We start from the raw sequence: 124,479 nt of genomic DNA, 5'->3' as shown, positions 1-124,479 counted from the left end.
CATTTGATAAGTTGACAACCAAGGTCGAGGGCTCCATGGACGTAATGGGGTCCAACAATGTTCATTTTAATAAAATATCAAACATGGTCGAGCGATAGGTGATTGCCATGGAGAAGCGAAATGAAATCCTGTGTCGCACCCTTACTTTCAAATACACAAAGGGCGACATATGGGAAATGTTGACCACGATGAACATACAAGATGAAACACTTATGGAGCAATGTTATGATTTTCTATGTGTAAATATTGCATGCACAAAAAGGTTAATGAGAATGTCCTTACATCGTAGATGGAATAAGTTGTGTAACATGATGGTGGGTGGTAGTTGAGCCCATTTATGTGTTTAATAGTCTAAGGTTTATTTGTATAATAGTCTTAGGTGCATTTCTATTGTAACATTTTATCTCATCCTTGTATTGTATTATCATATTGTTGCTATTAATATTGTCTAATGTTGCGTTAATGTTTATGCCACTTTGTCACTTCAATTATTACTATTAATATTAAATTGTTCTTATGAAATTTGTTATGTTAAATTTTTTTTGTTTTGTTCAAGTTATTACTTAATGGCATCATCGTCGTAAAAAAGGACATGAAAAAGTCGTAAGGAAAAAGAACCGACAACTAAGATAAACGCTCCTGCATATACGAGGCCATTTATTGAAGAAGTATTAGATCAGGGTTGTTTATTTAGTGATAGTCATTAGATGGAACACTACGCTACTGCTTTCTATACAAGAAATGTTGTGGTTCCAAAAATTATGACTTTTGAATCATTTGCGACCTTCAGACCTATATTTTCATCATCACATTGTCTTTCAAGGAGTATCGAATTTTGTGAGATTGGAGCGACTCTTCTATCCGAATTTGATCAAATTCTTCTATTTAAATCTAAGGATCTCCCCAAATGGATATTTTCAGAGTGAGGTGAATAAGAAAAGAATTAAATTGAAACCAACTAAATGGTTTAATGTTTTTCATCTCAAGTAAGAGGGTCATAAATTGTCCTTCGTAAATACCCCAGATGACTTTCCCTATGACCATGAGATGACATTGGCCACTATGGTCAGACTAGAAATGTAGAGTCAACGTGTGAAAATAGTTAGTTATATAAACATTCATGATAGACTTTTGCATTATGTTATTGTGCATATGTTGACTCCACAACCTGGAAATTTCGCAAAATTGTTGCACGAAGATATCTTTATGTTATGGATGCTTAAAAATAATATATTTATCAATTGACTTCATTAAATCATGTAGTGCATGCTTAAATGTAAGGTCAGTGACATACCTCTGCCATATGGTGTCTTGATCACCCAAATGCAATACAATGGTGTACATCTTGATGTCGACGCTAACACTCAGATTGGAACCAAACAACATTTTTTGACTAATTCTTTGAGAGGTTGAATATTGTTAACGTCAATGGTGTTTGGCAGCACGACGTCGGTGATGAAGATGAAGAGCAACTACAACATCAAAGTCCTCAACATGACGACCCTGTGTAACCTTCTCCCTATCCTTCAAATCCTCATATGATGACTGGAATGTGGGAGGGGGTATAAGACTTAGAACACAGAATGCAGGATATGAAACAAATGTAGGGGCTTGTTCAGCGTATTGAAAATAACTGACCAACTTATCCCTATATATGAACCGACAATTCGCCAACCTCAATCATAATGTTAACTTATGTCTTTGCTTATGAATTTCCTTTATTATATTGAATTAACTTATGTCTTTGTTTAGTTACATTAGATCAACTTCAATTCTATTTGTTTTCACAATAGTTGTCATAATTTATTTATTGTGAATGTCACATTAATGAACTATAAATCAGATGGGTTCTCAAATAATTGATGAATTGGAAAAGACAAATACCAAAACAAAAAGACTATGTGTCATTGTTCAATGACAACTACAAGCCATAGAGCGTCGAAATGCGCTATTAACAATCACAAATCATTCATCTAATCATCTTTAGAAGAAATTGATAACTTATATTCAAGACGATAACTTATTTAGAGGGTGCTTTGAGTTTTTGTCTTCACATCCATCATATGCAAAACTTCTAATAAGGATGTCGATACAAAATCGTTTGAATAGGTTGCTTACATACTTAACCAAAGAAACTTCATCATAATCTATGATAAATATAATTGTACCTTATTATGTTCAGACATTTTTTATGTCATGTAATATAGTAACTTCAATTAATTATTTTTTTTTATCATGAATATTCAATTTCACTTCAATAACAAAAAAATCATGCCATTTTGGCAGTAAATTATATTAACAAAATATTATATTTTAAAAATTATTATTTCACTTTACTTAAATACAATTTTTTTTTAAATTTTAAAAATTAATTTTTTTTCTTTATAATAATTTTTACAATTATATATATATATATATATTAACAATTATAACTTTATATTACTTTTACTACTAAGGGTATTTTAGTAATATTTAATTTCTACCAATTAAATTATTTTTTTATTTGTCAATCAGTCAAATCTTACATTAATTTTCATAAACTTTACTTCCAAATTCACTCTCATTCACCTTCAAATCCCTTAAAAAAGTGACAATCAACTCATTCTCAAATCCCTCAAATCAATCCACTCTCTCTCCAAATTCATCCTCTAAAATGAACACACCCTAAGAGAAACATAGGTTTCAAACTCCTTCACCACTCAGTTTTACATTGCATTCAAACACACAACCCACACATAATCTTCCTCCCACCTTGTCTTCTTCTCACCTTCCATCTCTTATTGTCACCGAATTTGTGTCTTACTTTCTCTTTTATCCACTAAGGGCAGAGCACACACCCATGCAGAAGAAGCATTAATCCACCTTTTTCGGCAAGCTTTTGGCAAGGCTCGAAGCAGGGATGGTAGAACCCTAGCTCACCACCTACTTTTGCCCTCCACCCCTACTAGCGAACACCTTCCTATTCTTATCCTACTCTAGTGACCTCCTCAGCATAGACCCTCTTTGCATGACCCAAGGTGAAACCAAAAGATGAATTCGATTAACCTAGAAATTGAATAATATGAACTCAACTAATTTGAATAATCAAATTATCATATATGGATTTAACAATGTTAGATTCAGATTGTGCTAGATTGGGTAGGTTGGATCTGAATCCAACCCAACCCAATCAATGATCATCCTTAAGCGTTAGTATCACATAAGAGTGTTTTGTATTTATGTTTTGTATTTAATTTAGTCCCTATATTTAAAAAAAAATAGGTTAAATATGTTTTTATTCTCCGAACTTTGACATGAAATTGGAATTCATTCTTTTCTGAAACTTTAATATATTTTTGTCTCCAAACTTTAAAAATGAATAAATATAGTCCTTTAACCTAATTATATTTTTGTGTCAAATGTGTTTCATGCTAGAATTTGGATTGTTTACACTATTTGACACATTCTCACTTCAATGTCAACTAAGAAACACTTTTAACATGTCAAAAAAATTTAACATAATTAGATTAAAAAAATTATGTCCATTCATTTTTAAAGTTTAAAAATCAAAATGTATCAAAGTTTCAGACATCAATGAATTCCAATTTTACATTAAAATTTGGATATTAAAAATATATTTAACCTATAAAATAATACTTGTACACACTTATATAATGTAAATTAATTTTATCTTTAATGAATATAATATCTCCAATAATATAACTAATGAATTATCATATTATTGTAATGTTCCTTATTAATAAATATACTTTTTAATTTAAAATTAATTTTCCAAAACTAATTTGTTGAAAATCTCACATATAAGATAAAATAATAATATATAAATAAGTGTAAATTTTATATAATTAAATTACATATAAATCCACTAATTAATATGGAATTAAAACCTATATTATACCTAAATATGTAAGACCCATGTAAAATATTTAAATTTAATAAATAGTTGTTTTTTTTATTTTTATAAAGTTAATAAAAGTATGGTAAAAAAAATGAATATTAAATAGTGAATAGTGAATAGTTAAAAAAAAATATTAAAATAAATTGTGGAAGAAAACACTCCACGTAGAATTAATGATTCAGAGATAAGAATGGTGAATAAAAAATAATTTTTGAATAGTAAAAATGAATAGTAAAAGTGAATAGTAAAAATGAATAGTAAAAATGAATAGTAAATTTTTTTGGCTATAAATAGCCAAGGGGGGGAGGCTGAAGATTTGCACCAAAATCCTAGAGAAATTGTGAGAGAAGAGAGTTGGAGGAAATTCTAGTTGAAGAGGGGAAATTCTGGAAGTTTCCGGAGAACGGTTTGAGAAGAGGAAACTAAGTCTGGAATAGAGGTAAGGGGAGTTACATTTTGTTTGGTATTATTTTGAGTCTTGTATATGTTGCTTTTGGTTGATCTTAAATCTTGAATGTGAAGTATTTTGTTTCTGTATGATTTTGAATTTTGGATGGGAATATGCTTCTGTGTTTAGATCCAAGTGTGATAGTTGTAAAATGTGATGTTGATTATGTTATGCCATATGTATGCTATTAATTGTTTATTTTTGTATTTTGGAAGGATTAGAAATTGTCTAACCGGCTCTGCCAGATTCAATTTCTTGTTTCGCCAAACATTTTATTGTTTTCCTTATTTATTTTTATTGTATTTTGGAAGGATTAGAAATTGTCTAACCGGCTCTGCCAGATTCAATTTCTTGTTTCCCCAAACTTTTTATTTCTTTACTTATTTATTTTCTTGCATTTTTGGAAGGATTAGAAGTTGTCTAACCGGCTCTGCCAGATTCAACTTCTTGTTTCCCCAAACTATTTATTGCTTTACTTATTTATTTTATTGCATTTTTGGAAGGATTAGAAGTTGTCTAACCGGCTCTGCCAGATTCAACTTCTTATTTCCCCAGACATGTTATTGTTCTTGTTATTTAATTATATTGTATTTTTGGATGGATTAGAAGTTGTCTAACCGGCTCTGCCAGATTCAACTTCTTGTTTCCCCATGAATTTTTATATTAAGATTATTTTTATGATTGTCAAATATTGTATTCTTATATGACCATTTATAGTAATATTTTATTATTGTTAATTGTTTATAATTATCTTGTATGAATTCTATTATGAATGTTTATTGTGATGTTTGATATGAAATTATTCATTTGAAATATAGTATGAGTCTCGGGGAGAGACTCTAAATTGGCATGGTATTAGTGTATATGTTGATGTTGAGGGTCCTGTTGTTGGTGGTGATCCTAAAACTCTAATAATTTTCCAGTCTCAATTAGAGAAGGATGTGTTATGTGGTGAGAGTAGTAGGAGGTCCTAGTCTATGTTTATAGACATTAATGGATTAACCTTGTGGGTGATATGATATATTCTATTTGGCCAAAAAAAATTTGTTGTTGAAATCACCACAAGTGCATGACCACCCGAGACTTTCATCAACATTATATCCGGATAATAGAGTCTAGTATGATAATTGCATCTTACTAGAATTTTTGGTGAATGTATTATGTGTAATAATAGTGTCATGCTTTTCTTTGAACTTTGCATGGTAGCTCACCCTTACTTGTTTGTTTGTGCCGGAAAAATCTTATTTTGCGATGATCGTATAATGTTTTTGTTATACGGGAGCAGATGAGGGAACGACGTCTGAACCAATTCAAGTGAAGGAGGAAGCAGCAGAAAAATGAAGAATAGTTTAAGAAGAAAAAAATAAAATAAAATTAAGAGTGTTTTATTTATGTGTGAAAATATAATGTATTTCTAGTGTGAACTATGTTACTCCTAAATGGAGGATTGTAATATTGTACGATGTTTTCTTTATTAATGAAATAAATTTGGGTGTGAGATGTTTTATATTTTGGGGTGTTACATTTAGTGGTATCAGAGCGGTTCGTCCTTAAGAAGACCTAAGAGTTGTGGATTAATTCTACAAACTCATTTTATAACTCATAATAACAATAATTCTCTGTGTGAACAGAGAGAAATGGCTCGTAGACAACCCAACCGTGAAACCCCTGAGGTACCCAGTCTTGCAAGGGCTTTAGAATCTATCGCATCCGCTCTTCAACAACAAGGAGCTGCTTTAATGCAACAACACACAACGGCCCTACAACAGTTAGAAACGGCCAGACTAAATTCTGAAGCAAGCCAAAGACAACATGTGGAAACCTTAAGACAACTAGCTGAGAATGGCACCAATGTGGAAACTCAACCTCAGAGAGTTCAGGAATGGACCTTAGAAAATTTTCTGCAACATCGTCCAGCTATTTTTAATGGGAAAACAAGTTCGGATGAGGCTGATCTCTGAATAAGGAACATGGAAAAGATTTTTGAAGCGAAAAGGTGTCCACCCGAAACTAGGTTGGCATATTCTGAGTATCAGCTATCTGGGGAAGCAGTACACTGGTGGAACAACACAAAGCTAGTATTAGAGGAAAGCGGTGAGATTATCACTTGGGAAATTTTTAAAAGTAAATTTTATGCTGAGTATTTTCCGGACAGTGTGAGACATTTGAAAGAGGTGGAGTTCTTGCAGCTGGTGCAAGGCAACAAATCCGTAGCTGAATATGCAGACAGGTTCAAACACTTGGTTCGTTTCTACACCCAACCGTCAAATGAGGAATGGAGGTGCAGGAAATTCAAAAATGGATTGAGAGCAAACATTCAACTAGTTGTGAATCCTTTAGCTATTAAGGAGTTTGCTGCTTTAGTAGAACATGCCAAAGCTGTGGAAAGGTTAATAAGCGAAATTGAAGTTCAGAAGTCACCAAGGGTAGGAGGACCATCTGGGTCACGAGTGGGACAGAACATAAGGATCCGTCCTTATGAAAGACCGCAACCTCAAAGGAATCCTCATCAACAGCAACCTCAACATAAAATAATCCGATGTTTCGTCTGCGGAGGGCCTCATCTGAAGAGCGTCTGTCCACAAGTTAATATGCACAACAAATGTTTCCTTTGCGGAGCAGAAGGACATTTTGCTAGAAACTGTCCCTCTAAAAGTGGAACAGCGCAACCTCAACAACCGATTCAACAGAGAAGGACTGACAACAGGCCTCAAGCAACTGGAAGGGTCTATGCTTTAACTGGAGTAGAAGCTGAAAAATCAGGTAATCTCATCATTGGATGTTGTATGATAGCTGGTAGAGAGTTTAATGTTCTATTTGATTCTGGAGCGACACACTCCTTTTTGTCTGAAACTCTTATTCAAGAGTTGAACCTACCCGTGAGAGAGTTACAGTATGATCTCATGGTATCTGCACCGGCCTCTAAATTGATAAAAACATCGAGGATGTGTCCTCAATGTCCGATAGTTGTAGAAGGACGTAGGTTCAAAGTACATCTTATATCCTTACCCCTGCAAGGTTTAGATGTAATCTTAGGAATGGATTGGTTATCTGCCAATCGTATCCTTATAGACTGTAGCAAAAAGGAGTTGATTTTCCCTAATCCTGAAGAAGTGGAGTTGTTGTCAGTACAACAAGTGCTAAAGGAAGTCAAAGAAGGATCTTCGTGTTTCGTTATCTTGACTCATATGGAAGTCGAGAAAAATGAACAAAATCTCGATGTTCCTATAGTTAATGAATTTAATGATGTGTTTCCAGAAGAAGTACCAGGATTGCCTCCTCAACGAGAAATAGAATTCTCCATTGATTTAATACCCGGAGCTGGACCAGTATCAGTAGCTCCATATCGAATGGCTCCGGCGAAGTTAATTGAATTGAAGAAGCAAATTGAAGAATTGTTGGAGAAGCAATTTATTCGACCAAGTGTGTCACCTTGGGGAGCACCTGTACTGTTGGTAAAGAAGAAAGATGGATGCTCTAGATTGTGTATCGACTACAGACAGTTGAACAAGCTAACCATCAAGAACAAATATCCTCTACCTAGGATTGATGATTTGCTGGACCAGTTGCATGGAGCTCAGGTGTTTTCAAAGATAGATCTCAGGTCTGGATATCATCAAATTTTGGTGAAGCCAGAAGATGTGCAGAAGACCGCTTTTAGATCCAGATACGGACACTCCGAGTATGTAGTTATGCCGTTCGGTGTAACTAATGCTCCAGCTCTATTCATGGATTTCATGAACAGAATCTTCCAACCATTCCTAGATAAGTTTGTCGTAGTCTTTATAGATGACATACTTATCTATTCTAAGACTCAAGCAGAACATGTTGAACACTTAAGGACCATCCTTGGGATCTTAAGGGAGAAGAAATTGTATGCAAAGATGTCAAAATGCGAGTTTTGGATGCAAGAAGTGAAATTCTTAGGACATGTTATATCATCTCAAGGCATAGCGGTGGATCCAACAAAAGTTGAAGCAGTGTTGCAATGGGAAAGACCGAAGACTATAACAGAAATAAGGAGTTTTGTGGGATTAGCTGGCTACTATAGAAGGTTTATAGAGAATTTCTCTAGAATAGTAGCGCCTTTAACACAACTAACTCGTAAAGATCAACCTTTTGTCTGGACGGATAAGTGTGAGAAGAGTTTTTTGGAGCTGAAGCAGAAGCTGACTAGTGCACCGGTTTTGGTAATCCCTGAACCAAGTAAAAAGTTTGAAGTTTATTGTGATGCTTCTCATCAGGGATTAGGTTGTGTGCTCATGCAAGAAAGAAAAGTGGTGGCATACGCTTCAAGACAATTAAAGACTCATGAGAAGAACTACCCTACTCATGATTTGGAATTGGCAGCGGTGGTATTTTCCTTGAAGATTTGGCGGCACTATCTCTATGGAGCTCAATTTCAAGTATTCAGCGATCACAAAAGCTTGAAGTACTTATTTGACCAAAAGGAGCTGAATATGAGGCAAAGACGGTGGATGGAATTCTTGAAGGATTATGATTTTGAACTCCTATAACATCCAGGAAAAGCAAACGTGGTAGCCGATGCTTTGAGTAGAAAGGCAATTCATGTTTCTCATTTGATGATCAAAGAACAAGAGTTGGTGGAGAAGTTCAGAGACCTGAAGTTACAGATGGAGTTTGGAGAAGATTTCATTAGATGTAGTAGTCTGACTATATCTAGTGATTTTCTTATTTTAATTAAAGAGAAGCAATTGTCGGATCTTGGCTTGAAAAAGATAACAAAAATGATCGGTACAGAAAAGGCTAAAGAATTTAGGCTAGGATCTGATGATGTATTAAGATTCAGAAGTAGAATATGTGTACCAGACAATGCAGATATAAAAAGACTAATCTTTGAAGAAGGACACAAAAGTCGTTTTAGCATACATCCCGGTATGACTAAAATGTATCAAGATCTCAAGGAGTCCTTTTGGTGGCCAGGAATGAAGAAGGAAGTAGCACAATTTGTAGCGGCTTGTTTAATTTGTCAGAAGGCAAAAGTGGAACATCAGAGACCTGGAGGATTGCTACAACAATTAGACATACCAGAATGGAAATGGGATAGCATTGCTATGGATTTCGTCACCCATTTACCACGGACAATAAGAGGTAATGATTCTATCTGGGTTATCATTGACCGATTGACAAAAACTGCTCATTTTTTAGCAATAAATCTGAGAATGTCGATGGCTAAGTTGGCACAACTGTACATAAAAGAGATAGTAAGACTGCACGGCGTCCCTTCAAGCATTGTGTCAGATCGAGACCCAAGATTCACTTCTAGATTCTGGCAAACTCTACAGGAAGCTATGGGCAGCAAGTTACGAATGAGTTCTGCGTATCATCCCCAAACTGATGGACAATCTGAAAGAACCATCCGATCGTTAGAAGACCTACTCAGAACGTGTGTATTGGATCATCTGGGTAGCTGGGATGAAGTACTTCCTCTAGTGGAGTTCACCTACAACAATAGCTTTCATGCTAGTATTGGAATGGCACCTTACGAGGCTCTGTATGGAAGACGATGTCGAACTCCTTTATGCTGGTACCAGGACGGTGAAAAGGCTCTGATAGGACCTGAATTACTACAACAGACCACAGACAAAGTAAAGTTGATACGAGAAAGAATGAAGGCTTCGCAGAGCAGACAAAAGTCATATGCTGATCAAAGGAGGAGACCATTGGAGTTTGCAGTCGGAGATCATGTCTTTTTGCGGGTGACTTCAACTACAGGAGTAGGAAGGGCTCTTCGTTCGAAGAAACTTTCTCCTAAGTTCATTGGTCCATATCAAATTTTGAGAAGAATTGGGCTTGTCGCTTACAAGATGGCGTTACCTCCTCAGTTAGCTAAACTCCATCCAGTTTTTCACGTTTCTCAACTAAGAAAATATGTTCATGATCCTTCTCACATTTTAGAAGTAGAAGATATTCAAATCAGAGAGGATTTATCCGTAGAAGTGCAACCTGTTTGTATAGAAGACACTAAAACCAAAGAGCTTAGAGGGAAAACTATCAACTTAGTGAGAGTAGTTTGGGATAGAAAAACAGGTGACTCTACCTGGGAATTAGAAGATGATGTAAAACATTCTTATCCCCATCTTTTTTTGTAAAGTGTCGAATTTTCGAGGTCGAAAATTTTGTTGTTGGGGAGAATGTAAGACCCATGTAAAATATTTAAATTTAATAAATAGTTGTTTTTTTTATTTTTATAAAGTTAATAAAAGTATGGTAAAAAAAATGAATAGTAAATAGTGAATAGTGAATAGTGAATAGTTAAAAAAAATATTAAAATAAATTGTGGAAGAAAACACTCCACGTAGAATTAATGATTCAGAGATAAGAATGATGAATAAAAAATAATTTTTGAATAGTAAAAATGAATAGTAAAAGTGAATAGTAAAAATGAATAGTAAAAATGAATAGTAAATTTTTTTGGCTATAAATAGCCAAAAGGGGGGAGGCTGAAGATTTGCACCAAAATCCTAGAGAAATTGTGAGAGAAGAGAGTTGGAGGAAATTCTAGTTGAAGAGGGGAAATTCTGGAAGTTTCCGGAGAACGGTTTGAGAAGAGGAAACTAAGTCTGGAATAGAGGTAAGGGGAGTTACATTTTGTTTGGTATTATTTTGAGTCTTGTATATGTTGCTTTTGGTTGATCTTAAATCTTGAATGTGAAGTATTTTGTTTCTGTATGATTTTGAATTTTGGATGGGAATATGCTTCTGTGTTTAGATCCAAGTGTGATAGTTGTAAAATGTGATGTTGATTATGTTATGCCATATGTATGCTATTAATTGTTTATTTTGTATTTTGGAAGGATTAGAAATTGTCTAACCAGCTCTGCCAGATTCAATTTTTTGTTTCCCCAAACATTTTATTGTTTTCCTTATTTATTTTTATTGTATTTTGGAAGGATTAGAAATTGTCTAACCGGCTCTGCCAGATTCAATTTCTTGTTTCCCCAAACTTTTTATTTCTTTACTTATTTATTTTCTTGCATTTTTGGAAGGATTAGAAGTTGTCTAACCGGCTCTGCCAGATTCAACTTCTTGTTTCCCCAAACTATTTATTGCTTTACTTATTTATTTTATTGCATTTTTGGAAGGATTAGAAGTTGTCTAACCGGCTCTGCCAGATTCAACTTCTTATTTCCCCAGACATGTTATTGTTCTTGTTATTTAATTATATTGTATTTTTGGATGGATTAGAAGTTGTCTAACCAGCTCTGCCAGATTCAACTTCTTGTTTCCCCATGAATTTTTATATTAAGATTATTTTTATGATTGTCAAATATTGTATTCTTATATGACCATTTATAGTAATATTTTATTATTGTTAATTGTTTATAATTATCTTGTATGAATTCTATTATGAATGTTTATTGTGATGTTTGATATGAAATTATTCATTTGAAATATAGTATGAGTCTCGGGGAGAGACTCTAAATTGGCATGGTATTAGTGTATATGTTGATGTTGAGGGTCCTGTTGTTGGTGGTGATCCTAAAACTCTAATAATTTTCCAGTCTCAATTAGAGAAGGATGTGTTATGTGGTGAGAGTAGTAGGAGGTCCTAGTCTATGTTTATAGACATTAATGGATTAACCTTGTGGGTGATATGATATATTCTATTTGGCCAAAAAAAATTTGTTGTTGAAATCACCACAAGTGCATGACCACCCGAGACTTCCATCAACATTATATCCGGATAATAGAGTCTAGTATGATAATTGCATCTTACTAGAATTTTTGGTGAATGTATTATGTGTAATAATAGTGTCATGCTTTTCTTTGAACTTTGCATGGTAGCTCACCCTTACTTGTTTGTTTGTGCCGGAAAAATCTTATTTTGCGATGATCGTATAATGTTTTTGTTATACGGGAGCAGATGAGGGAACGACGTCTGAACCAATTCAAGTGAAGGAGGAAGCAGCAGAAAAATGAAGAATAGTTTAAGAAGAAAAAAATAAAATAAAATTAAGAGTGTTTTATTTATGTGTGAAAATATAATGTATTTCTAGTGTGAACTATGTTACTCCTAAATGGAGGATTGTAATATTGTACGATGTTTTCTTTATTAATAAAATAAATTTGGGTGTGAGATGTTTTATATTTTGGGGTGTTACAAAATAACTATAGAGTATTCTTAAACTACTTACAAATATCTTGTCTCGTCTTCAAAATATTTGGTCTTTGACATAAGGAGGTTAAAAAAATGTTTCTATCAATTAAAGTTAAAGTCATATGAAAAGATTGAATACCTCCATTTCATACAAGAAAATCAAGTCAATACTTCAACTTCACATGAATCTCTTATGCATACTCCTACTCGTGTATTCACAACTTTCCATTCATTGAAATTAAAAAAAAATATCTATTTTAAATTTATAATTTTTTTAGTATTAAAAATGTAAATGTAAAGTGAGATTTATGATTTTTAATTTTTTAATATTTGAAATACAATTTTTAAAACAAAGAAAAAATTCATTTTTTAAATTATTTCAAATACAGTTTTTTAAATAAAGGAAAATATAATTTTTTAAATAATTTCAAATATTAAAATTTAAGAATTACAAGTGTAATTTTAATTTATATTTTTAATATTTTAAAAACATCATAAGTTTAAAAATGGTATTTTTAAAATTTCAATTAAAAAAAATAATTTGAATATTTAGTTGAAATGATTTTATGTATAAATTATAAATATATATATATATATATATATATATATATATATATATTATAATTAAGTTTAACTACTAATTTACCGAAAAAGACAACATTGCTTATTTTTTAAAAAAATAATTAAATTCAATTAAAATGTTAAATATAAAGACTGACATTATTATCAACACATATACTGACTTTGTCCCGTGACATTGCAATGATTAATATATGACAAAAAAAATAAAAAATATTCAAAATTAAAAATTAAAAAAATGAAAATATTATGAAGTGACATAAGAATATTAATGTTAATATAAACAAAAATATTTCATTATCATTTAAAAAAATTAAAACTTAATTAAAGAAAAATAAGAAAACCAAATTAAACAATTGAAACCAAAATTAAGATAAAGAACTTTTAGCTTAACTTTTTATATTTGTTATAAATTATATTAAATTCTACATGTAAGTGAATTGTCCTCTTCAAATCATTCATTTAAACGCACTAATTGGTTATTAGATTCCCAAGATTGTTTGTAAGAAAAAAGAGATTTTGTTTAATACATTCAATGCATATTCCTTAGACTCATTTCTTAGTAACCATGAATTGCTAGAAAGTTTTAATAAATCCTAATGTTACTTATTTAAGTATTATTGATAAAAAAACAAGAAAGAAAATTTCAACGTCCCAACAAAAACTTGATTCTAAGAGTTATTTATATTTGCTTTTATTTAAAAACTAAAAATGACTTCATATTATATTTCTACAAAAATTTATTATTTATCCAAAATTTCAATACAATGACTTTAAATTGTTTATTTTTCAATTATTTATATAAAACAAATCAAATATATTAAATTTTAACTTTTTAATAAAGTATTTTAACTTTCACCAGATATACAAATATTAAACACGTATCGATTTATCTCAACTAAAAAAAAATTCATATTAATTTTGGTTTAAATTTTTTTGATTTATATATTAGAGATTCCATATCAATTAAAAATAAAAATATGTAAGATTATAATATATAAACGAAGTAGAATAATAAGTTAAATTTGTAAAGTTGAATTGATCATAATCATTTATTTATTAAGATAATATCAAAATTATTTAGAAAGTACTAATAAAGTATGTTAAGAGATGAATTCACTTTTTTTTCTATATAATTTTTTTTCATATATCTGAAAAAAAATTAAAATAATGTTCCATTTGGTAAATAGAAAAAAGAAAAGAAGAAAATAAATTAATTATGAGAAAGATTGATTGGTTGAAAAAGAAATCAAGAAAAAGTAAGAGAATTTTATTTATTACTAATAAATTTGTCTTCTTCCTTCTTTTAATATTACTATTATAAAAAAAACATATTTAAACTAAATTTTGAAGATGCATTTAAACATATTTCAGCTTGAAAAATTCTTTCTTTTTTCCTGTTTTCTTTATTCACATATTCATCTTTCATATCTTTCCATTATCTATACCAAACCGCACTCATGCTATTTAAATGCCTTACTACTTTCTAACACATAGCCAAATAACATATATTTCTTGTCTCTTCCACTTCTTTGTTCCTTTCTTTTAAAAAAAAAAACTAATATTGTCTTCACTTACAAACAAATGACAACTGCTACACATGTCGTTTGTTACTATCCACTTTATAATAATATTTCATTGGCATAATTTTATGTTAACCATCAATTTCATTTTCTATAAACATAATTGCCTTTTCTTCAGTTTCACTAAATGGTATTTATGTATTTTTGTTCTTATGTTATAATGGTTGTACTTATATATATATATATATATATATATTAATTTAGGATGAAAAATTGAAGTGCAATTTTGATGGATGATTCTAGTAACAATGTTACATAAACAGAGAGTACTAGAAATAGGAAATTAAATAAATTTAGAATTTTTACCATTAATAGAAATAATAATAAAATGTGTAAGATGAGAATAATATAATATAATATGATATAATATGATATGTACCATATTTTCAGGCGATGAAACACAGGACAGGGATAAACTTTAAGATTTTTTTTTTCCAACTAGATTGAAGTCATGTGTAATAGTATTGGATTATAATTTATTTTTAACTAAATCGTGTTTACAATACAACTTCGTATTATAATAATACGACTTTAAGAAGGAAAAAAAATATAATGCGTTTAAGATTTTTGAAATTTTAGTAGTTGAAAATTCTTATTTTGATGGAAATATTGCAAAGAGAAATAATTAGATGTATCTATAGAAAAAAATATTACTTTTTAAATGTAATGGTTTGCTTTTGGGAAATTTGATTTCCATGTTTGTTTTAAGGAAATTCGATTTCTATGTTAGTTGTAAGGAAAGAATAATTTCTATATTAATCATGAAAAGACAATAATTTGTATTTGTATTGTTTGTTTGCAGTTAAATATGCATTTAATTTAATGCATTGAATTTGAAAAGCATTTAACCATATAATACAACGTACACAATCAAGTTAATAAATGTGTATACTTGAGTTATAAATGTACTTAATTATAATTAAATAAAATATAACTTTCTTGCATATAGTATGATTGTTTTATCAACTTAAGATCGGATAATTCCACTGGTCAGAAACATCTAAAGAACCAATTAGTGAAAAACTGAATAAACGGATAATCACTATCAATTTAGTTCTAATTAAGTTGGTGTTAATCCAAGTCTCTAAAATCTATAGATATAGACTTAAAGTATTATGTAAGTTAGTTACATTTAATATATATATTTATTGTATTCATTTTATCCATTTTGTTTTAATAAGTAGGCTTAATACTTAATACCCTATTTTGTCCCCAGTTTCGCTCACAAATGTCAAATTAGTCCATCTTTTAAAAAATGCGTCAATTACGTCCTCACTTAATAAAATTTGCATCAATGAAATTCCTTCCGTTAAATCCGTACAAACGGCGTTAATTATTTTGCATCAAGATAATTAACGCCGTTTGTACGGATTTAACGGAAGGGATTTAATTGATGCAAATTTTATTAAGTGAGGACGTAATTGACGCATTTTTTAAAAGATGGACTAATTTGACATTTTCGAACGAAACTGAGGACAAAATAGGGTATTAAGCCTAATAAGTAAGATTTTATAATATCTTTAAAAAATTATTTTATTCTCATTTACACCTTACATACTTGACAATATACATTGAAAAAAATTAACTGAAAGCCTTAATATAAATTTAATTATAGACTATTACTTTAAAGTTATGTATTTTAATACAGTTAATTCACAATTTATTTTAAAATATTCATTTATATACTATTTTTTTCTTAATTTTATAATAAATTTATAAGTATTCCCACATTCAAAAGGCCAAGAAATTTTTTCCAAAAAGCAGAGTAGTTGTTAGAAGCAATTTCTCTATAAATCAGATATCTAGAAATAAAAAACAGTAAATCTCGAGTCATTACTTTTATATTCTTTTCCCATAAATATAAAAACTGCTCTCTCCATTAAGAATCATCACAACTTATACAATCATGTGCACAAAATAAATAGCATTAATTAAATGAGTGAAGTAGAGCAAGAAGAAGATATATTTATATTATATGACAAGTTTCACGTTTGATTTCTTTTTAATTTATTCGAGGTTGAATCAGTAATTTTTTGTTCTGTTATCTTTATATATATTTAGTCTCTTATTTTAGTTTTCAATAAATTGAATTCTAAAAATGAGTTGAATTAAAATTAAGAAAACTATATACAAAATATAAATTAAACTAATTTTTAGAAATAATAATAATAATAATTAGAAACAGAAAGGAGGATTTAGCGGGAGATTTTAAAGCCATGGTTTGAGGCGGATTAGTAGGGATTTGGAATATCTAATTCCTGTCATTCATTTAATTTGACTTCACATATTAAACGAGGTCGTTTTTAATCACATTCAAAAGATTTATGAAAAAGACACATAACTAATACTCAATGCAGCTTTGGTTGACCTCTCAAAACCATAACCCATTCTAAAATTCTACTTACGTTGTACAATAAATAATTAATTAACAATTTTCTTATTTTGATTAACAGATAATGCTTAAAATGTTTCGCAGATAATTTAATTACAATTTATTCTCTTCAGAAATGAACTAGTTTTTTTATTTTTATTTTTATCATAATGGTATACTGTAGTGGATAAAATTGAGTTCAGGTGGATAAATATTTTATAATATGGCTACTGCGCTGATTAAAACGATTAGTATAAAAACTTCTTTGTACTAATTGAATCCGTTTTCAAAATTTGGGAGTTAATGTTTAACTGTTTTTTATGCGTATATCTCGGATAACAGGATCAGTGTGGCTTTTTGAAAAAGAAAATTAGAAATTTTCATTATAATCTATTTATTTAAGGCGCAGTGCTTATATATATATATATATATATATATATATATATATATATATATATATATATATATATATATATATATATATATATATATATATATATATATATATATATATATATATATATATATTTAGATTTAATTTTTGAAATTAAACATGTTTTGCAAAAATAGAATTAAAGTAAATTCCAATTTAATTTTAAAATGTTTTTATATTTGTTTCCATCAGATACATTGTCAATTTTAAAGATTTTTTAGGATTATTCAATGTGATAGAAACATAAATATAGTTTAAAGGGATTGATTATCATCCCTAATAGACATATGAAGTATTATTACAATAGAATTCTATTACAGTTTTGTTTTTAAAAGATATTTTAAGATTAACGAAAAAAATGAGTATTTAAATTGCTTTAAACATTTATTTTTAAACAATGTAAAACTATCAAGTGTGTAGAAATGGTAGTGATTTTTCAAAAGTAAAAAAAAAAAGAGTTTGTGACATTCACTTCACAGTGAAACTACCATTAACATTTTTCTAATTAAGAAATTGTTTTGGTATGAAACTCATTGGTATAAAATAAAATATTAGATAAATACATTTGTCATTTGTAAATTTCTTTTTATTGATATAGTAATTACTCTGAGATCTTTGTAAGTGAATACATGTATTTATATGATAGTTAGTTTGCTTATGATGTTTTGGTGTTGATATGTTAGCTCACCATTTTATTTTGATAATTCTAATTTTCACATGCAATGATAGTTTGATACTAAAATAAATAATAATATATGTGTTGAAAAAGATGCAGAACATTAAAAAAGTCAATATCTTTAGATGTTTTAGATAATATTTTAATCTTGTGTTTCTATTTTTCAATAAAGTTTGTTTGTAAAATAATAATTTTTTTTCTTTTCAATTAGATAAAATTGAAATTTTATTTTAAATATGTAATTTATTATATATATATATATATATATATATATATATATATAAGAATTAGATAAATTTATATTATATTAGAAAACTTACTTTACTCCTTAATATAATATCGTATAGTTATTTAAAAACTCGTCTTATAATGATTTGTTATATGGTGAGACTATAGTATTATTTACTATTAGACCAATTTAAATATCTATCACAAATTCAATATACAAATATTTGATATGAAATGTGGTGTAGAAATTTTACATGGAAGATAAGATATATTTAAATGTTAAATATATTTTTAGTTTTTAAATTTAATTACGAAACTAAACTTAAAATTTAATTTTTAAGATTATTACATATATTTCTAACAATAATAAATATATATATATATATATAAAATATTTTCATATAGAGATATATGAAAATATATAATAGTTTTAAGGGTTATCCTGACACTCTAATTGTCATACATTTTTTTATAGATAGATTTGACGCATGTGGTGAGAGTAGCAGGAGGTCTTAGTCTAGGTGATTCCAATATGACTTATGACGCGATACAAACTAACATTGTAATGGGTGGTAGGGTGGAACTCAATTGGCAAGACTTTGCAAAACAGTAATGGCCACTACAAGTGCATAACCTTTCATAACTCAACATTCATTCTAAGTTTGGACAGTCCAATCAAAGTATTGTCATGCATAAAATGTTTATTCATTTGGTGTGAAATGTGTATCATTGTATAATGTTTAAATGTTTATATATATATATATATATATCATTAATTGTTTGTAGTTTAGCTTACCTTTACTTTTTTGTGTTATCTATTGTGCGATAATCACCTAAATGATGTAAGCTTAGGGATACAGTATTTTCAGTTGTTCTAGAGAGGTGAGAACGAAATAGATGAATTGGTAGATGAATCTACACATGTAGATCTATTGTATTAAAGTAGGATGTTACAAAACTAAACTCAAAATTTAATTTTTAAGATTATTACATATTTTTCTAACAACAATAAATATATATATATAATATTTCCATTGTGAATAAAAAATACAATAAGAAGAATTCCTTAATAGAAAAACGACCAGCCAACTTTTTGTGAGAGAATTAATCTTAGAAAATGTTTCACATTTATAACAAAAAGAAAAAAGAAAGTTTATTTTGACAGGGTAACATATTTTGATTGGAACGAGAAGTAGTTTTCAAAGTTGATATTTCACAATGTGTGGCCAATGGCTTCGGATCTGGAGCTGAGACCGAACAACAATATAGAATTAATTACTCATTTGTTGTTATTAACGGCTCTTTCCTCACCATGCTATGCCAAATACCAGATTCCAATCAAACTACTTCACCATCTCTGCGTTGGCATCAATTATCATTCACATTTTAAAATACATGTCATTTTTTAAACACCTATCTTCTTAAACTACCACCATGCCAAGGATCTTAATCATGCATATTCTTTTATGCTCCCAGATCTTATATATATCAAAATTATTGCATCTAATAAACATTAAAGCAAAGATTATATTTAATTTCTTGCTAATTAACCTTTTAAATTAATTACATGTTTTCATATCTAAAATATTTTTAAGTCTCATTCTTTCTTCTAAAAAATGTAAACTTGTGTGAACTTTATAACATGGGTTAATTTTTAAATTTTAGAGGTCATAAGTTTTAGTAAATAGAAGTAAACCAGTAAACTTCAAATGATGCAAAATTCAAGACTAAAAGAGAAGATAAATTGTTTATTTTATTTAACTTTTTTATGTTTTGATTGGTAATTTTTTAGAATAAAAAGTTTCAAACCATTTAATTAATTGAATTCGTGAAAGTTGTGAATAGAAACAAAGAACTTTAAGTTTTTTTTTTTGTTATAAATAAATGAATGGAATAATTTAATTTTAAAATAGAGAAACTTGATTAACTACAACAAATAGTTCAAAATCAATCTTTTAAATAAAGTCTCGGGTTGAAGTTTTTTCAACAGTTTTTTTTTTTAAATACGGTAAACCCTATTAAAAATTAATTATTAGCAAAAAGTAAAATTCTCAAAAATTCATACCCCAAATGAAGAGAACCAAAATTACAATAAAACTTAAAGATAATCGTTTTTTCCTAAATTTCATATTTCAGTGTATAAAAAGGGTGTGAATTAATAATAAAATACAATATTTTGTACATTGGTAAGTAAAAACGTGCTTCCATTGATTTTTAGTGAATAGTAATTACTTGTCTTAAGATATATTAATTGAACCACATACCATAGGTAAATATTGAAACAATTTAACACAATTTTCTAAATAATTATATTTTTTTGCATAAAATCTAATTACATATAATTAACAGCTATATTATTTATTATTTAATTATGCTATTAAGAATAAACGTTACTTCTAAATAATTAAAAGCATTTAATAGAATTTATTGAGTATTTCTCCATCAATTAATTGATGGACATTTCTCATAAATGTCTATGTTCTGAAAAGTTGATCTGATGGTTCAGTGAGTAAACCTAACTCGATTTGATATTATTAAAATAACACTAAAATATTTTAACTTATGACACTAAATTATAAATTATATTTTTTCTCTGTGAAATCTGTGAAAAAATAAGTGAAAACATTTATCGCAGTTTACACAAAAATATAGGAAAACACACGTAAGATCTTAGGAAGAACATCATTGTCAGTAATAGTGTCGGTGATGAAGTAAGGGAAACACAAACTCTCACTCTTTCTCTCTTTCCTCCCTAATTATTATAATACATATAGTTACTGCATCAACTTGGGTTTTTGTCTCAGTATCATACACTGTGTTCCCCACCTCCATGTGCTGCTAAAGCTGCTTCCTTTCTTCCGGGTCTTCATGTTTCACTGCTACTTTAAGTTCACTACTCATTCTCAATTCTGATCCTTCCCCATTTAGATATTTTTTCCAGATTCATTGAAAGACACCCTTTGCAGCAAAAGAGCAGGCTCAGATCATGGGAGTGGATTTAAGGCAAGTGGTGGCGGGTGTGCTCACCCTCACAATGTTCGTCATGCTCATACACATGATCAAAAGGGACCATTTTGATGCTGTTGATGTAAGAAATTCTTGCTCCTTCTTTTTCATTGCTGTCTCTAGCATTACACACACCACTTCATTTCATTGGGTACTCTGAATTGTTACTGTCAAACAAGTAGCCAGGGATCTGGGTTGGTATCACAATGAACTGAATGAAACTCAAGGATCAGGTGAAACCCGTGTTGTGATTGGTTTTGTAGAGACGATAGATCCTTAATTGTCACAATTCATAAATTAATCAGGCTCTGGCCCATTTTTTGTACCTCAATGCCAGACTTCCCTCACAAAGTTTATGTGTGAAAGAAAAAAGAGCGATTTCAGTTCAGTACATGTTCTAGTTATTTTCTAATGCATATTTCTTATGACTAATTATTCCTCTTGTGATTTGTCAATATAATTATAACGAACTTATTTCAATGACCTTTTCCTCTGTAGGATAAACAACCTGGAGCAGACGATTTCAGCTTTGACAGTACAAACTTTGAGACTACTCATGTTAGAAAGAACATAGGGATTTGGAAGGGAGATGCTGATGAGTTAAAGCCTTGTTGGGTTAAGCCATCTGAAGGTAAAATTTGATTTTAAGGCCTTGCAAATATTCGAGGAACTTATGTCGTGTACTAGAAAGTGATACCTGTGTTCCATTTTTTTGTCGGTTTTAATGAATATTTTGGCAATGACTTTCAGACAGCAACGTGGAGCAGACTGATGGGTTTGTTACCTTTTCATTAACCAATGGCCCGGAGTACCATATATCTCAGGTAACATTCAACAATTGCTCGTCTCATTGAAGAGTTGCGTATGTATAAGTTATGTAAAGATAGTTGCAGCTATTTTTCAAACATCAGCTCCTCTCCTTACGAAAATGGATCAAACCATTCCTATTGATGATCCTTTCCTTTTGCTTTTGGCCTACTTGCTGTCTTTAATTGATCAATGCTCTCAATATGTTGTTTAATCTACTTCTCATCTATAACTTTTACCTTAATGCCTAATATTGATTTCTATTATTTGTTAGAAATCTCACATTGACTAATAATAAGTTTACAATATATAAGTGTGGATGCAAACCTCGTCTCAGAAGGTAGGATAGGTTTAAAGTTCATTTTTTAACATGGTATTAGAGTCATGTCAACGGTTCTATATTGAAAAGATGAGTTACTAAAAAGTTGTTTTTTACAGAGAAGCAGGGAGCTATATAGCCTATGATATAGCGGCTACAGAAAGAGAAACTGAACAAAATGAATGACAGAAAACAAAACTAACTAAAACTAAAACAGACTAACTAATATTCTTGATTTTGAATTTTCTTATGATCAACCGTCTTGCTTGCTGCTCTGTCAGTTTCCAGAATTTTGATTGTTAGTAGTTAGTTCTGTATTATTGTCTCATAACTCTTAATGAAGTTTGATCATGAGAAATGTATGCCCCCCTCTTAATCCAATATTTCAATTATTTCTTCCCACATTATATATGTAACTTTCTGGTAATTCCTTGTTCAGATAGCAGATGCAGTGCTTGTTGCTCGTAGTCTTGGGGCAACACTTGTGATCCCTGACATCAGAGGAAGCCAACCTGGTGACAAGAGGTTAGTGCTGAGGGAAAAAATGTTAATGCAAATTGCTTCTCCTATTTCAATTTCTACTATTGTTGGAGAAATTAGTGAGTGAAAGGGGTGTGAGTAAATTTTGCATCTTTTTTAAGAGTAATCATAACATTGTTAAATACCATACTGTTCAACTCAATTTGAAATAAGTCTAAACTGTGCTTACAAAGCATTTGCATGTAACTAATATAAGATGTCTCAGGAACTTTGAGGACATTTATGATGTCGATGTGTTCATGAAAAGCATGGAAGGAGTGGTCAGAGTGGTAAAGGATCTTCCTTCTCATGTATCAAAGCATAAAATCGCTGCCGTGAAGGTTCCAAATCGGGTTACAGAAGACTACATTGCCAAACATGTTGAACCTATTTATAGATCAAAGGGGAGTGTGAGGCTTGCCACTTACTTTCCTTCAATAAACATGAAGAAGGGAGGGGAAAAAAGCGATGCCGATTCTGTTGCATGCTTAGCAATGTATGAAAGCTTAGAGTTGCAGCAAGAAACACATGACCTTGTTGACTCAATGGTGGAAAGACTTAAAACTTTAAGCCGAAAATCAGATGGCCAATTTATAGCTGTAGATTTGAGGGTTGAGATGTTGGATAAGAAGGGATGCCAAGGAAGTGATGGTAAAGAGAAGAGTTGCTTCAATGCACAAGAAGTTGCAATGTTTCTGAGGAAGATTGGTTTTGAGAAGGATACTACTATCTATGTGACACAATCAAGGTGGGATGAGAGCCTTGATTCTCTTAAGGATTTGTTCCCTAAAACATATACAAAGGTGAGATATTTGTTCTTACTTTACCTTCACATTCACAAACTTTGTTTATTAAATGTTCAGATATAAATTTCATACTTTCTGTCAAATTGTTTCAGGAATCTATCATACCTGCAGATAAGAAGAAAAAGTTCCTAGAATCTGAAGATTCTGAGTTGGAGAAAGTGATTGACTTTTACATTAGTTCTGAGAGTGATGTTTTTGTACCAGCAATTTCAGGTCTATTTTATGCAAATGTAGCTGGTAAGAGAATTGGGTCTGGTAAATCCCAGATACTGGTTCCTGCTAATATTCCAGATTCATCTGCTTCTGCCTCCAGTTTCTTGTCCCATTATGTCTCCAAGAAAAATCACTTTGCCTATTCTTGTTACTGTTAGTTTCAAGGGAAGACATTCTTAGTATCATGTAGCAAATGTTGTGTACCAATTGTCCTGAATGATGCTTTGCAAAATTTACCCTTTTGGGGAATTTCAGTGTTATGGCCTAAGGCTTTTTTGCTTGAGTTACTCTCATTTCACATGTACACAGGGCTTTCTCTGAACTGGTATTTAGTTTGTAAAATTATGGCTGCCCCCATATTTGATTTTCGTAGCTGCTCAAACAATTGGTATTCCATTCATTGGATGTTTTAGGCACAGCATATAATATATTGTTTTGTTGGATATTCACTGCAAATTAACTTGTTCAGTACCAAAAAGAGAGAAACAAGAGTATTTTTGTTCTGGCATGTGCTAAGATGTCATTCTGTTTTCTTGTAAAAAAAATAGAAGAAAAATATCTATTGTGGTATTCTGTTGAAAGTTACTACATTTCTTTACCATTTACTTATAACTGATACTGATATGAAAGGATAGGTTTTATAATGATAACTGATATAGGGTAACATTTTATGTTCTTAGTTTGTTTTCCTTCTATAAATTCAGGTTGAGAAATTTAGATATGCTTATGTTGGAGAAGGACTCACTCTATATAAAACTCAATTCAAAGGATTCACTGTATTAATAAAACCAAAATTTTCAGTTTCAAGAATTCTTTGACTTTAAACTATCCCTTTTAAAGGAAGAGTATGACAGAGAAGACAAAACCACATATTGCATCAGCATTTAGGTCATTGAAATTTGATTTCATGAATAATTTTGGAGTCTTCATGATGTGAAGAATCCATTAATTACTTATATATAAAGTCAACAATCAATATGACAATATCAGTTTAAGAACTCTTAAATGAAAGGATATAGTTAGGTTTTTGTGGTATTTATAATCTTTCATTAAAGCTACATGCACAAAATTATTAGTATTATTTATTATGTTTATTTATATAATGTAATTATTTCTAGATATGTACAACCAAAAATTAAAGCTATTTGTAACATAACATTTATGACACAAAAAAACTGTAGATCTACATTCAGAATATAATACATCCTATTTGAAAAATAAGAATAGTATTTTTTTTTTCCTCAGTTCAAATATCAATAAAACAGATTTCAAAAGAATAAATGATGACATAATTAACTATAATATACTGTAAAAAAAATGCACAAATATTATAGAAGCTGCCTAACAAATTACTAAAATGTCATAAAAAATTATAAAAACCTTGATTATTATATGGTCACACCAAGGAAAACAATATTATGTCTTACATAAATACAAATATAAAAACCAACGCAAAAATATATTTAATGTACAACTATAATTTCTTAGTAATCATAAATTTTTACTTAATTTAGAGATTAAAAATAAGATTAATTTCAATTTTATTGTTAAATGTCTCAAAAATAACATTACAAGTATTCAAATAATATTAAAGACAAAATATAATTTTAAGTCGTTCAAATATAAGTTTTGATTTAGAAACATTTTAAATATATATTTTTAAAAAATTGAATTATAGAAAATAATTATTCAATAAAATAAAACTAAAGATGAGTACGTTGGTAAAGAAAGAAAAACTTAAATTCAAAAGGGTGTGTTTCTTTGATAGACCGTAGTGAGAGAGAGCATTTTCATTGAAAGACCAAAATATAAAAATTAAATTAAATTATTTAAAAATATATGAATAAATTTAAGTTATAAAAAAGGTGACTGACTCTTTGTCAAATTATCGAAATGCCATCAAATCCAGCAACAATAATTTACAAAAACATAAATTTATCTCTTTTAAATTTGAATCTTCATGATTTCTTGTGAAGAAATAAATATTGAGGCTCCCTTTAATATATTGTCATACACACTTTATATATGGATATTTATTTGCATTTTTAAAGTTAAGTAATTGAATAATAAATTACAATGGAGTGATTTTGTGACGAATCTTTAATATTGTTGGATCAGGTTTTTTTAGAATAAATTAATTATTTCTTTTTATTTAATTTTTATGTTTTTTTTGTATGTAAGTATTTTTAACTTACTTATGGTATTTGGGTTTTTTATAAAATTTTATATTAATCAATGGTTATAATGACATTTGATTATATTTGTTTTTTTTAGAAGTGGTTAAAACTTATAGGTTTGATAATATTTTAGGATTTTTGAGTTGTTTTAGTTCATAGATAAGAAAAATTAATTGCATTGTTTTTAAATTTTAGATATGTTAAAATTATTAATTGTATAACTCTAGTATGATTTGACTCAATGATTGAGTTGTTTGACGAGTATAACCTATTGAATTGAGGTTAGGTTCCTAAATTTCATGAATTATTTGTATGGTGAAATGTGAGGATGTTGTATGAATTGTATCGCAATGGTGATGAATTGAGTTCAGGTATGTTGTTTGATTCGTAATTAGTGTGTCTTGAAGTGTATGTGGTATTGACTTGAACTGGTAAGTCTAGACTAACATAAATTTGAAAAATTATATAGACTTGTTGGGTGAGGAACTGTGTCGTTGGGCGAGGCCAAGGCCAAAGAGTCATTGACTTGGTAGTTGTTGGGCGAGGATATTCTCGCTGAGCGACTTCAAAGTGAGAGAGTTCACTAACTTGGTTGTCATTATGCATGACAATTCTTTGTTGGGCGAATTATGAGTGATTTAATCTTTGTGAGTTCTAGTGCTTGTGTCATTAGGCGATACATCTAGTTGTTGGGTGAGTGGACTTTCAGGCACTACTCGCTAAGCGAGTTGATGATCTCGCTGAGAAATTAGCAGGATTATTTAGTCTTCCATGTTCACTATTTTGTATGTTTAAAGTGATCTTATAAGTTGTTAAGGATATTATGAAACTATATGTATAAGTGATTTGTATACGGATGGTTAGTACTAATTCAAGGATGATTAGGAATGAATTTATTAATGTATGTATTAATATAAGAATTCAATATTGAAAGTTATTTTGGCACTCTAATAATAATCAGTCTCATGTAGAGAAGGATAATGTATGAGATGAGAGAAGCAGTAGATCATAGTCTAAGAACTTTAGCTTGACCAAAAATATTAACGGATTAACCTTGTATTAGGTAAGGTAAAATCCATTAACAACAACTTTGCAAAAAATAGAGGTCACCACAAATATATAATTTGTCAAAGTCTTATATCAATGCATATATCTGGATAATTGAATCTTGTTTAAGTTTTTACTTGTTATATATGTTTGTTTTTATGAATAAATTGTATGTAAGATTAATTTTATTTCTAATATATGAAAAAGTGGATATGCCTAAAGAAAGTAATGATGCAAGATGCAATCCCTAATTCAATTAGTTAATTTTTTTTAATATCTTTATTAAATATTTTAGTTCAAGTTATACATCGAGTCATAGAGCTTTATATTTTGATGTCATATTGTTATAATTATTTTTGGGATGATGATAATAATTCATTCTAGTTTAAATTATTTGTTCTTAAATATTGATTGTGATATTTATTTTAATAATAATATTCTATTAAAATAAGATGTCATATATATATATATATATATATATATATATATATATATATATATATATATATATATATAAAATTAATAACAAACCTATTTGTTTATTTATAATTTGAAATGTTTCGGGAGGATTCTATTAATCATTTTATCTTATATTTCATAAAATCTTGTAAGTGTTTCTATCTACCTTAATCAGGTCTTCTCCTCGTATCACTATTTCTTTACTTTTAATCCTGTTGAATTTAATATACTATTATTCTTTTTTTTTCTTATTTAGTTTTCCCCAAGATAACCCAAAATGTGCACCTATAAAACATTATAGCAAACAAAGTTTTGTTATTTTGACTTGTATGCTCAAAATTTGACATTTAAACTGCTTTGTTAGAATAAATCCTATTTTGTTCTTTTAAAGTTATTCATGCATATATAATCACTTAATTTTATAAAAAGAAAAGTAATGATAACTCTTTTTAATATGCATTCATTTCTTTCTTAATAATGCTAGAAATACAACCTTTAGATGTGTCTTTTTTTTATTGATTTAAATTTAACGAAAATGGTTGTGAAGACCACAAGTTTTGAGTTTTTTTTTTTTTTTAAAAAAGCTTTATGTTTCTTATACTTCTTAACTTCTTTTAATTTCACAATCGTCATTGTTTAAATGATAAATTTATTTATTATTTATTTAACGTTTTTGGATATTTATATAATAACTGATTGTGAACTTAATTGATTTTTGGTTTAAATTTTCTAATTGTCCTTAAATTTATTAAGAAATTTCAAGTGAATCTCGTATTTAAGGGTCTCAATTTAATTCAAAGGTCTCAATTTAATTCAAATATTTGAAAATTTGAGTAATTTTGTTCTGTTAACTAATGTTAAACTATAATTTTGAAAAGAACATGTGTTATTATTTATTAAATTTAACGGGGTGATATGTTTTATAATCATATTTCCATCTGGCGACTATGCTTCTTCCCTCCAATCAATCGTCACCTTTCACCTCTTCACTGAACCTTTCCCCAATTTTGTTCTTTTTTTTCTTGGTGGGTTTCGAACCCCAATCGCCAACCCAGATACCCTAAAAATTGGAAATCCCCTTTCCACACTGATGTGAGTGTTTCTAGCAGAGGGAGTAAGGTATATGGGAGTGGTGTGGTTTCGACACCTTTGGTTACAAAGGAAGACAAAACACCTTATTTTGTAACCTTACTAGGTATCAATGTCGGAAACAAGCATCTGCACTATGATGATTCTTCAGAAAATGTCGAGAAAGGTAACATGTTTCTTGATTCTGGAACACCTCCAACTATCTTACCGACACAGTTTTATGATCGTGTGGTGGCTGAAGTGAAGAACCAGGTTTCCATGAAACCTGTCGGGGATGATCCTGATTTGGGTATCCAACTTTGCTATCGAACAAAGAATAATCTTCTTGGTCCTGTGCTAATTGCTCATTTTGAAGGTAAAACCATTTCAAACCTTCGTTTCACCAAAAGATTTTGTTTTCTGCTTGGGGTTCACCAACACCAGTAGTAATGGGGGAATTTATGGTAACTTTGTTCAATCAAATTATCTGATTGGGTTTGATCTAGAAGCAAAAGTTGTCTCTTTCAAGCCAACAGATTGTACCAAGAACTCGTAGAATCTTCAAAGGTTTCAGTTTGCTTCTTGTACTAAAGCAAATTACAGAAAAGAAAAGAAACTTGTGCTTGTTTTTATAGGAAACGAAATTTTCGATCAAACAAGTATATTCAAGATTGGAAATCCCCTTTCCGCAAGTGTTGTCTGTGATGAAGTTCTCGCAAGTGCAGTGGTGGCCGCCGGAGACGCAATGATTTCTCGCTGCAATGGATGGCTTTGTCACGCGATCTGGTTCAGTCCTGGCTCACGGTGTGGAGGATCTGTTTTTCTTTTAATTATTTCTACGTAATAAAATATTCACCTCATCATATTCGGACTGATCACATTTTTAACGCCGTATGTGATAATTTAACGGGCAAAATTAACTTAATTTTATCAATATTTAGATTCAATTGAGACCGTTTTAAATATAAACGACTTCAACAAACTTGAAGACCGAGAGTTTAAATCTTGATTTTTTAATTCATTTAAAAAGGGAAAACTAAAAGTACGTTGATGATTGAGCCTAAATGGAATATAGTTCCTCCTTTGTCGTCATATATTATTTCTTATTAAAGTTTAATTTCATAAAATGTGGCGTGAGCATTCAACCGGCCGTCTTAGCTCAGCTGGTAGAGCGCATGGCTTTTAACCATGTGGTCGTGGGTTCGATTCCCACAGACGGCGATTATAGAATTTTAGTAGATAAGCAATTATTCATGTCTTTCTCTAATTCATTTTATGGATTTATTATTTCCGGGCATACTTGTAATGGTCGTTTTTTGGAAATTTTATTTTCCTAATATGCTTAATATAATGTTTGATTATTTTACTATTAAAAGCTTGACTTGTAAATAGAAAAATAAGTTAATTGAGTTTTATTTCCTAAAAAGTACTATAATTTTACCTCATCATAATTTTTTTGAGTAAGTTCTTTTACTCATTTTTTTAGTCAATTATTAAAAGTTTTGAGAGTGAAAGAGGTTCAAATTGAATCTCTACTAATATATGTTTAGATTGTATTTGAATTTTTTATGTTTAGTAGAGTTTCATGTGAATGTTAGAGTTCTTAGAACGTTGTTAAGTCTTAGGGTTAATCTAGCTAAGAGAAGCTAACTTATTTTTGTTGATAATACACTAGATTAAATGATTTTGTTATGAGAATGACGTGGTATTCTTATTTATTTTGGAACAATGAAATTTATGGTGATGAATAGTGGTAATGTTGTTGATTTTTTAAATGTGAGAGTGATTTGATACTTGTGAAATGTATTTGTTTATGTGCGTAGTGAACTAAATTGATATATTAAACTAGTCAAATAGGTTCATTGAGAGGTTTTTTTTAATAAATATACCAATTTGGTATGAGGAAGCATTTAAAGAGTTCAATTGGTGTCACTTTGAAGCTCTAATATATTTGCTAAGCATTTTTATTTATGCATACTCGTTGGGCGAACCATCCTCTTGCTGAGTGAAATAAATTTTTTGAAAATACCGAGAGCTCATATCTCATTTCTCACTGGACAAACCAAAATAAATCATTGAGTGAGCCTTTAAACAACACTCTTAATGTTTTAGTTTGTTAGGTGAGCAATATCTCAGTGCACAAAAATTAACTTTGTGGAAATCATGAGAGCTCAGAAAGGATTGATCATTAGGTGAATGAAGTTTTGGGGCAAGCCTCTTCTAGTGATTGGATCATTAGACAAGACAATTTTCTCGCTTGACAAGTTGTTATGATAAGACTTTTAAAGGTTTCTCATTGGGAGCATGACCTCTAGCTAGGCAAGCAAGACCCAAGTCTAGGCTAAGCAATGTTTCAAAATTTTGAAAATTCTGTTTTAAATTATTTTAGCGGTTAAAAATTGTTGGTTTTCACTATATTGTTATTTTTCAATAAATAATTGGGATTGAATGCTTTTTATGTGATAAATGGTGGTATTTGAAAATAAATTGAGATGAAAATGTATGATTTGTGTTAAAGGTCAAGTAGAGAGAGAGAGAGGAAAGGGGAGGGGGAGAGTGTGTGTGGGAGTGGGAGTGGGTGTGGGTGTTTATATAGGATGGAGCCCCAATGATAAATCGATTTTGTTTTGAAGCATTTGATAAAACTTTGAGAGATATTATGAGAGCCAAAAAGGAACAAAATTCTCATAAACCATTTGGTTGAAAATTTGTTGTTTTGGGAGGTGATTTAAGACAAATTCTGCCTGAAGACTTCAAGATATGACATTTTGGAAAGTGCAATAAACTATTTTGAGTTATGGAGACACTGGAAAATTCTTAAGCTCTGATAAAACATGAGATTAAGGATTAGAATTACAATTGGCCATGTCAATGATATAAAAGAATTTGCTTACTGGATTTTACAAATTGATAATGAAAAAATGGATTTGAATGAAAATGGTGAAGACAATATTGAAATACCAAAAGATTTACTAATTAAAAACAATGGTTCATGATTAGAGTCTTTAGTGGATTTTGTTCATCCAAAGTTATTGAATGATATGATCAATCATAATTTCTGTAATGATGTTGCAATGCATGTCCTACAGTTGAGTATGTAGAAAAAGCCAATGATTTCATTCTATCTCTTATACCTGATTAATAAGAAACTTATTTAAGTGATGACACACCTTGTCAATCTAATGAAGATGAAAAGGTACAGGCTAAGTGGTTTACAACGTAATTCTTGAATGATATTAAATGTTCAGGGATTTCTAATCATACACTTAAGTTGAAAGTGGGTGTATCGATCATACTCTTTAGAAATATTGACCATGGAAATTGTTTGTGTGGCGATACAAGGTTGCAAGTAACTGATTTGGATAAAATTGTTATATTTGTTATGGTAATCACTGACAAAAACATTGGTGATAAAATTTTCATCCCAATAATGGATTTGATATCTTTTAGTTTAAGATTACCTTTCAAGTTTCAGCTAAGACAATTCCTTATATGTTTGTGTTTTGCAATGACAATAAACAAGAGTTAAGGATAATCTCTATGTAAAGTTGAACTTTATTTTCCACATCGAATTTTTACACATGGACAATTATACGTATGAGTATCAAGAGTGAAAAAAAAATTAAGATACTCATTTTGGATGATGATAACAAAGTCAAGAGTAACGTTGTTTATAAAGAAATATTTGAAAACCTTTAGAAGGGACCATGTGCATATATTTTTGTCATAATCATTTATTCAACTTTTGTTCTTCCATTTATTATATATATTTGATTCCAATCTTTAAATATTGAAATGCATATGGCTTGACCTCATTATGATCTTCATATATTATATATATAGACAGTGTGCTAAATTTCATGAAACGGAAAGTTCTTACATTTTTATATCATATCATGTCTTCATTTATAAGTTTCTAATAATTAACCTTTTCCTCAATAAATTGGTCACAAATCTTATATAAAGAAATTTATTCACTATTTATCTCTAAAAACACGTCTATTGCACTTCATTAAATCCCGTCCGTTGCATGACAGTACAACTAGTAGATGAAACAAAAAAAACACTAATATTATGACAGTCCTGTAAAGGAATGGTAATAATTGGAGGAACATTAACTCGATTAGTCGGTCATTTTTCGCATTGTAAAAATTTGTATAGAAGATACTAAACAACAAAACGTATATGAACTGGCTAAAAGCCCAAAATAAGCTATTATTTACTTTCTCTGTTTGCGGAATCGAATGTCTCCATTGCTATAAAGTCAGTTTGATATTGTTTATAGAGGCAACTCTAACAGTATCTAGAGATGTTACAATGTACATTTGAACCAAAAACTTAAAAAAGTGAAATGAAGTTAGAAGTAAAAGGAATAACGTAATGATTGCTTTATGCTTAAACCCCTTCGGGATTTATTAGTAAATATACATTACATTGGAATTCTAGAAGGTTGATTCAGCAATATGTAGTTATAATATACTGTATATTGTAGTTGTTGTGAAGTTAGCTTAATATGAATTGCTAGTTATCCCTTGCAGGAACCGGTGCCTATTATGCAGCACGAGATCTAGACCTTCTTAATCTCCTTAGTGGCTTCTTGAAGTAACGAGCCAATGGTGTTTTTGGAACTGGAATGAATTTTCCAGCTATAGCAAGGGGCCAGCTGGAAGATGGCAAAAGCAATAACTATGAGATAAGATTTGTTGCAAAATGCAGAAGCTTCTGTTTGAATCATACATACAGCGAAGCTAAAATATGTTTACAGAAGGAATTCAATAATAGTGGTAGTGTTGTAAAATGAAGCACACAGAGGTCTTGAGATGTGAGCAATGACCAAAGAGCGAGAATGCATGATTCATTGGCACTCCAAGAACCGTTGTTATCAAATGCCAATGCAGATGAGTTAACTAACCTGACAAAGCCAATAACAAGAGAAGCAAGCCACAGCTTCCAATCAAGCCTCACTGTTGAGGTGAACTTTCCAAGGAACTCGATGATGATTATCTAACAATTTGAAGTAGAGTGAGAAGGCAAACAAATGTTAAGAAATAATAATAATAATAATTAAGAACACAATAGAGCAGAGATGATTATTCACCTGAAGTATAAAGGTTGCTCCAACAATTCCCATGAAAAGTTTGTTCTTTGTCACCCCACGGAAAACATTCATTTCCTCGGGTTTCCGAGCATTGAATTCATTGAATAACTGTAATTTGAAACAATTAAAATTGTTTCATAAGAATTGGCCGAATTAGTAAATTAAAACATCTTCCCATCAGTATAGTACTTTTATAGTTGCAATTCGCTTTCAAAATGCGATGAAGGGTAAAGTGGATTTAAAAACATCACTCTACTGTTCTACACATTCAATAATTGAACATGACACTTGGTTTCTTTCTGCAAACGAACTGAAAGTTTAACATATTTATCTAAAATCATTATTGAATTACTTTTCAAAAAGATTGGAAGTCCAGTTTAATCTAATTATTTTAATTAAGGGTATGCGTGAAAAAAAATTATGAAACTTGAATTTTGTAAAACATTAATCTTTTGAAAAGAAAAAAATACTAGAACATCAATAGTTTTCTAGTACACCCTTCTTTTCACTATCGGACATTTGAGATTATAACAAATTCAACAAGTAATTCATCTCTTCGGTTTTACTAAAATTATTTGTAATCTTTTGGTATGTTATCTATCTCTCTTGTTTATAACTTTGAAATTTTACATAATATTTTTCTCTTTTTTCTATAAGGATATAATTGAAAAATTAGTATTTAATACCATCTTGAAATTCTAAAATCACAAATAAAAACAATCCTTTTCTTTGAAAGTGAAATTACAAAAGATCGCAGATTAACTAACGAGAATAAAGGGGTTCAGTCCATCAACAACGGAAAAAATCAACAAGCAAAGGATAAAATATATAAAAGGAAAAGAAAGGGGTAAAACAGTGATTCTTCAGAGACAGACTTGCGTAATATATCAAATTTACATATTTCAAATCACTTACTTGGCACAGGACGAACGCGTTGAAAATTAAAGTATTCTTTACTTGAAAGGAATCAGCTCTAGTATCTTGTTTGGGTAGAATACTTTCACCATGGAAGTTAAGAACGAGAAGAACTGTGATTTGATAGACAGCCTACGATAATAAATAATAGCCATTAGATAATAGGACCTAAATTAATAAGTCTCTACATAGAATAAACTGATCTAATTTACCTGTACAATCAGGTTTCTCCACATGATATTTGTTATAAGAGGTTCTCTGAAAGCCAAACGTAAGATCATAGTCAAAACGTGTATTTTAACTTCAAACCAAATAGATCCATCTACAACAGCACGCAAGGGCCTCAAACTTCAACAATGCCACAAGTTTTATTAAATTATTGCCACACTTTCCAGTTCTGTTGAGTTAATCTTATATCATTCTCGTCATTTATGTATTTAATTTAATTTATGGCAATTCTAATTAATTAGAAGTGCACTTTATCCTCTGAAGTGCTACGCCGTACTTTGTCCTCTTCCATTTTATCCTTATGTTACAGCAGAAAATAGATTTTTACATGAAATTTAAATTAAATTGAAAAATGAAAACATCATCGTAAAAACAATTGTAGAACGTGACTCAAAACCAACAGTATGTTATGCCGTTCTCGTTGAAATTATGCATCAGAAAATCAGACAACCTGTTCCTATAGACCGTGCCAGCATCAAGTGATAGACATGTATATGTGCATGGGCGTTTATATGCCAGATCTGCGCAGTTATAGAGTACTAAAAATATTAAACTGCTGAATGAGAAAGCCAATCATTCCAAACCTTCGGCCAACTGGTGATCTGCGCATTAGGCTGTCTGTTGGCGGTTCAGTAGCCAGTGCAAGCGCCCCAAGTGTATCCATGATAAGGTTGACCCACAAAAGCTGCACCCAAGAGCATGTACATCAAAACCAAAATTACACCATTTTTCATTGACGACGATTTTAGGATATTTGGGATCTGCTTAGGGAACGTCAAACGTACATTTGGAGCAAAACTTTTGGTCAGAGACAACAAATGAGTTGCTTTTTTTAAAGTAAAAATACTTTTAGTTTGTATACTTACAAAAAAAAAGATAAGTAAAAGTATTTTTGATTGTTAGTATCCAATTAAATATTTTATCGACATACTTTAAAGCAAACTTATATTTTCAAAGTTTAATTTAAACATGCATCTAATCTGCTTTTGTACGTAATTCTCAATCTTATTTCTTAATGACAAACACTAAACCCATGAGAAATATAATTCACAAAGGTGAGTGCTGAACTAAACAAAAAGGAATAAGCTACTTCTACTCATCATCGCGGTTTGGCAGCCCATCCAAAACAATACCTTTGAAGCAAGCTCAATCCGCTTGGTAGTACATCTTACAAATATTAGATTACAATAAATTAAGGAAAATCAGGAAAGCTTGTTTATAATTGACAAGATAAAGAAGGGCCCACAATTTCATTGCCTCAAGATTTAGGCTGCGGTCGAAATCTGATTGGATTGCCTATTATTTTTCACCTTCTTTCCGCTTTAATAGGTCCGCATTTTTTTTTTATTTTTTACAAAAAGCAATGAATAATCTTATATTAAGAAAAAATTCTATAATTAAAATTTACATTTTTAAGTAATATTTAATTATTTTAATTAGTGTAAAAGAATTTTTTATACCATGCCTCTACTTTTTCACACTTTATCTTTCATTCAAACAAGCACAGAAAATTTTCTTCATTTCTTCTGATTTTTATTTTGTCCAAACAACATCTCTTTTCTGTTTGATTTTCCTTCAATTTATACACCTGTATTATTTTCTTTTTCTTTCCCTCTCTGTTTGACACCTCATCCAAGCAGAGTATTAGGGTGTAAATGTAGGTGCTAAAAAAGAGAGATGAGGAGATACGTACTTGTACTGCATTTAGAGGAACATCACCAGAAGTTATGGCTGCCACAACATTTATTACAAGAGCAGCAACATTAACTGTAAGCTGGAACTGAATAAATTTTTGAATATTTGCATATACAGAGCGCCCCCAGCGGACAACCTGCACAAAGAATGATATAGACTCATACACAATTATAGGATGACCAATCTATTGGACACCAGTATCATGGTGCAAAAAACCACTCCTTAAGTAACAAAATTGCTTGTTTCTCAGCCATGCTAAATTCATAGCCACTTGGTTTAAGTCGGAAGGGTCAAAAAGGAAAACTTCAAAATAAAAGCCTAACAAAACAAAATAAAGGCAAACGAAAAAGAAATAACTTTCTCTAGAATCTATTAAGTAATTACTAGGCAAAGTCGCGGGAAAAATAAGACAGTACCATAACGAAGCCTGTGAATATATTAAAGAGAACACCAACCTTTACTACTGATGCAAAGTTATCATCTAGGATTATAATATCTGAACTTTCTTTTGCAACTTCAGTTCCTTGGATGCCCATAGAAAGACCAATGTCTGCCTAAAAATACAAAATAGTAAAGCACGAGATTAACTATAACAAGGTTTTTTTTTAGTTAACAGGAATTATTTTAATAATAAGAAACGGAGGCACAGCAAGCACGAAGAAAACTATTACACAGGAATTACCCAAGGCATCTCTATGTTAATTGCAACAAATCTGTTGCTAGAAATGCATTAAATTTAAGGCCAAAAAAAGAGAAAGAAATACATTCAATTTACTGGTCTTGCGGAGAAAAACACTTTGCTGACAAATAATGGCATTCTCAGTTTTAGAAAACATTTTCTGTTTTTACTTCCTTTTTCATAAAAAATTACCGAAGAGGTCAACTCTTTTTCACTTAGTAGTTAATTTTGTTATCAAATATATGCAAAAAAACTATTTGTGAAATCAAGAAATGAAAGAAGAAAACATTTTATTAAACTAAACAGCCCTTAATATTTCCTTAAAAAGCACACAATGAGACTGGCTTTTTCTCCATCTCTTTTCATTTCTTCCTCCCCACTTCAACTTTTCAAATGTTATTCAAACACATTAAGCTGGTTTATTTTTAGAATGTACTATTAGAAGGCAACAGCTATTGGCATCATGATAGAAAAAGGTTTTTGTTCATAGAAAGAATATCTAAAATCACCACTGATTGCATTTGTATTCCAAAAGTTAGTAATTATTGTTACATCCGGAATGGTGTTGATCGCAGTAAACTTTTGACATTCACCAGGCTTTTGGCATTCAACTGCAACTACAATCCTACGTGAATACATTAGAACAACTCCCTACTAAAGAACGAAGTACGCAGAACTTCATGTCTATCAGAACAATTTTAATGAGAAAAGTTTATGCAAGTCATGCCAATCATATACGGATGCTCCATGACATGTTCAAATGTGTTCACATTGAAATAAATATGATTTTCAGTCAAAGGGATGCATCCAAAGAATTAGACAGACCTCATGAAGTGCAGGAGCATCATTGGTGCCGTCTCCTGTGACAGCAACAACTTCCCCTCCTTTACGTAGGGCTTGCACAAGCAAAAGCTTGTCATTAGGAGAAGACCTCCCCATGACCTATAATTATTCATTTTAATAGTCAGAAAAAAATTACATAACTAAGTCGGATGTAATAATTGGCTAGAGTTCTTAACATGAACAGCATTTCCTTGTACAAGATTAAAAATGGACGACAAAAAAATCCATCTATCAATATCAGATAATGCATATAACAAAAAAATCACAACATCCACCCAAAAAAGTGAATACACGAAAAATAGAAGTAGAAATCATAAAGAAAGAAACATACAGTTATTTTCTTGGCACAATCTTCTCTTTCCTTTTCAGATAGTTCACGGAATTTCTTTCCTTCAATTATAGTTGGCTCAACGGCTTCTTCACTTGAAGCCAGTATTCCACACTCCAAAGCTATTGCCTTAGCTGTTTGGAGGTTGTCCCCGGTAACCATGCGTACCTGTAAATTTGAAACGACAGAATGTGTTGGGTTCCCATGTTACATTTTGGGGTAACACCCTTGCCATAGTAAAGCCAAAAATTACAAACAATATGACAGCACGCCTAAACCATAACCAACAAACGTAAAACTCATTACCTTAACACCGGCATCAGAGCACAGTTTTACAGCATCTTTGACACCAGGGCGACAAGGATCCTGGAGATACAGATTAGTTTTAACATAACAATAAAGAATAAAGGATTGCAGGGTAATTTGAACGAGATAAGGACCAAGCAATCTCTAACCTCAGCAACAAATAATAGGGTTTGGGGTTTAAGAATATGAATGAATTATGCCAGAATGAAAGACTCAATTGTACATAAAATGGCAGTTATGAGACGTGTCAAAAGTTACGACAATGAACCAAGAAATCTACCCTTGCAGTTTACCTTTATTCCAACAATAGCAAGCAAAACAAGCTCATGTTCCGGTAAGGACCATTGGTCTAAGTCCTGCTCACTAGATGGAACTTTGTCCAGTTCATATGACCTGTATGCAATAGCTACACAACGCAAGCTGCGAGCAGCCATGTCATCAATAGATTGCCTGAAAAAAGCCTGCAAAGGGATTTTAAAATAGATACAAAATAGTTAGGAAATTGCCAAAAAATGGTCACCTGCTCTCAGTTGTGATAATTTTGCAGAAATGGTCAGGGGCTATATTACCATATTATATAATTGCTTTATTCTACATCAGAGTAATTTCAAATGACACTATAATCACATTGATAAGAAAAAAGAGATATGGTGGTAACCTTAGTCCATGCATTTTTCCTTCATTTCTGATAGTTTAAAAACCAAAAGAAATTACATCTCAAATGTTTAACTAAATGAATTTCATTCCATCGGGAAAACTCTCTAGGACTTTTTTTTTGGAGAAAAGTAAACTCTCTAGGACTTCAAACTACATTTACTAACCTTCTTCTCTTCAATGGATTGCATTTGACCATCTGAATCAAGATATTGAGTGCATGCTCCTAGAACTATCTCTGCAGCTCCTTTCCAATGTATATGTACTTCAGAACCCCCCTAACAAGAAAATTGCATAAGTATATCTGATTGGCATAGAAAAGACGATAGAAAATTAATGTAAATGAAAAAAAAATGCAACCATGCATGTTACGAATTGAAACACATGGATGAATAAATATCTTGAGCTAGTTCAAAGATTGCTCCAAATGAGAGAAGGTGCATCAGTAAATATTTTTGTCAAATGATTACCAGCTTCAAAGCAACACCACCTCGCTTTTTCTCAGAATTGAAGGGGAACACATGGAGAACTTTTGAATTTGATCTGGTAACATCAAAATTCATTCCCAGCTGCCAAATTCAAATTAGATCATCTTCAAAATCAACAGATTAGAAGGAGGGTGGGGGGAGTGATCAAGAAAAAAATAATACACAAAAAAAAAATCAGTACGGGCACTACCTTTAATGCCCATGAAAGAATTGCCTTTTCTGTAGGAGATCCAGACACCTCTGTCTCTCCACCGTCCTACCAAATGAAATACAGCAACAAATTTAATTCTTTAGGCACAAGAAATAGTAATCCGAAATGTTCATAAAGTTAGAACGATGGTAGTGACATTTAAAGAGGAAGATAATAGGTTAATAAAGATTTTTCTATTAGTTTTTATGCTACTAACATCGACAACAAGACCAACGTAATCTCATACCCGTAAATAGAAAACCAATTAACAAAGTACTCTTCCTCCTAAATAAAAATCCAATCAAGACCATGAACAAACCCTTGAGTTAATTTAGCACAGCAACTCATAAAAGGGGATTCTAGCTACAATTGTTAAAATCATGAACAAAAGGAAAACCTTGGGAACAAAAACATTTCCGGTTGTATTCTGTGCAATGCCCTCATTTATCAGAGACAAAGCTTTTGGATTCAACTTTGATGAGTCGTCTGGTGGATTTACTTTTGTGCTCCCAACATATGCCTCCACTACAGTCATCTGTAAAGTCATAAAGTAAACATCATAGTAATTCAAGTATTTAAATTAAATGAAGAAAAGTAAGATGAATTGGAGATAGCATAATGGGCAAGATAGAAGGTTTTTAACAAATTGTAAAACTTACTAAATAGACAATGTCTATGACTACTATAAAAATATGAACAGATACACAACGGGTCTATCAAACTACTAAATCCAGTCATTAAGCGACATTTGTTCCGAGTTTATTTTCTATACGTCTCCTCATTATCCTTAAAATACGAGGTATCTTTCTCCCATCCATACAGAAGCCGATTATTTGAGAACGAAAATGGAAATGAAGCCATTTTGCTTCATCAACTCGAAAGCATCATTGGGTATTCATCTTTATGAAGTTATACTGAAAACTACCAAAATTTTATTCAACAATAGAGTGACAAGCAAATTAAGGGTAATTTCTAATTTGTTGTGTGAGCCCAAAACTGCCTACATTAAGGGAAGGGAAATTAAATAGCTTGATAACTCAATAAGCTTTTATTCATTTGCAGAATTGTAAACTAGCAAAATGACGAGTCATGACCTACCTTTGTCAGCATTTTTGGTCTTTAGAATAACATTCTTTTCAATACAACATAAAACAGAAGAGGGATGAGATTGAACAGAAATTGAGAAAATGCGGATTTATACTCTACGGTTAAAGCATAAAATAATAGGCTAAAACAAATGTGCAAATCAAAATGGGATATCGTCTTTATTATTGTTATAGATTATACATAAATTAAAAGCTGTAGTCATAATTCCCTCTAGATTGTCCAAGCCTCATATAATGAAACTCACCTGATTTAAGGTCAATGTTCCTGTCTTATCACTGCAAATTGTTGTGGCAGAGCCCATAGTTTCACAGGCGGATAGCCGCCTAACCTGCACAATTTTTGGTCGTCAGAGATGATATTTTACAACTAAAAATAACATAAAAGACTGATGAGGAAAAAGGTACTTACCAAGGCCTTGTCAGCCATCATTTTCCGCATTGAGTATGCCAAGCTAGTGTGAAAGTGGCACAGGAGTTACCCAGATTAGAAGCAAACAGTATCAGTGGCCCAGTTTTGGCCATATCTGTGTTGCATAATGAAAATATGAAATAACCTTGGCACCTGTACTTACGTTAAGGTAACAGCCAGAGGTAGACCTTCAGGCACTGCAACAACCACAATTGTGACCTGCACGGCATGCATTTGGTGATAAACTACTAAAAATAAAAAAATAAAAAATATGTAAAATATTTCAAAACTCGCACTTACTGCAATGGTAAAAATTTTGATGACCGCATCTACTACATTGCTGGCACTAGTCTTTCCGGCGACAAATTCAACTTGTCCATCTACATCTTTGGTATGGCCGGAAAAGTATCTACAATTTCAGAGTCAAAATATAGCATTTCAAAAAGGTATAAAAACGGTTTCATGAGTTACAACATAAAAAAAGAAAAAAAATATAGAGCAATTCTAGATTACCTGCCCAAGAGGACGGCAAGCACTAAAACAGCTACACTAAGCCCAACTACACCAATAAAGGTTGCTACTCCATTCAAGCGTACCTATTACATATCAAATAAAGTAATCACACTTTTAACATCTATGTTTCCATTAAGCTACAGCTAAAGCAACAGCCTTCCTTTTTTTGGTTTGGATGGAATAGGGGGAACCTGTAACGGAGTTTCTTCTCCATTGTCCTCTGAGATACTTGCCATCAACAATCCCCATTCGGTATTAATACCAACGCCAGTAACCTACAACGAATGTCAGTCTAAAATGTGACTTCTGGTGGTGGCATTCTGTATAATTGATTTATTTCCTTAAAGATCACTACAAGCATAACAACACAGGAGTATTTTGGGCACTTGTGCATGGAGAAGAAGAACGCCAGTTCACGACAATGAAGACCAGAATGATAATAAAAATTCAACAAAAATAATGGTTCAAAGAATCAAATTCATAGCATTAGAAAGACACGTGTAATTATTATTATAATTAATAATTAAAAAGAATAATTCATCAAAAAATTAGTATAGTAAAGACAGTTTATTATTACAAATGAAAAAATAATTTCACATTTCCAATATGAAAGAGATAGCATTAAGTGATCCAGTTCAAAATATTTTAATTGATTGAATGTATAAACAATCAAGAATATAGTACATGGGAATGGATCCCCTATGTACATGAACATCTAATTTTGTGCCTAGAAGCATGATATAACAAACTTCATAAGCCAGAGAGCTTTATGCACTAAAAGAATTCAGAACCCTAAATAATTTTTTGTCAACAATGCTATATATTTTATTAAGAAATTTCTTATGAAAAACAGTGAACCAATCATGGGGGGAGAGAGAGAGTGAAGCAAGATTGAAAGGTAAATGTTCGAAAATGCAACTAACTGTTTTAATTTTTCTTTCTGTGAGTTGTTTCACCATATAGCATTTTTCATATTAACAAAAGCATAAGATAATAAAATATCATGCATACCAGCATAACACCAACTCCATCCGCTACTTTGCAACCAGACATCAAAAATGGTGATTTGTGATCCTTATGAACCTACACAACACTAATTTCATTAAAAGTCATAAGAATTAATAACCAAAAATCTGATCAATTAAAGTAAATAAAACATACAATCTTGCTTTCACCAGTCATACTGGATTCATCAATTGAAAGTGAATGGCCCGTGATTAATACTCCATCAGCAGGAACCTGAGTATGGCATACAGCATAATCAGTGAACAAAGAAAACTACTCAATGTCCAGAAAAACTCAAAACTACCATACAAACTCACCTGATCTCCTATTTTAAGGGGTACGACATCACCAACAACAATATCAAATATCGACATTTTAATTGTTCTCCCACCTCTAATAACCTGTAACAAGTTCGAAACAACAAAATTTAGTTGCCCAGTGTTAAGTTCGAATAATAGAATCTTACACATTACGTTCAACTAATACAATGTTACACACCTCCAATTGTATGTTTTGTTTTTCTGAATTCAAATTCTGAAACTGCAGAGATTGCCTATAATCGCTGACAGCTGATAGACAAAAAGGAAAAGCATTAGCATAAAGTCAGTATTCGAAATAAATTGATACAGCTTGTAGTAGAGTGACTAATATTCCAGAAAAAGTATAAATAGTCCAAAGGAAACATATAACTTTGATCACGCGCCAAATCTCAACATATCTCCCCTATAAACATGGATAGATATTTTGATGGAAGGAAATTTCATTGATTATTTATATAAAAAAATTATATAATATATGCAATAAGCAATACCTGTAACTACAATGACAAGCAAAACTGCAAAAGCAATGCTTCCCCCATCATACCATCCTTCAGCCAAACCCTATCAATTACAAATAATGGGAAGGATAAACTTTCGAGAAAGGTGCCTTTGTCAATTCATAGAAAATAGCAAACAAATATATTCAACTAACATGAATAATCACAAGATTCAATACCAGGCACCATGTATCAACAGGCATATAAATAGAACAGAGGGGTCCCAAAATAAAACGCAAAGGGTAAACTGTTAAAATTTAGCAATGTCAGAAAACACCATAAGGCATCATGAAGTGAATATTAACTGTATGTAAATGGGACATGGTGATTTCATTTTATTTTATCCTGTATGATGTACTCAAGTATTAATAATATAAAAGTTAATGATGCAGGCCAACGATAACTCTGAAATATATATTTCCAGAAAAACCTAGCATTACACTTTTATTTTAATTTTGGATTAAAACATCACATTTATTTTAATTCCCCATATCAAAGAAATTATTCAAATCAAATTCAACCCCGTTGGTTCATCTTAGTATTTTTTGAAATATATCTTCTACAAAGAAAGGAAAAAGCCCAGCGGTTCGGTAAACATAAGTATGAAATATATTAGCAATTATGAGAGATGATTGCACCTCTGTTTTTATTCCGAGTACCAATGACACCGCAGCAGCTATTATCAATATTATGAGAGTCAGATCTTGCCAAGCTTCCCATAAAAACCTCTGAAACAATCACAGAGAATTAATGCTAGTATCACAATTAACTCATCAATTATAGTTTTAGAAAAATATGTGTAGAGTGATAAGGTCATCAAGAACATACCCAGAAACTTCTTCCTTTTTTTCGAGGATATGTATTAGTTCCAAATGCATTTTTCCTTTTTAACAGATCAGCATCATCTCCACTAATACCTTTATCCGGATTAGATTTTATTAAATTTGATAAGCCTCCAATCTGGATAAGATATCACTAGATTGTGTTAGCAAAGCACATAACTTCAACATTTCTATAAGCAACCAAACAAAATGTTTTTGACTTGCCCCTCCATATTGCTGAAAAGCAGAAGTATTCTGATCCTTAGACATGGAAACAAGTTGTTCGAGCCCGATATCATAATCACCAGCTGGAGTTGGGGGTGACACTGCTGTACTTATCACTGGATGATTCAAAATATAAATTGAAAGACCATAATAAGTAACTAAAAATGAAGTTTGCAAGTCGAAATGTAATCATCTTTGAGCACGTGAAGTTTGCGCATTTGTTATTATAGTTCACAAAAAACAAAGCTTGAACATTCCAAAAGCCGATTATTAATCGAAGGCTTCAACCAGGATTCACGCTACAAAATACAGATTAATTTAAAAATAATGAATAATGAAATCCAAGTTGGACTAGATATTGAAAGGCAATTCACGTTGGAACAGTTATAGCCGAAAGTATTACTTTCGCCGGTTAAATTTTCTGTGTAAGCTTAGCAGATACATCAGAAAATTTAAATGGACAAAAACAAATATTTTAATGATTTTCCAACCATTATCAATAGTTTGCCACTAGATTCTTGTGTAGTACCTTACTGAAAACCGACAGCATCAATGCCAAACTGTTTCTCTTTTTCAGATTTTGTGCAATAGTTTACCACTCTGATTACTTTCTATTGGTATCTACATTTACATTACAAACTTACCATTGCCACAAATATGTGATATGTTAATTCTGTGTTAGTGGTGGTAGGATAATGTCAAATCAAAAACTTTATTTCCTAAAGTTTATGTTAAGCAATGATGACAGTCATCAGAATCATTATAAAATGAAGAGGAAAGAATTAGTAAGTTTACCTAGTTCACGTTCCCCGGCCAATCTGAAAAGCAGAGCTGCCTAATAAACAATAACACAGATTAGAAAAGTAAAAGATACATAGAAGTAATTAACTAGTTCAAGTTTGTCGTCTCGAATATTACTCTTATGACTTGTGCATGGGCTCTAATCAAGTGTTTCTTTTGCTCTTTCTCTTCTTCCTTTTTCAAGTCCAAAGTATATCTAAAACGCCTGGACGCATTGAGCACGAGCGCTGCTTGCTGTAAACGGATGACACTTCAGTTAGATGCCTGGCAAAAGCAGATACACTGCCACACTAATCCTCCTCGTCAAAATTAGACTAGCTTAAACCACAATCCAGATTTGAAAATAGTTGCATAGCTGGCACCAATTGGTAAATTCTCCACAAATACGATTAGGAAAAAAAAAACAGCAATTTCTACGTTCATTTAAATATGACAAGAGAATAGTTTGATGCTGTCCACAATTGCTTAAAGAATATCTCAATTAGCCGTTTTGAATATGATCAATTAAATCTGAAAGCTAACCCTTCAGCTTGCACCAAAGAAGAATCCTAGAGTTTTCATTCTTTCAATTTTTTATTTTAATAATAATCAAAATAATAATTATTAGTACACATTTTGTTTGGATTTTTTCCTTATTTTAATTTTTGAACAAAACATACATTACAATATTGAGTTTGATTTGAGAAGAGTCCCGACGAGTCCTGTTTAGATTTCAGTTAAAAGACTTTGAAAGTACTTTATTCTAAAAAGAAACATGTCCTTCCTTCTTTTCTGAATTCAAAATTGACATCAATCTCCGTCTGTATCCCCGTTAAAAACCACATTCCACACCAATCCACAAATTCCATTCAGTCACATTGAGATGCATCGAAAGCCGTGCATCCTACTATTCAAACACAAACGTGTGTGGAACACACTTCAACTACGCCAATCATACAAATTTCTCATTCTCGACTTGACGTATATCTATACATTTACACGTACTACTATATTAACTTATATAAACATAAATGAGCGTTGATTTATGCTGTGAATAAACGCGCACGATTGAACTGATTGATGCATGGGAAAACATAGGTGAAAATGCAGAGCAGAATAACAGAGATTATGATATAGAAAGAGAATGATTACTCTCCAACGGCGAAGCGTGTCGTGCGAGGCGTTCTTCGTATGAGTAATGTCGAAAGGATCGTCGGGATCCACGAGTTCTTCGTCGTCATCTTCACGGTGGTTGCTGTTGTTGTCGCCGTCAGCGGAAGAGGAGGAAGGATGGAAGACGTTGGTCTCGTCGTCGTCGTCGTTAGGGTTGTTGTTGCTGTTACCGATGTTTACGGTATGGTGGCCGTGGCCGTTCATGGTCATGGTTGCTGCCTTTGCGTCCTCCAAACCACAACAGCGATTTCAAATGCTCACTGCGTGGGAAATGCAAAGGGCTGGACCACAGACACGCATCAATTCCAACCAAAACGTCAACAAAAAGAAAATAATAATCAGTAATAATAATAAAATAATTCAAAAGGAAAATATATTATTGGTCAAAATAACAAAATTATGAATGCATTCTGCGCCCAGTGCTATTGTGTGGCCATGCTACAGTGTCGCTAGAGTTTGTTATCTTTTTATGGACAATAATAATACCCTTCCTTGCTCTTGTTATTTTTTCTAAAAATAACAAGTTCCAAACAGATTAATCGCCACACGCATATGTTCACTCTGTAACTGAGATGTCAATAATTGTCAAATTACATTTCTTATAATTTGGTCCTAGCCGCAATCCAAAAAAAGTCACAGAACTAAAAATATCATTTATTGAAAAAGTTTTCAAATATTCATAAATCATCTATTTTATTGTTGATAATATATTTTTAATAATATTTAAAAAAAATCTAATTAATTTAACATATTAATATATTATATTTTAATCTATCCACTGGTCATCGTTTTCTGAATCAAATAATATCATTATATTAATATTTTATTTTTTATTTTTTATTTTTAAAAAATTTGTGTATTTTATTCAATTTTAATATACTTATGTAAACATGATTTATTAAAAATAATAACTTATTTAATATTTTTTATAGATGTCTTTTAGAAAAAATCATTTTTTTAAACTGAAACACGTTTATTATATTTTAAATATCAAAATTAAAAATAAGTTAAAAACTTATTTATATATAATTTTTTTAAATAGTCTATAAAAATAAATTCATAAAAGTTTAAAAAAAAGAATTAAAATAATGTGCTTTTACAAATCTAAATATAAATAATTTCTAAACTTATAAAAAATGATTTATTTTAAATATTTTTCTTTTTTAAAATTATCTTATTTCTAAACTTAAATAAACTTAACCTATATTACACTTTTAACCTTTTAAAATAATAAAATAAAACTACAAAAAATTATATATAGATATTTAAAAAAATATATTATAAAAATATCATTCGAAATTTAAAAAATATTAGACAGGTATTAAAAAAATAAAAAAAAAAGTAATTAAAAATATATTAAAAATAAATTAATTTAGTTTTAAAAGATTAACTCAATCCTAATCCAAACCCACGATACGTAAGATTGTAAGGGTTGGAAATAAAAAACTTCCTATCGGGTTAATCAGAAAAATAAGAACTAGTTTTAAAGAGAATCAGAATAATAAGTCCATGAAGTAGGACTTAAATAACAACTCTACATGTGTTATGTAGTAAGGATATTTATGTAATAACATAAATATTTTAGATATTTTAGACAGTTAAAATATCAGTCAAAGCCACTAACCACACTTTTAGGTAAGGTGGTTATTTTTATTCTTTATAAATACAGTGACAGGACCCAAGTCCAGGTACGTTCTCTTTATGCTCTAGAGATCCTGAATAATACTTCAGAGCAGTATCCAATTACTCTCTTCTGAGCTTCAGCTCCATAACTCATATCTGACTTGAACGTCGGAGTATCTTTGCAGGTACCTCCCCCTCTTTTGGTGAATACGAAGGACAACAGTTGAAGAAATGCAAGCATCCCAGACATCCAGGAGCAACAGAGACACACAGGAAAATGTACACTGAAACATTTTGGCGCCCACCGTGGGGCCGAGGGCCAACCCAAAGAAGCCACAAGAGGAGCCTCGGCCTCAATGAATCACTCCTTCGAATAGAGCTACTCCATCAAATCGCGGCATCGCCACCAAGATTCCCCTCCTCGAGCCATTGACATCATTGTCACTACCAGATCAAATGACGCCTCCATCGGGTTTCTCTCCTCCTTCCCCCGTGAGCCATTGATGTCAGTAGACATCAACGAAATCACTCCCCTTTGTGGGTCAGATCCAGTACAAAAACATGCTTAAATTCATCATTCACCTCCCTCAACGATGGTGGACAAATGAGAGGAAACTTCTTCCACTGCCTCTTTGAATCTCGCTCATCCGTATACTCACCTCTCCTCCATCCAGCAGCACTTGGCACGCGTCAGTATTCCTCGCATACACATTTCTTCTCGTCGCATCATCAACTTTATCAGCCACGTTTCAAGTCTCCTCATCAACGAAGCCTTCGAGAGATTCTTTACTTCAGAATCTCGAACCCCTCATGCGGGTCTCGTAACAGAAGCCACCAAACTCATCTTCCATCAGCAATCATGCACCTATGCCGTCATCACCATCTCCAGGCCTTCATCTTCTTCCTCACCAAACAACACCCACGTCTACTGGAACACCCTTCCGTCAATCTCCTTAGAATTTAAGGATACAGAGGCACACCAGAAATTCCTCATTTCCCAATTACATCAGAAATCGGAGAAGAACAGGAACCCTAAACCCAAAACTCCATGTCGCCGCCGTCCCTTCCAATCACAGCGTCGCTGTCCTCGCCATCAGAAATCGAGAACCCCAAGATCAGAATCGAGACTGAGAACAGAAAAACCCCAAACCGGGCTCAGTCCAGACCACGCATCACCGTCGTGATTCAAGAGTCACTGTCGCACTCTTATCCTCTCCGGTATCGCAGCGGTGGCACCTCCGTCATGTCCAAACTCCATCAGGTGCGGCTCAAGCGACAACCACATCAGGGCCGTCGCCATCAGAATGCCACTGCAAAGCCGCCAGTTCATCCCAAGCCTGGGGACTCCATTGTCTTCGATCACCTCGGATCGCGGCAGCCTCAGGATCAGCCGCTCCGCAATAGGGCTGATTCTAGGGTTTTTTGGGCAGAAGGGATTCTAGGGAGACCCATTCTCCACGTCTTCCGCAAGACTCGCTCCACCCACGCGTCATTCAGTTTGGCCTCCACGTCATCCAACCCAACTTCTATTCCTCAAATACTCCAGCGTTCGACCTCGACTTTCGACTTCGGGGACGCTCGACAGTCACTATATACGAGCGTCAAAACAGTCGGCCTTACATCCCACTTGAGCGCTCGAAAAATCACTGTGAACGAGCGTTCAAGCAATCGGCCGTTCGGCCTCGACCATTGAATTCTAACGCTCGACAATCAATGTTGACGAGCGTTCAAAGAGTAGATCGCTCGGCCTCGCCTACGTAGACGAACGCTCGACAATCAATATGTGAACGAGCGTTCACCAATCCATTTCAACGAGCGCTCGTCCATCCATTTCAACGACCGCTCGTCCTACCATTTCAACGAGCGTTCAAGAAGCGCTCGCCAACTCATGTCAACGAACGTCCAAACATCGCTCGACACTCCACTCGGTTTAGGCCGCTCGGCAAGCAATGGGACGAACGTTCAAACAAATCCCGACGTTCGTCCACTCGGTCACCAATGTTCGTCCACTCCATCCTCAACGTTCGTTCACTCCGTCACCACCGCTCGGCCATCCATGGCCTCTCCACCGGTCATCAACGTTCCTTCACTCCGTCACCAACGTTCGGCCATCCATCGCCTCAACCATTCGGCCATTCGTTTCAATAGCGTTCGGCCAACAACTTCGCTCACCATTGACGTTCGGTTCCAAGCGTTCGGCATAAGCTTTGCATAGAGCGTTCGTCCCTTCGCGTGATCATCAAAGTGCAGCCTAGAGGGTTCATCACTTTGCTTATTATCAACGTTCGGCCACTACCACTCGACCATTCGTCAATACGAGCGCTCCCGCATTCGGCCTCGACTTTCCAGCTCGCACGCTCGACAATCAGTGTGTGCAAGCGCCCAACAGCCAACGTTCGGAACATTCGGCCTCGACGTTCCTGCTCCTACGCTCGACGTTCGGCCTCGACGTTCCTGCTCGCACGCTCGACGTTCGGCCTCGACGTTCCTGCTCGCACGCTCGACAATCAGTGTGTGCGAGCGCCCAACAGCCAACGTTCTGCCTCGACGTTCCTGCTCGCACGCTCGACAATCAGTGTGTGCGAGCGCCCAACAGCCAACGTTCGGCCTCGACGTTCCTGCTCGAACGCTCGACGTTCTGCCTCGACGTTACTGCTCGCACGCTCGACAATCAGTGTGTGCGAGCGCCCAACAGCCAACGTTCGGAGTCGACGTTCCCGTTCGCGCGCTCGACGGTCGTCCTCGACGTTCCTGCTCGAACGCTCGACAATCAGTGGTACGAGTATCCAAACAGCCAAAGTTCGGCCTCGACGTTCAGAATCGAACGCTCGACAATCAGTGTGTACGAGCGTCAAAACAATCAATGGGAGACAGTTCGGCATCCCTTCGCTTTCAACCGCTCATCCTCACGGTCGGTCTCTACCGCTCGACCATTCTGCAAGAGGAGCGCTCCCACATTCGGCCTCATTAGCGTTCGGCATCTTAGCTGGAACCGTTCGGCCAATCACTTCATTAGCGTTCGCATATTTCCGCAGGAAGCATTCGATCACTTCATCTCTTTGACGCTCGGCCTCAAATCGTCCAGCCGCCAGGTTTGCAACTTGACCAAACAGTCTCACCTATATGCTTAATATTATTTCTTACAGTGCAGATAAACATATCTTGTACATAAAAGCGGACACTTGAAAGCCGATCATCCTGAAGCAATCCCACTGGCCGATGTTCACCCTTGAACACCCAGTCTGATCGCCACTGGCCGATGTTCACCCTTGAACACCCAGTCCGATCGGGATACACTCCCACTGGCCGATGTTCACCCTTGAACACCCAGTCTGATCGGGATACACTCCCACTGGCCGATGTTCACCCTTGAACACCCAGTCTGATCAGGATACACTCCCACTGGCCGATGTTCACCCTTGAACACCCAGTCTGATCGGGATACACTCCCACTGGCCGATGTTCACCCTTGAACACCCAGTCTGATCAGGATACACTCCCACTGTCGCACAAAGCATTATCAATACACTCAACATTCAATTTTCAGCGAGCGTCCACTTAGTCAGTCGTTCGGCCTCAACGCTCGACATTCAATTGTCAGCGAGCGTCCACTCAGTCAGTCGTTCGGCTTCAACGCTCGACATTCAATTGTCAGCGAGCGTCCACTCAGTCAGTCGTTCGGCTTCAACGCTCGACATTCAATTGTCAGCGAGCGTCCACTTAGTCAGTCGTTCGGCCCCAACGCTCGGCATTCGATTATCAACGAGCGTCCACTTAGTCAGTCGTTGGGCTTCAACGCTCGACATTCAATTGTCAGCGAGCGTCCACTTAGTCAGTCGTTCGGCCTCAACGCTCGACATTCGATTATCAACGAGCGTCCACTTAGTCAGTCGTTCGGCCTCAACGCTCGACATTCAATTGTCAGCGAGCGTCCACTCAGTCAGTCGTTCGGCTTCAACGCTCGACATTCAATTGTCAGCGAGCGTCCACTCAGTCAGTCGTTCGGCTTCAACGCTCGACATTCAATTGTCAGCGAGCGTCCACTTAGTCAGTCGTTCGGCCTCAACGCTCGGCATTCAATTGTCAACGAGCGTCCACTCGGTCAGTCGTTCGGCCTCAACGCTCGACATTCGATTATCAACGAACGTCCACTCAGTCAGTCGTTCGGCTTCAACGCTCGACATTCAATTGTCAGCAAGCATCCACTCAGTCAGTCGTTCGGCCTCAACGCTCAACATTCAATTGTCAAAGAGCGTCCTCATGATCGGCCTCACATGCCACTCGGCCTCTACCGCTCGGTCATACGTATCCTTACGTTCGGCCTCACTTGCTCCAGCTTTTTGCCGTTTGGCTTCGCCTCCTTTTTGTCCATCAAATTCAACCACTCGGTCACGTTCAATCCACATATGAGCAATGACCAGGAACACGCTCTCTAATTACAGCAAAGACAGCCTCCCTCAAAATCATAAGTCCTATAGTTACCACGTCAACGGTTAACTCGGACTTGGGGGGCATGTTATGTAGTAAGGATATTTATGTAATAACATAAATATCTTAGATATTTTAGACAGTTAAAATATCAGTCAAAGCCACTAACCACACTTTTAGGTAAGGTGGTTATTTTTATTCTTTATAAATACAGTGACAGGACCCAAGTCCAGGTACGTTCTCTTTATGCTATAGAGATCCTGAATAATACTTCAGAGCAGTATCCAATTACTCTCTTCTGAGCTTCAGCTCCATAACTCATATCTGACTTGAACGTCGGAGTATCTTTGCAGGTACCTCCCCCTCCTTTGGTGAATACGAAGGACAACAGTTGAAGAAATGCAAGCATCCCAGACATCCAGGAGCAACAGAGACACACAGGAAAATGTACATCGAAACAAATACACTAATAAAACAAATGAGTTAAGAAAATCAGAAACTTCATACTTACAATTAAAGACATTAAGGATATGTTTCGGTAAAATTAGCCGGTTGATCATAAATTTGGATTAAAATAATTTGATAAATTAGTTATTAAACTAATTAATAAATGAAAGGACATAAAAGATATATTTATATAAGTTTTATAGAATAAATAAAAGTTATTTATAAACAAAAGTATATTATTATTATATAATTATAGTTTTAGATTTTTTAAATAGTTAAATTTTTATTAAACTTTTTAATATTTTTAGTTATGTTTTAGAAATTATATTTTTTTGGAGAAATAATTTTATTTAAATAAATTGATGTAAAAAATATTAATCAAATTAAATTTTTATTTATGTTTTTTAAATTTATATTTTTTTAGTTTTCAAACCAAATTAATTTTTTTTATTATAGTTTTCATTGTGTGTAATAAATAAAAAATATTAACTTTAATTTGTAATGATGACTTTTTTAATTTGAATTACATAAAAATTAAAATTAATTTTATAAATATTAAGAAAATAGTAGGAAAGAGAATTAAATAAATTACAAGTAGTTTGCAAGTTAAAAACCTTTAAAATAAACTACTTTAAAATATAAAATATTTTTATGTTGGTCAAACTAACTAATTTATAAGGTAGCCAAATAAATTTGTAATTAGCTTATAAACTACTAATCACTTAATTTTTGAGTTTTTATTTTTATTTGCATTTTTTTCACAAAATAAAAACACATCTTTATTTCATATTTTTATTTTGTTTTATCATACATGTGAATTTATGCTTTATTTGAATTAAAGGATGTGTTATTTTTGTTAAATAAAAACTGAGGAAAAATTTTCAAATATTAAAGTTTAGACACTTTTTTTTCATTAAGTTTCTATTAAAAAACAATACATTCCTGAGTTTGTTTCTCCTAAATAAACAAGGGATAAAGAATAAATTATGTTTACAGTTTCCTAAAAAATTAAGTTATAGCTGATTTGATGAAATTTCACTGTCAATTTTTCCTTCTTTTTCTTTATTAAACTTCGTGCTGTTTTAAATTTTTTATTTTTTAATAATCATCCTGGAGTAGTGGTAAAACAAGACATTGTCGGTAACAGTCAAAATTTTAATAATATAATACAATAATACAATATAGTGCTAAGGATTAGAAAACAAATATGGAAACTCCATCCTTCCTGCTTATTGGAGGAGATGATTTGGACAATAGTGATTCGTTAGATCTGATGATAATTTTTGTATTGTTTATTTAAGTAGATTTGGAGATAAATGAGATTGAATTTGAAAATAAAATTGGTGAGAATTAATGTAGAATTTGATTGATGTGACAAATAAAATGTTAATTATTAAAATTAATTTTAAAAATGTAAAAAAATTATAATTTAGTAAAATCAAATTAGTTTTAAATTTAATATTTTTTGTAATAATTATGGCTTAATACCCTATTTTGTCACCAGTTTCGCTCGAAAATGTCAAATTAGTCCATCTTTTAAAACATGCGTCAATTACGTCCTCACTTAATAAAATTTGCATCAATTAAATCCCTTCCGTTAAATCCGTACAAACGGCGTTAATTATCTTGATACAAAATAATTAACGTCGTTTGTACGGATTTAATGGAAGGGATTTCATTGATGCAAATTTTATTAAGTGAGGACGTAATTGACGCATTTTTTAAAGGATTGACTAATTTGACATTTGCGAGCGAAACTGGGGACAAAATAGGGTATTAAGCCTATAATTATCAATCTTTACGTCCTCATATCCACCTTCATTGACCTTGCTCTCTTTGTTCGCTCCTGCGAACTCAACCCTATTTCTTTCAACCCCATTTTTGCAGCCTTAATCATCACTCTCTTTACCAACTCCCCTTGCAGCCAACTCCACACGGTCACAACCCGCACAGCGAGTCAACCTGAAACAGAACAACCTCTCTATAATCGCATCCCTCCTCACTCTAAACTCCTTTGGACAATCCGTAGCCGCCACGATTATGGCGTTTTCAATTATCTCAAAAATATCCAAATTCGCAGACACAAAGTAGTCCCTCCACTTATCAACTGACCAAGACTTCATCCTTACAAATCTAAAACTTGAACACGAAATCGACAGCTCAAATTTCGCTTCTCATCAATGTGATCGTCAGTCAGATACTGCAGCCTCGATCCCTATGACAGCAGTAGTGTTGTTGTTGCACTGAGGAAATAGAGATAGAGAGAGAAAATAAAAATATCGCGTGCTTAGGAAAGTGGCTGTGGAGAGGAAAAACCAGTTGTGTTGAGAGAGAAAGAAAGGATATAAAGGGTGTGATGTGTATCGTTGTGGTCTTTTTTTGGGTGGGTTTACCAGTTCTCTTTGCACACGAGATGCACCATGTTTCACTGCTAGCGTAAGGAACTCGTCCATGAGTGCGATCGTGAAACCAGACAGCATTGTGGTGGTGTTTCATTAAGCAAGTGCAGGACGAGGAAGGGGAGGGAGTTACACCAGGTGCGAAACCGAATACGCACACCAAGGGGGACCGAATACCCAAACTTGGAATCGAATACACCAGCGTTCAATTTTCCTTGTTGAAGGGGAACCGAATACTCATCTTCTATAACCAAATACACCATGCTAAAATTAATTTCATTCTTCCCTCTTCAACCACTGCTATCTTCGTCTTCACCCATCATTCTTCTTGTGCATGTTATTTTATACATGGTATTTCACAAATGAAGGAGGACAAACATGACATTTTAATTGAAATCATCGCAAATCTTAGCACTTGAGCGAAGATTTGAAAATCCATGTATCTCGCAAATCCCTCCAATTTCATCGTCTCAAATCACGGGAAACGAACACGAATTTATTCGCAAATCAGTCATTACTATTTCTCTTGAACATTGTTAATCACGGGAAACTCGCACTATCACATTTCTCCTTATCTATTTTTTTTTAACTACTTTTTCTCAATTTTAATGTATTTCAAAATTTAATCACTATACTGAAATTGAAGAGTTAAGAAACATCTTAAATTTCAATTTAAAATAAGTATTTATTTATCTTATAAAATAATTTTTTACTAGTTGATAGAGGTCGTCATGATCGAAGTAATTCTCTGAGCCTAATACATTATATAGTGAAACTTTGTTTTGTTTGGACACTTTGTACTAAGTTTTTAGTTGGGAATAACTTAATTTGTTGAGATATGGAGTTTTAGCATTGGGAAAAGTTATTTAAATTAATGGAAGTTAATAAAAGTTAAAAATAATACTATTTCATGTTTAAGATATTGATATTAATGTTGTGAAAAGTGGATGGTGTTAATAAAATTTAAGTTTTCCTACTTTGATTTATCTGAGGAAAAGTGGGATTCCTACTTTGTTAATGTCATATTGAGTTTAAACTTCAATAGTTAGTTTTAGATACACAATTCTTTACTTTTCTCATTACGTAAGGTTCTTGTAAGTTAGGTAGTTGACAACTTTGACTTTTATTTCTTATTTGGTGTATAACTTTTTCTATAGTTAGTCAATTGAGTTTATTCCTTTTACTTTGTGTTCTTAAACTTATTATCTTTATTTTGAATGTAAAAACATAATTTTTGGAGTTTTGTACAAGTTATAATTAATTGATAAAATCTTAAACACTTTATGCCTATGCTCTTAAGTTGTCAGTTTTTTATCTTTAAATACTTGTGTAAGAATGTGCACATTAATTTGGGATTCAGTGAAAGCATATGAACTAATAATGTCCACTTTTATCAACTTTTGTGTGACTATTGTCATTACTAAATCAACTTTTTCGTAGTTTTAATATTGTTTCATCCTTAAGTTTAGTGTGTTTTGTATTTTATTTGTTTTATGTTTATTTTATCTCTAATATCTTTGTTTGAATGTGTGAAATAAATGAATAAGTATCAATTCAAGTGGAGGAAAACAAGCAAAAACTCATGGGAGCGTGTTTTGGACTAGAAAATATTTATTTGAAGCAAATATCCTTGTTGGGCGCCATTAGGATCATGCTTAGTGCTTTAATTGGAAAGTGATGTCAAACTGCATGGGGCTGAACACCACATTTATAAAGCGATTGAGAGGGGTCCTTGGATTTTTTAGGATGTTGGGAAGTGTGATTGGAGCATGGAGTAAAAACAAAGAACCTTAAGGAAGGACGTGCATCTCTCTTTGTTTTTAATTTCTTCCTTATCACTTCAATTTGTAAACCCTCGATTCTCCAGCATGGAGAGCTAGCCCTATTTGTTAGATTAGATGTAATAAACACAATATTGTGTATTTTGTTATGTTAATGCATATGCTTTTCTATTTCAAAGTTAGTATTTGATCTTTATGCTTAATGTTTGTTATGACTTGATCATCCATAGTTTAATTATTGGTTTTCGAGGTGTTTGAAAGTGTCTTTTGAACCTATCATTGAAATTGAATACCTAATGGAGTTTGTATCTATGGATAAAACATGATTCATTAGTAACTTAAGACTCTTGAACTTAATGCATTGTTGTTTATTGAGAATTCAAGGAATTAGAACTTTTAAATGTACAAAATGACTATAGCAGAGTTTCTCTTATTCATATTAACGACTACTATAGGAGGAATGTTTTTATGTGACACTAACAATTTAATAATTATCTTTGTACTCTAGAATGTTTAAGTTTATGTTCCTATCTACTATATGGATATATCGAGAAAGATGTACAGTTTAATAATGCTACTATGAAATATTTACTCATAGGTGGAGCAAAGCTCTTCTATTTTGGTTCATGGTTTCCTTGGCTATATGGTTCCATCTAAGGGAGAGAGATTGAGCTTCAAGAAATAGTGAATAGATAAACTCCCTATGAATTTTCATTGCATTTTTATTCATCATTGTTGGAATTAGAGCTGTCAAAAATGGGTAATCCGGCTCGACCCGATCCGGCTCACCACGGGTTGGTCACTTAGTGAGTCAACCTAACCCAACTCACTTATTAGTGAGCTGAAAAAAAATTTAAACCTAGTCCGACCCACCACGGGTTGGTGGGTTAAACGGGTTGACTCATTAGCTCATTTAATTATAAGTTATTTTTAAATAAAAAAATTATAATTTTTTTTAATTCAAATCTAAATAAACGTCACACTAAAATGATGTTAAACTCAAAAAACAATTCAAAAAAAAGTATCATACAATTTAAGCGTAATCCAAAAAAATGTACAAAAAGTAAACAAATAAGTTTTGAATATTGATAATTTTTATATCACTTATCCATTTATAATATTAGAGTCTTGAATAGATAAATCTATAATATTTTTGTCTCTTCAAACATCTTCTTTATCACTATCTACAATGTAATAAAAACATGTTAACTAATAATATTGAAACACAAAATAATAAATAATTAAATTAAATTAGGTGGGTTTGTGAGGCAACCCAATTCACCACGGGTTCAACCCATGAGCCGGATTGAAAACTAGCCTGCATAAAAAAATTACATTTTTTCAAACCTAACCCTAACTCAAACCTGCGGATTGGCTCGCGGGTTACAACCCATTTTGATAGTACTAGTTGGAATTGGGTTCAAGCTTTCTCCAACTTCTCATCAATGGACGTATACGAAGGAGTGCAATTCATTCGATAAATTTCTCTCTCTTTCTTTATTTATGAGATGTTTGGATTTTTTAAAACTCGATGAGTTATCATAGGCTCAAAGTCACTACGAATATGGTTTGAATAATTTTATTAGTTTATTTTGATTTGAATGTGAAATTAAGATATTTTGTAATACATGAGAATGACGTAAATGAAATATAGTTTTGACAATTGTAAATTCTTTATTTTAAATTTATTGTTGCACAACAACTGTTTGATAAAAATACGAAAATAATTTCTTTTGTGTTTTTTTAAGCTTTGTGGTCTAATTGAGTTATAACGTGTAAAAGTTGTTTAGTATTGTACAAGTCCCTTAAGATAGAACAACATTTATTACTTACTATAAATGCACTTGCCGTTTTCCACTAACATGTAATATATATTTATATATATAACAAACATTTAAACTTACCAAATTTCCTGAATTAAGATTTTTTTTCTATATATATCACATACATAAACTATATATTATCCATATAAACAATATTTTTTTTAAGTCCTCACTAGTAAAATAAGTGGATTTGAAATCGCACAATAGGCTTCAGTTGAGGCACAACTGAAACCTATAAAAAAGCGGTGACATTTTCGTAGTTTAAGCTAACTTTTCTGACTCGGTTCAAGGGGACCGAGGCATATACGCAATATGACATCGGTTGAAACCCCAATCGATGCCTAACACCCTGAGAAATTCCTGCTTATTTGACCAGCTTTTTGAATCATGTTCTATTGCCTCGATTCACTAGGGACTCGAGGCAGTATACCTGTCCAGAAAGGTTATGTAATTTTCTAGTGTTAGTCTACTTTTGGTCCGAAAGGGGTAATCAGATTTCATTTTCAAAACCCTTGGCCTTCATTATTGGTTCTTCTTCTTCTCGCGGATGTTATCTCTAGCTCGTGCAAGGGCAGTAGACTCGGGGTGGAGGAGACAACAGAGTGGAGATGGCGCGACCAGACGACGTTCATGGTGGCTCGTGGTGGCGCATGGGCCGTTTTTCTTCTTCTTCTTTTCCATTTTGGGTTCATCTTTGGGTTATCTTCTTCCCTTCTTTCTTTTCAGGTTCAGACGCGGTTTCGCGTAGGGAAGGGCGGCCGACGCGGCCGACGGTCCCTGCTCGTGGAGGTGGCAACAACGGCGTTGGCGATTCGATTTAGGGCTTGGCGACACTGTGGGAGGCGCAACTCAAGCATGATCTCGCCTTCGTTGGCGGCGGCGATGGAGCGACAAGGGCGCGATGATGGTGTGGCGGTGGTGCGGCGAGGGCTTTTGCGTTTGGTAGCGAGGGTTTCGTTTGAGGATTTTTAGGTTCTATGTGCTCGCATGAGGTTGTGGTTTTTGGTGATTTGGGTTCTTTGTAACCACTCTCTGGACGCACTTCTACTTCCCCATGCTCCACAAGGATCTGCCCCACCCCATCACAGTACCAAGGTGTGTGCCCTTTCATGGTAGGGATCTCTATGCGCAAGCATAGGATTGAAACAAAATGGTAAATTGCAAACTATTTTTGATTTTTTTTTACTGGGAACAGGTCCGATCAAAGCATTCAAAGATGGGGAAAGGGGTTACCCTTCTTTGTATCCTGTTAGACCAATTGTTCAAAGTGGGACATGGGACAGTTACAGCTGGTTGTACAATAGGGTTGGAGTGTCTATCATGGTTGGAGAAGCAACAAGATGGTTTGGTTTTGTATGTTTGTTTCGGGAGTGGTGGAACACTCTCATAAGAGCAAATGAACGAGTTGACACATGGTTTGGAATTGAGCAAGCACAAGTTCTTGTGGGTTATGAGAGCGCCAAGCGGTGAGGCCAACGCAGGTTATCTCGGTGGAGAAAAAGATGTAGACCCATTAGAGTTATTGCCAAGTGGGTTCTTGGAGAGGACCAAATAGCAAGCTATCATGGACGTGTTTGTGCTCAAGGTCACCGGGTAGGAAGAATTTGCCTTGAACTAGTTTCTTATGACAATAAGCTGAACAAAGTATGGCCAGAAAAAAAAAGTAAAAACCACTTTACTACCTCGATTCAGGTCCCAACCGAGGCAGTAGAGTACGAGATACTAACTCGGTTCACAACCGAGACAAAAAGGGAAATACTTTTTACTTCGACTATATATGTCTCGGTTGAGAAACCGATGTCTATGGACAAAAATAACTGAAGTTGTTTCCCTTTACTGCACTAGTTTCTGTGACCATATTTTTCACATTCATGACATATTTTTCGTGTTTTTTTTATCAAGTGATATTCCAAATATACTCTTAGGTTATGTTTGTTTGGGATGACGTATTTGTAACATAGGAAATAAAAGGAGGTGGAGAACTTATTTGTTTGGGATGAACTTTCATGGGTCCATGTTTAATATAATTTTGTGAATTTTAATTTTATCATTTTAAATAATAACTCACAATTAATAATAATAATAACAATAATATTTGTATTTAAACTAATCACTCACAATATATTTAAACTTAATTTCTACCAAACCCATTTTATTTCAATATAATTTTATCATTTTAATTTTTTTTAATTTTAAATAACAACTTAAATTTCATTTTAACATAACTTACACTCAGAATTTATTTTAAATAACAACTTAAATTCCATTTTTCTTTGTGATATACCTAAATTTAAAAAAATTAAATGTGATTTCTTCACTTGTTTCAATGCAGATTACACTCAACTTTTAGAGTCAAACGCTATATTATATTTTAATGTGAAGTGTGATAAATGCAGGATATTCTTATTTATGTCCTGTTATGATCTCTTCCATATTTATTTATTTTCAATATATCTTGTATGAGAAGAAAAGAGAAAATTGAATTATAATTAATATCTCTCTCCCTCTCTCTCTCTATATAATATTAGTGATACACACATTTCATGTCTCACATTAATCAAATGTTATTTTCTCAAGAGAAAAATTCAATATACCCATTATTGTTAACTAATCTAAACTCTTATTTAAATTAAATTAAAGAATATTAAGTCATAATTCTATTTACTTTAGATAACTATTTTTGTTTCTCTCTCTCTATAATTCACTACTTTAATCTTCTAACTGTGAGTTCTGTATTCCTATTCCTACACATTTTAGAAAGGCTTACGAAACTAGGACCTAACATTGCTTATAATATATACAGAATCTACCAAAGCAAAAAACAAATATAGATGTTGAAATTCTAAAACAGTTAATTACCCGATGAGTGAGAATGATGATGAATCTGGATAAGACAAGGAGTTCATATACACCTTCTGTGTATATATTATCACTGTCTTGGCATGGGAAACTGATGATTCTGCTGTAAAGGAAAATGTGTTGAAGAACATCTAAAACGATAACAGGAAAGAAAATAGTAAGAAAGTGTATGATGCAGAAGAGAAAGAAGATGATGTACTGTTGTGCATGAAAGCAGATTCAACAATGGATGTGAAATCTGCAGAGAAGATTTAGATCCCATTCCCATTAAATCAGCTTATGAAGTGTGAAGAAGGTGACAAGATTGCTTTCATGGAAAATGAAAATGAAAAAGAAAGATAAGAAGATTGACCTGATAGACAGAAGACTTGTGAGGTTTGGAAGAAGGTGCAGGAAATTTCCTGGAAACTTCCTAACATATATGGTGGTAGTGGAGGTACACTAATATTCACCAAACATGTTTTTGTTATGTTCTCTATTATTAATTCTGCTACAATAATTTATATTTTTATTTTAAAAAACATAATTATTAATTTTTTTTAAAATCTTTATTCATTGTACTTGAATTATTTATGATCTTATTAACCGTCTGAGAGTTGTTTCCTCTACCATCATCAACCGCTCCCTGCACCACCCATATTTAATTTGTTATTTTATAAAACGGATGTCAATATTCATTTCACCTTTGTCAACATCCGTTTACATATTTTATATTTTAGTTTTATTATTTTTATTTAAAAAAAAAAACTTCAATGGATTAATCACATCCGTTTAATAAATTTTTAAAAAGTATTTTATTTATTATTTAAATATTAATATATAAATTAAAATTAATAATAATTATTTTATTAAATAAAATAAAATTAATTTATAAATAATTAAGTAATAATTTTAAAAAAATTAAATAATATTTATATATTAATTTAAAATACAATAAATTAAAAAACTAAAAAAAAAAAAAACTCAACGGATGTGGTACATCCATTAACGGATGTGGCACATATGTTAAAGAATTTTTTCTTCAACAGATGTTGACATCCGTTAAAGAAAAGAGATAGGAGTGTAAGATATTTTAATATATAAAGGATAGTTTTGAAATTTAAAAAAAATATGGTAGTGCAGGGAGAAAAGTGGGATGGTGTAGGGAGTAACCCTCTAACCCTTTTTATATGTTGGTTTTTTTATGTTGGGTTTGCCCATAAATATAATACTTCCAGTGAGGATTTTTAAGTCCATCATCAGTCAATATCCTGTGTATATATTATTTTATTTTTATTGTGTTAAAATTATAAAAGAAACTCTTCCAGGTTTAAAACTTAGGAATATAATTTTTTTTTCAATTAAAACCTTTTATTAATTTTTTTATTCCAATATTTTATTTTGTTTTGTATTAAATATTAAATATTCACTTCTTAAATTGTAAATGAATAGTTAAAAAAACTAACATATAAAGATATAATTTGTTTATATATAGATTTGTGAAAACACATGTGACAGTGTTTATTTTTTTATGATAATAAAAATATACATTATCATTATAATTATACAAATAAATTTAAATAAACTTTACAATTTTATTATTTTGTATTTTTTTTTGTAGATTACTCTTTTATTATAAATAGTTATTTTGGTTTCAAATAATACTTAAATTTAAAAAGAAAAACAGTTAAATTTAAAAAGAAAAACAGTTCAATTTAAAAAGAAAATCAGTTAAACTAAAAAATATAAAAGTCACTTAAAAAATAAAACTGATAAAATAATTATTTTCATTTAAGAAAATACTTAAAGGATAAAATTGAAAATGAAATATGTACATCAACAAATATGGTTAAATATACTTTTTAGAAAATAAAAATTTTGTTGTTAAAGGAAATAGAATTATTATAATCAGACTAATGAAAACACATGTTGCGTATGTGAGTTTTTTTTTATATGATAATAAAAAATAATAAATTATTATTGTTATTACTATTATAACTATAAATTAAATATAAATATTTTTTATAATTTTATTGAAACTATTTTTTATTTATTTTATAAGTAATTGTTCAATTAAAGAATAGTTTAGTTTAAGAAAGATAGTAAAATGGAAAAAAACGGTTAAAATTTAAATAAACAATCACTTAAACGGTAAAATTGATAAAAAAAAATTAATTAAAAACCTTTTATTCAAAAAATAAAACTGAAGGCAAATGTGAACACCAAAAAGAAAATTCCTATTACCTATTGCCTACTAATAAAATTTAACTTAGCATACAAATAGGAAAGATTGAATTAAATAAAAATTATTTTAGATTGCTAGAAATAAAAATAAAAATTAATTCTTCAAATATAAGTTTTTTTTTACGTTGGGAGTTTTATCAATTTATATTTTCATAAAATAACAAAATTATTTATGTTTACTAAATGATATTATTTGATTACAAATATATAAAAAGTAGTTCATAAAGAAGTATACATATTTTTCGTATAATAAACACATTGGTAAATAAATGTAGATAATAAATTGAATATTTTTAAAACTAGGAGGATACAAAATTTAAAATAAATAACGGAATTGAAAAATAAGAAAACTAGCTATTTAGAACATGTATTAAAAAAATAATAAGAAAAAAAAGCCTCAAGGACAAAAATAAAAAACAGATGTTTGGGCCTATTGGGGTGTCTAAAGGATTTCGGCCCTGACCCAACAGTAGACTCATTTTCATGTGAGAAGCCCAGGACTGAACTACTACAAAACCCTACTTCTTCTCATTTTTCATAGTTGTCAGCCTCTCGGAGAAAACCCTAATTCGCAGTCACAGAGCGAAATCTGAGGTACCTTGGTTCACATTCCGTTTTCGATCTTCCATTGTTGATTCTTCCATATACATGACTTAGTTGTTTTACAAATTTTAGTCTCATATGTTCTATTTCGCTTTGTAAATAACAGAGATGGGTGAAGAAGCCAAGACAATTGTTCCAGAGTCCGTTCTGAAGAAGCGTAAGAGGGAGGAGGAATGGGCTTTGGCAAAGAAGCAAACGCTCGAAGCTGAGAAAAAAAAGAGAGCCGAGAGCCGCAAGCTTATCTATAACAGAGCCCAACAGTACGCAAAGGAGTACGATCAGCAGGTACACTCAGCTGATCTTCTCTCGACTTTGATGTATTTTTTTTTGGATTATTGCGTTTTGATTTTTGTTCTGCTTTGGTTTTGACATGTTGTGTTTGCGGTCGTTTTTAACAGGAGAAGGATTTGATTCGGTTGAAGCGTGAGGCAAAACTGAAAGGTGGATTTTATGTGGATCCAGAGGCTAAGCTCTTGTTTATCATTCGCATTCGTGGGTGTGTATTTTTTGTTTTTATTATTATTTTTATCTAATATTTTAGAATGTTTAGGTCGGTCTAATGTATGTAATTGCATTTTTCAGTATCAATGCGATGGACCCCAAGTCAAGGAAGATCCTGCAGCTGTTGCGATTGAGACAGGTATTATTTGTGTATTTGTAATTACATATTGCATCTATGTATGCTTGATGTTTTGTTCTTTTCCATGCCTTGCTGCTTTGTTTCTTACTTAAACTTAATACTGGTGGTATGATATTTTAGCATAGAGGTTTTCAGGTTTGTTTTCTTGGACAAGTGACCTAGAGCAATTGAAATTAGTTGTATTTATGGAAATTGTTTATTTTTGCAAATTTATTGTGTTCCCCAAACAAAGGTTTTATATTTGAACATTGGAATTTGGTAGTTGTATGATATTTTGCTTGATTCAATATCGGATTATCGTGAAGTTATTTTCTTTTGAGGGCCAGAAAACTCGTCATTTAAATTGTGGTACCTCAGGTGTTTTTTGTTGTTTGTTTGTTAATCCAAACCTGTTGCTACATGAATTATATATGACCCAAAATAGAGCGTTCTCAATTACTTATGCCTCATATCTTCATTCTCATTTTTATATTTTTTAAATTGGTTGATACTGATATTTAGCTTAATGTGAAACAGATCTTCAATGGTGTATTTCTCAAGGTTAACAAAGCCACCATGAACATGCTGCACAGAGTTGAACCTTATGTGACTTATGGGTATGCGGATTACCTTTTTATACTTTGAATATTGAGATTGCTTTTGTACCAATTGAAGGGACTTCTTCTTTTGTTGTAGATACCCAAATCTTAAGAGTGTGAAGGAACTTATTTACAAGAGAGGGTATGGAAAGCTTAACAAGCGGAGGACTGCTCTAACTGACAACGCCATCATTGAGCAGGTGTGTTAATTTACGATTTCGTCGTTAGTAATTTGTATTAATTAATTACTTGGTGCTGACTTGTTTGGATGACAGGCACTGGGCAAATATGGAATCATTTCAGCTGAGGATCTAATCCACGAGATCATAACAGTTGGACCTCACTTTAAGGAGGCTAACAACTTCCTGTGGCCATTTAAACTGAAGGCTCCTTTGGGTGGTTTGAAGAAGAAGAGAAACCACTATGTTGAGGGAGGTGATGCTGGAAACCGGGAGAATTACATCAATGAGCTAATCAGGAGAATGAATTGAGCTGTGGCATCGTTCAATCTTGACTAGTTGAATCACTATTTTATTGTTGGCTTAGATCAAGACAATTTTCGTATCTGAAATTTTGAGAATAGCACATTTATGACTTTGGAAAATCTTTTTATAAGTTTGAATGTTTTTCGTTTTTTAAGTATGCTTGGTATTTTTAATTTAAAATATTGCAATTCATATATGCACATGCTCACTAGAGATTTCTGTTCTGCGATATCTATGAAAGAACGACTTTGAATTTGAGATACTATAGATGAGCTCCTCATTCTGAATATTTTTAGTAGGGTATACTCGTAATTCAAGTTTAATTTGAAATACACGTACTCAACGATGATTAGTTCTTTTTGACGGTTTTTTATTTTGCTGGACCTTTTAATTTTTTCTTGGTATTCTCTTTTTTGCGTTATTTATTGTAATTTGAAATGATTGTTAATCGGTCATTATGTAACGTCAAGTTTTGAATGACAACTTCTAGGGAGTAGTTTTTCTTATTTTATTTACAGCGGATTGGAAATTTTAATTATTAATAATTGTGCGAGGATTTTAGTTTTATCATTGCCCGGTGTTTGTGTTAAATAAGAACTAGTTGTCCCTTAAATTTTCCCCGTAGTGTGATACCTAAGAGGTGAGAATTATCTGGTTACTTGTAAATGCAGAGATGAATGTATTAACATGTTATCTAAAATCTTTTATCACTAAATGTTGACAAGTTGAAAACATTTAGACTTTGTAGTAAATTGCTTACTAATATTTTGATATTTTGTTGTTAATCTTGATGTTAGTAATTGATATTTTGAAGACTTTATTTTTTATTGTGTTAAGTTTTATTATGATGCCTGGGCGATGATGACATCAAAATCGGTGTATGACATTAAGCATCTTGGTATCCTAAGATGATGACTCTAACAATTATTGATAAAACCTTGTTCAAATGTTTTTGGAATCCTAGAATAATCTGAGCCCTAACAGAAAATGACTAGTGATTATAACAGTGTATAGCCTCAAGTGCAATCTAGAAAAAAACAAAATCAGTGAAAGCACCCGAGCATTTGATAGGTAATAGTAGAAAAATGGAAGTTGTAAACTGCGATTTTGCTACCGTACGTTAAGAGTAATTATGAGTTGTTAAGAGCATTTGATAGTAATTATGCAGAGAGTGACGATGTGAACATGTAGAGTTGGGTTTATTCGTTGGTCTTCCTGTGACTTGCATGTAAAGAATGGCTGTCTGATCTGACTAACAGAATAGCTTTAATGTCCAAATTTGCAAATTCTGTTTTATTCTTTCTAAAATTATTTTTTGTACATTCTAGGGTTTTAGGGACATTATTTTCGTAAAGATAGTAAGAAGTTTTAAAAACTCTGGTTCACCTTAAGTTGGACCTTATAGATTATTCAGAAATTTATTTCTTTGTTATCGTGTCGGTCTCGTAATAATTCAGTCTTGTCATTTTATATAAGCATATCTTGTGAACTAACATGTAAATTTTCAACTTCTAGTTATCTTATAGTTAGTTTTGTCTATCACGCTCTAAATGGTCAACAGTTCAACCAAAAAAATCTCTAGGTTTCTAGTGTGTTAATTTATGAAGTTATGGTAGTATTTAGAAACATTCCATGCTCATTAGGGGCAGGCATGATTATCATCTTTCACCACTACAGTAGTCCATAATAAAGGTTGATTGATTGAGACCATAAATCGATAATGGTCGTGAACTGCCTAATAATTTCTCATAACCAAGAGATACATCAAAGACCGTTCAGTTTGGACCTGAACACGTGCTATCGGGACGACAGTTGTATTCTATTCTTTTGTATTTATCTTAAGCAAGCAAAATACTAATTTCATACTAAACTACTCTTACCAGGCCAGCCAAGTGTCAAGCTACCAGAATGATCATCACCATACCTCGATGTATTAACAGGAAAACTCATGGTTGTCTGCTAAGGCAAAGGCTATGCTAACCTTCAAATGAAATTTCAAGCAACTTTGTCCACCATCTTTCTTTCTACATTCTTAATTAACTAAAGACTTACCATATAACACTAATTGATTAAACAGTAGCATATATGATTATGATTTTGTAAGCCAGAATAAATTTCAACTAATAATATAGGGTCAAAAATAATATATTAAAGAATGCGTTAATATAATACCTCAATTACTTATGAACTATGATACTTGCTGCGAGTGACAGGAACTGCGGAACATAAAAAAGTTGCCGTTTCTACTTACTCATTGAACATAGCATTGTTTAATATATATTACATGCCTTATGGTTTTTCACACCAGAGGTTGCTCAGATGTCACCTCTCGGCGAAGAGGAAAACATGAGTACTTGTGCACTAATTATCAATAGTTGTCCAACTTGAGGCATGTAACAGCTTCGAACGTCCTTCCGAACTAACGAGACTTGATAGAGTAAAAACAATTTTTCATAAATGCTTTGATGATATAGATGAATAAGAATAGGGTGTCGAATTTATTAAATCTCTGTTGGAGGATTGTGGGCCTCGATATCAACATGCCGAATACCAGGCACAAGGTTCTGGATCTCCTTCTCTAACCTATCTACTTCACTTCCTAAAGCTGTAACTACTTCCTCACCTGTCACATCTTACAACTGTAAGCATGCAATTACTTATTAGTAAGACTATAGACATCAAGTTTACTGGTGCATACCATAATTTGACATAATATTCATCAGGGCAGTGTCATCCTTCTTCTTTGCAGCTTCACGAAACTGTCAATAAACTTGGCTGTTATGAAACTTATCTAAAGATTATAAACCACACAACGACAGGGAAGCCGCACGATAGAACTGTTGTTGAAAGATTCAGACAGCTGAAAGGGGGAGGTAACCTAACTAGTCATGCCCAAAGAGCCAGAATACATAATTGTTTTAAATGTGAACTAATGCCCTAGGATAGTTTTCTTTCCATGTAGGCTAAAGAGCAAATGCATTCCTGTTTTGCTAGCATGTAATAAAAAGCAGCAGAACATAGTAGTATATTCTCAGAGGTTTTATATGATCATTATAAAAGCATATCTACCTGTCTTGCCCACTCTCCACGTCCAGTCCGTTTAAGATAATTTTGCACCACCATCTCTCCATTAAAATCTGTTTTAACAAGAATGATCAGATTTAACATCATTCTTAATTATTATTATTATTAAATGAATTGGCATGCTTATGAAATTTGAATTCATTATATAGAAATCTCCAATTTTAATTATGTTTGTTTGTGCTATTAATTTAAAAAGTAACAACCTTTTTTAATTATAAATAGATAAATACTTAATTAAATTTGTTTTGGAAGTAAAGAAAAAAAAATCCTCTGGCAGTTTTAATGCCTTTGTCATAAATTATAAAGAGTAGCTTTCGAAAAAACTATACCATAAAAGCTTTTTTCCCCATCAAAGTGTAATCTTATCCTGCAGTTTTGACTTCTTAGCACTAATTCAAATTGATAATAACAATAGAAACATCGAGAGCACATAAATAGCAGGATATATACGTTGAACCCTGTCAGAACCCTTAAAAACCCTGTGTGAGTGGAAGCTAGGTGTTAGTGAAAATCAGAAAGGGAAAGACAGGTATGGACAGCAGAGTGGCCGATCGGTTTTTGACGGTGGTATAAAAATCAAACTTTCAAATTTCGTGCCACTTTTTCTGCATGCACCCTTCATCTTCAACCTTCTGAGTTCTTCATTTTCTCTTCCTTCTCTCTACAATCTTCTTCTTTTCTCTAAGAATTCTTATCTTTTTCTTCTTCCGATCGTTATTCAAGCAGCACCTAAATAATCTTGGTGTCAAGCTCTCTCTTTTAAACCGATCAAGTGGCTGTTTGGAAGTGGTAAGTTAAATCCCTTCATCCTTTTAGGATTTATGTATTTTTCTGTTACATGCAAGCACGGTTCAGCTTGCATGTATTCATCAAACTCTCCTCTGAATCTAGTTTCTGGCTTTGATTTTATGATGGGTTCCTCTTCACCGAGCAGAGGTTTGTAGGAAGGTATAGAGGTTCTGACAGTGTAGGCAATACTGTAGAAGCATAGCAGTTTCTGGGTTTCGAAGTAAGGGAAGCTTGTAATTTAATTATGATTCTTTGTGCTGAATGTTGGCTTGGGTGTTTGATGTTCTGTTTATATATTTGGTTGAGATGAATTATAAATGTTGTTGTATGATTGTCTGTATGTGAGTGATGGTTATACATGGTGCAAACTGGATATGAATGGAGTTTGATTTTCAACCTGCAGCACTCCGTAATTGTCTCCGAAAATCAGTCTTGACCGTTCGGTTTCTATTGGGTATTCGGTCTGGACTAGATTCTCTTTTGTAGAGAGAATTCCAGTCAACGACCGATCGGTTATCTATTGAGTATAAGTGAAATTTAAGAGTTTGGTCAATTAATAAGTTTTCTATTTTCCTTTAATAGTTAGTCTGGCTAAGTTACTCTATATATAACGTAAGTCTTTGATCCTATAGTTATTTTACAGTTTATAAATAAGTACTTTTCGTATTTTAGGGTTTGACAACTTATATCTATTGTGAAATTTTAGAGGTCTTGATCCAAGCGCTCGGTCTTGAACCAAGCGTTCGGTTTTGAACCATGCGTTCGGTCTCAGTAGTGCTCGGTCTTAAATCAAGCGTTCGGTCTCGTTATAATACTCAATTATGTACTTGTATTTGAAACTAAGAGTGTTCGTCCTAAGCTCGTAGTGTTCGGTCCTAGCTCTTAGGTTTCGGTTAAAAGCTTTTAGTATTCGTTCATGTCTACATGTAGGTGTTCTATAGTATTCCCTAAATTCTTGAGTTCTGTCTAGTAACGACGTTCGGTCAAAATTGTTGAGTAGCGATTAAACGTTCCGTATTATCATGAGTGTTAGGATTCTGATAAGTCTTACCTAGTATGGACCGTTCGGTCTTGTTCTGTGGATAAGTGAAAGACCGCTCGGTCTTACACTAAGTGTTCGGTTAGATTAGTCTAAAAGGTAGTCTCTCGTTCGGTCTTGCTTCTAAGATGGGATCTGGTTTTCAGTGATCGGTCTGATTGTATTGATGATAAAGTATGATGATATTTAAAATGTGATATGAATGGAATAGTATGGATATGAAAGAGTATTCTAAGGAGGAATATCATATGGTTGGTTATTGGAATGGTAGAGTATGAATGTGGTTATGCTTAGCTGGCGTTTATCCTGATATTCTGTGATTACTCATTCTCAAGTAGAAAGGAGTAAGTCATGTGTGAGAATGACAGCGGGCCTAGTCCATAAGGTGAACTTGGGCGAAATGGACTAATCTCGGGTGACAGCTATTGAGTGCATCCCAGCTACTACATCACTCAGGTGCACAAACGTCATAGCTACACAGAATTCATACAGTCCGGACAGTCAGAGTAAAGTGGTCGGTCATTGCATGTATTACTTTATGGTTATGGATGGAAATATATGATTGGTTGTTGCATGATTGACCTATTGATTTATATCAGATTTATGTGAAATATATGTTTTATTGAATTAATTAAATTACATAAGCTTACCCTACTTTCCTGTCTGTCATGTTGTTTTTCCGGTTATTCTTCCTGTTGCAATGATCATCCTGTGGATGTGAGCAGAAGGGGACGAGTGTTTGCTGGAAGAGACTTTGGAAGGAGTGGAAGTTAAAGCTGAGCCATAGGAACGTTCGGTCATTAGAACTAATTTTATTTTGTATAACCGTTCGGTGTAAGCCTAGTTTTGGAACCGTTTGGTCTAGCCGTTCGTTTTGTAAAGTTTAAATTCTGAAGTATTTTGTAAGGCCGTTCGGCCATAAGGAACATAATGCCACTATATTTCTATTGTATTCCATTGTCATTTTACCAACTCAAATAAAGGAACATAATGCCACTATATTTCATTAACCTCCTTTCCATCAACCCAAACATAGCCTTCATGTCAATAGCTGTCGAGTCGGACCATGCCCGGTAAATTTTCTTTGCAAAGTTAAATAAATGTAATAATTATTTTAACATATTCAATTAAAAAAGTTCCTTTTGCTTTCTACAAAAAAACACAAACAAATGGGCCATATTTTAAACATAGGATTTTTAGAATTATATCCCACAACTATTTTTTTATGCAAGAACCACAACCTAAACCACAAAAAATAGCAACAAAGTTGAGAAAGGTAACCTATTTCTGCTTTAAATCTGAAGAAACCAGGTCCAATAACTTCACTTTTGCAATCATAGAGGGAATCCACAACCTGAAGCACAAAAGTTAACTTAGTGAAATGAATGATATGAAGTTATTATGTGATTCCAATAGAAACTAGCAAAAAGCTTATACCGGGTCATTTTTCAAGAAATGAAGTACTTTCTCCATATCATGGTCATCCATAGCTCTACCAATCAAAGCATGTCGGTTTCTCTGGATAAGAAATATGGCTACCTGCATGGTTAATTCAGCATGGAATTAAAATAAAACAGATACCACTCCAAATGCCTGGGGTATTTTTGCTGACATCTGAGCCCCTTTTACCATTCCAAGTAAGTTGCCAACTACAATGGAACCTATGGGATCATAAATGGCATTTCCAGTAACATTAACTGCAACCAATGATGCCCCAGCAATTAAAAGGCCAGCTACCGCTGCACCATCCTGCATATTTTGCCACCATATATGAGAATTATAAACCAGACAAAATTTCAATTTCTTGATAGAGGGGTTTAAAAACTAAATATAAACATAAATTCATATCCCAGAGTCCATTAAAGAGAGAAATATGCAACTCCTTTCAGGAATACAAGATATAAGTCGCTCCTTCCAGCTTCTTTTTCTGGTGCAAAAAGACAACAAAGATACATACTCTTTAACATGGCCCTTGGGGCGCATAAAAGTTGAAGTCCCATTTAATAAATAACTACAAAAACATACCAAGTTTCAAAATAGCTGTTTCTGAGCACAAATGCAGCCAAATATGTAAAGAAAAAAGCAATGCAATCTATCCCGAAATCTTATTTTTAAAAGTTAGCCCTGCCTCCCTTAAAACAAGATCCATCAGCCATTCTTGTTAAACCAAATACACCTGAACATGCTTGGGAACTAAATATGAGTAAGTGCAACAAGTTATCACCTCTGTCATCACAGCTACAGATGTAGGATCATGGCCACGCCAAATATAGTCTCTTAATTTCATTCCCTCTGAGGCTGCACCTTTCTTAACAGCTTGTATGGCAACAACAAGAGAAGCACCTAACAGAAAATGCCCATTGAAAAAGAAAAGGACTAAAATAGACAAAGGAGAATAGACTTCACCCAGATTGAATTGCAGACAGCAGTACCTTCAATGACAAATGAACCACATATAACCAAAGCTGCATAATGCATATTCTCAGGGGGCTGAAAAAGAAAATCCACAAAAGTCAATAACTTAAATCAGAGAGAATTCACAGAAGAATAAAACAAGCAAACTGACAAATACGTATAATGAAAGTTGAATTTTTTATTTCAAATATCCAATTTGGCTAAATACCTGTGCAATCCACAAGTTCTGAACTCCATTAACAACTGTAGCCCCGGAACCAAGACAAAATATTCCGACAGCAGATATCAAGGACCAAACAAATCTTTCCTTGGAATAGCCATAACTACAGGAATAGAGGAGACAAACATTAACACACCGATAAAATTCCAAATCCATGCCCACGAAATACAAATGAATGGCACAGTAAACTATTATATTTTGAGTCTAGTTAAATTTTGCACAATTAGTGATTGAAGGACTGTTCACAGAAACCATATCCAACTCCTAACCAATATACTTCATCAATTACATGCACAATACTTCCTAAATCATAGAGCAAGTGAAGGCAATGCATACTCAATATCAGAAATAATCTCCTTATTGAGTACAAAACAAACAAATTAGGAGCCACTGGCGACAAATATAATCAACAGTATTTAACTCACGGATGAATAGCATCTGGTGCACGTCTTGAGCTACTTAGACCGTAAGCAAGTAGCGCCTACAAAATAAGTTATTAAGAACACATCAGATTGTCGCTTTTTTAAGCATCAAACACTCCAATGTGAACTCCCTTAGCCATGTTTCAAAAAAATTCTCAATATGAAGAAAAAAAAAATTGAACAAGTTTTTCTAATAATCATCCATAGACAAATAAGCAAAAATTAAGTTTATAACATAAAATATACCTGGTTTGCAAAATCGGCAACTGAGTGGACGACTTCAGCTAACATAACATGACTAGAGGAAGCTAACCATACTCCAAACTTGAGTGAAAAAACAAGAAAGTTACACCACAATGCAGTTTTAACAGCTCGCTGACTACAGTAACACAACGAACAGAATCAAGCGCAGCCAAATTAGGGAAGCATTATCGTGACAAACTAAATTAAAATAAAAATAATTAAACAAATCAAAGGAACCTGTGCCGGTCGTTGAATTCGATGTTCTGAGCAGGCTTGGCTCTGGTGAAGAAACCTAGAAAAGCAGAAAAAAGTGAACGAACGAAATAATCCATATAAGATAAGATAATGAAAGTATGAAAAGTAGAATGACAAGAGATGTAGACATACTGCGATGACAGGGGAAGCGATGATCATTGAAGGCGAGAAGAACAAACTGTTTTGGTTTCGAAGGATGCGGAAATGAGGGAACGACAGGCGGCGGATGGTGGTCCGGTTTCACGAATACGACGGAGAGGGAACGGTAGGCGGCGGCGTGGTAGTGGCAGCGGCGGAAGCGGGAGCGAAGGAGATTGTATGATGTTCGCATTAATTCACAATTATTGATGGAACCCAGCGCAGTGGAAGTAAACGACGATCGAATTTCAAAACTGAGTTATGAAAAAATGAAAATGAAAATGAAAATGAAAGGAAACTAGGGCTTTAAGCTACTGTATGATTTATCCAGTGTCGTTGCGTGTGAATGAGAAGTGAATTAGCACAGTGAAGTGAAGGAGAAGAAGAAGGAACAAAAACGTTAATGCGCCAATAATAGCTCTTCTTCTTCTCTCTGTCATCAACTACTGCTGCAACTCTGAAACGCACACACCATCATTACCCAAATCAGTATTTTCTTCTTAACAAGTTTTTTTTGGGAAAGGTTTGGAAAATGTAGTGCATTAGGTTATGAGAATTCAAAAACAATGTAATTTTTCTGTACTTAAATTTAGTTACTTACTATTACTATTTTAGTTTTATCTTTTCTTTTGACATGACATTTTCGTATCTACTCAATATTATTTATTTTTATTAGAATTGGAGAAAGTAAAATTAATAGTTTTTAATGGAATAAAATACAGTAAATAATATAACAAATAATTGAAATATTCAATAATTATTAAAAAGTAAAAATATTAATATTGATAACTTTTTAGGATTATGCTCACAATTGATCTTGCTTTCATGTTAAAGTTGATCACGTAACTTAAGTTGACATTGATGTAAGTAATTTTATGATATTAATTTTATCAAGATATTTAATTAATAATTTGATTTTTTTTTCAATTTTTAACTTTTAAAATAAAGTGGATTGAGTTTTTTTTCCTTTTTAATGCTAAATTGGTGTTTTTAAAATGTGACATGTATCAAATTTTAAAGTCATATATATATATATATATATATATATATATATATATATATATATATATATATATATGACACATTTTTAATTACATTAACGCTAATTTAATCAGTAACCAGATTCTTTTTATTTAAAACTATTAAAACTTAATTAATAAAATATAAAATCAAAATGAATTATATAATTAAATATAGATATTAAGTTACTAATTAAATCTTTTAAAAAATTACTACATACATTGAAAAAATTAATAATGAGAACAACACAAATGAATTGAAGAAACAAATTCTAAAAAAAAAAAAATCTTCAATATTAACGGTGAAAACACTAACTAATTACAAACAAAAAATAATAATGATTTATAAAACTGATTAAAAGAATTATAACAATTTAAATCACAAGATAACTTTTATTATCACCAATTAAAAAATCCTTAATCCAGATCAATTGAAAATAATAATCATTTTGACAATGTCTCAATTATAATAAAAACAATAATACTTCAAACAAAACAGAGTTAAGAAGAAAATTGGAAAAAAGGAACATGAATTAAAAAATAAGATAAATTTTAAATTGTTATTATTTAGGTAAACCTTAAAACTATTTAAAGTAATCCCATAACTAATGAAATTTTAGAATTTTAATTTTTTAAAATTTTTATCCAATCAATATATTTCATATTACACATTTAAAATCTTCTAAAAAATTAATTATCCTTTTAAAGTTCCTTATACAAAAACACTGTAAATTTATTTTGAAATTTTAAGTAGCATGCTTCAAAAATACTTATCAATTTCCGAATTAATGTAAAAGTAACAGCTAAATTTAGAATGAGATCGATAAACTCCAAAGACCAATATAACAGTAGTTTTATCAGCATGGAAAATTTTGCATTAAGAGAACTACAGTCATGTAAAAAATACACAAGTAATTTCTTTATAAGTTTTCACTCTTTGGTTAAGCTCAATTTTTAAACATTTTTTCTATTCACTTAAAAACTTCACTCAAAATCTTAAATTATTCTTCTCGAAAGTAACCAAATTAACGTAAAATTACGTTATACTTAGATTTAAGTTAAAACGCCTCATAAGCTAAACTCGTTTTAAATCATGGGTATATATCTCATTGCATTTCCATTTTCTACACTTAAGAAAATAAATCTCAAAATAATTTAATTTTGTAATATTCCAAAATCTATATTAGAAACTTAAAACTAATATTTGACAAAGCAAATAACAACAGACAGTAGAGTGAGACAATAAACCATTTTGTATGTATTGAAACATTTAAAATCATGGCACTTCTCTTTTTTTATTCCACTTTTAAGGTTTTAAAACACTTTTAATTATCAGTTATTTTTGGATGTCTAAAATTTGAATCTAATTCTTCATTAATTATATTATGCATTTACTATGGAGTAGAAGCAAAATAAATAATAACAAAGTTCGCAACTACTTTATTGTAATAAAAACATATTAAATTCTTTAAACTTCACCTAGAACTCTTCAGAAACAGATTAAAAGGAACTGAGAATTACTTAGGAGGGAGTGGTATATAATTCTGAAAGTAAAGTAGATTCAAGCTATTCAAAAGTGTAATTTACTTTTCTTTTTATACAGATAAATGTATTTTCTTGACAGTTGCAGTAGATTTTGTTCCTATATTTAATTTTCTTGGCAAAAGTGATCCCCAAGAAATAACTGTATGGTTAATTCTTCCAAATATTAATATTAATGGACAGACATCAAAGTGATATCAACCATGTTCACAGACAACAAAAAATGAAGGTTTTCTTTCTTGTCGAAAAGAAAACCTAGAAAATGGTTGAAGACAGAACCACTTATAATACCATAACTATCTTGCTGTTCACAAAATTCAGTAACAAGTAATGCAATATAAAGAAAATGGTAAACATGCAAGGATTATCTTGTATTTCGTAGATATATTGCCTCAATAGAACCCTGAAAATTTGGTTCCAGAAAAATATAATAAAAAATAAAGGGCAACAAGCTCCTAGCAGTGAATTTCAGAAGGGTCATTCATCAATCAAAGTTCAGTTTCACCTTGAATAAACCCATTTTAAGAACATCAATGAGGAACTATTTCCTATATTAGATGGTGTTTTGTGGCTGAATGAACCCTTATTACCCCTCCCAGCCTCAACCTCCTCCCAATGAGAAAATTCTGACATCTTACAAGCCACCATAATAGAACAAACTGCTGTTCTACAGTTTTGGTAAAAGGGGTTCAATCAGCAATGATTAGAGAAGAATGGATATCTAACCTGATCGACCTTCTTTTCTGCCACCTATTCTAGAAAAAGGTTTTTGCTTCTCATTTAAATTCTTATATAGTCCCCCTTCATTTCTGGTCACAATCCTCAGAGGGTGGGCTTCTGTGTTGAATACCCATTCATCTAATGGGATGACTGAAGAAGGAGAGAAGAGAAGATAAAAATATTTCAGGGTCTCTGCAAGAAAGAAGCTTTGCATCATGTTGTCTTTGACCCCACTATTAACCTGAGAAATTTGAACAAGTTATGCCAAATGAGTAAGCAAAATAGTTGCCAGGGATATTAAATGGTTGTCAAGCGTTAGACAAACATCAAAGGAAGCAAGAAAGAAAATTGGCAGAAATCATTAGAGTAAGAAGCAATGACCCATGCCAACAATTCTACTAGGACAGACAGATAAGAATAAATAAATAAATAAATAAAATTCTATATAAATTATAATTAACTTATGTACAAGTTAAAAGTTAAAAATTAAAAATTCAGGGAAGTCAAAAAGAGAAAACTTCTACAAATTAGCTTATGCATAAACTAATTTTAACTTCTGGACACTCATTTCCTTTTTTTCTACCTATTTTTCTGTCTTAGAAATTATCTAAACAGTCCTTTAGAAGAAAAAATTAAATGAGTTTGTTCATAAGCTAAAATTTGTTTTTTAATTTTAGTTTATGCATAATTTGAAAAACTTGTCATGAAAAATTTCTAAATTATTGTTTTCTAACTTATGTATCAGTTAACTTTAGTTTATAGAGAAATTTTTTTCATTTTCTTTCCTTCCTAATTTTCTCTATTTGAAGTGTTTATGGAGAGATTTGTCCAAACAGAACACTATAACTGCAAAAACCTAAAAACATAATTTTCAACACCTATTGCCTATGAAAATAAGTTAAGCATTCAATTGAGAAAAACACATAGAATGTCTCTATCTCATCTATCAAAGTGCCTAGTTCAATAAATGCTTTCACTGATGAGCCAGACCAAAGAATTCAAAGTTTTGATAGGACGTATTGAACACAGAAACTCATTATTAGATGTCAAATAGAGGTGCGCTTACATCCTTCAGTCCAACATAGCCTGACTCTATGCGGGAGTTCTTCTCAAAAGCTTGAAATATATTCCAACCCCATTCTTGGTATGTTTTGTTGCCAGTTAGACGCCAAAGGTAAAAGAGGGACTCAACTGTCTCTGGCCTCAGTATGTTCCATGATGTGCCCACACTCATGTCCTTTAAATTCAAAAATAAATTTCAGATCACACACATCAAATTTCATGGCACAAATAAGCTAATAACTAACCTGCCCAGAATGAAAGAAATAGTTCTCTCCAGCCAATTTCGTTGGAGTTGATTGGTAGAAGTTATAACATGTCCAAGCAAGCTGCAAAGAAAGGTACATATCATCAGTGATTACTTCATAATATCGATACATTGCACAATAAAATATCCACATGCACTGAAGAATTAATGCCTCGTGTGATTCCATACTGGTCATCTCATATTAAAACATCACACACAGCCACTACTTCCACTCACATTCTATAATTATATGAATGACAACAAAATTCTTAGTTATAGCTCAACAAATTTTCTGTTTTAAACCAATGATAAACTCCGTGCATAGAGAAAGGCAAAACGGATTTCCTAAGAGTAAACATAGATAGAAACATCCAACCCTTTCAACACTTTAAAAAAGGATTTGAAAATGCATGCTAATTTGCCCGAGATCATAATTATAAATGAAAATTATAACTTCATGATTTGATTCCAAACAGCTGTTTTCATATCAGCTTAGAAAATCCTAAGCAAAAAAAAATTAAGCTTGTATAGGTGTGAAGACCATATGTAAATTGACAGATCAAGACCAAAACTCTGTCAGTCAACAGAACAAGTACATAAGGGTTTATTAAATTAAATAGGCTATCAAAATATACCTCTTCTGCTAGTGACAGAAACTTCTGTGAATCCTCAGCAGCACTGTAACCAAATGATCCCAATGCAATCATCCCCGGAGCAAAGCATGCTAGTTCATCCATCTGCAGGTACTCAGTTGAATGAGAAATTATACCAAAACCAGAACATCATACGGTAAGTACTGTAAGTGTGATATCATACTTTGTCTGTGAGAGATCCCCCATTCTTTTCACATATATAAGCAAAAGAAGATGGTGTTGATCTCCGAATCAAACTTAACAGACCTTTCATTGATTTCTCCCACATATCTCTGCTTTCATAATTCCCGGAAGAAATGGACAAAAAAATGAGTTAAAGAATACTTACACTTAATCAATATTTATGCGAAAGAAGAATTGAAATGATTTGGCCATTAAATTCTAAAGATTAACATATAAATTATCTCATCAGTCCAAGGAAATCAAATTATATTTTAGCTAATATTGTCTATTAAAATGACATGGATTCAATTAGGAATTCATCAATTAACATATCTTCATGCATTATTCTCACCTATAATGTTTTACGACCGATGTCTTATTCCCTTGTATCCAAACTTTGAGCAAGTACTCATAAAAACTGCAACAATATTGTGCCAATCACCAATAGACCAAATTAAAAAATACAGATAAAATTATTAAAATTCAACAAAATCCAGATCATATTTATAAATTCAGAAGTTTGTTATGATCATATCAACAAAATATCGATGCTAAAAATTGTATTAATACCTATCACCCATGGCCCCAAATGTGATAGGAGAGTAGCCTGCTGCCCCACTATGAGGATTAATGTAGATGGGAAGTAATCCATCACCAGGAAATGTTTTATTTAGCTGGATAATTACGTTTTCCACCTGAAAAAGCATGGTGCAAACCAATCAGTGCACTGCTAGAAAAATGGCTCGGACATGCAATATACAAATGAAAGGCATACTGGCATAAGCAAGTAACTGCCCTTAGCTAAAATAGCTCCAACTAAGTACAAGTATGGCAGTAGTGCTATAAACAGTGTGGCATCAATTTAACACATTTTAACACTAAAGTTTACCACCAGTGCAATGCCTGCCCGTAACTATATCTGTTTTCAACCAACATAAATGTAAACCATCACTCTAATCTAGTCCCTTAAAAAGTACGACATATAGAATGAAAGCTAAAAACCTTCTGCTGATACTTTGGGTCTCCAGTCCTTTGAGATAGAACAATGAATTCCAGTTGTTCAGTGCCAGAATCTGCCAAGATACTCTCACCCTTAACAGAATATAAACAAAAAGGAATTAGAGACTATGATGAGGGTGTCAATGATACTTCCAGTATCAAGCAGCCAAAATTCATGCCTGTAAATATATAAAGAGGGATGAAATACTGTTTTTCTACAATGAAAAACTCGGCCAAAAAGATCCCACAGGTATGCCTTTGCTATGCACATAAAGTTAAATTAGTTGGATATCTCACAACATCTAAAGATCTGGTCAAAATATATAAGTGGTAGATGATTGTCACCTTAGAAACTAGTTTTGTATGATTAAGGTAGATCAAAACTCAAATTATAAAAATAGTATTAGAGTCAACACTAACTTTAGTTTGTTGGACCTATGGACCCTCTCATAATTGAGTTCTTATCATTGGACCACTAGCAGATGTCAAGTCATAAACTTCACACTTGAGAGTCCAGTTAAGGGCATAAGATGGGTGTGTTGAAGATCACACATTGTCTAAAATATTACCAAAATATAATGTATAAGTAGGGACAACCTTGAACTTAGAAGTAGGTTTTGTATGGTTGATTTAGGCATAATCCCAAATTATAAGACTGGAAATATACAATTCATGATGCTTAGAAAAAAGACCTAGCTAAACCTAATTTTGAAAGGATAGGCTTCTCAAAAACAAAAAAGGAACTTCTTGAGCACTGTGTTAAAGCAAAAAATATGTGCCTTGAATAAGAAGCACTTGAAAGGAAAAAGGGCTTATATGAGATGCATTCAAAATAAATTTTGTTTTCCATTAAAAGGTCATCCAAAACTGCCTTGAATAAGAGATGTATTTTCATTAATTGTTTGAAAACCAATTTGAAGCAAAGCTTGAGAAATAAGACCAGAGATTATATAAACCGTCAAAGTCACATCTCTGGCTCTAAGGGGGTGTTTTGGTAAAAGGAAATATTTAGTTTCCTGAGAGTATGAAGTTGGGAAAGTATGTTACCCATATTTTGTTTAATTTTTCATCAAATAACATTCCCAGGAGACAGTTTTTTGAGAGTGGGTTTTAGCCAAGTTTCTCACAAAAGCATTCCCTTGGGAGAAGGTCAGAAATTAACTTTCCCAATTAAAAACAAAAATTTACTAAAAAAAATCACCCTACTTTTATTAAATCATTTAACATAGTAACAAGTTAAAGATCGTGATAAAAATTACACATTGCCTCCTAATTTAAAAAAAAAAACTTGTATAAATAATTCCAGCAATATTTTTCACCAACCAAACAAAATTTAACCATTCCTAGGTATCATAATTTCCAATTAATTATCCCCATGAATGATTCTTGGGGATGAAAAATAATTCCTTGTAGCTAACGCCCTCTGAGGATAATGAAAATGTAAACAATTCCAAGTAGTTAAAATCAAAAACTATAATCCATTGAAGAATATTCCAAATCTCCTGGTGTTCAGTAAGACTGAAATGCATAAACAGAATTCTAAAATTTACCCCAGTCCAACTAGGGTTGTGTGCTCGTCCATGTGACAAATTAATGATGTTGTAAGGAATTCCTGTAGGCGTATTCCATGCAGGCAGCAATCTGTCTGCAATTTCTCTAGCTTTGTCAAGAAAAACTTTGTCCCCCGAAAGATCATATGCACTAAGAAGACCACCTACTACTCTGGATTTTGGTGGAAATAGACCAACAAAGTAAAGTAATAAAAAAATATTAGTCGTCTAACACTTGAGTTAAAAAATATAATTTTGTAAATGGGGAAGGGACTTCAACTGCAAAGTAAACCTTATAAAGTAACCTTATGGTTGTCTCAAAAACACTTGCTTCGTAATCCTTGTTAAAATCCAAAGTGTTTGCAACCCATCTGTCAGAGCAATTTCTTATTATGTCCAGGAATGCAACAAAGCATAACCAAGAGTATTTCAATAAAACATTAAACAGATGAATATAGCAAGCGACTAAAATATATACAGATAACTACTATGTCTCCATTCAGAAAAAGAAAATTCAGCAGTGAAGAGAGAGTAGGGCAAATAAATACATATCAGAAATCTTAGGAGTTGAACTATATGATGGGCAGAGCATTAAAAATTGAAAGAGAAACTTAGAAAATAATATAAACTGAATTTTCTACTCGGCATGCAAGTATCATTGCAAATATAACTTTAGAAACCTCCCTACTATTGATTCCAAACATAAAGCGAGACATATGAGTGAAGTAAAAATAACAAGATTATAAGTTCATCTTATAGAGTCACAAAGTGCACTCACTCTCGTGCCTTCTGAAACTGCTCATTGAGACCCATAATATATAGCGTATCAAGAGAATCTATTAATGTTGCTCCAAGACCTCCGAAGCTATTGACACCACTCTTTGATTGTGGCTAGTGGAACAAAAAAAATTAATTTAGAGAATGGATAAAATAATTATATTTTAGATGATTATGCATTGAAAGAAAAAGTGAGCCATCTATTGACTCACTAATGGCTTTGAGGCATAAATGCATCATCCTTATTTTTTTTTTCACATCAATCCTAAACTGTTACATGTTTTAGAACTGAAGCAAAAATACAAGAGAACTAAAGCCTCATATGGAAAGACCTCCATAATATTTACGTCTAGGGAAAGAAACTGAACTTGAAGTCTTGCAACAGAAACTTTAGGAATATTGAAAGAACCCAAAATGGAAAATACTTATAAAAACTATCATTAAATAAAGAGTGAAAGGTTGATGAGTTCATAATAGAGAATCACAAACCTGAAGTTCATCCTGGCCCCATGCATACTTTTCATAAGATCCCCAAGCATGAAGCATTGCTTCTTTTACTTTTTCCCTCCTCTGGATATCAATGGGATCATCTAGCACCTCTTTACTGGACCTGGTAACTTTAGTACTCAGGTCAATCTTCCCAGAAGTACCTTGTTTGTTATTTAACTCACTCAGCTGCAATAAGTCTACAAGCTTAGCTCCCAAGAAGATTAAAAGAAAAAAAGTTTCGTAACAGAATATTAAATTCATCAAATAATCCTAGGCTGTAGAAAGAGCTATAACAAAAGTATTTTACAAGCTAATAATAGTTTTATGCAAGATTGAATGCAAAATGAGAATTCACACAGGAGGATTTTATTAGGAAGTATGGGATTCTAGTGTGGGGTTTACAAGGCCTTGGGCTCTCGAATTACAAGCAGATAGCTTTTGCAGTGAGGTTTTCCAAAGGTTCTATCAGATTTAAATCAGATTAAACCAGTATTCATGCAGGGCATGCAATATATGTAAAGCCCATCTCATTGCTTGTGCTTATTCTTTCCAAAACAAAAATGAAATGCTTCTTGGGAACAACAGACATGGCTAAATGTAGCAGAAGAGTCAGTCAACACACCCAAAATTTGATTGTCTCTTACCAAATTTGCCAAATCAGTCACTTCTTTCCGCAGCTCAGAAACTTCAACCTGTATTCAGCAGATGCGTTATACACCGAAAATCCAAAAAAACATTTCATTCTCCCTTCACAAAGATACACTGAAAACAAAGTTGTAAATCAAGTAAAAAATAGCACGTCCTAGTGAAATCAGATAATCACCATCTGTCATAACAGTATTCTGTCTAACTAACGGTACTTCTAATTCTGGTAGTTCGCAGGAATTAAATATGAAATCTCACATCACATCTACTTAGAGCTGTTTTGATACAACAGAAGTGCGTTTGAGAGTTTTAGGAGTTTCTCTACTACAAAAAAGTTCAATATTTCCACAAGAGAATCTCTCAAAAACACTTCCAATGATTTCCAAACATACCCATAATATATTGCAGAAATGATATTAAAAAGGAACTCATCCAGGAATATAATTTTCGCCACACACCCACCCCAACCATTCAATTCTATAAATATGAACTTCCCTCCCCCACAAAACAATCCATCCAACGACACTGCCCCACACATATTTCTTTGCTGCATACAAGTTCAAGACGGCGATCACGAAAAACCAACAACACAGACAGAATCAACACACAGGTGTTGGCAAAGATCATGGAAAAATAACAAGATCGAAATCTGAAAGCACGTACCTGGTGCTCTCTGACCAGGGTTTGACGGTCCCACACAACAAAAGAAACGCAAACGAAACCAATGAAGAGCAAAGCTAGACGCTTCGGGCGCTTCAGGTAATAGGAAGGGTGGCAGTGCCTCCACTTGCTACTCGTCACTGATCTACTACCCCTCGCCATTCCCAAACCAAGATCTAAGGTTCACACCAACCTCGTCCCTGTTTTTGTTGCAGACCCACAATTTTTTAAGGAACAAAACGGCCGGTCGTTTGTTTCTTCAAATATACGTATCTGTTTGTCGGAACCTGAACACTTAGTTTGAGGGTTTATCTGAAGATTCGTGTTCCCTTCTCTTCAATTCAGTCTGCAAAATTGCAGAGCAGATGAAGACGAAGCAGAGACTTCAATTCTCCCATTGCTCAATTCAAGTCAATTCCTATAAAACAGAAATGAAACACAGATTTCATATTTACCAAAATCACCTTATCACCAAACAAACCAAAACTAAAATGGTAAGAAATTTCCATATTTTAATTTTAATTATAATTCAGTTTTTTTTTCATAAGACAGTAACAAATTCTTTAAATAAAATAGTATTTTTTTTCTTCCTTTTTCATAAGACCTTTTAAATATTCTAATTATTTTAGAATTGTTAATGTTATAAGAGATTTTTTTAAAAGGTTAAATTATTCCATTCCTACTTATTTTTCTAGAGAAATTTCAATTTTTTTTAATTTTCTTTTGTTTGTATTCGTTTTAATTAGGTTTTTATTTTAAAAAATTTGATTATCAATTTTTTTTTGTTATTATTATATTAACACTGTTAAACATATTACGGTCATGATTTTTTTCATATTCATAAATACTTTTTAAATTATTTTTATTTTCATTTTTTATTTCTTATGTTTTTTAATTGTTACATTTCAAGACATACCTTAGTCTCAATTTATTTTTTCTATTTTTATTTTGTTTTAATTTAGTATATAAAAAATACAATAATTTTATCTCTTTCAAAATTAAAATTAATTTAATTTTTATATAAATGTTACACAAATATTTTTATTTAAATTAATATTTTTATTAAATAATTTAATAATATTAAATTTATTTATATTTATATTTTATATTGAGATTTATTTAAAATTATTGGAAAGTTGTTAAAAAGAAGTAATGTTGATAGAAAAGAAATCAAAATTAATTTCAAGTAACAAATATGTTAAATTTATTTATTAATTAAATTTCATAAAATAAAATAAATTTATAAACTTGTTCAACTATTCAAATTATTGTATATTTTAAAATGAGTACAATTCAATAATTTTTATACAAATTTTGAGTCGGTTTAAAAATAATAATTTTACAAATTCAAATGAAAAATTTAAAAATAATTATAAACAAATAAATTTAAAATTTAAAAATAATTTTAAACAAATAAATTTAAAATTTAAAAATAATTTTAAATAAAATTCAATGTAAAATATAAATATTAATAAACTTCATCTTATTAAAAAGTATTTAATAAAAATATTTGTATAACATTTCAATTTGGAGAGGGACAAAATTGATTCAAAAATAAAAGAATTAAATCGAGACAAAATAAAAATAAAGAAACCAAGATAATAACATCTAGTATGATAACGACATGTGACACTATCGTTGTCGCATACACTACCACTACCACGTGGTACGCCATCAGTTTGATATGTGACAATTTTTTACTTTTTTTAAATTAAAAAATATAAAAAATTAAAAGTATATTAAAAAAACTCATGAACCGACACATAAGACATTTTTAATAATGTTAGTGCAATACTAACGATAATGACTTAATTGCATCAAAATTTTTAAAATAGGAACCAAATTGAGACAAAACAAAATAAGATGACTGATTTAAGATTTTCTTATAAAAATTAAGACGAATGAAAATGATTTAACCTTCTTTAAAAGTTCTCTTGTTCAAATTGACTAAATATCCTAATTAATAAAAAAAATAGAAATTATGTAATTCAAATATTCAGATTAACATTATTTGCTAACAAATTTAATATTATCAATGTTTATATTACTTATATCATCTCAATGGTCTAAAGTTAGACTTGATATTTAAAGATGGATGAAGTTAGACTTGATATTTAAAGATGGATGATACATCCAAAGGCTGACCTAAAGTTTATGACCTATATGACAAGTTGACATTGTATTAACATATATTATTGTATAATAGATATTTGATATTTTGTTATTATCTTTATATTTTGTTATTATTTTTTTGTAGCTTTCTTATTATATGGATAATATACGATGTGTAACCAATTTATTTTATGTTCTTATCGAGATTCTAACTATGATCTATTGAAGAATCCTTATGTGTACTCCTGAGGGTTGGAACACAGGGAGAGATCCACTTGCAAAAGACTCTCTAACGCTCAAGTCAATAAGAGAGTTTAAATCTTTTAAGTAAAAGAGAGAGTGTGACTGAGTATGCATTTCCTCGTGAAATACCATGTGTATTTATAGGACTTTTGGATCGTATGACTTATCTAATAAAAACAGATAATATCAATGAAAAGAATTGTTTATCATATATATGATAATTAATAGAAGAATCATAATAATGTGATACCTTAGCTGATTAACAAAATATTATGTAAATATATGGTATTAAAGAATCTCATAACGTAATCAAACTATCGAGATTTTGTCATATATTTTGTTACACTTAATACCATTTTTTGTCTTTATTTTCGTCGACTTTGTTCAATGTGAGACTCATTTTGTTCGAGTGTTTAATTTTGTCCTAATTTTCGTAATTTATGTTCAATTTGGTCATTTTTCATAACGTCGTCTAAATCGTTAACGACAGCTAAACAGTGTGTGCCACGTGTTTGGTTGTGGTTTTTTTAATTTTTTAATTTTTCTTAAATATTAATATTCTTTAAATTTTTTCTTAGTATTAAAACAATTGTCCACAAGTCAAATCAATATTGAGCCATATGGTAATGTTAGTGTCATGTGTCAAAACAATATCAATAGCACGTGTCAAGTTAGTATCAATGCCACGTATGAGCGTCAATGCCACTTATTAGTGTCTTGTATTCAATTTTATCCTAAATTTTGTTATTTTTGTTCAATTTAGTCCAATTTTTTTGTTAATTTTGTTCAATTCGGTCTTAATTTTGTTCCTCTATAAATTGAGATTAAATTAAACTTTTATTAAAATTCACGTTATTATTAAATATTTTCATTACTTTTAAACCAACACTATAAAAAAACCTGGAATTATTGACAAATATAGGCCCTCAATAACGTCCGAAATCCATCGGTATTGCATGTTTTTCGACAAATTATCGACGAACTTAGATTCGTCCGTGATTCCGTTGTCGGAAACAATTACCATGACAATTTAGGGTCATTGATAATTACCAACGGTCTATATTTGTCGATAATTACGGACGCTCTATATTTGTCGATTATTATCAATGGGCTATATTCGATGATAATTACCCACGGTTTATATTTGTCGATAATTATCAACGAATATACTCGTTAGTTATCCATCGGTAAATGGCAAAACAGGTTCAAGTGTAGTGGGAAACATTTGTTTCCCACCACATTGAATTTGGACATAATTGTTAAAGTACGACAAGTTCGTCACAGGATAAGCTCGTCCAAATAGAAAACCAAAAAAATTGTCAAGGTATTACAAGACAAGATCGTCTAGAAGAAACCTTGATCTTGATTTTGAAATTTAACTAAATAACATAAATGAAGAAGTCTCTGTGTATCGAAAGCTAACTTTAACTAGAAAAACACTTAGGATAGGAAATCAATCCTAGAACACTCTAATAGGAAACCATAAAACCATAGAACCATCCTTAGGATAGAAAACACTAAGCTAGAAAAACCTCAAGATAGGATAGAGCAGCCAGAAACACCTCAACCCATAAGAGAAAACCAACCCTCTAGACACTAGGACAGAATAACCCTAGAATAGAAGAAAATCACTCTGAAGAAACTTGAAGACATGGGTCAGGAAAAGAAGAACACAAAGCCAAGAGATAATGAAATCACAACTTCACAAAGGTAGGATAAGAAACAAAACATATCAAGAAGAAAGATTAAAATAGTAAAGAAATCAGGATAAAAACGTAGGACAAAACACAAGTAGAAAACTTAGATGATAAACACTAAAAACGTAGAGCCAAAACCTCAAACAAACCAAAATTAGAACCTGAACCCTAAACATAGAAATCATAGGAAAACACTTAGATCCTAGGAAATAGAAAAACACTTAGGCTAGAACAACCAGACGTATGACTAGATGATGTCTTGTCTAAAGGTGTCTGAGGGAGAACTAAGTTAAACACGTAATGCTTAAAATACCTGAAGTAGGTATTTGGTTTCACTCGAAAACAGAAATAGGTCGAGACGATGTCTTTAACTAAAATAATTAAAAGACATAATTGTTAAAACATATAAGAAAGCTTGAGCAAGCTAAACGCCATCTACAAAGAGACAAAAGCCAAAGAAGCGTTTATTTGAATCAAAACGATACCATGAGCGAAATAGACACGTCATCTTGTGATGAAGTATATATACATTTAGTATCTTCAAATTAAAAGAACTTAATGGTAAAACACCACCTAACGGTAGGAAATAAAAAGACACCTTGTTGTTCTGAACAAACATTGAATAATCTTAAATGCTCAACATTCAAACCAACAAAAGCAATATCTGATTAACTAATTGCACGATAAGTCCAATCATAAGCAGGTAAAAAGAAAGACATTCTCAAAATGTTTTTCTCATAGAAAACAAGAACATAAAATCACGTCTAAAAGAAACACCAAAGAAGTAAAACATTAAAATACTCTCAAACAATAACAAGACACAAGAAAGCACAAAACTCTAAATAAGTTTAAAAGATAAAAGAAATTGCCACATATATATATATATATATATATATATATATATATATATATATATATATATATATTTCACCTTATACATGACAATCACTACGAACGTTCAAATTATAGATATCAAATGAACGTTAAAGGCAGAAAAGAGTGTTGATCAACAGTCTCAATGCCAACTTAAAAGACAAGTTTTGTCAACGGTCACAATGCAACTCAAAAGATAAGCATGGTCATAACGACTATAATCACAAGGTGTATAAATAAAAGAAGAGGAGGAAGAAGAAAAGGAGATGATGAAGAAGAGAGAAAATATGAAGATATGAAGATATCTCATCATCCATTGAGCGAGGAAATCTTTTTGAGCAATCAAAGCTAATCATTCCTTTCAAAGAAAAAGGATATCGAGAAGAGCTTAAGAAAGGAAAATCACTCTCAAGCTTCATTAGAATATCTACTTGAAGAAAGAGTGAAGAGTGAAAAATATGACAGTTTCTCAAGTTTCATTGTAATATCTACTTGTTCATGACACAAGAAGAAAAAAAGAGAATGAGAGAAATAACAAAGTAAAGCATCTCCCTCATACTTCATTGTATTATATGCTTACTTTTGTTAGGAGAGAAAAAGAGAGGTGAGTGAAACACCTGCGAGTGTTTAGACTGCATTGTATTGTAATCAAATCCTCTCATAGAGACATATAGTCTGAACAGTTTGTAAGCAATCTGTGATTGCAATTCTGAAGAGAATCAAAACACTTACAACTTAACTCTTTCAAGTTAAGGAAATCTAAGCGAGATCGTCTAGTACCAAGAGTGGTGCGAATACTTAACTGATTTAGGGTAACTGAAGGTTATCCGTTGATCAGGGATACCAGGAGTGTTGTAAATACTCAACTGATCTAGGGTAACTGAAGGTTATTCGCTGATCAGGGATACCAAGAGTGGTGAAGAATACTGTGCAACCAGGAATGAGTGAAACTTAAAGAAATATCGACAAAAAGTTGAGTACCGAGAGTGATGCGAATACTCAATTGATCTATGGCAACTGGAGGTTATTCACTGATCAGAGATACCAAGAGTGGTGAAGATACACAACTAGACGTGGGGCAAACTAAACTAAACGAGTCTCAAAAGAATTTAGAGCGTTTAGGGATACTAGGAGTGATGAATAATACTACACAATCAAGACTGAGTTAAACTCGACTGTACTTCATTGAATATCTAATGGAACCTTCTAAGTTAATTTAGAGGTGAACCAGTATAAACATCTTGTGTGTTTTCATCTGTTGATATACGATGTAGTTGTTAAGTGCTCTAAAGCTTACTCCCGCATAACATGCTTTATATTTGTCTATAGTCTACTCTTCATCTTGGATGCATAAAACTGGTTAAGTAAACGATCCGACTTAGACAACTTTTATTAACCAAATAAAGTATCCAACTAATATAACGTACATCATAATCATATCTTAACTTACGGAAAGTTTGGAAATACTATTCAACTCCCACTTCTAGTGTTTTCCCGCATCTACAATAATCAGAGACACTAAGAAACAATCAAAACCATAGATTCAAGATATATCCAAACATCAATAATGTAGTGGTGACAATAAAATCCATATAATTAAAAACATAATATAATGTCAATAATACTAATTATATTATTGAAATATAATTATTATATTTATGTTTGATTTTTTTCTACATGTAATAAAAGGGGTTAAAGTTTGTTTTAAAAAAATGAATAATTTTTCTTCTAATTTTAGAAATAAATTAGAATTTTCATTCTAATTTTACAAATAATGAATAATTTTTCTTGTATTTTTTAGAATTATGAAGTTGTTGGGCCAGGTTCTAAACTATGTGTTCTTCCTCATCTTAAAGTTTCATTTTGCTGAACAATAGAAAAAATAGTGTGGTTTACCCTTAGCAAGACTTTGAAACAAAGAAACACAATAGCTAACTTGGAAAAGGAATTTTAAACACACAAAAAGAATAAAGAAAAATGAAAAGTGAACTTTACTCTTGTGCTTAGATTTCTGCCATTTATATAGAAATTAAAATTAAAGGATATTGACCAGTTGTGTTTTTGCGCTTCCATTATAATCGCACGCACTATATTCAGGGGATGATTGCATATCAATTGTCAATGCTAGCTCTAATATCAAAATGAAGAGAATTTATTGTGGACTAGGACATGGAATCAGGTATCATCTATTCTTCATGCCCCCATTTAATTTAAAATTACACGACACTCTTTCTCATATTGATGCTTATATGCACCAATTGTGCCCTAAAAGCGTGATTATATGATGAGAAGGGGAACTGGAAAATAGAGCCTGGACTTGCAGCAATTATTTCTGTCCATCCATAATTATTTTCACTTCAAAGCTCCTTTATGAAAGATAACATATTACAATACTGTATTCTTTGCAGGAACTTGCTCGGGTAAAGAGCGACCTGTGCAAAATGCAACACATAGGCACATGATATGTGTTCTAAGAAGCTTTTAAGGACTATTTTTGGAGTGGACAAGAATTTTGGAGAGAAGAAATTGAACTGATGCCTTTCCAGCTTATTATCATTAATTCAATGCAACTTACACATGAGATAGAGAAAATCCTTATGTTGTATTGTATTTTTGTTATCTTAGTTTCTTTCCCATGGTTGAATTGTATATTAAGAAGGGATTTTTGCTTTAATTGGCATGGTTTGTCCCGTTTTAAATTGTAAATATTAAGACTACAAATTATTTCAAGTTTTACCAAAATTTGAGTAAAAGAAATAGTGTTTAAGGCATTCAAATTAAGAACAAAGTAACTGTTGTACTTTGACAGGAAATTTTTGGCACTTGGCAGTTCAATGCAGAGTAAAATATTAATTCTTAATTCTAAATTTTATTTACCATATATTTACAGTAATACAAAAGGTACATAACACAAATGAAGTTCGTTGTTTACGAAGCCTTCCGCATCAACCCTCTAGTGCACTATAGTTTGGGAGGGCGAAGAGGGACCTTCTGATCGAGATCCAGGAGAAGGAGGGGGACCTACTATTCGGGTACCAACGCCACGAAGGATCCTAGGATCTTCGAGAGGGTCAAGGAATTTGTGGGAGACCGATTCATGGGGGAGGAATGGGAGAAGCTCCTAAAACATGTGTTGTGGTCGAATGGACTCGAAACTAAATCTCCCACACTTGGAAACAAGCAGTGTGCTGGGAAGGATTTCGTGACCTTGGTCTCAAGGCTTCTGCTTGTTGAGTTTTTTTTATGACTCCTTCGATATTCAGGTTGGAACTTCTCGGTTAGGTTCTAAAGTCACCATTACCTCGCTCAAGAGCGTGGAGAAAGGAGAGCACGGAGAAAGAAGATCACTACTTCACGACACTTTTTCCGATGGGAGGAGGAGAGAGGAGGTTTGGCGACAGAGGGAGAGAGGAAGGAAAGGACCGATCTTCCCATCAGAGACGCTGACGTCGTTGGTGACGAAGGATAAAATAAAGTGGACGTGGTGGTGATTGTGGAGAGAGTGAGAATTTCTAAGTGTACAACATGACACACCGTTAGCCAGCTTAAATAAAATTTAAGCTCATTACTTTTTAAGAATTAAAAATTATCATTTTCTTAAAAAAAATTAAAGTGAAACAAAGTTTGGAAAAAGAACTAAACTCGAAAACGTATTTGAGGGATTAAAAATATATTTAATCTTATATATATATATATATATATATATATATATATATATATATATATATATATATATATATATATATATATATATATATAGGGTTAAATATGTTTTTAGTCCCTAAACTATTGGTCGTTTCTGGTTTTAGTCCCTCTTTCAAAATAAGGTACAATTTGGTCCTCATTCTTTTCGAAACTTTGGTTTTAGTCCTCGAAAACTAACGCCGTTAAAAATGTGCTGATGTGTTTAACATCTCTGTCCACGTGTAATTGCTTTTTTGCTGTGCTTTTGCGTGTACCATAGCAAAAACTAGTATTGGACATTGAGAAATGTTAAGAATATTTTTGTTTAAATATATAATATTATTATTCTTTAATAATATTTTATATTTCAAAATATTAATATTTTTAATGTTTTAAATTAGGGGTGGGATGAAAGGGTTTAGTTTTTTATATAGAAAAAAAGGAGGCAGGAGGGTTGAAAATTGAAATGAAGAAAGAAAAATGGTGAATGCTGTGACTCAGAGTCAGAATCAGTGTGTGCTGTTGTTGAAGTTGAATCACAATTGCAGAAGGAGCAAGAGCAGTAGCAACGTCTTCCCAAAACCCTATGTCACATTCCCATCCCTCATCACTCAAATTTGCCATGCCTCTTTCCACCGATTACCTTTCGCTGACACAGTTTCAGACACAAAGCACAGAACCCTTCTGGTTGAGACTTACCATCACCATGGCAGCCTCAGAGCCCTACTTATAAAGCTTGAGAGGAAGGATTCCAACCCCATCAACATACTCGCCCAAGATGGAGATTGGTCCCAAGACCATTTTTGGGCTGCTGTTAGGTTTCTTGAACATGCCTCAAGGTTCGCCGAAATCCTTCAGGTAGGGACCCTTATACCAATGTTTAATTTTTGTGAAAAAGTTGATAACTTTGCGTAAAAGGAACTAAATTGCTCCGAGCGTAGAATTTATTGTTGCTTCTGTTCCAAATAGTCCCCAAGTTTTAGGAATTTTTCTGAGTACAGCAAAAAAGCAATTACACGTGGACAGAGACGTTAGACACATCAACACATTTTTAACGATGTTAGTTTTCGAGGATTAAAACCAAAGTTTTGAAAAGAATGAGGACCAAATTGTACCTTATTTTGAAAGAGGGACTAAAACCAGAAACAACCAATAGTTTAGGAACTAAAAACATATTTAACCATATATATATATATATATATATATATATAGTTTTGGGAATTTTATTTTGATAATACAACAACATATTAGTTAGTGTGTATACTATAGTTATACGGAATTTTGCATGCTCTCTTATGGGTGCATTCTATTATCTATATAGAAACCAAATACAAGTGCAGAAAAGAAGGTATCTATCTTGACGTTACTTTTTAGGGTTAAAAAGCCACATAAATAAAGGCATCTGAAAACTGAAACAGTAAAAAGGAAGGCATGGACAGTGAACCCCTTTAATTCGAATAATAGCATGTTTTTAGTTATACGTGAAGGTGAAAAAAAAAATTAAATTTAAATTTTTTAGTGGTCGCAATCACATTGCACGCAATGATGAAATATTTTTCTGTTTGTGAAAAAAAAAAACATATTGCCTTTGGAACAAAACAAGGCACTGTTTCGTGTCTCCCTGACCCTGATCCCATTCTCCATCGCCTTTGTTACCGACCCATTTTAACTCTCTCTCTCTCTCTCTCTCTCTCTCTCTCTCTCTCTCTCTCATACATTTCCCCGTTACTCTCTCTCTCTCCATTTTCATTTTCATTTTCTTCTTCTTCTTCTTCTTCTTCACTGTTTTCTCAGTTATCGTGTGACCTTATCCTAACCCCTTTTTCTGTTGCGGAGGTGCCTCTGGGGCGTTGTGCAGATCAACCCACAATCTTCAATTCTTGTTGGTCTGCTCCTTCTCTCTAAAAATGCTTTCTTTCTTTCTTATCCCTTATTCCCATTTAATATTTTCTACAATACTTTATGTGCCCTCTTTCATTCCCATCCTTTTTACTCTTTGGGTGTTTTTGTACGTGATGAAAAACTATTGCTTTACCTCAGGGATTCATAAAACTCTATCATCATATCACTCGGATGTTTGCCCTGTTTCCCAATCTCTTTTTTGTCTTATCCGTTGCTAAGTGAGGCTCTCCTTACTGCTTGCTGTGATGGGATAGTTTTACATTTTTGGTTTAGCTCGTTATCACGTTTAATTTCCTAGAAATGTGTTTAATTAGAATGAAATGTTGCACTCTATCCTCTACTATCATGTTTTACTATCCTTTCACTTTCCTGATTTTCATGTGTAGTTTGGTTTGCTGAAAGTAATTTGTGTTCTCCTTAGTTCAGAGTTGATAATTTGTTTTCATTTTCAATCTGTCATTTTTACTGTCTGCTTCTTCTTGTTTTTACTGCTAGTTTTGTTTGGTTGCCTTTAACAATCTTTCTGGCATTTCCTAGGTGTTTTACCATGGATGGTATTCACGGGGGTGATTCTCGGATACACATCAGTGATGGACAGCATCCTATACATGTGCCATATGTGCAAGAACATGAGCATCATGGATTGCACCATATGAGCAATGGAAATGGGATTGATGAGGATCAGAATGATGGTGGTGATACTAATTGTGGTGGAAGTGAGAGTGTGGAAGGTGATATCCCCTCCAGCCATGGAAATCTCCCTGACAATCACGCCGTAATAATGGATCAAGGGGGTGATGCTGGGGATCAGCTTACGTTGTCTTTTCAGGGCCAAGTTTATGTCTTTGATTCCGTGTCACCAGAAAAGGTGCATCAACTTATGTTTTTTTTACTTTTACATTGACATGATATGACATTGCTCCTCATGTCTACAACCTACTATGTCTCGACTTCTCAAGCCTTATTTGGAAATATTGATTTCGAGTTGCTATTTAAGTATGTTCAATTTAAAGACTCTATATTGTTGTTCATCGGAGTATCTACTCTGAGCTTGGATATGCAAACGGATCATAAAAATGATGGTGCTTGAGTTATAAATAATAGAATGCATTGATGAAACTATGGTCTAGTAGCACTAGGGTGAAAGTTTTTTTCACAGCCTTTAGACCAGCAGTGTTGTGAGGAACCGAGTATAAGAAAACAATAAACTCCATACACTAGAGGTAAGAAGTGTTGCGATGGATTAGTAGACACACTAGACATGAATGCAATAAAAGGAAAGTTGGAATAACACCTGTTGTAGAACAAGAGTGATAGAATCTATATTAGGTGGTTTGGATGTGGAGAAGACTTGTGGAACTCTTAGTAAGAAGAGTAGGTCATCTAGTGAGAAAATCATAGGTAAAGTCATCAAGAAATTTAGTGGTGAATGATTTGTCTTTTAACATGATTAACTATAGAACATGATGTTGTTGCTCAATTCTTGCAGCCAACCTTTCCTATTGGAAAAAATCTTGATTGTCAACTAGTTGTACCTGTCAAAACCATGGTGCCCATTTTATTCTTTTGGAATTTTATTCTTTATAACTGTCGTATCTCGTTGTGAATAATAGGTTTATGTGTTTAATAATAATCCCATAATCGCAGGGATTTGTCTCCTTAAGATTAGTTGTCCATATTTCCTAAACTAGTCTGTAGCTTCATGTATTTATAGGTTCAATGACCTCATAATTGATATAAAGTAGAATATTATTTCTTCTAAATTTGAGAGAATCAATTGAGAAGTGTTGACTAGTTATTTTCCTCTTACCCTTTCCAGCATCTACACAGGCGCAGATGTTTATTGTCAACCTTCAATAAATTCCATGTTAAATTTACCATTGTTTGCAGTTTAACAAGCTTCTTTGTTATGTATTATATTGTGATTGTACAGATGGCTTGAACAATTAAAATCAATAATTTGATCCATTATTGACCAAGTTAGGAACTACTACCAACATTGATTCATTGATGAAAAACCTGCTATGTTTTCCTCAGGTTCAAGCTGTACTACTGTTATTGGGAGGCCGTGAAATACCTCCAACCATGCCTACCATGCCAGTGTCTCCTCACCATAATAACCGGGTATTACTACTTTATTTGGTTGGAATGCAGTTGATGCTCTTTTTCTTGTCAAATAATTGGCTCATGAAGTATTTTATTAGGGATTTACTGGTACTCCGCAAAAGTTCAGTGTCCCTCAGAGATTAGCTTCGTTGATTAGGTTTCGTGAAAAGCGAAAGGAACGAAATTTTGACAAAAAAATTCGGTATACTGTTCGGAAAGAAGTAGCATTAAGGTATGGTGTTTCCTATCATTATTTTTTAGATTAAGCTTCCACGTATTCTTGTTCACTTCTTTGGGTTAAAATGGGACTTTACTGTAGTCCTTTTATGTTTGTAATGTTGTGTTATTGATAACACTAGAAGGTGAAAACAGAATCTAGCTGTGAGTTCCTTGAAGGATCTACAATAATCTAAATTTGTTTATTAGGGCATCGATATAATGTGACGCCTCATTGTACTTTTTGGGATATCATGTCTAAATTCTTTCAGAATCCATGATCTATTATAGTTTGGTTTGTTAGGTTTTTTCAGTCTTTCAAGTTTGCCAAGGGCAAGGATATTTTTCTTTGAGAAAATGATAGGTATTCCAGACTTATATGAATCAACTTGACTAAACTATAAAATATTATATAGCATTCACTGAATTTCCTCTAAAGAAAGGACCCAAAACAACATACAAGTTTCTGGTTATTAGAGAGACCTAGACTCTCCCTCTCTAACTTTCACAAGTTACAAAATAAAGATAAAAACTACTAAAACTGTCCATTCTGACTTTATAGAAGTCAGATGTAACTTATTACAGACAAATAACTACCTTACAAACAGTTAAAACTGTCTGTCACACAAAAAACTAACTCATACAACTTTTCTTCTGCTGTAAACCTTCCCTTTGTACTTATCAATACCCCCTCCATGAAGTTTCACCTTGTCCTCAAGGTGAAAAGCAGGAAACTCTGTATTGATGGCTGTTGCAGATTCCCAACTGTTTTCAATGGATGGTAGGTGTTGCCATTTAATTAAAACTTCCAAATCTCCCGTTGGAGACGTGCGAACATCAAGCAGCTCCTCTGGAGAGACCTCTAGTATCAATTCTTCTATAAGTGTAGGTGGAAGAGGTTGAACTAGAGTGGTTGGTTGGATAGCACGCTTGAGGAGGGAGACATGAAAGACCGGGTGAATTCTGCTGTGGGCAGGAAGGTCCAACTTATAAGCTACAGGTCCTATGTGTTCCTGGACTACATAAGGACCGTAAAATTTGGGTTGAAGCTTCTCATTAGGTCTGTTAGCCAACGATTTCAGGCGATAGGGTTGCAACCTAAGATACACCCAATCACCCACTTGGAACTCCACCTCCCTCTGATGTTTATTAGCCTGTTTCTTGTTCTGATCCTGGGCTTTGCATAAATTGTCTTTCAGCTCCCTCAAGATCTCATCCCGTTCTTGTTGTAATTGATTCACACTTTGCACTTTTGATGGGATAGTAGAACCTTTGACCAACAAAGGAGGGTCACGGCCATAAAGAGCCTTAAAAAGGGACATCTTAGTAGAACTACTATAGTTAGTATTTGTTAGGATATTTATCCTATTTTATCATCATTATAGTGTGTCAAGGGTTACCCTATTTATCATGATTATATTATGTCTAGGATTACCCTATTTATCATGATTATATTGTGTCTAGGGTTACCCTATTTATCATGTATTTGTGTATCAATTTATTCTTATAAATAGAAGATTGTGAGAGGGATCAATCAAGCCCTCTAGAATTATTTTACAGTTTCAATCTTAAGTTGGTATCAGAGCGGGTCGATCCCGCTCTGGTTTCTGTCTCGTAATATATATTTGTCCGGCGCCACAGTTCTTTGTCGCCCGCCGCTGCCCACCGCTGCCCGCCGCCGGCCACCGTCAACCGTCGGCCACCGTCGGCCGTCGCCGGCCACCGTCCGGCCACCGTCTCCGACCACCGTCTCCGGCCACCGTCCGGCCACCGTCACCGCCGGCCACCGCCCGCCATTGCCGGCCACCGTCGTCCATCACTGTCAAAGTTTCCTTCGTCTAAACCCTTAGGGTTTTCTTGTTCTTCGTTAGTACTATTCGTCTTCTTCAGAAATGGCGTCTGGCAGTACTCTTTCCTTCTCTGGAAGTCCATCAATTACCTCCGAGAAGCTAAATGGAAAAAATTATCTATCATGGTCTGCTGCCGTTGAAATGTGGTTCCTTGGCCAAGGGCATTATGACCACCTTGAGCGAGATGGAAGCCATGTGCCTACTGAAAAAGCTGATCAGTGGAAACAAGCAGATTTCCAGTTGTGTGCCCTGTTATGGCAATCAGTGGAACCCAAACTTTTTGTATCTTTGAGGGCTTTCAAAACTTGTCACTCCTTTTGGAAGAAAGCCCAAAGCATTTATGCCAACGATATTCAACGTCTCTATGACACTACGAATAAACTTGCATCTCTTAAAATGGCAGACCATGATATGGTGTCCTTCATGACTGAAGCCCAATCTGCTGTCGAAGAACTTAGGATGTTTTTGGAAGTAGATCCATTAGAGGATATAAAAAAGAAACTAGACAAATTCTACATGGTGTTGATCCTTCGTGCCCTACATCCCGATTTTGATCATCTCAGAGATCAACTTCTAACTAGTCATGAGGTCCCCTCTATGGAAACATTGACCACTCGCCTTCTGCGTGTCCCGGTATCTCAAACTCAAGAAGCGCATGAACTAGTGGAACCATCTGTCATGGTTGCCACACGAGGAAGAGGAGGACGTGGCACTAGAGGAGGAGGACGAGGAGGTCGGGGACGTACTCAATGCACATATTGTAAAAGGATGGGTCATACTCAAGAGAATTGCTACTCCTTACATGGTTTCCCTTCCAAAACCGCCAATATTTCGAAGACTGAAACTTCCACTTTGAAAACTGAAACCTCTACTTCTATGTTTTCTGAGGATGAATATCAAGAGTATTTAAGGTTAAAGTCTAACAGCTTGGCACAACCATCTCAATCTCCCAATACATCAACAGCCTGCGTTTCTCAATCTATGGAATGTCAAAATTCATGGGTAATTGACTCAGGTGCTTCTGATCACATTTCTGGTAATACCTCTTTGTTCTCATCTATTTCCTTTCGAGAAAAACCTCATTTCATAACCCTTGCAAATGGATCTAAAACTTCTTCCAAAGGAGTCGGTCATGTTTCTTTGTCTCCCTCCCTCAATCTCAACTCAGTCCTTTTTGTCCCTAATTGTCCTTTTAATTTAATTTCCTTAAGCCAGTTGACTAAAATGTTAAATTGTTCAATAACCTTTGATCATAAATCTTTTGTTATACAGGAGCGTGGTTCGGGGAGACAGATTGGAGAAGGATATGAAGCTGGCGGATTATACCATTTTGGATCTCGTCCAAGGGTGTCTTGTGTTGCTGCTCTTAATCCTAAAGTGCTACATGATCGACTTGGCCATCCTCATTTGTCCAAATTAAAAAAGATGTGTCCTGAACTTAGTGGTCTCCAAACCTTAGAATGTGAATCATGTCAATTAGGAAAACATGTTAGATCTTCCTTTCATAAAAGGTCTCAATCAATATGTAATTCTAGTTTTTCCATCATCCATTCTGATATATGGGGACCTAGTCGTATCTCCTCCTTTGGTTATAGCTATTTTGTTACCTTTATTGATGAATATTCAAGATGTACTTGGGTTTATCTTATGAAAAATCGTTCTGAATTGTTAGCTATCTTTACATCCTTTTTGAATGAAATCAAGAATCAATTTGGTCAAGTAATCAAAATATTAAGAAGTGATAATGCCAAAGAGTATTTTTCATCCTCCTTTTCTGCCATCTTGAGTTCCCATGGTATCTTACATCAGTCTACTTGTCCTCATACACCACAGCAAAATGGTATAGCAGAACGAAAAAATAGACACTTGGTTGAAACTGCTCGTACCCTTTTGCTTGGTGCCCATATTCCTGTCCATCACTGGGGGGATGCCATCTTAACTGCATGTTATCTTATTAATAGGATGCCCTCCTCCTCTCTTGATAATAAAGTCCCTTTCTCCATTTTGTTTCCTAATGATCCTCTCTTTCATACATCTCCCCGAGTGTTTGGCTGTGTATGTTTTGTTCATGACATGTCTCCAGGTCTAGACAAACTCTCCGCTCGCGCTCTCAAATGTGTCTTCTTAGGCTATTCTCGACTTCAAAAAGGATATCGGTGTTACTCTCCTGAAACTAAGAAGTATTACATGTCTGCCAATGTCACATTCTTTGAACAGACTCCTTACTTCTCTCCATCTGTTCAGGATGTTTCTATCCTCCAGCAGGTCCTTCCTATTCCAATGGTTGAGTCAAATAGCTCCACTGTCTCTGTCATTCCCAGTCATGATCACAATCCTTCTACACCTGTTTCTCCACATACTGAGATCATCCCACACAGGGCCCCAATGGATAGTCCACCTCCCCAAGACAATGGTGAATCTCCTACTTCAGATTCTTCTCCCTCGTCACCTCCTCCCACGCCTCCTGGTGCAAATGATTCAGCATGGCCTATTGCCCTCAGAAAAGGTACTCGTTCCACTCGGAACCCTCATCCCATTTATAATTTTCTAAGCTATCATCGATTGTCGCCCTCCTATTTTTCTCTTTTATCCTCAGTGTCCTCTGTTGTTATACCCAAGAATGTGAAAGAAGCACTTGATCATCCTGGATGGCGACAAGCTATGATTGCAGAAATGCAGGCTCTTGACCACAGTAATACTTGGGAGCTGGTGCCCCTTCCCCCAGGAAAAAAGGCGGTTGGTTGTCGATGGGTGTATGCAGTTAAAGTTGGCCCTGATGGTGAAATTGATCGGCTCAAAGCTCGGCTTGTTGCAAAAGGTTACACTCAGGTTTATGGTCTTGATTATTGTGACACTTTCTCTCCTGTAGCCAAGATGACTACTATTCGTCTCTTCTTTGCCATGGCAGCCATTCGTCACTGGCCACTTCATCAATTGGATATCAAGAATGCCTTCCTACATGGTGATCTTGAGGAAGAAGTTTATATGGAGCAACCTCCAGGGTTTGTTGCTCAGGGGGAGTCTGGTATGGTATGCAAATTGCATCGATCTCTATATGGCCTCAAGCAATCCCCACGTGCTTGGTTTGGAAAGTTTAGCTCCATTGTTCAAAAATTTGGGCTAAAACGCAGTGAAGCAGACCATTCAGTTTTTTATTGTCATTCTTCTCTCGGGAAATGTGTTTACTTAATAGTATATGTTGATGATATTGTCATTACAGGAAATGATGCTATTGGAATATCTCAACTAAAAGAGTACTTGTGTAGACATTTTCAAACCAAGGATCTTGGAAGTCTCAAATATTTCTTAGGCATTGAAGTAGCGCAATCAAAAGATGGAGTTGTAATCTCCCAAAGGAAGTATGCTCTTGATATATTACAAGAAACAGGCATGATTGATTGTAGACCGGTAGACAGTCCCATGGACCCAAACCAGAAATTAAGGACAGAAGAAGGTGAATTATTCTCCGATCCAGAGAGGTATAGGAGGCTAGTTGGCAAACTGATTTATCTCACTATTACAAGGCCAGATCTATCCTTTGCAGTTGGAGTGGTTAGTCAGTTCATGCAGGCTCCATGTATTGACCATTGGAATGCTCTCATTCGCATTCTAAGGTATGTAAAGAAGGCTCCCGGGCAAGGATTGTTATATGAAGATAAAGGAAGCATTCATGTCTCTGGGTATTGTGATGCAGATTGGGCAGGTTCACCTATTGATAGACGGTCTACAACAGGATATTGTGTTTTTCTGGGAGGAAACATTATTTCATGGAAAAGTAAGAAACAGAATGTAGTAGCTCGATCAACCGCGGAAGCCGAGTATAGGGCAATGGCATCACTAACATGTGAACTTATATGGGTGAAACAATTCCTTCAAGAGGTTAAATTTTGTGACATCCATACTATGAAGATGTATTGCGACAATCAAGCTGCTCTCCACATTGCATCAAATCCAGTGTTTCACGAGAGGACTAAACATATAGAAATTGATTGTCATTTTGTTCGTGAAAAGTTGTTGACCAAAGAAATATGTACTGAGTTTATTGGGTCAAACGATCAACTCGCAGATGTATTGACCAAGTCATTAAGGGGTCCTCGGATTGAGTTTATTTGTTCCAAGCTTGGTACATACAATTTGTATGATCCAGCTTGAGGGGGAGTGTTAGGATATTTATCCTATTTTATCATCATTATAGTGTGTCAAGGGTTACCCTATTTATCATGATTATATTATGTCTAGGATTACCCTATTTATCATGATTATATTGTGTCTAGGGTTACCCTATTTATCATGTATTTGTGTATCAATTTATTCTTATAAATAGAAGATTGTGAGAGGGATCAATCAAGCCCTCTAGAATTATTTTACAGTTTCAATCTTAAGTGTATTAAACCAGAATTCTGCCAAGACAACCAATGCAGCCACTTCCTAGGATGTGTACCAGTCATGCAACATAAATAAGTCTCTAGGCAGCGATTAACCACCTCTGTTTGGCCATCGCATTGGGGATGATATGCAGTGCTGAACCTGAGTTTTGTACCAGCCTGTTTAAACAATTCTTTCCAAAAATTGCTTAAGAAAATATTGTCTCTATCGGAGACAATTGTAGAGGGAAACCCATGAAGTTTTACTATTTCTTTAATGAACAATTGAGCGACTTCTACTGCTGTAAAGGGGTGAGCAAGGGCCAAAAAGTGAGCATACTTCGTGAGTCTATCCATCACCACGAGGATGGTGTCTTTCCCTTGGACTTTAGGCAGGCCCCTAATGAAATCCATAGAGATGTCAGACCAGACTTGAGTGGGAATAGGTAGAGGCTGTAATAAGCCTGCTGGAGCAAGTGTTTCATCTTTGTTCCGTTGACAAACTTCACATTGTTGGACCCACTCTTTAATATCTTTTTTTATACCCTCCCAATAAAGGACCCCCCAATCCTTTTAAATGTCCGAAAATAACCACTATGGCCGCCTGTAGGAGACTCATGCATCTCTTTAATTATAGCAGACAAAATGGAAGAATTTTTTTGTAACACCAATTTACCTTTGTAGAACAATCTACCCTTCTGTAACTCATAACCCTCATGAGATGAAGGGTCCAGCAGTAAATCCTGAATCAGGGCCATCAAACCTGCATCATGTTGTAATTCTTCCTCCCAAGAGGCCCATTGCTCTGGCTGGAGGATAGAAATGGCTTTAAAACAGTCCCTTGAGACAAGGCATCTGCTACTTGATTGTCTTTGCCAGGTCTAAACCTTATCTCAAAGTCAAACCCAAGAAGTTTGGAAGCCCACTTAACTGCTCCTCTGTCAACATCCTTTGGTCTGTGAGAAACTTTAGGCTTTTCTGGTCTGTGAGTATGATGAAATGGTTGCCCATGAGGTAATGTTTCCACTTTTTAACGGCCTGGACTATGGCCATTAATTCCCGTTCATAGACAGACTTTTGCTGTCCTCTTTCCGATAAAGCTTGACTCCAAAAAGCTAAAGGCCTCCCTTCTTGTAATAAAACAACCCCTAGACCATTGCTGGAAGCATCTGTTTCCAAAGTGAATGATTTAGAAAAATCAGGGATTGCCAAAACCGGTAACTGAGAAACGGCCTACTTCAACCCCTCAAAGGCCTGTTGTGCCTCTGCTGTCCAATGAAACCCCTCTTTAGTTAAAGGTTTGACAATCTTACCATAGCCTTTGACAAAACGTCTATAATAACCTGTGAGACCCAAAAATCCCCAGCCTTAGGATTTTGTGGAACTGGCCACTTCTCCATGGCCTCAACTTTTTGTGGGTCTGCTGCCACCCCTTGCTGTGAAATAATATGGCCCAAATATTCCAGCTGTAGTTGGCCAAAGACACACTTCCTCTTGTTGAGCTTCAATTTGTGTTGATGCAGCACCCCAAAAACCTCATTTAGGTGGGTCACATGAGCAGCTAAGTTTGGACTATAGATCAGAATATCATCAAAGAAGACAAGGACAAATTTCCTCAGAAAAGGTTGGAGTATCCGATTCATCAAAGCCTGAAAGGTTGCTGGCGCATTGGTCAATCCAAACGGCATGACTAGGAATTCATAATGGCCTTCATGAGTGCGGAAAGCATTTTTCTCAATATCCTCCTTATGCATCAAAATCTGGTGGTAACCAGATTTTAAATCTAGCTTAGAAAATATGGTTGCGCCTTCCAATTCATCCAACAACTCCTCTATCACAGGAATGAGAAACTTGTTGGGAATGGTGACCTTGTTTAGAGCCCTATAATCGACGCAAAACCTCCATCTCCATCTTTCTTTTTGACCAAAATAATGAGGCTAGAATAAGGACTAATGCTAGGCCTAATAACTCCGGCTTGTAACATTTCCTGGACCAACCTCTTAATCTCATTTTTTTGCTGATGAGAGTACTTGTAGGGCCTCAAAGTAGGGATAGCAGCGCCCTCTTGTAAGTGGATAGAATGATCATGTTCTCTGCTAGGGGGTAATCCTTCTATCTCCTGAAAAAGTTCCTTATTGGCTGCCAAAACTGATAGAACCCGTGGTGGTACTGGAACAGTCCCAGAGTCCTTAATTTCTTCCCACTTGATAACAAAACACTCCCCTTGCTGCTTAAAATCTTGCCACAAAGATTTTAAAGAGGATTATGATCTAGACAATGTGGGATCTCCCCTTAAAACATGTTCCTGCGGCCCTTTTCGTATAGATAAACGTAAGTTGCCAAAATCAGCCCGAACTTCCCCAAGGGATGCCAACCATTCCAACCCCAACACAATATCAGCACCTCCCAATGAGAAAACAAAGAAATCTTGTTGAATCTTCAACCCCTGAACCTCCAGAATCAACCCCTGGCACTTCCCTTGGCAAGGCACCTTATGCCCATCCCCTACTTCAACCATATATGGCAGGGTTGGATGCTGTTGCAGCCCACAAATCAATTCTTGTGAAATGAAGTTGTGAGATGTGCCACAATCAATCAAGATCACCACTTTTTCATTGCCAATCATTCCCCATAATTTCCAAGAATTTTTTGTAGTGAGCCCAGCCATTGTGCATTGGGATAATTGCAAAGTTTGTGCAGTGTCCTCCCCTTCCTCCGCTGGCAAGGGTAGAATGTCCTGGTTACCTTCCAAATCCTTTATGTCTTCATCAGAAATCAACAGCATATGAAGCTGTTTGTTCAGCAGCATATGAAGCAGCATATGAAGTTAGTATTAGATCGCTGCACCATCAAAGATCCTCCCTTGGAAGTGATCTGAACTTTTTCCTCCACCATTAGAGCCTTCATCATTAATTCAGCAAGGCTCTTAGGCTCATACAACTTAACCTCCACCCTTATTTCGTCCTTCAATCCATTTAGAAAAATGGTAGTCAAATAATCTTGCCTTATACCTTTCAATAACCCTGCATATTGCTCAAATTGTTCAATATACTCTCCCACTCGCACAATTTGCCTAATCCCAATCAGGACTTCAAAAGGATTTTGAAGCATTGTTGGTGGGAATCGTTGAACAACCGCCTCTTTGAAAGCCTCCCATGTGGGATTTAGATAACAAGTCTCCCACCACTGGAACCAATTTAGGGCTTTTCCTTCCAAAGCTACCATAACATTCCTCATTTTTTCCTCCTCATTGACTTCTTTCAATCGGAAATATCTCTCCAACCGATTAGTCCAGCCATAAGCATCTTCTCTTGCAAAAACAAGAATATCTAGCTTCCTCCATTTTTCTCCAATCATTCCTGAACGTCCACTTCCAGTCCATCCTTCAATACTGCCTCCGTTGTTTGTTTATCAGAGGATGTGAAACGTTCCACCAACCCTGACAACCCTGTAATCATTTCGTCCAACCAGTGGAACCTTCTCTGATTTTCATGTTCCTGTTCTTGCACTAGGCGCTCCAAACCATCCAATCTTGCCTCCATTCTCGTATTGACCATGCCTCACAACCACCACAACACCAGGAAAGTGGCTTTGAATACCAAATGATAGGTATTCCAGACTTATATGAATCAACTTGACTAAACTGTAAAATATTATATAGCATTCACTGAATTTCCTCTAAAGAAAGGACCCAAAACAACATACAAGTTTCTGGTTATTATAGAGAATCAGACTCTTCCTCCCTAAATTTAACAGGTTACAAAATAAAGATAGAAACCGCTAAAACTGTCCATTCTGACTTTATAGAAGTCAGATGTAACTTATTACAGACAATTAACTACCTTACAAACAGTTAAAACTGTCTGTCACACAAAAAACTAACTCATACAGTTTTTCTTCTGCTATAAACCTTCCCTTTGTACCTATTAGAAAACCATAAAAAGCATAACTTTGATAACAAGTACTGATGATGTGGCTTAGGTGTAACTTAGCAATAAATTAGGGATTTGATTGCCAGACAATCCAATGCATCGTAACGTATTGTGCAGTACACGATACAAATCATACAATATGATTATTTTCCCCCAGAATACAAATTGTTGAAACACTCATTTTTGCTCCCAAATCATTCTTGTATTGTTGGAATTGCTCTTAGAATCGTGTGAATTGTGATCGTAGAAAATTGCATTCGGGTTTTGCCACAAACTGCATTAGGTTGTGACCTGGTTTGATAAAAACCCTAAATTTACTTACTTTATCAGTGTGAACTTAGTGGAAATAGAAGCGTATTGTTCATCCACATAGATGTGTATTGTTCATCCACATAGATGCGTATTGTTCATCTGCTTGTTCGCTCCAACCCTTAGCACAAACTTAGTGGGAACAACTGAACAATAGAACAGTGGAGGATTGTGAACAATAGAACAGGGTAACAACAGAACACTAAAAAGCGGAATAGTCATAGTGAACTGAGTGACTCTTCAACAACACATGCTGGTGCAATGATGTTGAAGTAGGAGATGAGGAAGAAGTTGAAGACACTGAAGAAGGGGAAGAACTTCTAAAATTACTTGAGTGATGTAGATATTGAAGAGGAAAAGGATGGAATATGATTGATTAGGATAGATTTTTTGTCTTTGTTTTTGAGGTTGTTAAGAAGTGGACTTTAAGCCTAATTCAACCCCACAAAACCGATGAATTGGCCTTATCTCTAGTCGATGTGGGACTTCCAACACCCCCCCTCACGCCAAGATATATACATCTCGAGCGTGGAACTAGACATTAATGGGTGGTCTGATAGCGGGTGGAACAATATGCCCAACAAACAACAAATATTGCTAGGATAGGCTCTAACCTGACTCTGATACCATGTTAAGAAGTGAACTTTAAGCCTAACTCAACCCCACAAAACCTGCTTGTAAGGTGAGGTTTGCACCCACTTATATACTATGAATTGACCTTATCTCTAGTCGATGTGGGACTTCCAACAAAGGTTTAGTATGTGTAAGCAACTACCATAGTATGCAGTAATTATGCAGTAGCAGCAGCAACAACACAACACTTTGGATAGTTATTATGCAAGATTTGTTTAGTTGCATATAGCCATGGTTATAGGAATCTTATGCAGCAACAACATTTTTCTTTTGGAGGTTGTGTTGCTGAAATTGCATAGTACATGCACATAGATACAACCACTGTTTTTGACTATGTGTTTGTTTTGTTATTAATTGTATCTTTGCATGTTTAATGTCTTATATATTTAAGAATATGTTGTACTTTTGAATGTTTATGAATACAAAATGGTTCATGCTTTAAAATATAAGTTTTCTTATACATAATTCGTTGCTCGATACAACTACCATGATCCATTGAAGTTCCATCTCAAACCTGTGAAATATGTGCCATCATCTATCTTCTTATCGCTCTAGCTTTCTTAAAGTGATGTAACAACACAGTGAATGTATGATATCTTGCAAGTTTATGTGTTTGTATTTTTATCATGTAAATATATTTCTAAATCCAGATCCTGACTGGCAATGTTACCTTAATATATCTGCACCACTTGCTAACAAACACAAGTAACTTCTGTAGGATGCAAAGGAATAAAGGTCAGTTTACATCTTCAAAGTCCAATCACGATGAATCTGCATCAGCTGCAACAAATTGGGGGCCAAATGAAAACTGGTCAGCAGAGAATAACGGATCCCAGCAGCAAGATATTGTGTAAGTTTACTAGTTCATCCTAGGACTAGAGGGAGATTATGTCTTGTATATCATTTAACAAACAGTGTTTTCTGTCAATTTATGTCAGTTGTAGGCATTGTGGCATCAGTGAAAAGTGCACACCAATGATGCGACGTGGGCCTGAAGGGCCAAGAACCCTCTGCAATGCTTGCGGTCTTATGTGGGCAAATAAGGTAAATGAGAGTTATCTTTATTCCTCACGTCCATTGCTATTGTTTTATATATTCCATGTTGCGCCATAAATTTAATTATTGTCTGAACATCACAAAATTAAGGTACATTGTGGTGGTTTATTTTTGTCCAATTCATTATTGACATCCTAATACTTTATTATGGCATGTGTGTATACTAATGCAGTGTCAATAATTTGATGGCTATTAAAATATATCGGTTGACTGTAATGCATAGTCCAGCTGGTCACACAATGATATTAGATGCTGTTATTCTCTATGCTTATTTCATCTACTTATTAAATAAAAATAATATGTTTTTGCTCATCAAATTTTAAAAAACTCTGTATTTAGTTCCTTCTCTCTAGAAAGTCTTCCCGGTTTTTAAAGTTAGGAGGTACTAGATGCGCGTGTTTTACAAGTTTGAGGTTCAAATTTATCAATACGGAAGTTTGAGAACCTTGACTATATTTGACTGAAAGTATTGAATAAATATGCCACTGTAAATTATAGCACCTTGGTTCCCATGAGTTAGCTGTGCCTTGGCCCTTTGATAGACCATGTCACCACTTGTGTTACTAGTTTGGAAAAGAGAGAAATAGTGGAAAGTTTTGATAGCTGTTAATAAGAGAAACCAAACCTTGTGAAACTATGTCATAAATACTTCAATTTGTTTCACATATCCGTTTTTAATATTGTCTCTTGATAAAGAGAAGTTGAAAGCTGTTCAATTTATAAACTATTTCAAGAAAGAAATGAGATTGTGGGTAGTAATTTATGACGACAATGGTTTATAATTTTTTATTTTAGCAATGTCTAGAATATATTTTTGATATGGATTTTCGTAATTTCAATTATTTATTTATGAATTTTTATACAATTTTAAACATGTATCTTGCACGTATTGTGTCTTAATATTTTTAGAATAACTATATCAGAATCTTGTATTATATATGTGAATCAAAGGCATAAACTGACCACAATTGGATCAAAACAAAATGTTATGAAGTTTTATTGTCATTGGCTCAATATCATGTGTATTTATTATTATTTAATCACGTGAAGTTAGGAATATGTGAATGTAACTCTGCATAAAATCGGAAATATAAAATTGCTTTGAGAAGAAAACAAAGATAATAGATGAAAGCTTTGCAATGAATGTTTTGGCACTGATTTTGAGAGAGAGAACAGCGTAGATAAAAGATTCTATATATCCTTGTGGGGTATGGACCACAATTTGCCAGTTCACTCTCAAGCCTTTAATAGGTTTTGAGGAAAGTATAAAATATTAATTTGTTTTCTTCAGTGGTATCTCACCAAAATGCATTTAGGGACATTACAACACAATCAGTAACTTTCTCTTAAATATCTGACCCATTTACTATATGGAGATGAGGAAAATGTTTCTCTTATTTTATTAGTAATATAAGTTACATTCAGCAAATTCTTTTTTATGTCGTATATTAATTTAGGGAACCCTGAGGGACCTATCAAGGGCGGCACCCATATCTGGACCAATAAAAAATGAGGTAAGATAGCATGCATTCAATAAATTTCATGCTGTATTTCTTGCCAACTTAATTTTATGACCTTAATTTTTCCTTGAATTGAATATTTACAGAATAAAAGTTTAGAGACCAACCAGATAGTAGTCCATAGAGTTGCCGGAGAAGCTGATGATTTATCGTGATGAACTTTATTTTGGTCAAAATGGAGAGATTTCAAGAAATAAGGATGGTGGGAGAATGTTTGCACCAAGATAAAAAATTGAAATTGTAGAAAGTGGGCTTATTCTACTATATTTTTAGTGAATGAAAATGTTTAAATGAATATTCTGTATTTTTTTTAAAATATATGCAGAAGGTCATTATTGTCCGTGACAACTAGTTTTTTTTTTTAGATTTTTATTTTGGGTATGTTGAACAGCTTCAATCAATGCACTTGTTGTAGCTGTATTTATATAAAGAAAAAAAGAACGTTCCTTTTTCATTTACACCTTTCAGTGATTAGTGATTTTCATTTGACCTTTTTAAGCTTTTCAACATGGGATAGCTCGTTACCAGGAGCAGAACATGAAAAAGGACCCATCACCCAGGTGTAAAGAACAAATAACTTATACTAATTGAACAAGCAAATTCTGAAAATTGGTACAACAACCTTGATATAAAATCCTTAATCTATCATGATGGGTATATCTATTAGAAGTCCTGCAGTAGACGCGCTTAAACCGCTTTTAGATTGCCTCTTGTTCCTGCAGTTTCAGGCTACGGTCTGCCCACATAAAATGAAAGCTTGAATTAGGCATTGAGCAGCATGAGTTTGATCTGGTGCTCCAGAGACAATCACCAGACCCTCAGTGGCTCCAGGTTTTGGATCATGAATCGCCACGTTTGCACCAGACGTCTGAGGAAAACCCAATGGAACAAAACTGCTATAAGACAACCGTTCAGCAAACAGTAAGAAAGGAATTACTTATCCGATATAAACAGACCTGTCGAATCTGATTAAGGTTGCCATTCTTCTCTCCATAAACGTGGGCTAAATATATATGAGGAACAGTGATCTCAATTGTTAAGTTATTTGGATTCTGTAATGGGTGTCCATTCCTGCAAATAACAAAACACCAGTATAAGATATTTAGTACAACACCTGCTTTTATAGATGTTGGAAACAGCTATCGACTTAGATAAAATATATTCACATCCTAAACTCACTTTCCAGGGTTCTCATTTCTGGAGGAAAAACTAGAAGTATCAGCTGTTCCTGGATTTCCTCTGTTAACTGCCTGAAATATAAACCTAAAGCGTTATATAAACATAGTTCCGAAATATAAAGGGCAGGCTGCAGGGAGGTGTAACCCCCCATACCCCTCCTCTCCTAACCTCCCAAACTCCAAAAAAAAAAAAAAAAAAAAAAAGAATCCCGGGCATTAAACCCTATATTTGAAAGGGAGACTGACCAGAGGATGCCATGATCTTGGAGAAGTTGGCCCTTCATAACCACGAGGATAGGGAACTCGATCCATGTTTGGGGGACCACGTCCCATACCATGTACAAATGCATGTTGCTGATGGTCAATAGGCATGGGGGGAACAGTTGAATGGTCGATTCCATGGTGCCCAACTTGAGGAGAAGGAGGAGGGTGGCCAGAGGACATCATGTGATTTCTTGGCCTAAATAAAGGAGGTGGCATTTCTGGATATGGTGGCAAATGTGGTGGTGCATTAAAATTTGGAGGGGTCCTTATTGGGAAAATGGTTTCCCTAATTCTGCTTGTTATGTGAAACAAAGCATCCTGTACGGATTGCAAGCTCCCAATAACCTGTGTAGAACACAATTTTATTTAATCTGATAGAACACAAAGTGTGTGAACGCAGGAGATCAAACAAGGGTTATCCGTACAGGATCGTTCCCAAAGTGTGTGATTTAACTACTGTTTTAACTAGGATTTGAATATTTGGAAGGGATTAAAAGAGCAAAATCAAGGGATTTTATGATTTGAATCTGGATTTTAACTACTATGACACCAGCATAAGAAATTATCACCACATCCTTGTACTCATTACAATAAGCATTTATTTGGATTCTTAAAGTGTGACAAAGAAAGATTAAAAAATTTGTGGGATCCACAAATTTAGCAATCCGTCCAAAAAGCGGAGAGAAAGATATTGTAAATGGCCAGAATACCAATATTTTGTATCTATTTCTTAAGAATATTTATGACATTATATAAATATAAATATATATTTCCAACCAAACAACATAAAAAATCATATTTGCGTTTGTTCTCTTTCCTTTCATTTTCTTCCCTAAACTGGGAACACGGGGTATTTCAATAGCCATATGCAGAAAAGCAACTAGCTCAAAACCTGGGCAAAGCTCACACAGGATTGAAGCTAAAGTTGAAGCCAAAGAAAATGAAAAGACATAAGTTGCTTTTCCTCAAGATACACCAAAAAATTACAGAGCAAAACTCAAATTAGAGTCAAAAGTATTTAGATTCAAGGGAAAGAGATATACGACATTTCCTAATGACTTGGTAAAATGGGAAATTTTGCACCCTTTATTCTATCTGTCGTACTTTTATCTCTATTTGGTATAGAGGAAAGAAAATGAGGGGAGAAAGAAATGTTGAAATTCAAGTTGAAGAGAAAATGGAAGAAAAATTTTAAATTTTGTTTCTAAAGGTTATCTTTTCTCTTTCTTTTATTTTAATTTTCTCTTTAACAATTGCACACAATGAAAATGCATCATATAATTTCAATAGTACATATCATTAAATGTGCATATAATCCACATGAAAGTGTCTAAAGCACCAATTACCTGTACAACTTCTTCATTTTGGGAAATGAACTTGACTTGTTCCTTTGAAAAAATGCGTATACTGGCACCTGTGGCCCTTCGCATTTCAGATATAACAAGACCTCCCTTGCCCAAGAGGCAGCCCACCTGTGGTGAACGCACAAGAAGCTTAGCAACAACTGCAGCACTTGGCTCAAATGCAATCTCTGTAAGTCGGCAATGAACACGGATGACAGCTTCTTGTGCAGGGGAATGCTTTTGCTCGAACACCTGCAGAAGACTATATCATGTTTAGTTTGTTTACTTGACAAATATCATGGAAATTGTATATCAGGTTTATAATTTTCTCCTACAACACTCTCATAAGCTGCAAGGATGTTTTACAAAGAAAACTACCAATACAGAGAAGTTACCATGATTAGAATAACTCAACAGCAACTCAGAGTAAACACTCTGAAGATGAACCCCAGCCACAAAAATCAGACAAAGGTTACCTGTTTGATTATAACAAAAGAACAATCATATTTTAGATTTTTAACAAAGATCTCCAGAATAACTTGACACCAGAGAGCCAGCTCACAATAACCTCAACAAGCAACCAAAGTTACAAACAAGACACTTTCCAAGACAGTATACTGAAGATCCGACATAATTTACTCCCATCAAAGCAAAACTTTGCAAACAAAGATATAACAAGGTCAACTTTGTGTAACAAGCTATCATACACGGGAAGAGCATTGTTTATCAGACAAATAAAGTAGTTGATCTCATACCTCTCGTGCAGATATCACAACAATGCGCTCGTCTGAATCAGGTCCAGCCTCAACAATTTGGATGGAAGCACCAGTTTCATTCTGCAGAGCCCGCACCACAGAACCACCTTTGCCAATAAGACTACCAACTTTATCATGGTGGCACAACAGCTTGAAGACAACCTCCTCTTCCACAAACCTATGAGGAGGTCCAGCACTTTCTGGACCCGGAAAAGAAAAACCTCCGGAATGGTGATCAGGTGGAGCATATGAACCAGACGACCCATAACTACGTTGAGAATAACCATCAACCTGAGCAGGAGCTGCTCCAGAAGGTTTAAACGCACCAGAATTTGGCCCATTGTTATCATGAAGACAAGTCGAAACAGATAAAATCGCTTTCTTTACTGCCGTAAAGTTTCCTGTTATCTGCACACATCACAAGATCGAACTCATCATCATTGTATCATAGTCTATAGTAAGAAAAAGACCCAAATCTGTTTTAATAAACTTCTCCAAAGCATTTAGTAGAGAAAAAAAAAACTAGGTTAAGCGTATAATTTAGTCCCGGTACATGTAGTGAATTCTTAATTTGGTCTCGATATCTAAAAATCCATAAATTTAGTACCTATACGAGTCAATTTGGTTTCTGTCACCGTTGTCCCCTTGCACACTCTTAATTTAGTCCGTTTGTAGTGTATTTTTAATTAAATCTTTATTGCAAACGTCAATGGCCACAACTCAACATCATTGAATCATAGTCCATATTAGAAAAAGATCCAGCTCTGTTTTAATAAACCTCTACTAAGCATTTACAAAGGAACAAAAAAAAGGTTAAATGTATAGTTCAGTCCTTGTAATCCTTGTATATATAGCAAATTCTTAATTTGGGTTTTGTATGTAAAAGTCTACTAAATCGGTTCATATTCGTGTAAACCCTACTTGATTTGGTCTAAGCCACCATTATCCCCTAGCAGCTCAGTTTAGTTCCTAGTAATGTCGCATATTTTTATTTTGATCTTCACACGAGTAAAACATCTTTTAATTTGGTCACATACATGTATCACATTCTTAATTTGTTGCCTACATAAAAATAAAAGTAAGGAAAGTTTCTCCATAAGCTAATCTGAATTACTTATATATCTTAGTCTTGATTTGGGCAAGAAGATGAACTTATGCTACAAATTCTGCAAGTGTTTACGAAGAAATTTATCAAACGGCAAAGAGTGTGCGCGTTTAGATTAGATAATAATAGTACCTGAATGAATTCGTCTCCGGTAGGAGGAAGAGGAGGTTGATCTTTGGGCAAAACCCTGATGTGGGCCCCAGTCTCTTGCCTGATCTTTTCGACGATCTTGCCTCCTCGCCCGAGCACGCAACCAACTTGATAGCTGGGCGCCACCAATTTACACGACACTGTAGAATTGCTGGAATTCTTAGTTTCATCTTCCACCGTTCTTTCAAAAACCCTAACCAATGCAGCCTGCGCAGCCGATTCCTCGGAAGAAGTCGCGCCCGCCGCCGCCACGATTACAACAACGCGCTCCTCCGCCGCGCCCAAGTCCTCCACCATAATCTTAGCTCCATTGCCGGACAGAACCATTACGTCCGCCGCCTTCGAGGCCGGAGTCACGATGCGGAAAACGGCGTCGGCTGCTGGTGGCGGCGGAGCATGGCGGCGCTTCTTGCTGTTGTTGTTCGACATTACATCAAACATCAAACTCACTCCAACCCAACAATCACTTCCTCATCGTTTATTTCGCATCCCAAATGCTATGCAATCTACACGTGTGCACACACGAAGCTGGATTCCCTGCGTCCGTTTTTCCACGAGACTATGGAGTAAACTAATCAGATCCGTTGGATACGATTTGAATCTAAGTCCTTTATTGCATAAACAAATTTTAGTTTCTAAATTTTTTAGAGAAATACGTAAGTTTTTTAGTGTTAAATTATGTTTTAAGGTGATATTTGAGTTCAAATATAATAAATTGTATAAATAATTTTTATATCATTGTAGAACATAATGTGATTGAATTAAGATGATTATTTTTATTATTTTTAAAGTTTTATATTATATATGAAAGTTTAAAATAAGAATTGTTTCTACAAATATTTTCGGGACCGAGAGACTGACCTGCTGACGTGTTTAAACCGCTCATTTGCTTCCAAACTCCTGCTATTGGTCGATCAATATTGACACAAACCGATCGGTCTCCTTCTTGACGAAGGAGGACGTACCTGCAAAAGGCACTCTAACGCTTAAGTTAGGCGTGTGGTTGAAGAGTGTTTACTCTTAATGAGACAATCAGAGCTTGATTGACACTGTTTGAATATTTGGAGAGTAGGGGAGAGTGTATAATGCTTAAGTGAAAACGTCCCTAGCTTGTGGCCCTAGCTTTGTATTTATAATTATCATGAACTGATAAAAGCCCAATAAAATATAAACAAAATAAGATATAAACAGATTATCTGAAAATCCTGTTTATCAATATCTTCAACCAAATATTTCTGGATTTGGTTTATCAAATATCTTTAACTAGATATCTTGAATTATTTTATTATTCACTGGATTATTGGCCCAATTACCATTTGAAGTAGCTTATTAGCATTGTAAGCCCAATTACGGCCCAAACCCTTTGATCGGGTTGACAATGGCGGATAAACCGATCGGTCTTAGTCACCAACCGCTCGGTCAATATTTCATGCGATACATCATGCCCCCCAAGTCCGAGTGTAATCGTTCGGCTTTGGCCTTGATTAACTGTAGGACTTATAAGCTTGAGGGAGGCTGTGTTTGTTGTATTTGAGAGCTTCTGCCGCTCTTGTTGGTGGTTAAGGAGAGCTCTTTTTATAACTTTTTCCTTATGCAGTTGCGCAATCAGTGCGGGTTACCTGTATTAAGGAGGAAAAATAATCGAATTTGAAGTAAAAGAAAGTAAATGGTTATACCATGTAATCAAGACCGTTCGGCTGTGAATGGTCGATAATGATCGTCCCCCTCGTTTGTACCATCCAGGGTTGCTGGGTGATTGTGGTGTGAATGACCGTTCAGCTTTGACATAGGAGTTCTTCCTAGAGAACGAGTTTTACCGTTCGGCTTTGCACTAGGAGTTCCTGGAGAACTTCCGGCTTTACCTCTTTGCTTTGACTTTGACCTAGGAGTTCTTCCTAGGGAATGGGATTTACCGTTTGGCTTGGATGAGAGTGAGCGTTCATTTAGAACGTTCCCTACCGCTCGATTTAGGACGAGAGTGAGTGTTCACTTAGAACGTTCCCCACCGCTCGGTGTATAGTCCATGGGGGACTGTCTTTGATTTATGGTCCATGAGGGACTGTCTTTGATTTATAGTCCATGAGGGACTGTCTTTGATTTATAGTCCATGGGGGACTATCTTTGATTTATAGTCCATGGGGACTGTCTTTGATTTATAGTCCATGGGGGACTGTCTTTGATTTATAGTCCATGGGGGACTGTCTTTGTCGTTCGGTTTTGAACGTTCCTTGTAAGGCCGATTGGACGAATACCTGTGAGGTCGATTGACCGAATACCTGTGAGGCCGAATGGCCGAATACCTGTCAGGCCGAATGGCCGAATACCTGTCAGGCCGAACGGCCGAAACGAATGCATAGGAGGCTGAATAGTCGAATGCATGTGAGGCCGAACAACCGAATTGAATGCATGAAAGGCCGATTGGCCGAATGAATGGGAGACCGAATTGACCGAATGCATGTGTGGCCGAACAGCCGAATCGAATGCATGAGAGGCCGGATGGCCGAGTGCGTGTGAGGCCGAACGGCCGAATCAAATGCCTAGGAGGCCGAATGTGATAAGTACGATACTAATGTTCAACTTAAAGTAAATTTTGAGATTTGTCTCATTCCACACATTAGGAAGAAATTTTTATCATATCTTCCAGTCGATACGCCGAAGAACTCTACGGTCAGGGCTGTGACTGTGACTGTGACTGCGACTGTGCCTGTGTCTTCGTTCGGTCTTTTGATGGGACCGTCTGGTTTCTCTGGGAGGACTTCTTGTTCGGGTTCTTTTTCTACAAATTTTTGCAGATGGCCCCCTCAGACGAGCCTTTCTATCTCATCTTTTAATGCATCACATTCCTCTGTGGTATGTCCTCGGTTTAATGAAACTGACAGCTTTTCCTCTCGTCAGCGTCTTTTGGAGAAGACTTTTTCCGAATTGTAAGAAGTTCAGTATTTAGAGCTTCCTCAAGAACTTTTACCCTGGGTGCGTTGAGGGGAGTGTAATGATTATACCTGGGTGTTTGGACGAAATCCTTGTGCATCGTACCTCCGTTTCTGTCACTACTGTTGAATGACTGCTTGCTTTCTTTCTTGTTTCCACCTGTAGAGACTTCTTGTTGTTTCTTTCTTTATGAGATTCGCATATCCTCCATACGGATGAATTCAACCACTCTTTCTTGGAGCTCTTCCATAGTTTTTGGTGGTCGTGCATACAATTTCTCAGAAAAATATCCTTGCCTTAGGCATGAAGGCAGGTTGCTGATGATAAAAGTGTGATTAACATCTTTAACTCGCCGTGCGACTTCATTATACCTTTTCATAAAGGCTTTCAAAGTTTCGTCCTTTTCTTGTTTGGTGTTTACCAATTCCGCCGGTGTTATCTCCTGTTTCCGATTGGAGGCGTATTGCCTTCTAAAGAGAGTTTCCACAGTGGCGAAGCAATCCACTGTGTTTGGGGGAAGAGTATTATACCACTCTAATGCCTCATCCTTGAGTGATAAGGAGAATGCTCTGCATATAACCGGGTCACTGTCTGTGTAAAACGTCATTGCATTGGTGAAAATCCTGAGATGATTGTCCAGATCTGCCGAGTCGTCATACCTGTCTAATACAGGAGGATTCTTTTCTGGCATTGGAGTTTGCATAATGGCCGAAGTAAAAGGGAGTAAGCTAGAGGGCCGATCGATTCACGGGGGAGACGATTATCTCCTTCCCCGACCGTTCGGGTCGGTGTTCTGAGATGGCTGCCTATTACGGCTTCCATCGTTATCATTCTGATTGTTGTTACCTTGTTCGGCTGTGGACTCCGAGTGCTGAGCTGACCGTTCGGTGCGGCCTCGCTCTGCCCTCAAAACCACAATTTCCTCTGCGTGCTTTCACTGCATCTCTTGTTGTGCTTGCGTTTGTGTCTGTATGGTTATTACCTGTGCCTATATTAGTGCTTGCATCTGTGTTATCAAATCTCGGGTAGTCTGTTGTTCCTCCATGCTCCTTGTGGTCACCATTAGATTTGCCGCTCGGCCCCATGGTGGGCGCCAAATGTTTCTGCAAATATTTCCGGGACCGAGAGACTGACCTGCTGACGTGTCTGAACCGATCGCTTGCTTCCAAAATCCTGCTATTGGCCGATCAATACTGACACAAACCGATCGATCTCCTTCTTGACGAGGGAGGATGTACCTGCAAAAGGCACTCTAACGCTCAAGTTAGGCGTGTGGTTGAAGAGTGTTTACTCTTAATGAGACAATCAGTGCTTGATTGACACTGTTTGAATATTTGGAGAGTAGGGGAGAGTGTATAATGCTTAAGTGAAAACGTCCCTGACTTGTGGCCCTGGCTTTGTATTTATAATTTACCTCATGGATCATGAACTGATAAAAGTCCAATGAAATATAAACAAAATAAGATATAAATAGATTACCTGAAAATCCTGTTTACCAATATCTTCAACCAAATACTTCTGGATTTGGTTTATCAAATATCTTTAACTAGATATCTTGAATTATTTTATTATTCACTGGATTATTGGCCCAATTACCATTTGAAGTATCTTATTAGCATTGTAAGCCCAATTACGGTCCAAACCCTTTGACTGGGTTGACCAATGGTGGATAAACCGATCGGTCTTAGTCATCAACCGCTCGGTCAATATTTCATACTGTACAAGAATGAATTTTAATTTTATATCTAAATTAAAAGATAAAAATATATTAAAACAATTATAAGATTTGTGAATGAAATATTATATAATTGTTTTATGTCATATTAGTCTTTGTCATTAGAATATCTTTATGTTATGTTTTAGTAAATGAAAGATAAAAAGTATACTAATTATAAGTAAAATTAACCAAAAAAAAAGATATGGCCTGAACATGCCTTAAAAGTATAAAGTGAAATACAGCTATTAATAAAAAAAAATAACTATCTAAAAATTAAAATTATGTACAGCACAATTAAGTGAAAAAGAACATAATTACTCGGATTTTATTAAATGAAAACTTTAACATGATCTCTCGAATCATCTTTTTATGTATAAGATTGTCCATTTATATATAAAAAAATTTGTAGATAACATGTCTGTAATAAATTGTGGTAAAAAAAGTTATAATTAATAATATAATCTTTTATTTAGTAATAAACGCTCAATCCAAAATATTGAATTGAGATAATTATTTAAAAATAATAAAATTATATATATAATTTGTGAGTTTATATAATTTAGAAGTTGAATATATAAATTTAGAAATGAAAATAAAAACTTATATATTTAGTTGTAATTTTACGAAACGAGAAAGTGCAATTATTCATCCTTGTATTTATTTGAGTTACCATTATGAGTTAGTATTTTTCTCTTTCTTATCTTTGGATTAGATCTTTTATTATAAAGATTATGTCACTTTTTTATAATAATTACTAGTTGATAATTTCACAAAGATTATCTTTATTTTTATTGGATAGCTAATTAAAATTATTAATTAAAAAAATAATGTTTTATATATATATATTTTTTCATTTCATTTTATAATTCCACGTTTAAATAGAGATGATGAGATGAAATTATTATATTAGAAACAAAAAATAATCACATTTTTTAATCATGTCATATTGATATGGAGATGTGGTTGAGAATGATAATTATATATCTTTTGATGGAGGTGGTGAGCCCTTGATCAAAAGTAGACAAAAAACAAAGGTATCTGTTTAACTCTAAAATTATAAATTATTTAATGTGTGCTCTTTTTTAAGAGGAGTACTGAAAAGTTCACGTTTTCAAAGGTGTAAAAGAAATGTGAGACACTCTAGTCATCACATACAAATGCTCAAATGACATAAAAAAAATAAGTTAAGTTTGTTGATTAGGCAATACGAGTTATTCTCTATTTTGGACATTGAAAGCATGCAGGCTATGTTCATTAGGTTTCATACGATCGTAAACGAATTAAGATCGTTAGATAAAGTCTATGAAAATTTTGGCAATTCTTTAAGGATTCTTGAAAGAAAGTGAAGATTTGAGAACAAGTCCTTTTCAAGAAGGAGTCATGACCAAACACATTCAAGAAGATTCAGAATCATTTGTGGCAGGTCGGCCCAAACTCTCATCATCGTGGGCCATCAATGAGTTCTTAGTATAATAGATTTATTTTAAGTCTTGTATTATGGGCCAGTAGTATAAGGTTTTCTTTTGGGTCAAGTAGTGTAGGGTTTTTAGGCCTTGAGATGACTTAGAGGTGGGGTGCATTTTGAGGTGGACTACCAAGTCAACATGCGCCTAAGAGAGAAGGCTTACTCTCCAAGATTGAGGGCTTTTCGGTCTTTCATCCTTGGAAAAGTACTTGCCATGTGACATGTTCCTAATGGATATATTAATGTGACACTTTTTTAATGGAGAGGATTTCACCTTAGTAGTGACCATGTGACCTTCTCCTAATTGAGAGGATTTTGCCTTGGTCTCCAAGTTATAATGTTAAGGTTTTGCTTCTATAATTTAAAGACATTTTTAGGGTTATCTAAGCTTACAAATAGAGGTGTATCTCCCATGCAAAATCTACCTTTGGATTTAGTATTATTATATTGTCAAATTTATGTCATACTATTTTTTTAGGGCACCAAAGGCTAGAACACCCATTTTAGATTTCCTCTAGTCACCATTATTCTTGAGTTGTCCCAACCTCTCTTGAGAGCACCCAAATCTCACTACCAATATCTCACCAAAATTGAGTCATATCACCTACATTTCCATAGCTTCTGCACACCAGTCACCCTTTGGGTCATCTACCTTGCTTGAGTCATATAGCTAGGAGGAGCCTACCATCATGTTTAGGTTAGACCATAATTATTTAACCTCCATAAGACCAATTGATGTGAACTCATGACCTTAACTTTAATACTAATTATTGGATTGAACGCTTACCATTAGGCCAAAAACTATAACTAATAGTCAAGGAACGAACAACTTTTTTTACTTAAGAACGTAAGCGTCATGATTCGATTATGACTTGGTCCACTTGACCTCCGTCATAATACAATCGATGCACCGTGCAACAATTTAGTTATTATTGAAACACATAATAAATCTAAAATATTCAAAATTAAATTAGTCACAAATTTAAGTACATGGTCTAGACTACGTACACTTTTAAATATAAAATCTAA

General features: G+C 33.6%; 8 protein-coding genes and 1 non-coding gene across 15 annotated transcripts; 4 read left to right on the top strand and 5 right to left on the bottom strand.

The window, feature by feature from the left end:
• Positions 1-21,080: 21,080 nt before the first annotated feature.
• On the top strand, positions 21,081-24,376 carry LOC108336274 (protein MANNAN SYNTHESIS-RELATED 1). Its single transcript, XM_017572664.2, has 6 exons — positions 21,081-21,426; positions 21,843-21,975; positions 22,095-22,168; positions 22,910-22,995; positions 23,216-23,792; positions 23,888-24,376. Exons 1-6 carry the CDS (start codon positions 21,325-21,327, stop codon positions 24,164-24,166), a joined length of 1,251 nt encoding a protein of 416 aa, XP_017428153.1. The 5' UTR covers positions 21,081-21,324; the 3' UTR covers positions 24,167-24,376.
• Positions 24,377-29,907: 5,531 nt separating this feature from the next.
• On the top strand, positions 29,908-29,980 carry TRNAK-UUU (transfer RNA lysine (anticodon UUU)). The gene has a single exon. It is a non-coding gene; the product is annotated as a tRNA-Lys (tRNA).
• A 2,965-nt stretch (positions 29,981-32,945) lies between these two features.
• LOC108338018 (calcium-transporting ATPase 9, plasma membrane-type) lies at positions 32,946-62,805 on the bottom strand. 3 transcript variants are annotated; one of them, XM_052879973.1, is made up of 35 exons: positions 62,745-62,805; positions 62,393-62,523; positions 47,012-47,313; positions 45,998-46,114; positions 45,875-45,914; positions 45,080-45,195; positions 44,862-44,993; positions 44,672-44,761; positions 44,028-44,097; positions 43,715-43,785; positions 43,534-43,617; positions 43,373-43,450; positions 43,223-43,294; positions 42,403-42,486; positions 42,212-42,294; positions 41,999-42,107; positions 41,862-41,917; positions 41,699-41,741; positions 41,535-41,618; positions 40,581-40,718; positions 40,184-40,249; positions 39,976-40,074; positions 39,673-39,783; positions 39,145-39,312; positions 38,852-38,911; positions 38,549-38,713; positions 38,200-38,316; positions 37,151-37,249; positions 36,694-36,831; positions 35,585-35,685; positions 34,985-35,030; positions 34,773-34,904; positions 33,858-33,965; positions 33,672-33,763; positions 32,946-33,422 (listed from the first exon to the last, which is right to left on the bottom strand). In XM_052879973.1, exons 3-35 carry the CDS (start codon positions 47,240-47,242, stop codon positions 33,311-33,313), a joined length of 3,312 nt encoding a protein of 1,103 aa, XP_052735933.1. In that variant the 5' UTR covers positions 47,243-47,313; positions 62,393-62,523; positions 62,745-62,805; the 3' UTR covers positions 32,946-33,310. The 3 variants fall into 3 exon arrangements, with proteins under 3 accessions (XP_052735933.1, XP_052735932.1, XP_052735931.1); XM_052879972.1 differs by lacking the exon at positions 62,745-62,805 and adding an exon at positions 62,592-62,728 and having other exon boundaries at positions 62,393-62,495; XM_052879971.1 differs by lacking the exon at positions 62,745-62,805 and adding an exon at positions 62,592-62,722 and having other exon boundaries at positions 62,393-62,492.
• A 2,254-nt stretch (positions 62,806-65,059) lies between these two features.
• LOC108336285 (60S ribosomal protein L7-2) lies at positions 65,060-67,075 on the top strand. The gene is made up of 7 exons (XM_017572678.2): positions 65,060-65,209; positions 65,325-65,503; positions 65,617-65,714; positions 65,801-65,858; positions 66,375-66,454; positions 66,534-66,636; positions 66,712-67,075. The coding sequence occupies exons 2-7, from the start codon at positions 65,327-65,329 to the stop codon at positions 66,925-66,927; spliced, it is 732 nt and encodes a 243-aa protein (XP_017428167.1). The 5' UTR covers positions 65,060-65,209; positions 65,325-65,326; the 3' UTR covers positions 66,928-67,075.
• Positions 67,076-69,142: 2,067 nt separating this feature from the next.
• On the bottom strand, positions 69,143-76,078 carry LOC108338632 (metal tolerance protein C4). 2 transcript variants are annotated; one of them, XM_017575633.2, is made up of 13 exons: positions 75,521-76,074; positions 75,371-75,425; positions 75,137-75,269; positions 74,894-74,949; positions 74,457-74,571; positions 74,266-74,323; positions 74,058-74,176; positions 73,463-73,582; positions 73,271-73,372; positions 73,115-73,187; positions 69,991-70,058; positions 69,620-69,680; positions 69,143-69,544 (listed from the first exon to the last, which is right to left on the bottom strand). In XM_017575633.2, the coding sequence occupies exons 1-13, from the start codon at positions 75,717-75,719 to the stop codon at positions 69,423-69,425; spliced, it is 1,281 nt and encodes a 426-aa protein (XP_017431122.1). In that variant the 5' UTR covers positions 75,720-76,074; the 3' UTR covers positions 69,143-69,422. The 2 variants fall into 2 exon arrangements, with proteins under 2 accessions (XP_017431122.1, XP_017431123.1); XM_017575634.2 differs by lacking the exon at positions 69,143-69,544 and having other exon boundaries at positions 69,643-69,781; positions 75,521-76,078.
• Positions 76,079-78,437: 2,359 nt separating this feature from the next.
• On the bottom strand, positions 78,438-86,478 carry LOC108338453 (mannosyl-oligosaccharide 1,2-alpha-mannosidase MNS1). The gene is made up of 14 exons (XM_017575347.2): positions 86,052-86,478; positions 85,388-85,435; positions 84,744-84,929; positions 84,256-84,368; positions 83,783-83,848; positions 83,478-83,649; positions 81,931-82,020; positions 81,499-81,623; positions 81,281-81,346; positions 80,930-81,038; positions 80,749-80,850; positions 80,115-80,195; positions 79,874-80,044; positions 78,438-79,048 (listed from the first exon to the last, which is right to left on the bottom strand). The coding sequence occupies exons 1-14, from the start codon at positions 86,208-86,210 to the stop codon at positions 78,809-78,811; spliced, it is 1,728 nt and encodes a 575-aa protein (XP_017430836.1). The 5' UTR covers positions 86,211-86,478; the 3' UTR covers positions 78,438-78,808.
• A 9,770-nt stretch (positions 86,479-96,248) lies between these two features.
• On the top strand, positions 96,249-112,999 carry LOC108338144 (GATA transcription factor 28). Of its 3 annotated transcripts, none has more exons than XM_017574872.2 (8): positions 96,249-96,543; positions 97,097-97,427; positions 98,597-98,683; positions 98,764-98,897; positions 110,688-110,819; positions 110,908-111,013; positions 112,483-112,539; positions 112,632-112,999. In XM_017574872.2, exons 2-8 carry the CDS (start codon positions 97,107-97,109, stop codon positions 112,698-112,700), a joined length of 906 nt encoding a protein of 301 aa, XP_017430361.1. In that variant the 5' UTR covers positions 96,249-96,543; positions 97,097-97,106; the 3' UTR covers positions 112,701-112,999. The 3 variants fall into 3 exon arrangements, with proteins under 3 accessions (XP_017430361.1, XP_052735916.1, XP_052735915.1); XM_052879955.1 differs by lacking the exon at positions 96,249-96,543 and adding an exon at positions 96,642-96,777; XM_052879956.1 differs by lacking the exons at positions 96,249-96,543; positions 110,908-111,013; positions 112,483-112,539; positions 112,632-112,999 and adding an exon at positions 96,614-96,777 and having other exon boundaries at positions 110,688-110,823.
• Positions 113,000-113,108: 109 nt separating this feature from the next.
• LOC108338143 (KH domain-containing protein HEN4) lies at positions 113,109-117,901 on the bottom strand. 2 transcript variants are annotated; one of them, XM_017574871.2, is made up of 7 exons: positions 117,323-117,896; positions 116,086-116,493; positions 115,334-115,582; positions 113,970-114,332; positions 113,725-113,795; positions 113,502-113,616; positions 113,109-113,413 (listed from the first exon to the last, which is right to left on the bottom strand). In XM_017574871.2, the coding sequence occupies exons 1-7, from the start codon at positions 117,779-117,781 to the stop codon at positions 113,270-113,272; spliced, it is 1,809 nt and encodes a 602-aa protein (XP_017430360.1). In that variant the 5' UTR covers positions 117,782-117,896; the 3' UTR covers positions 113,109-113,269. The 2 variants fall into 2 exon arrangements, 1 of the variants encoding a protein (XP_017430360.1); XR_008250319.1 differs by lacking the exon at positions 113,109-113,413 and having other exon boundaries at positions 113,539-113,616; positions 113,725-113,808; positions 117,323-117,901.
• A 2,554-nt stretch (positions 117,902-120,455) lies between these two features.
• On the bottom strand, positions 120,456-120,959 carry LOC108336673 (uncharacterized). Its single transcript, XM_017573141.1, has one exon. The coding sequence runs from the start codon at positions 120,957-120,959 to the stop codon at positions 120,456-120,458; it is 504 nt and encodes a 167-aa protein (XP_017428630.1).
• Positions 120,960-124,479: the final 3,520 nt, after the last annotated feature.

Source organism: Vigna angularis, chromosome 7, assembly GCF_016808095.1.
Source record: "Vigna angularis cultivar LongXiaoDou No.4 chromosome 7, ASM1680809v1, whole genome shotgun sequence".
NCBI lineage: Eukaryota > Viridiplantae > Streptophyta > Magnoliopsida > Fabales > Fabaceae > Vigna > Vigna angularis.
This window is presented reverse-complemented; position numbering and strand designations above follow the sequence as displayed.

Excerpts from the sequence above, each read along its gene's own strand:
- LOC108336274 (XM_017572664.2), top strand. The coding sequence starts at position 21,325 with ATGGGAGTGGATTTAAGGCAAGTGGTGGCGGGTGTGCTCACCCTCACA. Across the intron at positions 22,169-22,909 it reads CGGAGTACCATATATCTCAG|ATAGCAGATGCAGTGCTTGT; the intron begins GTAACATTCAAC and ends TTCCTTGTTCAG. Across the intron at positions 22,996-23,215 it reads AGCCAACCTGGTGACAAGAG|GAACTTTGAGGACATTTATG; the intron begins GTTAGTGCTGAG and ends AAGATGTCTCAG.
- LOC108338018 (XM_052879973.1), bottom strand. The coding sequence starts at position 47,242 with ATGACCATGAACGGCCACGGCCACCATACCGTAAACATCGGTAACAGC. Across the intron at positions 42,295-42,402 it reads GAGAAGAAACTCCGTTACAG|GTACGCTTGAATGGAGTAGC; the intron begins GTTCCCCCTATT and ends GATATGTAATAG. Across the intron at positions 33,764-33,857 it reads GAGCAACCTTTATACTTCAG|ATAATCATCATCGAGTTCCT; the intron begins GTGAATAATCAT and ends TCAAATTGTTAG.
- LOC108336285 (XM_017572678.2), top strand. The coding sequence starts at position 65,327 with ATGGGTGAAGAAGCCAAGACAATTGTTCCAGAGTCCGTTCTGAAGAAG. Across the intron at positions 65,504-65,616 it reads CAAAGGAGTACGATCAGCAG|GAGAAGGATTTGATTCGGTT; the intron begins GTACACTCAGCT and ends CGTTTTTAACAG. Across the intron at positions 66,637-66,711 it reads ACAACGCCATCATTGAGCAG|GCACTGGGCAAATATGGAAT; the intron begins GTGTGTTAATTT and ends TTTGGATGACAG.
- LOC108338632 (XM_017575633.2), bottom strand. The coding sequence starts at position 75,719 with ATGCGAACATCATACAATCTCCTTCGCTCCCGCTTCCGCCGCTGCCAC. Across the intron at positions 74,324-74,456 it reads AGAACTTGTGGATTGCACAG|CCCCCTGAGAATATGCATTA; the intron begins GTATTTAGCCAA and ends TTTCTTTTTCAG. Across the intron at positions 70,059-73,114 it reads CAGATTTAAAGCAGAAATAG|ATTTTAATGGAGAGATGGTG; the intron begins GTTACCTTTCTC and ends TTGTTAAAACAG.
- LOC108338453 (XM_017575347.2), bottom strand. The coding sequence starts at position 86,210 with ATGGCGAGGGGTAGTAGATCAGTGACGAGTAGCAAGTGGAGGCACTGC. Across the intron at positions 80,045-80,114 it reads ATTTCTTTCATTCTGGGCAG|GACATGAGTGTGGGCACATC; the intron begins GTTAGTTATTAG and ends TTGAATTTAAAG. Across the intron at positions 79,049-79,873 it reads GCTATGTTGGACTGAAGGAT|GTTAATAGTGGGGTCAAAGA; the intron begins GTAAGCGCACCT and ends CAAATTTCTCAG.
- LOC108338144 (XM_052879955.1), top strand. The coding sequence starts at position 96,731 with ATGTTTGCCCTGTTTCCCAATCTCTTTTTTGTCTTATCCGTTGCTAA. Across the intron at positions 97,428-98,596 it reads ATTCCGTGTCACCAGAAAAG|GTTCAAGCTGTACTACTGTT; the intron begins GTGCATCAACTT and ends TGTTTTCCTCAG. Across the intron at positions 98,684-98,763 it reads CTCCTCACCATAATAACCGG|GGATTTACTGGTACTCCGCA; the intron begins GTATTACTACTT and ends GTATTTTATTAG.
- LOC108338143 (XM_017574871.2), bottom strand. The coding sequence starts at position 117,781 with ATGTTTGATGTAATGTCGAACAACAACAGCAAGAAGCGCCGCCATGCT. Across the intron at positions 115,583-116,085 it reads TTGTGATATCTGCACGAGAG|GTGTTCGAGCAAAAGCATTC; the intron begins GTATGAGATCAA and ends AGTCTTCTGCAG. Across the intron at positions 113,617-113,724 it reads AGAAATGAGAACCCTGGAAA|GAATGGACACCCATTACAGA; the intron begins GTGAGTTTAGGA and ends TGTTATTTGCAG.
- LOC108336673 (XM_017573141.1), bottom strand. The coding sequence starts at position 120,959 with ATGCCAGAAAAGAATCCTCCTGTATTAGACAGGTATGACGACTCGGCA.